The sequence below is a fragment of the Delphinus delphis genome, chromosome 12 (assembly GCF_949987515.2).
Source record: "Delphinus delphis chromosome 12, mDelDel1.2, whole genome shotgun sequence".
Classification (NCBI taxonomy): domain Eukaryota; kingdom Metazoa; phylum Chordata; class Mammalia; order Artiodactyla; family Delphinidae; genus Delphinus; species Delphinus delphis.
Genome location: NC_082694.2, coordinates 75,001,413 through 75,145,591, shown reverse-complemented (window position 1 = coordinate 75,145,591; position 144,179 = coordinate 75,001,413). Strand labels below are relative to the sequence as shown.

Here is a 144,179-nt window from a genome sequence, read left to right as displayed (position 1 = left end):
GAGGCTGAAAGATGCCAAGAGCAAATTTTTTAACCTGTGTCACAATGTGGCTGCCAGCCAACCCCATACCCAAGAAAGAACGACGAAATTCCCTTTGCTCCTGCTTAAGCCACAGGTGTACATGGCTTCTCCTCCCACGTCCAGAAGAATAATGGGCTAGTCTGGGAACCTGCCTCTGGGATAAAGTACGATTCAGACCAAGTAGGCACTGAGGCTGCTGGAGCCCAGGCAAAGACAAAGAAAGGTCAGAGTGTCCTTGAAGGGGTCCAGTGGCAGAGCAGAGCTGGTACTTTCCGGCCTGAGTGATGGAAGGCAGAATTTCCTGTGAAGGCCAGATCTGAATAGGCTGGATTCCCAGATTACTGGTGGGACCCCCGCCAATAAGAAGCAAAGCAGCCTGGGCCCCTTCACTGTCAGGCTGCCCTCCTCCAGTGGCTTCCTGACGGCTAGAAGGTTCGCACAGCTTCAAATGCCCGGCACTGAGTTCCCAGGCCCTGGCAGCCCCTGCACACAGTAGGTGCTAAGGCAGTTAAAAGGAGGACCGTGGATGCAGCCCCAGTCTTATGAACTCAGAGAAACCCCAGAAAGGGGAAGAAGCCCTAACACCTGCCCAGGACTCAGGACAGTCATGGGGCGGAAGGAAAAACCCAAGGACCTGACCTGGGCTTGGCGGGGGCGGGGGTCACTTGAACAACAGAAATCTCGGAATTAGGTCTTGGGGGGAAAATAGTAATCACGGCTAATACGTCTTGAGTACTGCGTGCCCGGTACTAGTCTAGGCACTTTACCTGAATGAATTCATTTATACCTCATGATAACCTTAGATTCTAGTGCAAACCCATCTTACAGATGAGAAAATTGAGGCAAAGGGGACGAGTCATCTGTCCCAGGGCACATAGCCACTGAAGTGCTTAGAGAGGGGGTCTGGGGCCAGGCAGTCTTGCTCCAGCAGGTATGCAGTTAGCCACCCCATCACAGGGAGGACTGCGGGCTCTCTGACCCTCAGGGAGAAAACAGCCATCATTTCCACTGGAGGCGGCACAAGAGAAAGTGCAGAACGAAGGAGGACCCAGGGGTGGGGCCCTCCCCCTCCCCTCCCCCACCCCCTCCACCCTGCAGCCTAGCCCCGCTCCCACTCCAGGGCACCCCTCAGTCTGCAGTTCTGGGCACAGACCATGGGTCCCCCACAGCCAGGGGGCCCTGCTCAGCTGGCCTGAGACCACCCCCCCAAGGTACCCCGGCATCTAGCTTCACCGGGCCTCTTGCCACTGCTTACCAGCCTAGCCCACACCTCCTCGGGGCAGGAGCCGGCCCCTGGCAAAGGCTCAGGCAGAGGCGAGCAAAGCCCGGCCTGACAGGGAAGGCTCATATTTCTGAGAAGGGGCCAAAGCCGTGTTTGTAGGTCCTGCTACATCAGCACCCTGGGGTAAGATCAGCTGGCCATTCACACTGAGTGACGACTACACAGGTCAGGTCAGACTGTGCCCCTCCCCCCAGCCACAGCCACAGGGGGCTCTCCCCAGGGGACTCCCTAAGCAGCGTCAGCCCCAAAGCTCTCCCAGACTTGCTCCTCTGAGCCCAGACAAGGAAGAGGCTCCCAATCACACCATACAGGTTATTTCACAGGATCTTTTCAAAAGCCCTCCGAAGCAGGACTTAAAAAATCCCATTATACGTGTAAAGAAACTGAAGCTTCGAGGCAGGTGCCGAAACCTGCCCAGGATGCTCCGGGGAGGAAGCGGTGGAGCCTGGTAATGATGTGGGCCGGCCAGACTCCACGCCCTGTGCTCTCCCGGCCTCCGCACAGCACCCCTCTCTGCGCCAGCCCCAGGTAGGACTAACCAAGGCAGACCGACCTGCCAGTTCTGGGTCCCACCTCGCCTGCCCAGGCCCAAGGTTTCAGGACCCCAGACGGGGCCCCAAATCCACTCCGCAGGCAGGCAGACTCAGACATCCAGGCTCGGGCTGCCGCCACTGCCCTGGGAGGAGAGCTGGACCAGGGCATCCACGGGACGCCCAGCCCCTAGATGAGGCTCTGGAAGGACGATCTTGTCCCACAGAGGGGTGGAAGGGAGAGGAGGTTAGGCTGGGGGCCTTCTGCTCTTCACACAGCTCACAGAACCCAGGTGGCCTCAGCCACTCCTTCAGAGTCACCATGGAGACCTCAGGGCCGACGTCCTGGCCTGAGCCCTTCCAGGACTTTACAACAAGCAGGCCTGCCCCAGGGACACTCTGCACCTATGCTCACCCTCCGACCCCTGTCCCCTGCTCCCCAGAGCCTGTGGGGGGCAGGGAGGAGAGGCAGGGGCAGCACCCGAGGATCTCAGCTCAGCCCCAGCGGGCCCATTCTCCCAGCCCGGCAGGCCCTGGCCAGCCTGGAGTTCATGCTGCCAAGGCCCTCCCCCCACGGCATCCTGGAGGAGTGTGGGCACCAGGGACAGCAGTATGGCCCCCAGCGGTTTTCTCCGGGAGAAGCTGGAGTGACCTCAGCCTCTACTATAGTCTCAGAGGTTCCTGAAACACCCTGCAAGCCCAAACCTGACCACATGTCCATCCGGGACACTCCCCAAGGATGGGACTCCAAGGCCCCGGACAGTGTTGTGGGCAGCAGGGGTGTTGAGGAGCTCCTGGAAAGAAGAGCCCCTGCCACGGGACTGACACAGTCAAGTCCCCAAACAGGTCAGACGCGGCCAGGGCATGAGCCATGACATGGGAACAGCAGTGCAAGTCCTCAGGTCCTCCTGAGGCCTCCCGGGGCCCAGCACGTGCTAGGAGCTGGGGTGGACAAGCCACCTCGGCCCTCCAGAAGCTCCCCCCCACCTCCCCACGCCCCACCCACCCTGGGCCAGGCCCCAGAACCCCGTCACCTAAGCCTGCTGGGGGCAGAAGGCACCCAACGAGGGCCAGCATGGCCACAGGAAGCGTCAGGCAGCCCAAGCAGGAAAGGTTGGGAATTCAACGTCCCATGGTGGGACAAGTCCCTGCACTGCTCCGGAGACGAAGGGAGCCCAAGAGGGGTCCCAGAGCGGGACTGGTAGTCTCCGCCACTCCCGCTGCCTCCATCGGGGGGCCCCCTGCCCTAACACAGAAAATGCCCTGCTTTACGGCCTGAGTTCCTGATGGGAGGGGCTCTGGGATGAACCCTTTCTCAGGCTGGATGACCTTTGGTTGTCACTGCCCCCCTGGCCTGTCTGCGCAGACCGACCCTGCTGTCTGGTCCCAGTAATGGCCACCCTCTCTTACACGCGGCCCCAGACCAGGCGTGGACCCTTCCCCACCTGCTCAGGGCTGTGCGCACGGCAGGCAGCCAGGCTCTGGGCTTTAGATCTGGTCAAGCCAGGTAGGCTTCCCAACCCCCATGCTCCCGGCAGAACTCTCCTGAGGCAGCAGGAGCAGAGGCAGGCCCCACCCAGACGCCACCAGCCCTGTGACACAGCCACCAGACGTCACCAACATCCAAAGGCGTGACCTCGCCTCTGCCTCTCAGCCGCACTCCCATTTCACACGTGGACTCACTGAGCCCAAGAGAGGCCCGTGCCCAGTCACTCAGCGGTAAAAAGGGTCGGGCTGGCAGCCAGGCCCCCGAGCCCTAGTCTTGCCTCACACACAGTGGGCTCAGGGACAAGCTGGTTGGATGAGTCTCAGGGGAGGATCTGTGGCCTTGGCACCATGATTCAGCCGATGAGTGGAGTGATAAGCGCGCCTGCCTGCCCCACTGCCACAACCTGCCCGCCGCGGCTTCCGGCTTCCGTTCCTGCGGATGAGCGGACCTGGGGCAGGTGGCCAGGAGGCCTGGGCGTGTGCAGAGAACATCACCCGGCCCTCACCCTCAGCCTGACCTTGCCCAGGGGCCTCCATACACCTCTGGTTCCCATACTGACCCTAAGTCCACCTCTTCCAAGAGCAGCCTGCCGTGACTCCCATCCCACAGACGAGCCCTCAGGCAGGCAGTGCCCCCTCGAGTCTCCAGAGGAATAATGTTGGAGGGTTCTGAGCCCTCACTAGGTCCCCCCAGTGCCACCTTCACCCTCCCCAGGACAAGGTCTCTTTGCAACCACATGGCTGTTGGAGCTGAAGCAGGTAAGGGGGGCCCCTTGAGTGCACAGGGGAACTGAGACGCAGAGGGGCGCGGACCTGCCCAAGTCACACCACGGAGGATTAAACTGAGACTAGGTGGGACACGGGTCCTGGCCACCCTCGTCTGTAGGAATAACTTCCGCAGACTCTTCTAAAGCCCGGGATAGAGGAAGAGCTGCAGTTAAAAGGGGAGGGAGGGAGGAAGACAGCTTCCTGGTTTCTGAGGAGGAAGTGGCAGACAGGTGGTGACCAGGTTTCCCAAAATCTCAGACTGCAGCCTAACCTGCGGGGAAGCCCAGTGGGGAAATCGACGGGCCAAGCAAAGCCCAGTCACAGCTGCAACCCCTGCAGCGTGCGCACGCACACACGGCCTCTCGTGGGGTTGCAACCCTCACGTGAGTCACTGGGCAGAGGAGTTTCTTCCCAGGGCTGAAGGCCAGAGGAAGAGCAGCCTCTCCGTATAATTAGGCAGCACCACAGAGCCATAAACGCAGGAGAGAGACCCTCAAACCTTCCCCCTCCTGATCCGACGGCCCCAAGCCCCACGACCGCCCAGCGCCTCCACAGCCTTGAGGCCCTGCCAGAACCGCTGGCTCCCCAAACCCACAACGGCATGACAGGCAGCAGGACCCTTTCCAGAAAAAGCTTGGACCACTCTGGCCCGTGCCACCCCTCCTCTGCACCGCTCCCCGCAGGGTACCAAGCCCCAGGGAGCTGACCAGGTGCCCCTGCCTTGGACCTGGAAATGCAGGGGACTTTCTAGTGCTGACTCCCCACCCAATGTCAGCATCCCAAGGACAGGCAGAGGTGGTAACACCACACAGATAAAGCTAGCCCTTCTGGGGGGCAGTGGAGGGGGCTCCCCACATCCACCTGGAGCTGGAAGTTGCGTAGTTGCTGAAGTAACCCCGAGCGCAGGGTCGTGCCTCCGTGGGTGAGGGGATGCCCACACGCCTGCCCTCTCTCCGCACCGCCAGGGCATGCATGGCCGTTCAGAGGGAGGTTCCAGGATACACACCCAACCTCTGCCGGAACAGCTGAGAGGGAAATGACACCGCACTGAATCTGTTCCAGGGTGCAGGATCCTGGCGCCAAAAGCCCTCTTTCCACAGACTCCGTTAATCCCCTTCCCTCTCTCTAGACACACTTACGCAGGCCCTCAAGGGGCGGCTTTCAACCCAAGACTCCAAAATTCGTTGTTGAAAAGAAGGAGGAAATCAGGAAATTGTTTGTTCTGTAGAAATCCCAGGGTTCCAGCACTTAATGACAATTCCTCATGGGGCTGCTCTTGAAGCGGCGGCGGAACCTGGCATTGAAGGGGCCGGGAGGTGAGCCCAGCACAGGGGCCACGAGTCCTGGGTTCTGGTCGCCCCACTGGGGCCACGGTGCCCGGCTTCGAGGCTTAAAAAAAGATCTACTAATTCCACAAATGTCTCCCCAGTGTCCATGATGAAAGTCAGTGCAGGCTGGTTGTTGCCCTGGGGACAAGCACAAGGGCAAACCTTGCTGGTTTCAGTCAGTCTCCTATGCTGGGTTTGTGGGGGAGACTTGCCAGTCCTTCAATTTCTTCACGCCACACACATATGCACACACGTACGTACAAATCCTGGTTCTCCCACGTCGGCCCCTTGTAGGGGCTCACCTCTGCAGGCCTCATCCACAAAATGGGTACAATGACATACATGGTAAAGGTTTGGGGTAAATATGAAATAGGGATGCAGGAAAAGCATTGAGCACCCAACAGCAGGCACTCAGTGCAAGGTGATCCTAATTCTATTAACAGCTAAGTTTCCTCTGGCGTTTTCATTACCGAACACTTTCACACCTTCATTATGAAATGAATACGCAAATGAAAGAATCAGGACGAGGAGAACAGGTATGATGTTCTCTTTACACAGGACATCAAGACTTGGCTGTGAAGTGACTCGCCTGAGACTACGTGGTACATTAGTGGCGGAGCAGAGACCCAATACCGGGGGCTCTACCTCACCCAAAGCTGTTCCTGGCCAGCCAAACAGTATGGGTGCACTGCCACCCGAATAAAACACAGTGTGAAAAATAGAGACAGGGCCCAAGCTAAGAAAGAGGGCCCTTCGCAGCGGTTGAGAATCCGCCTGCCAATGCAGGGGACACAGGTTCGAGCCCGGGTCCGGGAAGATCCCACATGCCGTGGAGCAACTAAGCCCGTGTGCCACAACTACTGAGCCTGCTCTCTAAAGCCCACAAGCCACAACTACTGAGCCCACATGCCACAACTACTGAAGCCTGCGTGCCTAGAGCCCGTGTTCCGCAACAAGAGAAGCCACTGCAATGAGAAGCCCGCACACCGCAATGAAGAGTAGCTACCGCTCGCCACAAGTAGAGAAAGCCCACGCGCAGCAACAAAGACCCAACGCAGCCAAAAATAACGAAATTAAATTAAAAAAAAAAAAAAAAGGGAATGAGGGCCCTTGCCAACCAGGATTTAGACGGAGTTAGCCTTTCTGGGTCCAGGCTACCCATGACTGACAAGTCATTTACAACTTCAGCCAGCGGGAAGAACTTGGAACACGGGGTCATCGTCAGGTGCTTACTCCAAAGGTCACTGACATCTGTTCCCCTAGGGAGCCCATAAGCACCTCCCTTGACAGCCTCTGTTATTCTAGGTACTATCAGGACACCACAGAGGTCATTGCTCACAGGTGAGACCCTTACTCAGTGCTGAAAACTCTTGTCTTAGAAATAATTCTAACAAATCTGACTAGCTTCTTAGTATTGCTGGAGAAAAGTGCCAGTTAGAACTGAACTGAAAAGCCGCTTGCTATACTCAGGCCCACAAATGTCACTTTTGGCTGCTATCAGACAGGGATGGAAGAGGAAAAAACGCAAACCAGAATCCCAAGTGCACCAACAGAAGGGCACCAGGCCAGGGGCAAAGTGCTCTTCAGAGCTCAATAAACCTGGGAGACAAACGCCATAACCTAACATGGTGACAGCTATGAGGACCCTGGCATCCAGAGATTTAACTATGCTTAGTAGTCTTTCGTTAATAAAGGAAGGGAAATAAATATTTCAGAGTCCCGCCCAAAGTAAGAATATTTTTGAGGGTAATAAGGATTCTTAGCTTTCTGAAAAAACCTGGATACCAAGGATATCTCATTCTCAAGAGACTTCAGAATCCAAAATTCTGCGGCAATAAAAAAGATTCCTCTATAAACTACTCCAAAATTCAAGCTTTTCATTAATTCTTTCCAGGCTCCTCTCCCTCCCTTTCTTATTTCTCTCCCCACGAATCTGGGTTAATGAGGTTTTATTGGAACCCACTATGAGCCACAGGTAGAGACTTAAACCAGCCCCACCCTCCCTGTGGAGCTCAAGCCAGGAGTGACATCACCTCCAGAAGGCTCCGAGCCCAGGCAGAGGAAGTTAATGCCTCCCCCAGCCCCACCCACTCCACCAGGCCGTCGGGAAATGTCTCTACTAGCCCCCATAATTAAGGCAAAAAGGGATTTTCTGCCTTTCAAGAAAGAGAAGAGAGAAAGAGAGGAAACAGCAAATAACTTTCCAGAACAAGCAATTTTTCTTGCATGGCAGAAACAAAAGACCATGGGAATCTCACACACACACAACCACGCGGAAACCTTTTTAGACAAACCTGTTCTCGTCTCTTGGGAGTGGTTTTGAGCAACCTCCTGCCCTAGCAGCCTTTCCTTGTCCAAAGTCAGGCGCCCAGGATCATACCCTACCTCACTGATCCCCAGGGGATTCTGACCTGCTTCCCACTGGGGCCAAAGTGAACCCTGGGAGAAGCCAGATTTCTGCAACCAGTGGACACCTCCTATTTCAGCAAATCCCACTGCCTTATTTCTTTTAGTAAGAGAGTAGAAGAGGGCTCTGGGAAGGTACTTTGTGCCCCCACTTTGAACCAAATATGGACAGCCACTATAAAAGGGAGAGGACAGGGCTGGGAAAGAGAAAACAAACTAAACTTAATAAACAAACAAACAAAAACCTAAGTTCTGAGCCAGTGTCTGACCCCAAAGCTTAGTGCTTTCAGGCTGAGCTCAAACACCCCCTCCAGGAAGCCCTCCTACCACCACAGCTCTAATGAGCCTCCCTCCCTTCCTCGTTTCCCCCTTGAAACTCAACTGCCCTGCCTTTCCATAATGTATCACATTTTCTAGGGTAGAAAAAAAAATGCAGCATCTGCTTCTTCCCAGCACACAGAAAAAGTCTGGGAAACGTGGCCCACAGAGAATTTCTAATCCCATCTGCCTCCCCCGTGTTAAAAGGTGCTCTGGGATCCCCGCTCAGGAATGCCAGCCTCACCTAAGGCAAGCAAAGGAACCACCACCAGCACTCCTGATTCTGGCTGGAAATAGGCGGAGTGCTGCTAAGGCCCCATCTTGTGCCTGGAGAGAGTGGGGCAGCCAGGAAAGGCCAGGTGGGCCAGGGAGGTAAGCCAAACACCTTCACCCTCTTCTCCAGAGTATTAACTATTGGTTCAAGGTGCAGTCTGAATGCCACAGAAGCCATACTCTTCAAGAGTGAAGGGGAAGCCAGCTGCCAACTTCTTGGACCTAAAAGCCAGGCGTGCTGTGGAGACCCAGCTCAGAAATCCTGTCCTTCCCCATGGCTCCCCCAGATAGGGCACCCCACATGAACACTCCAACTCATCAGCAATTCAAGTGGCATTAGGGACCCCTTCCTGGATTCCAAAATGTTTCCAAGCATTAACAGTCACCTGGGAAGCAAGGAGGGCACTTCACAGATCAGCCTGAAAAGCACCTCACCTGAGCCAGACCCTGCAAAACACCGCAAGGCTCTCAATGATTGGGAGCTACTATCATTATGGAGGGACCCGCTTTCAGAGGGTTGGCGTTGCTGAGAGACTTGTCCAGATAATACATTATAAGTGGAGGACCGGAGTACCCACGCCCGGCAGCCGCTCCTTCCCCTCCCACGTGCCTCCTTTTGCCAGAGCTAGGGAAGTCGAGCCGTCCAGATGTGCTGGCCAGAGACTGCCACTTCCGGCACGGGAAGAGCCCCTCGGTCCGCACCTCCCTTCTTCATCCCGGGGGATGGCAGACCCGGCCCGCGGGGAGGACCCCGGGACTCCAGCAATGGGTGTGGGGACTGGGGGGGATGGACATGACCACCCGGCGGCCAGGGCTGACACCTGGCGGCAGCCCAGGTCCCAGCCCATATTAGGGACGGCGCTGCGGGGCGGTTCCCAGGAAAGGGTTACAGGGGCCGAGAACAAAGCGCCCCCTTTGGGGAAGGCGGGCCAGCGGACTGCGGCTGAGGCGGGAGATCACTTTCTGGGGACCCTCGGGATGCTCTTTGTCGGCCAGGTCCCTCTTCAGAGGGGACTCACCCCTCGCCAAAGGTGGATGCTGGAGTCCTACCCAAAGGCCTCCCCCCCAGCCTCGGGCTCCACATTTGTCCCCCTTTTCCTCCAGCTCCACTGGGCGGGCCAAGGGACCCGCCTTCCCTCGGCGCGGCTCCAGCACAAAGCCAGGCCGGGGGAGGGGAAGAGCCATTCGCGGGTCCACTCTTGGGGAAGCTGCCCGCGCGGCGCGGCGGTGCCCAGCGCCGGCTCGCGTCCCTCCCCGGGCAGCACAACTTCAGCAGCCCAGAAGTTGGGTTCTTGCGGGTCTCTAGCATTCTGGGGCCAACTTCCCGGAACCTCCTTCTACCAGCTCGGCCCGGCTCGTCTCGGGCAGCCAACGGACAGCCGAGGACCCCGCCTCCGCCCGCCCGCCCGCCCCAGTCCCCCTCGCAGCCCTGGCTGGGGCTCCTTAGCGAACACGCCCGCCTGCTCCAGCGCCGACACCGCTGCGCCCAAACTTGCCTCCGCCCGAGGGGCCAGAAGCCGAGGCTCGGCGAGTCTGGTTTGAATTAGGGTCCGCGGACGGGGCGTAGTTGCCGCGATCACCGCATCCTCCCGGGTCACAGGCGGGGGAGCCGGCGCCGCGGCGCCCGGGGTGACCGGGTGGGAGCCGGCGACCCCAGGCGCCGCCGCAGGCTGGCGGGCTTCTTCGCCTGTGGAACCGTTTTACCTAATTGAGCGCGGAGCCCCGGCGCAGGTTCCGCTCCGCTGGGCGCCGCGGGCCCCGGGTCTCCGCCCCGAGCGGCGGAACCCGTGCGGCGCCCCCCGACGGCGGAGGTAATTGAGGCGGGAGCCTTGATTTCGGGTCTCCGGGTACCGGGGCCCGCCGGGCTAGCGCGGGAAGAAGGGAAGTCCCCGCTTCCCCTCCCCCTCCACGTGCAGCCGCCGACATCGGCGGCTCTGCCAACCCCGGCTTCCCGCCGCCTCCCAGCCCGGCCCCGGGCCACACTCACCGGGAGGGCCGGCTGCAGGCGCAGCGCCAGCGTGCAGAGCCAGAGCCAGAGCGCCGGGCGCCTCATGCTGCCCGGACCGGCGGCTGGAGCGCGGCGAGCTGCGCAGGTCAGGGCTGCGCTGCGCTGCCCAGACTGCACGGGGCTCCGGGTCGGCTCCGCGGGTTGCGCTGCGCGCAGCTCCCTCGAGCGATGTCCAGCGCGCGGCTGGCTGTCCTAGGCGAGGGCTGCGGGGTCCGCCGGCTGCAGTCCGCTTTCTACGGCTGGATTCCTCCCCACTCAGCTCGGCTCCCGCCTGCACCTCTCCCGCCGAGCTCCGCCTTATAATAAAGCCCTTAGCCGTTGCAAAAACTAGCCCCCCACCCCCAGCTCTCCAGGTCCTGGGGCCAGCCCCAGTCCCCACCCCCTAAGACCACGCCCCCTGAGTGGCCCGGCCCCTCAGGATTGCCCCGCCCCCGGCCTGCGGTGCGTGGGCAGAGCCTCGCCTACCTCCGGAGCCACCTTCCCAGCTGGCTGTGGTTCCGGCGTTGCAGCTCAGCTGCTCCTAGGTTCCCGGGTAGTGGGGGCCGAGCGCACTCCTTTGCGCCCCGGCCCAGGGTATTGAGGCTCTGCCTGGGAGAGTGGCGGGAGGGACGGCAGTTGGTTGTCGACTGTGGGCGACGGTCTGCAGCGCCCTCTGGGAGTGGACACCGAGCGCCCTCCAGGTGCGTGGGACTCCCAGATCCGGGCAGGAACACTTCGAGGCTGTGCGGGGCCCCGAGGTGATGGGGCCTTAAACGGATGGACGCTTCCCTGGCTGCGGATGGGGCTGTCAGCTCCCCCCCTCCCTCCCCCCAGCACAGGTTCCCACATGCGCTCGCCTTCTGCCAGTATTGGGAACGCGGGGCCTTACTTTAAACAGCTGGACACGCTCAGGAGGGGCTGTTAAAAAATTTAAGAATCTCCAGTCACCTCCGCCTGCCGAGGCGAGGTGGGGAATTAAGAAAGGACTTTTCGGTGTCTCTGTAGAAAACAGTGCCCTCTCTCTTCATCCTCCGAGCTAAAAGGAAAAATAAACGGCTTTGTGTCCAGGTGATCTCCGGCCTGCAGGTCTGAGAAGCACCACTGAGGTTTCTGCTCCTTCATGATTCCCGCAGAGGCCCCAGACCTCAGTCTTTCCATCACCAATCTGGAACCTCGGTGCAAAAAGACTATGGAAGACCTGCGGGTGTACTGCAAAAGGTCCCGAAAGAAAAGGGGGGGGAGACTTCCCTGGCGGTCCAGTGGTTAAGACTCCATGCTTCCATTGCAGGGAAAGAAATGGGGAAGAACCGGCGGAGCCCTGCCGGCAATCTGGTAGGCGGGAGAGATGGTGCCAAACGACCTTGGACCTGGAGACCAAAGATGGCGTCTTCCCCACCCGCCCTCCCTAGGCAGAGGACAAGGCCCGCCCGGTTGGCCGGAACTAGAAACCAAAAAGCCTCCTGAGGCGTCTTGGCCTCTTGGGCAGTCTCCCGTGTTTCTCTTTAAACGGATTAAACGTTCCCGGGTCCTGGGTTTTGCAAGTAGGGACAGTTAGCTGTGGGCCCCTGGATTCTTCTCCACCCACCCTGCAGGTTTGCGGTGAGCTAAGCAACCTCCTGCGCCCCATCTTAGCCGCTCCTCCCATCAGGCCACTAAAAAGTGATGCCCCACCCCCACGCCCACACAGCACTCAGCCCTGGTTTTGCCTCTGCTCCTGTATACTTGTTTGACCTCAGGAAGCTCTCCCTTCCGGGGTCTCAGTGTCCCCGGATCTGTCTATGAGGGACGACAGATCCTCATCCGGGTTCTTGAGGCCTGATGCAGGGTCTCTTAGTGCCTCGGTTTCAAGGATCGTCCAACAGCATGGTACCAGGCAGGGCTCCTCCAAGGAGCTCAGGGGGTCCGGGGTAAAATGCCCTTTTGGTAGAAGACCATGAAAAAAAAAAAAGAAGGCCATGTGTGTGTCCGCCAGGGGGTGGCTCATGGTCTGAAGTCAGCTCTCTAGCCCTTTCAACCCAATATGGAGGAAAAGTAGGTACGTTTGAAATCTTGCCTCTCTCTAATGCACAAGATAAAGAAGATTGAGGTCAGGGAGCATGTGATGGAGTCTTTTTATATTATAAAAATGACCAGTTCACTGTTTCTTTCAAACTGAGTAAATTTGCCCCAGATCAATGTATATTTCTCTGGGCAGATTAGGAAGAGGAGGGGACTCAAGGAGGACACTTAAACAGAGAAAGGAAGTAGAGGGTCAGGGCTTGCCTTGACCCAGCTGATTCCTGGCCTGCTTGCTCCTCCTCCCAACCCAAATTCTGCAAGAAAATCTTCCTCCCAGAAGCTCTCTCAGAGTCCCATAGTAGCCAGGACATGTGCCTCCTCAGATCCCCTACGACCCCTTGGAATGCCACAGGGACGTAAGCCCATATGCACTGCTGTGGCCGCCCTGTCCGCACTCTCATCAGCCCCTTCCTTGGGATTCCCCCAGACCTTCATAGATCTGACACCTAAAGGGTTAATGTCTGGCTGAGCAGAGGGCCTGCAGCCTCCCATCTGGAGGCACTAAGTCTAGGCCTCCTCCTGATTCGTGTTCCTAATGGGGGTATTAAATATTTTTAATATCATCCCTGTTGAGTCACTAACTGCCTTCAGTGTTGCTTCCTTCTCCCATGAGAGAAAAGAAGTTCCTGGAAGGCAGGGCCAGTGTCCCCGCCCCTCATTTCTGTCACTTTTCCCACGTACACACAGGGCTTCCTTCTGGGAGAAAGGCTTGCTGTTGCCACTGGGGTGGCAGCTGGAGGAGAGAGGGTAGGAAGAGGCTGGCAGCTGTGTGTGTGGGCGGGGGGAGGGTGAAACTTGGGCACGGGGGCTGCCCCTTTGTTGCATTAGGCACCTACATTGGCACAAGCATTCTCTGGGCAAGATGACATCTATCAAAACTTAAAATGCACTTATCCATTAACTCAGGAATTCTGCTTCAGTGAATTCACTCTTCACAAGTATTTTCACCAGTGCCCAAAGAGGCATGTCTAAATGTTCACTGATAAAGGAACAGTGAAATAAATGTGGGTATTCCCACACCATGGAATACTATACAACACTTTTTTAAATTAAGAAAATGGTATGGAACATTTTTCAAAACCTATTTTTAGGTTAAAAAAGCGATGTAAAGAATGATCTATATGTAGTATAGCCAACATTTTCTTAAAACGTGTGTAAACATAGACTGCATATGTATATAGTAAAAAAGGTCTAGGGAAGGAAAATGGGATGGGGAAAGTGAAGGAGAACTTTAAAATTTTCTCAGTATTATTAAGTGTTTATAATTAGAATATATATATATTACTTATCTAATTTTTTAAATTAGAAGTTATTTACTCAATCAGTGAAGATGCTTTCAACCTCAACTAATAGCTTCCACTCAAGTCGCTTGAATAATAGGACATTTATTGCATGTACCTATACCTGTATTACCCACTCAACAGCCAAAAACTCCACAACACTGGAACTTAAGCCCCTCCTACCCTTCGGCTCTGCCTTCTCCTCTGTGGCTCCACCTTCAAGATGGTGACAGAATGGCAGCGTTACAGCCACGCCTGGGACCAAGGCCACCTTCTCCTAGTGTCTTTCTTAGGAGTAAGGAAATAGTTCCTGAAGTTCACTCCCCACCACACACACACTTCTCTTCCCATCTCACTGACCTGAAGTGTGTCCTGTGCCTTCATGAAGGCAGCACTAGCAAGGGGAGCTTGAATACCAGTGTGGGTGTAGCTTAACCTTCTAGGGGCTTTGATTTGGGGGAGCCAATGCCACATCCACTAAATATTTCGAGTTCTTAAAGAGTATTAGACGCATGTAAGGGCATGCTTCCAGACGATGCGTTTTCAGAGTAACTTCTTGCCATTGTGAAGCATTTTAAAATACCGTTAATCGTTTTACTGTGAACCATTTCAAACATATAATAAAAAATAAGGTTCCCTTATATGTGGAATCTAAAAAAATGGTACAAATGAACTTATTTACAAAACAGAAATAGAGTCACAGATGCAGAAAACAAACTTATGGTTACCAAAGGGGGAGAGGGGTGAGGAGGGATAAACTGGGAGATTGCGATTGACATATACACACTACTATATATGGAATAGATAACTAATAAGGACCTACTGTATAACATAGGGAACTCTACTCAATACTCTGTAATGACCTATATGGGAAAAGTATCTAAAAAAGAGTGGATACGTGTATATGTACAACTGATTCACTTTGCTGTACAGCAGAAACTAACACAACATTGTAAATCAACTATACTGCGATAAAAATTTTAAAAAAAGAAAAATAATAATGTTCCTCAGAAAATTAAAAATAGAATTACCATATGATCTAGAAATTCCACTTCCGGATATATACCCAAAAGAATTAAAAGCAGGGACTAGAACAGATATTTGTACACCCACGTTCATGGCAGCATTATTCCCAATAGCCAAAAGGTGGAAGCAACCCAAGTGCCCACTGACAGATGTATGGATAAATAAAAGGTGGTATATAAGTACAAAGGAGTATTATTCAGCCCTAAAAGGGAAGGAAAATCTGGTACATGCCATAACACTGATGAACCTGGAAGATTTCCTGCTCAGTTAAATAAACCAGTCACAAAAGGACAAATACTGTATGATGCCACTTACGTGAGGTTCCTAGGGTAGCCAGACTCATAGAGACAGAGGAGAGAGTAGTGGTTGCCAGGGGTTGGAGAGAGGGGAGAATGAGGCATTATTGTTGTTGTATTTTGTTTTTTTTTCTTGGCCGTACCGTGCGGCATGTAGGATGTTAGTTCCCTGAACAGGGATCAAACCCATGCCCCCTGCGGTGGAAGCACGGAGTCTTAACCACTGGACCGCCAGGGAAGTTCCCATTTTAACCATTTTAAGTGTACAGTTCAGTGGCATTAAGCACATTCACATTGTTGTGCAACCATCACCATCTATCTACAGTATAGATCTTCTTTCATCTTCCCAAAATGAAACTCCATATCTATTAAACAATAATGCCTTGGACTTCCCTGGCGGTCCAGTGGTTAAGACTCTGAGCTTCCCTGGGACGAAGTGAGAGCGTGGCATGGACATATATACACTACCAAATGTAAAATAGCTAGCTAGTGGGAAGCAGCCGCATAGCACAGGGAGATCACCTCGGTGCTTTGTGACCACCTAGAGGGGTGGGATAGGGAGGGTGGGAGGGAGATGCAAGAGGGAGGGGGTATGGGGATATATGTATATGTATAACTGATTCACTTTGTTATAAAGTGAATATAGTTTCTATAGTTTCTAACACACCATTGTAAAGCAATTATACTAACACACCATTGTAAAGCAATTATACTCCATGGACATGCAGGCAGACACACTTATTCAGGACCTCTGCCCAATAGGAGCCAGGCAGTGAGGCCAGGCGAGTTCAGAGGAGGCCCGTGAGATGGTGGGAGCTTCTAATGACAAGTAGGCCTTGTCTCTGCAGAGCAGAAAGGGAAGGGCCCTCCAGGCAGAGGACACAGAGTGAGCAAAGTGAGAGGGGCTGGAAAGTGCCTTGTTTTACTGGAAACCAGATCACTGCGCTTATGCTGGGAAGGTGCAGTGGGCTGGGGTCGTGGAGGGCTGTGAACGCCAACGCTGGGTGGTGGTCCTGCACCCGCAGACGGTGGAGAGCCCTCTGATGAGAAGGCAATTTTCCCACATTTCTCCTGGCCTGAGGGGGAGGGTCTGGGCCACCCTCCAGTCCTCTAGACGAGCCCTCTTTGGGGAGGAGACAGGCTAGGAGTGAGAGCTTCAACTTCCTGCCAAAGGGTCTCTTAATTTACCCATCTTGATCCATTCAATCGTTCAGTTATTCATTCATCAAACCCTTCCTTAGAAAATGGGCTTTATTGTTATTTTAAAGTTTGCTGGTCGTAATAAATTCAAACAGTGTCAAAGCAAACAACAAAACTTGAAAAGTTCCTTTAGCCCACTCCTCAAGGTAACCACTGTTAAAAGTTTGTTATGAATCCTTCCAGTTTTTTTCCTATGTATACACAGTTGCATGTGTGTGTTAATATTTAGGTTAACTATATATATTGGGCCTATTTCCAAGTCAACATATATAGATCCATCCCATTTTTTAAAAATACAAGTAACCCAAGTATATATTCAGGCTATCAAAAATTCAAACGCTACGAGAAGGGCGGGGTTTATTCAGACCTTTTCCTCTGCATTTACACACATAAATGGTACTTATACAGACATCTGCAACTCGCCTTTTTGACTTAACATGTCTTAGACATGTCGGTATCTATAACCAGACTCAGTCTTGCGGCGATTCCCTGGTTTGGCTCTGTGTTGGTCTTTCACCATCTCCCTTCTGATGGGTGATGTTGTTAAGACTTTGCTATCAAAAAATGCTGCCGAATATCCTCACATGGGCTTCTTCATGCAGGGAGTCAACCTTCCTAGGATGGCAGTGGATGGGCTGCATGGAAGGAGATTCTGAGAACTCTGCTGAATTGGTCCCCCTGCAGGCTGGGCTTCCGCATCCCTTCCCAGGGCTGTTAAAATGGCATCGAACACCTGTCCTGACCCAGGTCCTGGCACAGCTCTTGGCAGGGATACAGTCTTAGGGTCCTATGATGTGGTGATTCAGGGGCCATGGGGGCCCAGAACTGAACAGGGAAGGCTTCCCAAGAGTAGAGTTTTGCCGGGCAGAGCAGCAAGTGGGAAGGTCTGTTCCAGGTGGACAAGGGCTTGCCTGCCAGGCCTGGAAGGGCCAGGGCCATGCGTGCCCTGGTGAGTATCGCTGTCCCCTTAGTGTTCAGGACCACGGAGGAGGGGAGGGGCAGAGGTGGAGCCAAGCTAAGGAGTGTGAAGGTCACTGAGGAAGGTCACAGAGGGGCAGAGACGCTTCATCCCCCTTTCTCCCCCACCCACGCCTTTCACGCCCAAGCACATGGTCAAGCCCGACCCAGGAGAGTGGGAAGGGAAAGAGGCAGGAAACTCCCGTCTGCTAAGAGCCCACAGTGAAGCAGGCCCTGTGTGAAGAGGGGTTTTCTTTTGTCCCCCCTCCCTCCTTCCTTCTTTCCTGCCCTCCTTCTTTTCTTTTGTCTAATTAATAGACTTTTTAAGAGCAGTTTTAGGTTTACAGAAAAATTGAGGAAAGAGTACAGAGAGTTCCCATATACAAGCCCCCCATAGTTTCCCCATTACTAACACCCTGCATTACTGGGCGGGGGGGGGGGGTTACATCTGTTACAATTGATGAAGCAATATTGATACATTATTATTAACTAAAGTTCACAGTTCACATTAGGATTCATTCTTGGTGGTGTACATTCTATGAGTTCTGATAAATATATACGGTCATGGACCCACCATTATCATATCACACAGGGTAGTTTCACTGCCCTAAAAATCCCCTCTGCCCCACCTATTCATCCCTCCCCACCACACAACCCCTAGTAAACCCTGAGCTTCTTACTGTCTCCATAGATTGAGCTTTTCTAGAATGTCATATTGTTGGAATCACACAGCACGTAGCCTTTTTTTTTTCCATAGCAGCATTATTTACAATAGCCAAGACATGGAAGCAACCTAAATGTCCATCGACAGATGAATGGACAAAGAAGATGTGGTACATCTATACAATGGACTATTACTCAAGCCACTGAAAAGCATGAAATAATGCCATTTGCAGCAACATGGATGGACCTAGAGATTATCATACTAAGTGAAGTCATGATAACACTCCTACGTGGAATCTTAAAAAATGATACAAATGAACTTATTTACAAAACAGAAACAGACTCACAGACATAGAAAACAGACTTATGGTTACCAAAGGGGAACAGGGGATAGAGGGATAAATTAGGAATTTGGGATTAACAGACATACATTACTGTATATAAAATGGATAAACAACAAAGGTCTAATGTATAGCACAGGGAACTATATTTAATATCTTGTAATAATCTATAATGGAAAAGAATATGAAAAAGAATAACTGAGTCAGTCTTTGCTGTACACCTGAGACGTTGTAAATCAACTGTACTTCAATTTTTAAAAAATTAAAAATGAAATAAAATAAAATTTTAAAAATTTGTGGTAGAACCACAAGGGATTTCTTTGTGAAATAAGGTGATCCAACACTTTATCTGATCTTCCCACTTATTCTATAATAAATGTCATAAATGAACAAAGGGATGGATGAATGAATGATGTCCATCGTGATGGATTTGGCCAATGCTTGGAGAAATGCGCACATCGAGATTGTTCTTTGGTGGGTAACTCCAAGCCTAGCCCCTTTAGCCACTCACCCACACCCAGATGAAGGCAAATATTCTCTTCCTTGTTGGAAAAGACCAGAACCCACCCCCAAGCCCACCCTAGGACAACTTGTGCACTTACCAGCATCAAATATTCTCATCCTGGCTCCACACATGACCCTGGGTTTCCACATTTTCTACCAAAGGTAGGATTCTCCCCGCACCACCCTGCCCTGCTGCTCTGGCTTGAGAATCTTTGCAGAAGAGAACCAGAATTGCCCACAAACGGCTTTGTCTTTTCTTCCCAAATCCCAGAATTGTTAGAGATTTGCCCTGGGCTACACTTGTTCGTGAAAGATTAACAAATAAGAGAAATCTCCAAAATTAACACCAAGTCACCCCATTCCGCTTTTCTCATTAGACAGCACACTTTTTTTTAGAAAATAAAGTGAATATAAAGATGAGGGTGGAAAAATTCCTCCTCTGTTTTCTGTCCCAACCCAACTGGGTCTCATCTGAAAACTCACGCGTCTCCTGGAGATACCCTTGGCCTCCTTTGTAAGTGAATTGATGCTCATACACCTGCAGAGACCTGTGTCTTTGCATTTGCTAAGGGTCTCCTATAGGCCTGGCTCTGTTCTTGCAGTTTTACTGCCTTAATTTGTTTAACCCACAATCATCTTGCAAAAAAGGGACGGTTACCGTCTGTGTTTTACCAATGAGGGCACTGAGCTCACAGCACTTTGGGACTAACTTGCGCACAGTGCTGGGAGGGGCGAGGCCAGGGCTCATGACAGGTAACCGGGCTGAATGTCGCAAACAAGGGAATGCACGAGTGCACGCGTGAAGGCCTGGATGCACACACGGCAGCCGCCGGCTGAGTGCCCGCGCACACCAGGTGATGAGAATCCACGAAAGGCGCCACGGGCCCTGCATCCCACCTCAAGTCCTGGATGTCACAGCTGCTGCTTCTCCTGGAGCCGCTGGGATGTTGTGAGGTCTGCTGAACTCTGCCTCCACAAAAACCCAGCGCTCACAGGGACATCTTGATGCCATCCAGGCGTCTGAACGCCCTGATCCCCTGGAGCAGCCAGTGCCCGTCGAGCGCATCCACTCTCCAACGTTCCGGAAAGGGAAGCCAAATTCGGTTGTGAATGATGTGGGCTTTGTCGTGTGGACCTTCGTGGTTTTCTAGCTTACTTTCCACTCAATGAAGGAGCCGGGGCACCGGTGCGTTGCCCCTTGCTCACGGCCGTCTCCGCAGAACCATGGTAGATGTTTAGTGCAAAGCTTTTCTCCCCCTTTCTGCTTCGTCCGGTGTCACTGGCTCACACAGTGCCGCACGCAGAGGACGTAGCCTTTTCATATTGGCTTCTTTCACCAAGTAACATGCATTTCAGGTTCCTCCCTGTCTTTTCATAACTTGATGGCTCATTTCTCTTTATCTCAATAATATTCCATTGTCTGGATGCATTCATTTGTGTATCCATTCACCTACTGAAGGATATCTTTGTTGCTTCCAAGTTTTAGCAATTATGAGGTCAAGCTGCTATCAACATCTGTGTGCAGTTTTTTGCATGGACATAAATTTTCAGCTCATTTGGGTAAATACTTAGGAGCACCATTGCTGGGTCATGTGGTAAGACTTTATTTTCATAATAACAAATACAGTCACATAATAAAAAAATCATAAAAAAATCGAACAATACTATATATAACATGAAGGTTGCACCTTGGCCCCAGCCCTAATCCTGTGCTTACCTTATTTTACAAATGAGGAAAGCGTGTCCCTGGGATGTAAGTGACTTGTTCTGGAGTCCACACCAGTAAGCTGTGGAACAAACATTGCCCTGCAGACCGTTGGAAGAGAGTCAAGGGTGCTGACCTGACTGCAGGTGTGAGGGTGATGGAGGTGGGGGGCTTTGCTTACCCCCTTCCCCTCCCCTTCAGAACCCAGTCATCACAAAGTGAGAAAACCAGGCTATGGGAAGAGGCCTCCATGTGTGGCTGACAGCTGGCAGCTGGCGTCAACTGCCAGACATGTGAGAGAATTCACTGTCTTATGATTCTAGCCCCCAGCCTTCAGCCTGCCCCAGCTGACCAAATGCAGCAGACATGCTGCCCTGCTGATTCTGGTCCACACGGCTAATCTATGAGTGCTTTTTTTTTTTTTTGGCTGCACCACTCAGCTTGTGGGAACTTAGTTCCCTGACCAGGGATTGAACCGGGCCCTGGCTGTGAAAGCGTGGAGTCCTAACCACTGGACCACCAGGGAATTCCCCAACTAATCTATGAATTAAAAAAAAGAAGAAGAAGAAGAAGGAGGATTGCTGTCGTTTTAAGCTGCTGGATTTGGGGGTGGTTTATTTCATAGCAAAAATAGAGCAAAATGTATTAGAATATGACGAATATTGCAGGCTCATCTTGGGCACTTCCTACCCTAGACCTGTAATTAGCCAATGAGAAATGGCACTTGAAGGACATAGTCTGAACTCTTTGGGTGAATTGAATTTATAGATTAATTTGAGGGAAAATAACAATTTGCAACATCAAATCTTCTTATCCAGGAATATGCTGTCGCTATTTTCATCCATTCCTCTTTACCATCTTTCAATGAAAATTATTTTCTTCACATTGAAAATTTCTTATTTGCTTTTTTCATGGTTACTTCAGAGCTTTAGGTACTATCATGAATTTTTCAAAAATTTAGCTCTTTTTGCTGGATAGAAAAGCTATAGCTATTACTAGTTGTTGTATATTAATCTTGTATCTGGCCAACTGCTTGAACTCTTAATAGTTCTAAAACTTTTTCAGTTGATTCTCTTGGATTTTTTTAGGTAAACCATTCTATCATTTTTTTCCTTTCTAAAACTTATACTTCTTACGCTTTTCTTTCTTTCTTTCTTTCTTTTTTATTTTAAATATTTATTTATTTGGCTGTGCCGGGTCTTAGTTGCAGCATGCAGGATCTTTAGTTGCGGCATGTGGAATCTAGTTCCCTGACCAGGGATCAAACCCAGGCCCCCTGCATTGGGTGCACAGAGTCTTAACTACTGGACCACCAGGGAAGTCCCTCTAATGCTTTTCTTAAAGCATTGTCTAGGGCCCCCTGCTTTATGTTGAATAACGGTGGAGATTGTGGACATCCTTATTTGCTTCTGTCTTTAATGGGATTACTTCTAATGTTTCAACATTAAGCTTGCTGTTTGCTTTATTTATTTATAATACAAACACCAAGCCATTTTATTTTATTTTTTAAATTTATTAATTAATTATATTTTGGCTGCATTGGGTCTTCACTGCTGCATGCGGGCTTTCTCTAGTTGCAGTGAGCAGGGGCTACTCTTCATTGCAGTACACAGGCTTCTCATTGCGGTGGCGTCTCTTGTTGCGGAGCACAGGCGCTAGGCACACGGGCTTCAGTAGTTGTGGCACACGGGCTCAGTAGTTGTGGCGCACAGGCTTAGTTGCTCCAGGCATTTGGGATCTTCCTGGACCAGGGCTCGAACCTGTGTCCCCTGCATTGGCAGACGGATTCTTAACCACTGTGTCACCAGGGAAGCCCCGCTATTTGCTTTAAATTTTTGATAGATACTACTTTTTAGGTTAAGGAAGTTTCTCAACATTGTTAGCTTGTTATGAGTTTTTATCAGCAATGGGTATTGAGCTAGACACCCGAAACTAACACAACATTGTAAATCAACTATACTTCAATAAAAACTTTAAAAAAAGAAATGGGTATTGAAATTTATCAGTTGCTTTTCTTACTGTTTGATATGATTTGTTTTCCCTTATGTATTAATGTACTAAATTACATTAATACAATTTCTAATGTTCAACTATCCTGAATTCCTGTGATAAAATTCTGTGTGGTCATGAAATATGACTGCTGGATGTGACTGGTTTACGTATTACCTAAGAGTTTTGTATCTATACACGTAAATGAAAATAGCCCACGGTTATTGTTTGTGTGCGTACTATCATTCTGTGTTGTTTTCCAGGTTATCACAGCTTTGTAGAATAAGCTGGGAAACTTTCATTATTCTCCATGGTCTGTAAAGTTTATATAAACTAGGAATTACATGCTCCTTGAAGATTTACAGTAGGCTCACCGCCCAGACAGTCTGGGCTTGTGCCTTTATTTTAAGGGTGTATCTTTGTTACCTCCCTTTTTCTTTCTTTCCTTCCTTCTTAAACATTTTTAAGTGTACAGCTCAGTAGTGTTAAGTATACTCACATTGTTGTGCAACAGATCTCTAGAACTTTTTCATCTTGCAAAACTAAAATTCTATATTCATTTAACAGCGACTCTCCATTTCCCCCTCACCCCCCCAGTTCCTGGCAACCACTATTCTGTTTCTATGAATTTAACTATTTAAAATTCCTCATTTAAGTGGAATCATACAGCATGTCTTTTTGTGACTAGCTATTTCACTTAGCATAATGTCCTCAAGGTTTATTCATGTTGTAGCTTGTGTCAAAATTTCCTTCTTTATTAAGGCTGAATAATATTCCATTGTAGGTATATACCACATTTTTTAATCCATTCATCCATCAATGGACACTTGGATTGTTTCTGCCTTTTGGCTATTGTGAATAATGCTGCTATAAACATGGGTGTGCAAATACCTCTTTGAGATCCTACTTTCTTTTGGATATATACCCAGAAGTGGGATTGCTGGATCATATGGTAATTCTATCTTTAATTTTTTGAGGAACCGCCATACTGTTTTCCATAGCAGCTGCACCATTTTACAGTCCCACCAGCAGTGCACAGGGCTCCAGTTTTTGTATATCCTCACTAACACTTGCTATTTTCTGCTTGATAATAGCCATTCTAATGGGCAAGGGGTAATATCTCATTGTGGTTTTGATTTGCAGTTACCTAATGGTTAGTGATGTTGAGTATTTTTTCATATGCTTGTTGGCCATTTGTATATCATCTTTGGAGAAATGTTTCTTCATGTCCTTTACCCATTTTTTAATAGGGTTGTGTTTTTTCTTCTTGAGTTGTAGTTCTTTATATATATATATATTTTTTTTTAAAGATTTTTTTTGATGTGCACCATTTTTAAAGTCTTTATTGAATTTGTTACAACATTGCTTCTGTTTTATGCTTTGGTTTTTCTGGCCAAGAGGCAGGTGGGATCTTAGCTCCCCGACCAGGGATGGAACCCGCAGCCCCTGCATTGGAAGGCAAAGTCTTAACCACTGGACCGCCAGGGAAGTCCCATGTATCTTGGATATTAACCCCTTATCAGATACATGGCTTGCAAATATTTTCTCCCATCCTGTAGGTTGCTTTTTCACTCTGCTGATTGTTCCCTTTGATGCAGGCATTTTAAAGTTTGATACAGTCCCATTTAACTACTTTTGCTTTTGTTGCATGTACTTATGGCATTACATGCAAGGAATCATTGCCAAATCCAATGTCATGAAGCTTTTCCCATGTTTTCTTCTAGGAGTTTTATAGTTTTAGGTCTTGCATTTAGGTCTTTAATCCATGTTGAGTTAATTTTTGTACATGCTGTAAGGTAAGGTCCAACTTCATTATTTAGCATGAGGATATCATGTTTTCCCAGCACCATTTGTTGAAAAGACTGTTCTTTCCTCTATTGAACGTTCTTGGCACTCGTGTTGAATTTGACCATATACGTGAGGGTTTATTTCTGCACTCTCTCTTCTATTCTGTTGGTTTATATGTTTGTCTTTATGCTAGTCCCACACTGTTTCTGTTTGTTTTGTCTTGTTTTGATTTTTTAAGAGATAATTGACATATTAGTTTCAGGTGTACAACATAATGATATGGTATTTGTATGTATTGCAAAATGATCACCACAATAATTCTAGTTAACATCCAAACACTGTTTTTTGATTGCTGTAGCTTTATAAAAAGTTTTGAAATCAGGACATGTGAGACCTTCCTTCAACTTTGTTCTTTTGACTACCTTAATTTCTTTTATGATTATTGGTCTGTTCAAGTTTTCTACTCTTCTTGAATCAATTCTTTTTTTTATTGAAGTATAGTTGATTTACAATATTGTGTTAGTTAGCAAAGTGATTCAGATATATATATATGTATATATATACACACACATATACACATATACATACATATATATTTCAGATTCTTTCCCATTATAGGTTATTACAAGATACTGTTTCCTGTGCTATACAGTAAATCCTTATTGCTTATCTATTTTATGCATAGTACTTTGTATCTGTTAATCCCATATTCCTAATTTATCCCTCCCCTGCTCCCTTTCCCCTTTGGTAACCATAAGTTTGTTTCCTATGTCTGTTTTGTATCTCAATTCATTTGCATTATGTTTTAGATTCTACATATAAGTGGTATCATATAATATTTGTCTTTCTCTTGAATCAATTCTTGAACTTTATATTGCCCTAGAGAATTATCCATTTCATTTGATTTTTAATTTACAGGTAGACTTTTAATATAAATGGTCTCCTATAATTAAAAAAATAATTTTATATCTGATTACTGTTTGCATTTTCCATCTTTTTTCATAACTCAAATTTGCCAAAAGCATGTCTAATTCATTCTTGTTTTTAACTGACTCTGTTCTTTTATGTGGGGTTTATTATTAATTCCTTCCACTTATTTTTTTGGTAATTATTTTATTTTACTAAATTATTAAATTATCTTCAGACTTTTTTGCTAAGCATTTTCTCTGAATAGGCTTTGGCTCGAGTCCCCCAGGTTTTGCATAGCACTCTCACTGTAATTAATTTTGAAGTTAGCCCAAATAGTTTATTCCAGATTAGATTAGGTCTTTTACCTAGGAGTTATTAAAAATGAACAGTATTTCAAAGATTCCTAAGATATATTTCTAGTAATAGATATATTTCTAAGATATACTTTCAGCCTCCTTTTTAAATTCTATTCAGTGAATCCTACTGCATTCCATTCAATGAATGTGCCCTGTATGATTTCAGAACTGAGCTTCAAAGAAGTAGGGGCAGGGAGGGCTCCCAAACATCCCTCCTCTCCTCTGGGTGACCCACATGCTTTCCTCCTAACCTTTGGTGTAAGATGGTTCCACCAGATGTTGAGACCCCTTGACTTTTCAAGGCTCCTTCTCATGAAAGGCCTGGGTGAGACTGAGGCGAGAGATGGGAGTTGGCAGTTGTAATGGGAATTCTTTAGCTCTGTAACTCACAGAGCTAACTTCACCCTCCCTCCAGTTTCTCCCTACTTCTGATGCTTTGCCCATCATGTAGGTGGATCCTTTCCAGCACTGCACTTGTCACTCCCTGCTCAAGAATTTATGACGATTTCCTATTGTTAACCACAGCATTGCTTCAAGGACCTCATTCTTTGAGGTGCTCATCAAATACAACTGTAAGAAAACATGGTAGCTGATGCCACAGCCTCAACCCCAACCTCCCAGGCCCTCCTACTCATCCTAGTGTAAGTCTATTCACCTCTCCTTCCCCTTACCAGCCCAAGGCACTGCATCCAGTGCTGTGCTTTTCACCAGTATTTATCTTTGAAATCTTGATTTCCGTCTAGATTTAAAGCTACTGAGATAGAAACTAATTTTTTCTCAGGCTTACTCTCTTTCCAAACAATAAATGGGACATGTTTTCTCAGCATGATCTTACTTGATCATGGAATAGATCCATGGTGGTGTATTCTTCTCCACTGTTTACCATTCTTTCCATAAGCCCTGTCTGGCCGTGACCTAGGTTCTGGATACACAATAAAGACCTGGTCCTGAACTTGAAGGGAATCTCCTACTCAACTGCACGGGCACCAGCACTGCTCCTAAAATGTCTGCTGAGGTGGGAAAAATCACAATCTTCTCAAGCAGCCCTTGTCTTGCCTAGGAAGTCAGACAGCCATGTCCATGAGGAGTTATCGGGCAGACTCAGGCTGAATTCTGTGAGTGGTATCAGGAGTTGGGTGAGACCCTCTGGGTTTCTGATTTCTAAATACCTACTCTGAGGAGACTTCAGCTTGTCTTAACATTGTTGTGCAGGCAGATGCCAGAGGGATTGATTTAGAAGGCCAACAGGCATTATCTGTCTCAATTAAATGCTTCCCTTGCTATAATAAGCCAAGTTGGCAGAAATTACTGAGGAGTGTTACTGTGGCTTCAAGTCACATCAGTCGGATGGACCCATACAGAACGCTTTTCCTCACTTGGCTATCACTAGAGCTCACCTCTCAAAGCAAGCAGATACCCATAAAATATCCAAGGCGACTCTTTAATCTTACACTCAGCAAAACATCAATATAGGGCTTCCCTGGTGGCGCAGTGGTTGAGAATCTGCCTGCCAATGCAGGGGACACGGGTTTGAGCCCTGGTCCAGGAAGATCCCACATGCCGCGGAGCAACTAAGCCTGTGCACCACAACTACTGAGCCTGCGCTCTAGAGCCCGTGAGCCACAACTACTGAGCCTGCGCTCTAGAGCCTTCAAGCCACAGCTACTGAAGCCCGCGCACCTAGAGCCCGTGCTGCGCAACAAGAAAAGCCACCGCAGTGAGAGGCCTGCGCATGGCAATGAAGAGTAGCCCCCGCTCGCTGCAACTAGAGAAAGCCCGCATGCAGCAACGAAGACACAACACAGCCAAAAATTAATAAGTAAAATAAATAAAATAAAAAAAGAAATCAATATATTGGCAGACCACTCTTTTTACTGAAGCATAATCCCAGAACCAAGGGCTCCCAAACTACTCAGTGAAAATGATGCAAGGGATGGCTGTGAGGAATGGCAGAGACCAAAAACCTCAGTGGCTTCTGAGCCTGTAATATGCTTTCCTAGGTGTGTGTGTTTGTGAGAGATTTTCCCACCACATTGCCTTTGATTTCCTCGCGTTGCCTCCATCCTGGCAGCCATACACATCAGGGCAAAGCTACTGTTACCTATATTAGTACCAAGAAAAAAAGACTAACTGTACAAAGAAAAAGAATTAAAATGCTGTAAAGTTCCTTACTCATATCTTCAGTAGTTTTCCTACTTAGTGATTTACCTGCAGCTTGAATCGAGAGCTCATTTGCAGAAACATGAGCTCCAAGCCAAATGTTTTGAGGCTGTATGTAGGCAAATTAAAAACAAAAAACCCCTTTTCAAAAGTTAACTGTAACAGGAGGCACTGAGTACTCACTGCCCCTGCATGTCACACATATTTTCATTTAATCCTCACAATTTCTTCCCTTGCCTACACATGAGGAAATTAAAGCTTAAAAGATGAAAGTGCTTGCCTAACAATGTAAAACTAAAGGAACCTGGGCAGTCTAGTTCCAGAATCCAAACTGAACCATTACATGCTAATGCCCAGGAAAATTTGAATCTTAAGGTAGCCAATTTCTTTCTTAAACTATCAAATAGAGTACAGAGCTATTTCATTTAAATTCCTGGTAAATATTTAGAAAAGAAAGTTGTATGACTGGAACATAAACAAGAAATTATCTACAGGATGTGGAGGTAATAAAGTTCAACAAATATTCAACTTAATTTTGAGCTTCCCACAGGATCCATCCTGTAGTTGTAAGGTTCTTAGCATCAAAAGTACTCTCAGATCTGAGGTTCTGTGGGAAGTCAGGATATTATTCCTACTGTGCAGATAGATAACTTAAAGGCCTAAAGGGTTACCACACAGACCACACGCCTCAGGGCCCAACCTAGGCCTGACCCACTCCTTTTCCCTCAGCAGTGCCTTCCAGAGGCCCACTGCAGCCTCTTCCAAGTGGGCACTATTCCTTCTCACCTCTGTCTAGAGATGAATTTACTAAATGTCTGTAGCATCCAAATTCCATCACATATGTTAATCCAGTCCTTTCAAGTTAGATGGGTAAGGCAGACACTGAATGCTGCTCCTCAGGGCTTCCTCTGCCTTCCTCCCCTACTTGCCCACCCCCTTCTGAGAAACCACTGTCATTAGGGCAAATATTATAGAACACTACCCAGGTCACTTGAGGAAACTACTTTTTTGAAGTTGATAAGCTAGGGTGGGAGGATATGACATTTATTTCCTTTATAGGATCCTTAATTTCATCACTGCAAGTGGCACAAGTAAACAACTCCAGAGGGACTTTCAGTTTGTAATAGAAGGAAACCAGGATAAAATTAAAATGGAGGATAAACAATGTGTATGATGAAAACTCCTTTTCCCATTTAGTTTTATAAGATCACCATTTTGGATTCCACTGAATTATCTGTATAGATTTAAAAAAATTAGCTATAGAAGGGACAGGAAAATGGAAACAGTATTAGCAGCGGTTGAGAATTAGGTTCTAGGTATCTTTTTATATATATTCTCAATTCTTAAAACCATGGATTTAAAAATAGTTCCATCTCATAGTAAAGATGAAGGCTCTGAGGCTAACACACCCAAGTTCACAAGGTTTGTAAACAGTGAGGTTAACTTTAAATCCGTGCCTGAACCCAAACTGTACTTAGTCTCCTGAAGTGCATGTGGAAAGGAAACAAACACGTGTGGGTAAAGATATGTGATTTAATTTGATCCTCAAAAACCATCATTTTATCAGTATCATTTTATCAGTAAGGAAACAGGCTTAAAGTTTCATCATATGAGGTGTGTAATCACGCTATGTAATTAGATTATGAATATTAAAAGACAGAATTAATACCATCAGTGTAATCATCAGTGGCCCTAGACTAGCATCCATGTGATAAAGATATTTTTGTTTTCCTTCAATCAGAGTAAATCTGAATGGTCAATGGAACTGTAATTGAGGTACAGAGGGGTATTTTATCTAGAGAAAAACACAAGACCAGATTTATTTCATACAATGTTATTCACACATTTTTCATTTTCTAATTTATACATAATATACAAAGAAGTGAAGATAACATTATTTCATATGAACCAATAAGAGCCAGGACTTAAGACAAACTGGTCCAGAAACAATCCATATCAAGACACCCAAGAGCAAAGCCTAAGTGGTTCTGCCTAATTAAGTTTATTCTGAAATGTCATTTTCAGATTATACCAAAACTCCACGCCAATTTATTAAAAGGTGGAATTAGAGAGGTGGGCACCAAAAATATCAGACCGCAAAATTTCTAGAAAATACAATAAACCCTAAAATACTGGGAAGATTGGTTGTCAACACTGGGATACATGGGAACATCAGGAACCCAAGACAACTGTTCAGTTTCCCAATGTGCCATTCTCTAGGACCTTCTAAATTTGCAGAAATAATTTGCCTGTGTGAACAGAAGATAAGGATAAAGGAAAACCGGGAATTCAACTGTGCAAATCCAGGAAAGTCACCACCAATCTGCAACAAGGACAACTTTGATCCTGAAACCATGAGCTGATACTGGGAACAAAAGTTCAACACAGGTCCAAGACATTCTGAGGCTGGCAAAACAAAGTGGGGAAGAGTGGCAGAGAGCAGTTCTGTATGGAGGGAAAAAAGCTCTGTTACTGTGCCTGGGACATGCTGATGAACTAGTGTGACTATGAGAAGGGACCGTGACACTGACAAGTGGTTAAATTTTATGGCCTCAACACGAAATGTTGGGTTATTAGAAAACTAGAATAACTCAACGTCAAACATGAAAAAGTATGCCTGGCACCCCAAACTTCATGCCGTTATTCTTAGGTTCATGATATGAACAGCTATGTGAAAAAACCTTTATATTCAATATTGTGCTCAGAAGATTGCTTTTCTTCTGCAGACTTCTAATAAAAAAATCCCTTACATGTTCAATTGAAAGAGACAGCATGGTTCATTAGTTTTTAGCTTTAAACGTAAGTGGGTCAACATAAAAGTTTTATACAAAATACTGACTTCAACAAAATACAAAGCACTTTCTTTATCTTTCAGAAACTGAATATACAAAGCAAGTTTTTTTTTCCAAAATATTTTCATAGGCAAAGGATTAAAAACGATTTTAATTATACACATATGGTCACAATTTTGCCTTAAAAAGATTGTTGGGAAATGTACATAAGGCCGCTTGTAAATGTACATCATGTTACTGTTATGTCTTATGTCCAGAGAAAAAATGTTATCATACAGATTTGCTATTACTTGGGAGTAGGCTATTCAAAAATACAGTACTCTTCTGTACAAAGAAAAAAGTCACATCACATTTAATAAGATGGAAAAAGCATTGGCCTCCATGGTAACCAAATATCTCAGTCCAATACTTTCTATTATGCACAATACCCTGACTTCTTGAAAGTGATCCAAATCCTAGCATGTCCATATTAACAGAGTCAACAACTATGTTATAAAACAAAATGTTTTTCACAATAATAAAAAGAAAGCTGGTTCATACTTCTGAAACCATATAAAGATAAAAAATTTTTAAAAAATCACTCTTGATTTGGAGAAATAAATTTACATTATACAACACTATATGCCAGGTCAGAGGGCAGGGACATAAATGTACACTAAAATGCAAATGTTTCCCAAAGAGATAAAACAAATTCCATTTACAGCATTAAGGTTTACAAATGTACACCTGTACAACCAAAGAAAACATCATTACTAAATTAGCAAGGCTTTTTATAATAAACATTGAAACAAGATTTGCTTTCAAAGTGTAAACTTACATCTATTACTACACACACACAATGCATATATTTATAGGAAGCAAAAAAACCTATCTGAATATGTAATCATGCTTAAATGTTGAGCTATCAAATTCACTTTTCAGTGGCCCCTTTTCACCTCTATCTTGTTCCTACTTTCTGAATCTACTATGAAAAAGCAAAATAAATCTCAACACTTTTTCAACATGTCCTTGTAATTCTATAAGCAAAACAATATACAAATCTCCACTCTTTCTCATTGCAAACCAAACTGAAAAGTTAAAATGGAACTTAACTTTTCGTTTAGCGTACTTAACTGGATGGAAGTGTCACCATGATTTTGTTTTTTCTACCTCTTACAACAATTACATATGTAAGTATATACAATACTTCTGTACATTGCCAGAGACATTTTGGGGCAGTATTTGTATTAAAACCACATCTACTGTAAATAATGTAAGTTCATTTTAAATCATTTAATTCTTGTCTTACTTGCCGAGTTTTTATTTGCATGATAGTTTGTGAATTACCAAAATACAACTTAACTTTCTTTTAAAAATATTAATAATATTTATGCAGTTGACTGTTAATCTGTTATAAAAGGCTTCACACAAAGGACAAAAAAAAAAAAACCCATAAGGACTATATTTCTATATACATTTCTATAAACCTGTTGTGCTATGGGGTCCGTAGACCTACCAGACTGCAAGCCAGTTTATTAAAAGAATACTGTACTTTTTCCTTTAAAAACTATTTTTGTGACTTTACAAGGTAAAAATTTACAAAATATGTGACAGCATTTTTTGATACAGTTACATCATATACAGCCATTCTGTGCTTTGCCAGCAATCCAATCTGATAGGTCTCCACTCAGGGCTGAATATAATTTATAATTCACCACCCCCCACCCCCAAATATACACAAGAACCTTAAAAATTTACAAATGGATGAATAAAGTCAATAAATAGTTTCACTTTAAAAAAAATTTGAAGATTCATAGTTGAGTTGTGTTTTGATAATTCACAAAAGAAACGTTCCTCTCACATGGTTACATCATCTTCTCTTTTTCCTTTACAGCATTCCATTTGGTGGTCCTCCAATAGGCCCTAGATCTGGGCTATTTTTCAAATAATATTTTTCCAACTTGGCCAGTATATGCTTCCCATATGTGTATTTGCGCAAAGTAGTAATGTGAGGTCGAATCTGAAAAATAAATGATCTGCTTAGGAAATCTAAGTTATTTTAGTTTCTGATTCCTTAAAAAAGTGCCCCCAAATTTGGGTGATTTGGAAGAATACTTGAAATTTTAAAATTCAAATCCAAAGAAAGTTGTTTGCAAAAGCAGTTCTGTTCCACTCAATCTCTCCCAACTTCGACTCTCAAAATTGTTCAGTGAATAAACAAACCACTATTCCTATAAACTACTACACATGCAAACAGGAGAGGGGCTCCAAACATAGCAGAGAAGTATCACTAATGAGCTATTATATTCTAAGGTTTACGAGGGCAAAATTCTATAACTCTAAGCAACTGGACAAAAATTCAATACAAAATGGAGCAAAAGACATGAACAAGCAATCAGACGTGTGATAGTTAATACATTTAACACGTTCAGTATCTCCTTAATTGTTTTAAAAATGCAAATGAGAAGAATCATATCATTATCTTTCCATCCAGACTGGCAAAGATTTTATAAATAATAACTGGTATTGATGAGATAACAGTAAAACAGGCACTCTTCTCAAATACTAGATAGATCTGCAAACTTGTACAAGATTTCTGGAGAGCTACTTGGCAGAAATCTACTAAAATGTAACATGTTCACATACTCTGTGCCAGCAATTCCACATCTAGGGATTTACCTTACAAAAACACTTAATTATGCAAAGTTGTTTATATAAACACTGCTAAGAAGTTATTAAATAATCAAAATGCCCTAAATATGATATTGATTAAATAATGTAGGTGTTAAAAATGACTGAAAAAAATGTTATAGTTATATATTCTTCAGCAGAAATACTAAATTTTTAAAAACACAGAAAATCAAGAGGGCAAAAATACTACCAGTGTTCTTTTTAACAGTAAGTTTTCCTGTGGAAATTAATGATTTCTTAAAGAATCATTTGATTCTAGCAGGACAGAGAGAGAAAACAGCTTAATTGATTAAAAAAAAATCAAACCCATATAAATTTTCTCTTTAAGAAAATTTACTAGGTTAGTGAGAAAATCTAATCAGATTTTAAAATCAATGTTCAGCCAATGTATTATGGCAAATCAAATATACCTAAATAAGACGGTGAAGGGAAAAACAATGCTAACTAACGGTAGGTAAATAGATGAGAAATGAATGTGATTTTACTGAGTTGATTACCTTAAGAATTTAATAAAGGGGTATTCCATACCTACATCTGCCAACGGTTTCCCACTGATTTTAAATGTTTTTCTGGACTTGAGGATATGGGGAGGGGGCAGGGTGAGCTGTGACAAAGCGAGAGAGAGGCATGGACATATATACACTACCAAACGTAAAATAGATAGCTAGTGAGAAGCAGCCGCATAGCACAGGGAGATCAGCTCGGTGCTTTGTGACCCCCTAGAGGGGTGGGATAGGGAGGGTGGGAGGGAGGGAGACGCAAGAGGGAAGAGATATGGGATCATATGTATATGTATAACTGATTCAGTTTGTTATAAAGCAAAAACTAACACACCATTGTAAAGCAATTATACCCCAATAAAGATGTAAAAAAAAAAAAAATTTTTTTTCTGCAGTTGTAACAATTCTGAGGAAATTAAAGCCTAGGGAAGTTAAATGAGTAGCCTGAAGTCACACAAATTGAATCATCTATTTTAAGTGCTACAAACTGTATTACCTTGTGCATGATTATCTTTCTCTGAGCAGGTTCAGCCATATCAATCATCTTCTGAACTACATAGTTGGCATACTGGTCCTTCATCATGGTGTATAAGGCACTGTGAGGACCATCATTCTGGCAGCAAACTTCATCAATCAGTAATGCTCTCTCAGCACGGGAGGCATGAGTAACACACTTTTCTACTACATTGCTAAAAATTTAAAGGACATACACAAAAAGTTATTTTGTTATATTTAATAGAAAAATTTCCTTGGTTTTTGAAAGTACCTGCTCAACACACTGGAAGACAGAAGAGTCCAAATAGGATTCTCTTGTAATTCTCTTACAGTTACTTTCAAAACAGAAATTAATATCATAGAAGAACCCATATTGGATATCTGTAAGTTTAATTACAGGCCTCAAAATTATAATTAAATAATAAATAAAACTGTAATTCAAGGGGGGGGAGTAGATCATTAATAAGGTCTAAGGCTTTCATGAACATGCACTAAATAAATTAGATTTGCATTTATTTACACATCTTGGGGAGAAATAATTTTCCAAATACAGATTTCAAAAATGGAATATATGAGGGCAAACCAATTTGTCGTGTAAATTCTATAAGAACAAAAGCAACATTCTATTATGTACCTTTTGCCTCTACTAAAAAAGACTATATTCCAACGCTATATTCTATATGCATTTCTGTGCTTACTAATAAAAGCCAGAGAGTTGAAAGACTTGACCCCTGGAATTAGAAAATAATGCAATACCTGGCAAATTTGTGTTGACTCAGGGCTAAGACCTTTCCTCTGATTTCAGAAACAATTTTGCTCTTGTCTTCAGGTCGACCATGTTCCAGTACATGCTGAATAACATAATTGCCATACTGATCCTAAGTGCAGATATTAAAAAATTACTTTCCTTAAGAATAATGGTAATTCTTTAAAAAGATATTCATCAATTTTCTAAAAATCCAACAGTACAATCAGGAGAATACCACAGGTTTTGTCTCACTGAGTCTTTCTATAATGTGTTAACAATAAATTATATTTCCTTTTTAAAAAATCAGAATATTTTCAAAAATATATAAACATTTCAAAATATTAGGGAGTTTATACCTGTACCAACTGCTCTGTATGTTGGTGAAGTTCTTCTAAGATAGGTAAGGTCTGTTCTGCAGTGCAGTGCTCTAGGATGCGCTGGATTACTCTGCAGCCATAAGGATGAGTTGAAAGTACAAACACCTTAAAACAATTAGAAGAAATAAATTTCCATTTTGTGACATTTTTGGAAGGACAGGTTTTTGATAACATGCTGAATTAATTTAAAATAGAATGGGGAATTCACATTTATTGATAATATGCCAACTGTCATGTGACAAAGGCTGGGAAGCAGGGTACTGAATTTAGGAGCTAATGGACATCCTTTTTGTTTGTTTTTATACTGATTTTTAAAAAACTTTTTGTTTTATATTGGAGTATAGCCGATTAACAATGTTGTAATACTTTCAGGTACACAGCAAAGCGATTCAGCCATACATATACATGTATCCATTCTCCCCCAAACTCCCCTCCTATCCACGCTGCCACATAACATTAAGCAGAGTTCCCTGCGTTATACAGTAGGTCCTCGTTGGTTATCCATTTGATATACAGCAGTGTGTACATGTCAATCCCACGCTCCCTAACTATCCCTTGCCCCACTGCCGGTAACCATAAGTTCACTAACGGATATTTTGATCAAAAGGAACCTAATCAGAAGATGGAAGGCATGTAATAATGACAAGGAATGGATTGTGCAGTAGGGGTAGTGCATGTTGTAATTAGAAGCTATTAATTATTATGTTATTAATTACTAACTGATATTTATTTTGCCTTTTATTATACAGTCCTAAGTCTTCTTCCCTCCTCTCCCTCTCCCAGAAAATTTGGAAAACACGGTTGGGTTTACAATTCTAACAGTAGTTGTCTTTCTTTACTTCTTAGAGTAATATTAATTAAACTCATATTTCTACATTTTTCAGCTGCAAAAAATGAAGCTATCTATTGACTCACTCTATAAAAGAGGCAGAAATTAATGCACATTCAGTATTTATCTCCTATTTTTGTATGAAAGTACTGGGTATTATCTTTTGATTTATAAAAAACATGTCAATTAACACTCAAATTCTAACTAATTAGAAGCCCAAAATCAATCTTACTTGTCCTTTGAAAGCATCAATGATGAACTGTAGTGACTGTGGTTGAACACATTCAATACATTTTTGTACAACATGGTTTCCATTTTGATCTTTCACACATTTCAGTACATGACCATCTAGCTCCTTTACCATTTCACTCTGCAAGAGAAGACATTTAAATTACCTCACCAAACAGCATAGAAGAATTTTACATAAAAGTACTGAGATAGGAACAAAAGTATACTCAAAAATTTGTTTGCAATTTTTTATACGTCAAAGTTTAAAATTCCCACCCCATCCCCCAAAGTGTAATAAGCAGAAGCCACTGAAGGTGAGAATTACTAAAACATTTTACTGGATTATAATGTAAATGATACCTGCTGATTAGTGGTACTCAATTTGCTATATACTACTATCTTCACTGTGTACACCTTCCACTTATCTTTCTCAGCTGACAACTAAGATAATGATTTTAGAATTCTACGTTTTTTTATCCACTTAGCATGCCCCTTCCCCCAAATAATAATTATTATTATCATTTTTTGGCTGTGCCGCACAGCATGCGGGATCTTAGTTCCCCGACCAGGGATTGAACCTGTGCCCCCTGCAGTGGAAGCGAGAAGTCCTAACTACTGGACTGCCAGGGAATTCCCCCAAGTAATTATTTTTGATGGCTCCTTGAGTTTATCAAGTGACCGGAAAAGGGTAAGGAGCTGAGTGAGCACTGATGGGCTATGTGATTTTCACGTAATATCTCAATTATGAGAAGAAATTATTGTTGAGCACTTTTACTCTTCTTTTTAATAATCTTATAACAAAGAACTTGATTCAGGGAATTCCTTGGCAGTCGAGGCGTTAGGACTCTGAGCTTCCATTGCTGGGGCCTGTGTTTGATCCCTGGTCAGGGAAATAAGATCCCAGCTTGGTGTGGCCAAAAAACAAAATAAGAACCTGACTCAATATAACTTTCCTTTATCATTTGATACCTTCTTCAGGGACAGATTCTCAGGAGATTTTAGATTTTTGCTCATTTAATGGGCAAAAATGACACCTTTCAATTTTATATTTGATTACTAATAAGGTTAAACTTATTTACAGTAAGGTTTATTTACTAAGTGCATTTTCTTTTAACTAACAATCTTAATATTTTTCTCATAAGTTTGTAAGACTTCATTCAATAAACATCTTAATCCTTAGGGGAAAATATAGGTAGCCACACAATAACCTGCGTGCCTTTTTAGTGCCACAGGAAATAGTATTGTGAAGAAATGGAGTACACCTAATGTAAACATATTCACATTTTTTTTTTTGGCTGCGCCGTGCAGCATGCAGGGTTTTAGTTCCCTGACCAGGGATCGAACCCATGTCCTCCGCAGTGGAAGTGCAGAGCCCTAACCACTGGACCACTAGGGAATTCCCGGTATTCATATTTAAAATTTCTCTCACCCAGGGACTTCCCTGGTGGCACAGAGGTTAAGAATCCACCTGCCAATGCAGGGGACACGGGTTTGATCCCTGGTCCGGGAAGATCCCACATGCCATGGAGCAACTAAGCCTGTGCGCCACAACTATGGAGCCTGCGCTCTAGAGCCCACCAGACACAAATACGGAGCCCGCATGCTACGACTACTGAAGTCCACACGCTCCAGGGCCTGCATGCTGCAACTACCGAAGCCCGCACGCCTAAAGCCCGTGCTCGGCAACAAAGGAAGCCACTGCAATGAGAAGCCGCGCACCACAACAAAGAGTAGCACCTGCTTGCTGCAACTAGAGAAAGCCCACGTGCAGGAATGAAGACCCAACACAGCCAAAAAAAATCCCCAAAACTCTCTCACCCAAAAAACTCTCAACTGTATTCTGACATAACTTGAGGAATCCTTGAAGTCAAGATATCTCACAAATGTTAGTTATAAACTAAAAATATGGACTAAATTACAAAATCAAATGTACTTAAGAATCTAAACAGGAGGGAATTCCCTGGTGGTCCAGAGGTTAGGACCCTGCACTCTCACTGCCGAGGGCCTGGGTTCGATCCCTTGTCAAGGAACTAAAATCCCATAAGCCATGCAGAGCCGGGTGGGGGAAGAATCCAAAGAGGAAATGTAATACCATTAATCATCTGAAGCTTACTCCCAACGTTTTATATTTTCAAATATTAAAGACACGTAAAATATCGGGTTTTTTTTAAAAGAAAGAATTGGAAAATTTTACTCAAGCCAAACTTGAGGATTATAACCTGGGAGGGGCATCTCAGAAAGCTCTGAGAACTGTTCCCAAAATATCTTTAAAGTATCTATACCAGTCTGAGAGTTAAGAGCAGAGAAGTTCTAAGTACCAATACAGTCAAACTGTTAATCTAATCTCTCTCCATTATGACACATCTTCAATGACTCTAAAACTCAGGATTTCCTCAAGAGGAACAATGCTATTTTCTCACAGATGTTCACTGCTGTGATTAATGTATATACATAACACATACATATCCATCCATCCATCCATCCATCCATCCATCCATCCACATACATTATTGCCTTTAATTCTGGAATTTATCATATGAATGTAGGTTGAAAGTCAGAGCCAATCTCTTTCCAAACTTACTAATTACCAATACCTTTTAAGAAATAATTATTTTCTTTACTCTTACTACATTTCATTGTAATACATAAACCACTTATATACAGTATCTATGGGAGGTTATGAATTTCACTTTAAAAGTCTGTTTACCTCATGCGCAAACCATGCTAATTAATTAGTGATGCTACAGTTTCTTTAAAAAATCTAGTGGATAAGCAATTTTCCTCATCCCCTACTCTCCTTAATATCCTTGTCTATTTAAAATAATTTAAAAATTTATTTTTATTATTTACAAGAAAATTCCTAGGAGTACATAATTGGAATTGTACTAATCCCTTTTTTACTTAAAATACTTAGACCTTTCCATCCAAGAACATGGTATACTTCCCAATTAATTTATATGTGCTCTCTTTTCTCTTAAAGAACTGTAAATCTTGTTAAGAGGATGTTTGAGGCTACTTTTCCTGTTGAATGAAATTTTTAAAACTTTGTATACACTTTTTTTTTTTTTTTGGGCCACGTCGCGCGGCTTGTTGGATCTTAGTTCCCCAACAAGGAACTGAACCACTCCCTCAGCAGTGAAAGCGCGGAGTCCTAACCACTGGACCACCAGGGAATTCCCTGTATATACATTTTTAACTGGCATATAGGAATACAATTGGTTTTAAAATATTTATTCTTATGATAGAAGTTTAAGTGTAATCCAAATAAACACTGGGAATAGTAAAATGTATTCCTGATACTACAGAAAATCAAGTGAGTAGTGGTAGCAGAAACACCTACCATCTAGCACTCTGCTTGACATAGAGTAGGTACTCACTTTCACTTAGAAATGAAAAGATGAAGAAAATGAACAAAGGACAGATCAAAGATGTGTTGTGTAACTTTCAATTAATTACATACTGTTTGAGATACATTTTAAAAAATATTTTAGTCTGTGGAAATATTTAACATTTCACTCCAAGATTATTGTAAGATAAAAATTTAAAAATTGGATAAAATAATACAAAAATTTTGTCTTAACTTACAATTACCTGCTGGTCAGATGAAATAGACTCTAATGCTTTCTGAATAACACGGCAGCCATACATCTGCAATGCTAAGGGTAGAACATGACCACGAATACGAGTAGCCAGGGCTAATTTTTGATCCAAACTCCCAAACTGACAGAAAAAAAAAATTAATAAAAATGACTATAATATTACTTTGTTAAACTTGAATAACCCACTGTTTGCAGTCTATTTAATCTATTTATAAAATATCACATTTGGCAAGTATGTAGGGAGAAGGCATTTAGGTAAAAGCGAATTAAGAGAGACCCAGAGATGCTTGAAATAATATCACTTTTTAGAGGGTAAGTCATTTTATCTACTATTTCCTTTTTACTAACATATTAACCACCTGTTATTCTTTTAAAGTAAACATCTTCACTCTTCATTTCAAATAAACACCCCCACTGTCTTCTAATAAAATGAATTTCTGAGGCATACATTCAGACCAGATAATTCTCAACTATATTCTGACTGTGGAGAAAATCTGTTAAGTCAAGCTACAACATAGATGTTTAGTTATAAACTAAAAAATTTTCTGAATTACATAATAAATGACACCTAACAAATCCACATAAAGACTGTACTACTATTCATTAATTGCTTCACATAAGACTTACTCCTAATGCTTTATATTTTCAAATATATTTCAAATATTAATCAGGATTGGTATTAAACTTCTCATTTAATGTAAGACCATACACTTAAAAAATATATACCATAAAATATGACATTTTAACCATTTTTAATTCAGTGGCATTGACTATATTCTCACCATGTGCAATCACCACCACAATCTGATTCCAAATCTCTTCCATTGCCCCAAACAGAAACACTGTACTCTTTAAGCAATAACCCCCTATTCCCCCTCTTACCCCAACCGGTCTACTAGTAAGACTAGGAAACCCTAGTCGACTTTATGTCTCTATGAATTTGCTTATTCTAGGTATTTCACATAAATCGAGCCCTGTAATGTTTGTTCTTTTGTACCTGGCTTATTTCACTTAGTTCCATCCATGTGTAAGCATGTATCAAAGCTTCATTCCTTCTTATGGCTGAACAATATTCTACTGCATGTATATACCACATTCTGTTTATACATTCATCTGCTGGACTGTTTCCACCTTTGGGCTATTATAAACAATGCTGAAATGAACACTGGTGTTTAAGTCCTTGTTTTCAATCCTTTTGGGTATACACCTAGGATGGAATTGCTGGGTTATATGGTAATTTTATGTTTAGTTTTTTGAGGAACTGCCAAACTTTTCCACAGTGGCTGCACCATTTTTACATTCCCATCAACAATGTACAAGGGTTCTCATTTCTCCACATCTTCATCAACATTCGTTATTTTCTGTGTTTTAAATTACAGCCATCCCACTAGATGTAAAATAGACTCTCCTTGTGGTTTTGATTTGCATTTCCCTAATGATTAAGGGTGCTGAGCTTCTTTTCATGTGCTTACTGCACATTTGAATATCTCCTACAGAGAAACGTCTATTCAAGCCCTTTGTCCATTTTTTAACTGAGGTGTCTTCCCGTTGTTGAGTTTCAGGAATTCTTCATATATTCTGGATATAAAATCTTTATCAGACATATGATCTGTAAATATTTTCTCCCAAGCTCACATATTTTTATATGAAAATAAACTCACCCAACTTTCAGAGCTTTTCTAAGCATTAAGCATATACAAACATGTATGTGTGCTTACCTCAAAAAATTTCTGTATAACATAGTTGCCAAAAACATCTGTCATTAATTGATAGGCTGCTTGTAGAATTTCATTAAATACCATCTGTCGCTCAGCTGGAGTAGCTCTCTCTAGCTTTTGCTGTATGAATCTATGTGGGAAAAATTTTAATGCCATGACAGTATATTGATAATAAGCTCCGGCAATATCCGAATCTGACTCGAGTATTATACACCCTGATATATATTGGATATATATGTGTATGTGTATGTGTGTATGTGTGTGTGTGTGTGTGTGTGTGTGTATATACATATCCACATAAATAAAATCATTTCCAGAAATAGTACTAAAACATTTTATTCAATTTAAAATAAAAAGAACAAAAGTTATGGAGCATTTCTTTGTTAACACCTTAATTTAAAATAACTTCTAGTTAGACTGGCAAAAAATCTGGACGTGAAGATGTTTAATGCCTCTTAAGTTAGTTCTGGTTCTATTATAATCAATGAAAAACTACAAAGATATTACTGGTATTCATTTATTTTTAATAATCATATTATTACTAAGTATTTTTAGAACATAATAAAAGAAACCTTTAGAAATAAAATTCATGAGACACAACTTAATTCCTAACTAAGCTAGCCACTGTGGACTTCCTTGGTGGTCCAGTGGTTAAGACTCCGTGCTCCCAATGTAGGGGGCATGGGTTCGATCCCTGGTTGGGGAAGATCCCGCATGCCACGGCCAAAAAAAAAAGCTAGCCATTGTGAGTGACACAAGGTCGATTTGCTACTCTTAAGGAACTTTAAGAACTTTCAACCATAGGGAGATAAAATCTGTATGCAACTATATAATGAAAAATTACTTTAAAAAATTTTAGATTTACTTTAAAAAGATACCTCAAATTTAGTAAATGTGTTAGAATTCTACTACTATTTTCCTTTCTGTGTATTATCTTGAGAACACTAATTTGCATGTACCTCAAGCATTACAGTACACGTGGTCTGTTTAATGTAAACTTTGTTTTAAACATTTTTTTAGACAAAGTATATATCAGGGACACAAGTCCATAAATGTAATTTGGAACATTATTTTCAAAAGGAAATTTGAAGAAATTAAATGTATTCTGTCAATGTAATAAAGATAATCCAATAAAAGGATATTGCTCTATTTTTATTATAGAAAACTGAAGAACCACAGAAAATAAATTAAAAACCTGTATTTTTATAGTTCATCCTAACAGGAAAGAAAAATCCATATTGGATATTTATTTTTTAAACAATTCTAACGTTTATAAAGGTTAAATCATTCTAGTCAAGAAAAACTTTGGCTCTTTCAAAGCAAAAATGCAATAGAAAGTATCATAAATAATAATCACCTACCTAGAACCATGCTGGTCTTGAGAAAACTCAACTATGTGTCCAATCAAGTCTCTAAGTTGAAGGTTTGGGAAGCGGTTGTTTCTGAAATCTTCCAACAATCTACTTCGGCCAGAAGGCATAATATCAGACCTATTATACCGAAGCCGAGAAGGAGGAAAGAGCTGGCTGCTGGAGCTAAACAGACTGGAAGTGCCTGAAGCACTTCGATATTTTGCTTCTGCTCCAGGTGCTGCAGAGATATATCGACCACTACCATTTGTCAGTCCTCCTACAACAAAGCAGCTGTGGTCAGCAAATATTTTTGACAAAGTCATTCCTCAAATAAAAGTCATTTAAACCAAGAAGTCAGTCAATATAGAAATATTCACCCCACTAATTCCTATATGGTATAACAGAAAATTAAAGTTGAAGGAGAAATCTCACACATTTACTTAATGTGTCTGGCTATAATATGGGGGAAAAAAGAGACTAGAAAACATGAGAAAAATAAACCTGTATTTGTTCCTGGCAGTTTAGTTTAAAAACGTCTAATGTCATACACAAAACCTGTATTCGTTCTTGGAAGTTTAGTTTAAAACATAATTATAACAACTAATGTCATACATACTAGTATCAATACCAGAATACTGAAACCACCAACAAAATTTTCAATTACATTAACAAGCAAGTTACAAACAGCTAGCAAACTCAGATTTTAAGCCACTAAAAGTTTAATTGAAATTTACTCACAGTGTTAACACCAACTAAATCTGTACTTTTTTGGAATATATAAAAATTCATTAAGTCATATATACTTATGTAAAGAAAAATGATTTCTTAGTTAACCCGATTAAATTTCAAACTTAAAAAACCCACAATATCAGATAATAAAGCCAAATTACACACTATTTAAATTTTTTATTTAAAAATTACTCTCCATAAAAATACTACTGTTTTACAGACAAGAAATAGTAGCAGTAAACATATTTATTATTCCTAGAGCTTTAATGTTGACCATTTAAAACAAATGAATAAAAAGCCTTTTTAACTTATATCCCATTCCAAAGAATACTACTAAAGGGCAGTTGATAAAAACAAAAATAAATAGAAGCAGGTAATTGTTCTTATTACATATAACCATTTAAAAGTACTTGACAGTGTCCTTTTAAAAAAGAAAAATGTACAGAAAATTATAAAATGCAGATTTAGTAGTTCAGATAAACAAAACCCACCGCCAGCTTTCACTATTGTATATCACTTCTATTTAGAATAGTGCTGTATGTACAATCCAGGCCACAAAGTATAGATGGTGCCAAGGACACACTGTCAGTGCAAAGTTATAGAGAGGCATTAAGGGCCAAAAAGAGTTACAGGGACAAGGAGCAGTAAAAGAGTTATAATCCTGGAGAGTGAAGCGGGTTAGAATATCCCTCTTTTACTTTCAGTCCCCACTGCCCTAGCTTTATTTTTCTTCATTAAATTTCCCATCATCCAGTATATTATACATATTTATTATTTATTTGAATCCTCAGCCCCATTTCCAATGTAAGTGCCATAGAATTACATTCGCCTACGTGCTAGATACGTGGTACCTAAAACGATGCCTCATACACAGTGAGTACACAAATATTTATACATATTTAATGTAATATCAACTGCCTGAGGTCTAGTTCTGTAATATCTTTCCTGAAAGTGTGTAACTTTAACAAGCTGTTTTATACACCAAAGTCATTGACATCAAATTCTCATGTTCATTGCAGTTCTACATAAACTCGTGCTCATATATGAAAAGTCTAAAAAGTAAAAGAATTCAGTTTTTTAATACTGTCTCGATCTCTTCACTATTAATCCTTCTAGTCCCCTATTTTTATTTCTGTTTATAGTACCATCAACCGTTCACAACAATAACTGATCATTAGCCCATTCGAGTCTCGATAACAATTCTTTAAACTTTTTGTAGGGTAGGGGTGCTCTGCTTATCATTCCAATCTGTTTTCATAAATAACAATTATATCTTCCCATTCAAAGGCCACTTTGATGATGTCATTTTATACTAAAAACCTACAGCATCCTGCTAGAGTACCTTCTCTATATTCTTCAGCTTACTTTTCAAGTCATTACTCCAAACCTACTTTTCACATGAATTTCCTAATAGTACCCTAATTGTTCACTTCTCTCCTTCTTATTCATTACTATCTCTGTACCACTGCTTATCACTACTTGAAACAAGGCCTAATCCTACCTCCTTATTCTTAATGCACTAAAGGTTTCAACACCAAATTCAAAATACATACTTACCCCAGAAAAGACAATTTTATTTGGTACCTTCCAAGTAGTCCTATCAATATCCAACAGGAATTCCTCCTGTGTCTAGATATTTCTTGATTATATTCTATCAGCTCCTAATATACCAAACTCCTGATGCACTTTGACAACTTAAAATGTCTAATGATGCCAAACTGCCTTGAGTTTTAAAAAATCTTGGAATTTCAGTTCTAGAAGACTAATTAGCACTTTCATTTATAAAGTTGAAAAATTAATTTCACAAAGGGCCAGGATACCTTCGTTTCCTTACAAATTAATTAAATAAGCATTTCAACTCAATTTAAAATATTCATTAAACATTTAAAATTTGGTTTTTTAGGGAACTGCCTGGTGGTCCAGTGGTTAGGACTCCTCACTTTCACTGCTGAGGGCCTGGGTTCAATCCCGGGTCAGGAAACTAAGATCCCTACAAGCCACGTGGGGGAAAAAAAAAAAAAAAAACTGGTTGTTTTTAAACACTGAAAGCATGTCATCCAAAACTATTTTGGGATTGAGGAATATTTTACAAAATTGGCCTATACGTTTCAAAAATGCTGAGGTCATAAAAGACTGAGAAATAGTTCAAGATTAATAAGAGTCATGACAAATAAATGTCATGTGTGAGCCCCCAAATCCATCAATCGCCCTCTCCGCCCCAATGCCCCCCCCCCCCCCGCCTTTCTTATAAAGGATTTCAATGAGACAACTGGCAAAGTGAATAAAGTCGGCTGATTTGATAGTAGTATTGTTAAGTTCCTGACTTTGACAAAAGAATGTCCTTACTTTCAGGACACACACACACACACACACTGATATGTTCATGAGTAAGGGACACTGTGTCTGCAACTTCCTTTCAAAAGTTATCAGGGAAAACAAATGGGTGTGAAGGGACAGGCAAATGCAGAGAGGGGAAGCGAGGAGAGGGAAACAACAATAAAGCAAATTCAGTTAAATAACATTTGGAGAATCTGGCTAGGTTTTTTTTTTTTTAATTGTTAATGATTTCCTCTTAAGTCTGAAATTATTTCAAAATTAGTTAAAAACAAACATACAAATTGGTCATCTATATTCATACCATTGCTACTGGTCATCTAAAAGATGTGTTCTGCACCAAATGTGTTAAACGGTAACAGTCCCTTCAATTTATCACTGACCTCACCCCTATCATTTATCACTGCTTAATCACTAGCTTAATAAGAGTGTATGGGACATGGAGATCTGTACTATAATTTCACAGATGAAGTCACTATAATCCAAAAGTGATGTGACATGCAGCTAGGCAACCAGGAGTCTTAGGCTAGAGCTCATCACACAGTAGTGTGCTGCCCCTTATACGCTATTTACATAGGCATCTATCAAGTTCATTCATGACAACTGAATGAAGGCAAACACCTCACAACTATCCTAGCAGAAATAATATGATTTTATAAGTTTTCATTAATTTCCTTGAGAAGTCTATTGTTTTAGAATTCTTCCCTATTTAATACCAGAAATCAAAAAGATCTTAATACTGTGAAAAACACGGGGGAGAAAAATATAAAACAACTAAAACCACCACAAAATAAATCTCAAAAGTTTTTTCTTTTCATTATTTTCCACCTCCCTGGGATCTGGAATAACAACTCCTGAGCCTATTCTTTTATTTATTTACCTTTTCTATTTTTTTTTTTTTGCGGTACGCGGGCCTCTCACCGCTGCGGCCTCTCCCGCTGTGGAGCACAGGCTCCGGACGCACAGGCCCAGCGGCCACAGCTCATGGGCCCAGCCACTCCGCGGCACGCCGGATCCCCCTGGACCGGGGCATGAACCCGCATCCCCCGCATCAGCAGGCGGACCCCCAACCACCGCGCCACCAGGGAAGCCCCTACTTTTTCTACTTTTTAAAAAATAAAGATTCTCAAATCTTTCCCAGTGGATAGTTTTTATTTAAAAACAAAAAAAAGTCTACCTGAAGATTATTCTGATAGAGGTTTGGAGGCTAATAAATTAGAATCAAGATAAATTAAGGTTTCATTTTAGAGCAAGTTTTCAACTACTAATTTCAAATAAAAATGGTAATCCAAGTAGATTCAGGGTCCCGAAAAGGGTACAACTACATATAGGCTACTAGGTAGAGTCCCTTTCAGAAGGCGAGGCTCTGGAAAGCTCAAGAATGATAAGATGATAATGAAAGATGACTAGGTTAGTTGGAGTGGGCAAAGAATAAATGATAAAGAATGCATAGTTGGAAAAAGTCTAAAATGAGGATGACCTAATTCCACTTTAAGCTATTACCTTCAGTTAGTTCTAACCCAGAGCCCATACACTTAGTACTTTCAGTTCGCTATTTTTTTTCTCTGATTACTTTTCAAAAGAAATATATGGAACATTCAGAGTAGACTGTAACAGCCATGTAACTCCTTTCTTCCTTCCAATTTCTGCCTTTTGCAAATGGAACTGTCTAACCTATGCCTGTCCCATGACTGTATTTTGGAGGCAGATAACTTGTTTCCTAGGTTTCATAGACCCAAAGATGGAGAGGAATTTTGCCGCAGGGTGGACCACATTCAGAATCTCACCTGATTTAGAAAATAAGATTTGGGATTTTTGGAATGGTTCAAGACTCTTGGGGATGCTGGAATGGGGTGAATGTATTTTGCATGTGGGCTGAACGTGAATTTGGGGGGACCAGAGTTTACATGGTACTGGGCTGAACTGGGCTTCCCCAAAAGATATGTTCAAGTCTTAACTCCTGGTACTTGTGGATTTGACTTTATTTGGAAATAGGATCTTTGCAAATGTAATCAAGTTAAAATGAGGTGTCATGCTGGAGTAGGTTGGGCTCTTATCCAATGACTGGTGTCCTTATAAGAGAAGGAAAATTAGGACAGACACATAAGGAGAATGCCAGGTAATGATGGAGGCGGTGACTGGCGTGCTGTGTCTACAAGCCAAAGAACGTTAAGTGTTATCAGCAACCATCAGAAGCCAGAAAGAGGCAAGGAAGGATTGTGCTTACAGCCTTCAAGGGGAGTATGGCCCTGTTGACACCTTAATTTGACTTCTAAGCTTCAGAACTGTGAGACAATAAATCTGTTTTAAGCCACTTAGTTGTAATTTGTAACAGCAGCCTTAGAACACTAATATATAATGCTATCTTAACAACACTCTGAGACAAGGATATTATCTCCATTTTACTTGTGACACAATAGGCTTAGAGAAGCTAAATCCTTAATAAATCCTTATTCAAGGATGCATAGCTAATAACTAGACTGAGTTTTTTTTTTAACTATTATATCTGAATAATTCCCTTTCGGTTATACTCTGCTACACCTCATGAAGAACATTTAATGCCATATACCATACTTAAATCTGGGATATGCTTGAGGTTACATGGGAGAGTAAACCATGTAAATTTTTTAACTATATATTTGCCATATAAAGACACAAAATTTTTACTCGGGAAAAACCAAGGCTTCAATGAATTAAAAAACCTACATAATTCTAGTTAAAAGTATAATCTTCCACATCATCTTAAAAGACTAATATAAAAAGCAAAAAGCATAAATATGTCAAGTGTGCTATCTTAAATTTTTACATTTTATGACCATCTGTAAGCAAACAATATCAGGTGCAAACCAAAATAAAAATCTGTTGTTTCCATTTCTATTGCTTGTAATTCTTTTCTAAAAGCAACTAAGTAATTAATCTACCTTTTAGCATCTAGTGCTTCAACTTTTTAAAAATATAAAGGTAAGAGAGAGGCCATCTTCACAGAAGATACTTAATATTAATAATCTTCCCTCATTCATCAAAGAGCATTTAAACAGACTGAGTTTTTAACATATGAACTATGTAGTTCAGACTAGTATTATATCTCACTTCTACCTCTACTCACCTTGCCAATTTCCATTATTCCATCAAAAAAGGCTTGTATGATTTCAAGAACTGTCTGAATCTTACACCTTTATTGAAAACTAAACTACTTCTGTGATTACTGAACATGAGGACACTCTAAAAACCTACCCCTACCCCAAACCAAAGAACACCACACACAGGCAAAAATAAAAACTCACAACCGTCATAAAACTTCTCAAAGTGCAGTACTCTACAGAGTATGATCTTAACACACTGATCAGAGAACACACTACCAGTTAAACAATGCTTTAATGTAGAAATCTATATAGGATGTGAAATAATTTTTTTAAACAAGTAGCCAGTGTCCAAAAATAAATTCATCGATAAAACAGAAAGAAACAAAGCCACTTAAATTACTCCAACCATTTTGTTGAGATCTGAATACAGTTGACCCTTGAACAACACGGAGGTTAGGAGCATCGACTCCCACCCCACCCCACCAAAGTATACATATAAGTTGTGACTCCCCCAAACTTAACTAGTAGTAGCCAGCCTACTGTTGACCAGAAGCCTTACCAGTAACATACAGTCTATTAACACGTTATATGCTATATATATAATTATAATTTTATGCATTCATGAAATACCTAACTTTTAATTTTTTTTTTTGATATTTCTATGCAGTCTGCGATTTTTTTCAAGTTGTTGCAAATCTCCAAAAAAATTTCCCAGTTTTCCACATTTTTTGGGGGGAAAACAATCCATGTATAAGTGGACCTGGGCCGTTCAAACCTGTGTCGTTCAAGGGTCAACTGTACTGTTAAAGCTGTGGAGAATGGTTTCAGCTTTCTTGTTTCTAATCTAGTAGGGAGAAAAAACACAGAAACAACTCTAATATAATCTAGCCTGTGGTTAATTTGGTACAAAAAGACCAGAAAGGAAAGATAATAATTCTAATGGAGAGAATCACTGTGTTAAAGTGCAATAAGGCAATAGCATTACAATCATTATACTGTAATTACTGGTTTACTCATCTGTATTCACCACAAAAAAATCAAACTTGATGATGGTGGGTAGAATAATGTTTTCTTCAAGTGTCTCTCAAGTCAAGCACAGTCTGGCATATAGGGATCTGACATTGGTTGAATAAATTAAGTGAATTAATTAAGCAAAATAAATTAATTAAATAAAAATTTTCATGAGACCCCAGAATTCTTAAACGGGGGCCAATAAAACTACACATAAAAGATAAACATAAAATAGGGATTAGTTTCAGTATAAATTAAGCTTATTACTATCCTATTTAGAATATCATGTAAAGACCCTTATCTGATCAGTTTTAATTTAAAAATTAGCAATAAAATATTATGAGATCCTTGAAGTAAAAAGTATTTAATTTAGATTAAAAGTCAATTGCAGGGGGACTTCCCTGGTGGTGCAGTGATTAAGAATCAACGCAGGGGACACGGGTTCAAGCCCTGGGCCAGGAAGATCCCACATGCCACGGAGCAGCTAAGCCCGTGTGCCATAACTACTGGGCCTGCACTCTAGAGCGTGCGAGCCACAACTGCTGAGCCTGTGTGCTACAACTACTGAAGCCCGTGCGCCTAGAGCCCGTGCTCCACAACAGCGAAGCCACCACAGTGAGAAGCCCGCGCACCACAAGGAAGAGGAGCCCCTGCTCGCCACAACCAGAGAAAGCCCCCGCGAAACAATGAAGACCCAAAGGAGCCAAAAAAAAAAAAAAAAAAGTCAATTGCAGGCAAGTGAAAAATGCCAATATACTGACATTCAAACTCACTTTCCCCACCAACTCACAATAGGCTAAATTATATTTTACCACAATTTTATAAAAAGTTCACAAAAATTCTAAACTTAGGGAATAGGAAAAGATCCTTTATTTATTTAGAGCGACAGTAGACAGAAATAAAAGCATTCTTTGAGAAGCAGTGTGACACCTTGGAATGAACCAGGTAGACCTGGACTCAAAATTTTTGTTCCTTACTAACTTCATGACTACAAGCAAGTTCCTTGATTGCTTTGAGAATGAAGGGGGGGGGGGGTGTGGTGTGTGTGTGTGTGTGTGTGTGTGGCGTGAAAGAAGAGTCAAAGTTAATTTCTCCCCATTTGGATATTCAATTGCTCCAGTTCAACTTACTGAAAAGACCATCCTTCCTAAATACACCAGAGTGGCACCAGTGGCCACAAATCAGGTAACTAAACGAGCAGGTCTATTTCTGGATCCTCTATTCCACCAATCTATTTCTCTAACCCTTGTGCCAATACCACAAGTTTAGTAAAACTACCACTGCAGTTTTAATAAGTTTGATATCTGGCCAAGTTATTAAATTCTAAATTTGTTCTTCAAGACTGTCTTGACTACTCTTGGCTCCGTTTTCCCATTCATATTAAATAAATCAGCTTATCAATTTCTTTAAAAAAGCCTGAAAAATTCTTATTGAGATTGTGCTAAATCTATACATCAATTAGAAGACAGTTGGTATCTTTATAATACTAAGTCTTTCAAGCCACAAACATGATATGTCCTTTCATTTATTTGCCTTCTTTAACTTCAGTCAGTGCTTTTATGGTTTACAGTGTAAAGATTTTGCCCTTCCTCCCATGGACTTATTCCTGGTTAAGGAAACAGTCTCATGTAAAAATATTCTAAACATAAGTCAATTTTCAGTATTACCCCATGAGACCTATGCTGCATTCATTTTTAAAGGTTATTTGGCTAAAGCTGCAGATCTCTCATGAAGCACATCTGCCTATATTTTAAGAGTTAGTTTTTTGATCCTATGTTTACTTAATGCACATTATTTAGTGTATAAACAGTGCAATGATGTAAGTTCTTGGTGAATTCTTGATTGTTTTTAAGGCACATGAAGACTTATTTGATATCAGTAAAAAGGAAAGGTAGAGAAACAATTGAGGGAGGAGCTGAAATGCAAATATGAAGGAAAGGTAGAGCCAGTGAATAAAATGTAAAACAACCAAATGATAGTAAATAATGATATACAGAATTATAGTCAACAACATTAAATAAATGCCTCCAATTTGCAAAATACATATCAAGGAAAAAAATATTTAAAAACATATTCAGTAAGAGACCAGACTTTTCTATTTTCTCTCATCCCATAAGCTTTTTTTCAAAAATGCAATGGCACAAGCAGACTTCAGGTCAATAGAAGGAAACAAGGCAGGAAGAAAGAAATCCATTAGGGAGATGATGGGGGACAAGATCAAAGGCTCATATAACACACTAGAGATCCAGGAATTATGAGTTACAAAGAAGTGTGAACTGGAGTAACGCCTTCTATAAACTATGAATTGTCCCAAGGTGTCTCTCTTCACCTGAGTGCTACTGGAAATTTCAGTGGGATAATCCTTTTTAAATGAAAAGCTTAGCATCTGGCTGCTGGGTATTTAATGTCCACAGAATCCCCACAATCATGATGACAAGCAAAAACTGTTGCCACAAATTTCCAAATCGTTCACCTCCTCATTCTAGGTATTTTAAACAAGCACTACAAGTGATTCTGGTATGGTAAACCACTGAATCGAATCATCCAAGTATTTTTTAGTCTCAAATCTGAGATTACCTTAACTGAATTAGCTGGTAAAAACATTCTGTCATTAGAAGCACAAAGTCATAGATAACATTATTAGAGGATAATGGATAAAACATAAGGGCAAAAATTAATCATTGTGACCCCAAACCAGAACTAAGACTAATGAATTTGTACACAGAAATGAAACATAAAATAATAAATTCTTCCACACAATAATTTTAGAACTTTTCCACAACATATTTCATACTTTTCAACAAATAAATGACTTTTCGATGCACCAATGGGTTGAAGCAGTGATTTCATTTACACCACGAGAACCTGTAAATAATATTCTGTTGAGAGCTGAGTATGTTGTCCTATCTATTCAGTCCTGTTGTCCAACATATATTCAGTCCCTGAGTGGCCTGCCTTATGAGTAACACATATTCTTATTTCATACAGTAGATAAGAGCTTTTCTATAAATCTCAAGAATAACTGAGAAAGGGATCTAGAAGTCTAGTAATCTTATATACACATTTTAAAAACACATAACCTACACCATTGTGAGGTTAAATTTGAGAGGCTGAGTAGAATATTGTTATTGATATATTTTGTAAAATTGTTCAATTCATTATAGAATAGCAGAACAGAAAAAGAAAAGATAGTATCAGGAGTCAGAACAGTGTTCTAGCTTCAGTTCTGCCATTTACTGGTTTGGGCAAGTCTCTTGGGCTCATATGACCTATAACTGTCTCATCTTTAATGGGCAGATCACTCAGCCAGTTTATGTTAACAATTAGGATGAAATGAAATAATGAATATGAAAGTGCTTTACAAAACTATCAAATGCTATTCAGTTACAGGGAACTTGCTACTTAAAGGATAATAATACTTTCAATGAAAACTTCAAAATAATTTATATTGTTTTCTGCTTTAAGACCATATATGAAACTCAGAAAAACCGCACATAGCCTTACAACCAATTAGGCCATACTTGTTTTAATTCTCAAACATCTCATTCTAAGAGAAGCGGATGACCAAATCTGCCAAAGGTCAGCAATTTCAACAGATTAACTACTACTGAACAGGGAAAATGACTCTAACAGTTAATAGTACCATGTCTATGTTTCATATAAAATTTTCTGTGATTAGGAGAGAAGATAGGTTATAAAGTTTTTTAATCTAATGCAAGTTAAAGCACTATGTGACTACTGAATACATGACATTAAGGAATCTTCAAAACTGACAGCCACCTTTGAATTAACTAATTTCACTGAATTCAAAGCTGGAATTAGACTTTTTATCACCCTTTTCTTAAGAAAAAACAAGCCAGTTCAAAAATGAAGAGGTACAAGGGAAGAAGCCATTAGTTTGTCAAACCCTAAGTCAAATAAAAACACAAAATGCTACTTTATACCCAAGAAGTTCCATATCAATCTATTATGAGCATAAAGATTAGAGTAAATAAGAAATCACTAACATATTTTAAACGTTTACTCAAAGAAGAAAAAGAAAGGAAACAAGGAAGGAAAGAACTAGTTAGCTAGCTCCAGGTAGATGAATTAAATAATACTTGAAATATTTAATCTTCTTCTACTGGGAGTAACGTATCTCAAAATAAGAGACTGACTTCTATCATAAAGAGTTAAAAAAACAACTACAGGTAGAAGATTTTTCCCCCCAACTCTATACATCAGTATAACATGAGAAAATAATTCACTTAATATTCAAGGCTGAACTTGAAGCCCAGAATTTGACATAGTTCTTTGCATTTCAAGATAAAAACCACTAATCTTAAAGTTGTTCTCCTTCCTTGTTCTTTTCCACTTGTTTCTCTGATCAGTATTTTAAGTGCTGCTTTTAACAAGTTGTAGTCAATGTGGGAACCAATCTGAAGGGACTCCAAATGGCCAAAGATAGTAATATTTTAGCATCAAGAAAAGGTATAAAAAGTGTTATCTCCCAGTCTGCAATGGACTGAAACATAACTATCCTAAAATCCATCAATTTACACTATAGGGAACAATGATGATTTAAAAACAAAAACAAAAAAACCCTGCAAGTCACCTTTAGAAGTTGCTAGGGCATCAACTCATTCTCATTCTCAATTCTCATTTCCCAAGGTCAGAAAATAAAGGAAAAGAAATCAAGCATTATCCTGACTCCTATATGAACTATATATTTTAGGGTAACCTCACAATTGATGAAAGTTCTTTTCCATAGAAAAATTCCAGCTAAAAAATGTAAAAGGAATGACAGAGCATCACCATTTTGCAACCTCTGAAGAAACACTTAGGTGATGATCAAAGGCTGCTAAGCCATTAGGTGGATCTGGCAGACAACCTCACAAAGGAAATAACCAGACGTGTCTCCTGATACGGTGCAGCAGAAATACAGAACCAAACAGCAAAGCAAACAAACAACCAGATCAAACCCCTAAATTCCACTTTATAGGAAATTCAGAGAATAGAGGAACATGTTAAATACCACCATGGAGAAGAAACCATCGAGGTCCAGAATGTGGGATATTCAACAGAACAAAGTTTCTTCAACAAATAAATGTGAAGGAAAAAAAAAAAGAGGATGGGGAAATGGTTCCATATTAAAAGACATCAAACAAATGACGGACCTTATTTGGACCCTGATGGAAACACAACAACTGTAAAAAGACATTTAAGTCAATTAGGGAAATTAGAGTAATGAGAATTTATAAATTTTAAAAGGTATGATAATGATTTTGTGGCTATAATTGTTTTTAAAAAAGGAATCTCTATCTCTTAGAAATTTCACACTAGAATATGGAAGATAAAATTACTTCTCATGTTTCTGACTTCAATATATTTAAAAAGCAACAAGGTTGCAAATCTTAACAAAAATATTTTAGGTTATAAAAAAAATGAACAACCAAAATTCATCAGTTGAAATACTTGTTCTTCAATCACAAAGTGACTACTGGTCATCCTGCTAAAAATACTTACGTTGATCAAATGACAACTATTTTTTAAAAAATGAAACATCTTTGTTGGAAAGCCAGAAGCACACAATGTTGCTATTCACTTTTTCTGTGAATCAAGTAACTAGCATGAGCAAAGGCATAGGTGGTTTAAAAAAAAAAAAAAGTTACCTGTTTCATCCAATATTTTAAGAATATCGATATCCAGGCCTACCAATAACTACAATGGCTATATGTCTTAAAAATCTCATAAGAAAATCAGCTGGAACTAATTAATTACAACCAATTCTAATGAAACTGAGAATTTATCCCTATTTTATGATATTATATTCTTAACATGTGAGCAGAGTAAGATTATTTTTTAAATGGCTATGCAAATTCATTTTCATAGGTATTTTATCAATCAGCAGCCTTGATAACTTGATTCATGAAGAAATCCACTTCGGGGATATACAATTTAAAAAATATATTTTTTAGACCAGAGAGCATGTAAGTCTTGCATCGTGATTCAATGACATGAAAACAAAAGATAGATTATTTCCATGAACACTACACAAAGAGCAAATTTATGAAATCTACTTAATTATTTTCAACTTGGCAGGGTCTATTCCTTGTTAACAAACAGGTTGCTAGTCATAATATGACTAAAGCTAAAAGAAACTGGGGAATCACAAAAGAAAATAATCTACAGACAATTTCAATCAGAGGTGTGTTTAAATACTAGATTAAATAAATACTAGATTTAGAAATACTAGATTTCAAGGTGAAGCTAAACTAAGGAGTTTAGCTTAAACCATGGGTACAAAAGTATCAGGCTACAATGTAGAACTGCTGGCCCACACGATGATTACTTCTCATAACTGACTAGAATTCCTTCTAGAAGCATCTATATGCCTGGGTTCTTTATAGTCAAAAAAAAAAATCTAGATTGCTATTTAATTAGAGACATCTAAAACGTCATTTATAAACCAATTTCTAAACAAGCTATGTAGAATAATTAATGCCATTTACACAGGCACTAAAGCACAACGTAAGCAGTAACAGTTGACAGAAATCTGATCGGAAACTTATCTATGAAAAAAATGACAGGACGCGACAAATATAATCTTAACAAATAAAACACAAAACTATTACGAAAGGCTATTTTTAGGTTTGCTTTGTTCCAAATTTTGGTGTCAATTTCAAAGTCTCAAAGGCATGTTTTATATGGGAGTTGTAGGAATGGGTCTGAATAGAAATAATAAAAATCAGGAATTGAGTAGCTCCTATGACTAAGAAAAGATAAATGAAGGAAAGTGGTAGGCTAAAAACTGATAAGTTTACACAAACAGTGCTGCAAAGCAGATCTTAGGACCCCACTCAAATAAATTAATTGGTTGTATACAGTCAATATCCCCAAAAAGAGCAAAGGCCCAGAATTTGGGGTGGAGGACCAGTCTTTAGAAAAGAAATCTAGCCCACTTTGTAATAACATAAATCTAAATGATCATCACTGTAAAATATTCCTTTGTTACATGGACACTCACTATATTACTGAGCTTTAGGAAAAAATAACTATAACCTTATGATAGGGATGGCGGGGTCAAACATAATCACTAATTTATAATATATCTGCTTACAAAAGCAACATTACTTTTTAAATCACAAGCTGATTTAAATCTTCCTAAGCACACAAGAATCAGCAATAGAATCTCTCAGTTTTAGCTGAAATGACTAGAATTACAAAAATCCAAAATCTAATTTTAATAAAATACTTTCTTTGAAGAGACAGGGACGGATTCATACACAGCCTCTGATATCCAAAAACCCTTCAAAATATACTGTTGACTACATGGCTAAATAATTCCTGGAGTGGGAAAAAGGTAACCACCAATTCAAATAATCTTGGGGTGGGGGCAATTTTAATATACAGATATAAACCAAAGTTCTAAATGTTCCGATTTCAAGGGTACAGCAAGCCTAGAACGTTTTTTTTCTTAAACAATGTGTTCAAAAGTAAGAGAACTACATGGACCAAACCCATACATAATAAGATTCTCTAACTCACAAACATACTCAATTCATATACCCTGATATAACCCTGTGGTAAAATGGCCAGGCATTCAAAGGCCAAAGCAAAAACCATCATACTAAACTAAATTATTTAAATTCAATAACTTTGTGACTAATGATTGCTTTTGGTGTGCACAAACTTTTTTATTGAATTTTATTTTACTTTTTTATACAGCAGGTTCTTATTACTTATCCATTTTATATGGTGTGCACAAACATTTGATCGTGAAATTTCTTTCACTATCACGTATAAATAATTGACTTTTCAGATGATCTAAAACACACACAAATCAAAAGCACAGACGAGAAAAAAAACACACCACTGTATTTCATAAAAGGAACATAAGATACAATACGGGTCTTTACCTTACTGTACATTAGACCCTCACTTTGAATTTTCACAAAAGTAGAACTTTTTCAAAAGGCTAATATCTATAAGCAAAAGCAATTTGGCATGTTTTATCCAACATTAAATATTTTACACATATTATAAAACACACACACAAACACACTCACATGTATACATACAAATAAAAAGGGTTTTGGTTTTTTTTTTTTACCTAAATGCAAACTGGATGAGGATCCATGTGATGAAAGTGATGGCGGTGGCGTAAGTGAATGTCCTGGAGTTTGGCTTGGCAGAGGCATGCCTATTGGACTTGGAGAGGAGGAAAATCCCAGACTATTGTAAAATGGTTGCCCTATGGGTGCTAGGCTGCTACTAGATCTTTTGTACAAGTCAGAGCTAGTAGATAGAGACTCTCTCCTTGTGGCACTACTACTTGCAGAACTGCCAACTGAAGAAGAAATAAAAAAAACCCTAATTACATACAGTGTTAACTGAATAAAACCTATCCCCAACTCTTGCTGGGAAATAACAGAAGTGATCACAATAATTATTTTTAGAAACATTATAGAGAAGATAATTACTGTGATAACTATACATACTAACTTATTAATCATAAAAGGGTATAAATGCACCCCAAGAAAATAACCAAATATTTAAGAGCAGTCACTCATATGTTCATTATTTCACACATATTTACCATTGACACATATGATTACTGTGCTTTAATACCCTGGTATGATTTATAAACCCTGAAATTGTAAGTTGTCTGCTTTAGGATATGCTAGAGATTAAATTCCAATAAGGTTAAATTTTGGTAGTATCCTAATCTCTGGAACCAAGTTCTTAGACTTCAACCCAATGCCAAGAAAAGATTATACTGATAAACAGAATATTAATACATTTCCCTCACCATTCACATTTGATTTGGCTTCCAGCTTGTGTTCAAACCATAGTCCTTTAAAGTCCATATTGGCCCGAATATTAGTCAGCTGTGAAGTATAGATGGCAGCTAACTCCTCAGCACTTTTCACACTACACATTCTCCCTATCCTTCAGCAACTAAATTACAAAATACATATGGAAAAATCAAACTTTCTCTTAGAAAACTGATAGCTCTCATTACTGTTATCAACCAAAGACATGTGTTCACTTACCCCTCAGGATCTTCCATTCCTAAGATTCTATTTCTGGCCTCATGAGCCCCTTACTCAAGTAAAGACTGATCAGCCTTTCTTTTCTTATATGGTATACAATTATATCACATCCCTTATTGTTCTACATACCAATTTTTTTTTGTTTTTCACTTAATCCCCAATTCAACTATTAACCTTCTAGTTTTTTTCTTTTGTACTTCATAAAATCATAAAAAAATGGTAGGTTCACATTACCATGTAGCTATGCATGCTCAGAAAAGCAACAAGATCTGGCTGTTAATCAACATATATTTGGATAATCAAATTCTTTACTAAGTGTTTAAAAGGGTTGTCCAAAACTCCCAATTCATAAGTCTCACTTAGAGCCCGTATTTTCAAGTATGTTTTTTACTGTTTCTAAGCCTTTTTAAACTGAAGCCTTTATATCCAAAATAATTTCATAATACATTTCTTAACCTATCAAGTTTTTTAAGGACAAGCTCTATATTCGGACCAATATGGTAATTCTTTTCAAGAGAATTTTAAAGTTTCTATTAGGTTGTGGTTTTCTAATAGCAAGTCAATTATAAATAGATCATAAGGGTACAGATTAAAGAGAAAAATTAAGCAGAGCACATGATGGTAGACCAAGTTAAGCTTATTAATACAGATAGGAAACTTAATTACATTGGTTTTACCAAATTTAAAATTCTATAAAGGAAAAACACCAGGCTCACACTACTGTATTAAGCAAAATATTATATAAACAGTATTCAATCTTTTAAACCAGTGAGTGCAGTTTCTGGAAGACTGATCATGTTTTATTGAAATTCTCACTTTTTAAGATATATTACAGGGAAATACTAGTAACTATATGCATTTTTAATAGCAAAAAATAAACACTATTGTAAGAATGGTTTTGGCAAAATTGTCAATGGCTATATTAACTATGCTAATTTAAAAGGACACTGTCAAAGTGATTTTTCTAAAACATGGCTACATTTAAAATTCCTATTTATTTCAGAAAACAATTTATATGACAAGGAAAAAGACAACAGCTCTCTAATGAGAGCAGCAGCACTATTATTCCCCTGGCAAATAATCAAAGAAACCATAGTTTTGACACATGCGATATTATTTTCCTCTAAAAAGGAAAAGCCAAGCCGAACATTTAAAAGTAATTCAGAAATAGCTTTACTTTAAACCTAACAAACTGGCTCCTTAAATTTTACTATATGCCTAAATTATCTGCAACAGTATGACTACAAAATATAAAACAAAGTATACCTAAAATATCTAAGCGGCTAGACAGTGGAGTCACTAATCATTTATCAACTGTGGACAAAATGTTAAATTACAAACTTTCAGTTGTAAAAGAACATTCTAATGGGTCATAGAAATGGTGATTTAATTACTTTATTACAATGGCTAAGCTTCCTGGTGAGCTGAGTTATAAACTGGGGTATTTAACACTACTAAGTATTAATAATTTCATCATATGGGTAAAAGAATGTGTATATGTTACTGTGTGTGTACATGAGCACATAAACACATTACATTTTAGCTTTCATATAGGTATGGAATTGCCATAATGTAAAAAGGCAATGGGTAGACTTCGAAGAGTACCTAAGTGCAGCACTTGAATGAACGCTCATAAAATGTCCAAGAGGAGGGAGATGACAGGTTATTTATTGGTATTTAGGGGTGGCAACTGTTAATGTCCTCTGAAGCAAGGTAAAACAGAGGTACCCCAAACTGGAAATCAGAATGGAGTAAGCAATGCTCATAAATAAGGGAGGAACGAAGATGATTAGTTTTTGGGAAAGAGGCATCTGCAGGGGACATGTGTAGAGAACAAAATGTTGATGGCTCATCAGTTCCTGAATGCAGGGGGAAGGCTCTTAACAACTAAGAGACAAATGGGAATTTGGAGTTCCTACAAATCTATACCAGACCGAGATTTATCAAGTCTTTTCTCTATTTTTCCTGGATTATTTAGGGTCTACAATCTATAGAAACTAGTTATTTCCACACAAAATTTTTTTTTATAAAGTTATATGTTCTTTTGATTTTCTCCAGCAATCTAGGATTATCTGGGGAAAATACTTGTCAATTGTGTTAGAAACAAAAAAATGAGTCTATGGGGGCACTTGGGCGAGAGATAAAAAGACTAAGCTCCAAAAGGAATGAAAAAAAATCAAACAGGAAAATTAAGACTAAACAGTCTTTATGTTCACTAGACTTTTCCTCAGAAGTTCCCATGCCCATTTCTTTAGGTAATTTTGTATTAGGCAAATATATTTGCCTTTTGTATTTCATTGTAACAAAAAAGCATTCTGCACCTAAAAGTTTATAGTTGTTCTAGACCATCATATTTATAAATATGAATGTTCAAGAAGTTCAGAAGATACTGTCTTAGAAAATTGGCAAGCACAGTTAGTAATGACTGGCATGTGTTAGTTTTGCCATTTTTCACACCAGAAAAGAATATAATTTAATGTGGTGGGAAAACAGATGAGAACCAGATTTTAAGACTCAAGGACATGAGAGGAATAAAAAACCTCTTGAGGTGTGAATAAATGGCCCTGCCCCTCATAAAGAAAAGGCTGTCAATTGTACCAAGAGAATGAGAGTAAGCTGTTTTTCCTCTGTTTCCTGAATACTCTGGAAACACCAGAGACTGATAATACAATGTGTGTCAACAGGGTGTCAGTGCAGGCCTCTTCTGATTTCAGCTCTTCCTCAGTTACAAAATCAGTTTGTGTGGGTAAATTATTTATTTTGTGAAGCTATTTAAAATTTGGATTTCTTAAGGATTATATATAAAACTAGGATATGGGAAAAAAAGTCCTTTTAAATGAACTTCTAGTGATAAAGGCTAAGTTGTTTAATATAAAGATAGGCATATTTATCTTAGGGGTTTCTGTTTAGAACATTACATCATATTTTATTTTTATATATTATACCAAATAGAGATCATTAACAACCGTTAGCATTTAATAAGAATAAATCATCTGATGAGCACACAAAAATTATTTTAAAACACCAGAAACTTAAGATGGCAAAAATATTTACTTCCTCGAACATTAATATTATAGAGCAAAGGGAAGAGCTAGTAATTAGCATAATACATATTATCCCAAACAAACCTTACTAAAACAAAAATTACAGTAATATAGTTCTTAAAGCCAGGGGAAAATGTATTATATTTGAGTAAAGCATGGACTGCTTGAAATGAGTTAAGCATTCCTAAATGTTACAGGAGGTGGTTTTTCAGCTACAAAACTAAACCAATAAACCAGTATCTTATTCCTGTCCTTTCTATACCACAAGCTATTACTGTTTATATTAATATTAAAAACAAATACATATACCTCATGTCCACTTAGCAGAGTACACTCATCTTAAAAAGAAACTTACCTGATGAGCCAAATCCACTGAGGGCTGAGCCTATAGCAGCACCCAAAGAGCTACTGCTTCCAAAGCCAAGAGATGTACTTCCAGGTTGGCCAGGTCCGTGAGAAAATAAAGAACTGCTCTGGGAGCTATTAGTCAAAGAAGTGCTCCCATAAAATGAATTCGACTGCAGATTAGTGCTTGGCTGCTGCGGCTGCTGCTGCTGCGGTGGTGGCTGAGTGCCAAGTGGCCGGAAGAGACCATTTGTGCTGCCTGTGAGACTATTTGCAGTTCCTCCAGCTGCTGCTGCTGCTGCTGTAAATTAAATTTCAGACACTTCTTAAAACTACCCAGAAAACCATTTTCTATTTTTGAAACATCTCAAACAACACCAGAAAAATATTATCCCTGAAAATGTCAGTTACACTTACCAGCTTGTGCTGCTGCTGAACTAATTAAAACAGGTGTTGGAGCCATTAATCGAACTGGAGCTCCGAGGCCAGTTCTTGCTCCAGGGCCAACCACTAAGGCACCAGTCTGATCATAATAGGCAGTTGGAGTTAGTACTTGATAGCCTAGATAATATCAAAATAAATGTTTACCAATGAAAACATTATAGAAAACATATATTTATTTTCCCCCGTATTTGTGTTTTTATCAACACAGCTATTTATACTGTTAATATAAAAACGTTAGTCACCATATAAAAGCAAACACAGCTGAGAAGGTATTAAATATATGAAAATGTACTAAAGCACAAGTAAATTTTTTTCCTAAATTTTAACAGAGATGCCTCTCACTTATGGACAACAAAATGATGAGATATATTCCTTGATATTGAAACCATAGGTAATCAAGGGCTGATGCTTGAAAGTTATTACCATTTAGTCAGTTGTCCCGAGAGGAGAATGGATAGAAAGACTACGGGGAAGTGAGGGAGAATGCTGTACGATTTATTATGCAATTTTAGTAAATTTCTAAACCAAGTGCCTCATTACCAGCATTCCCTTAGATTTTCATTTGTAAGCAGCCCTTTAAAAATTAAATCATGATATAAACAGATAACTCAAAATCATAAGGTTTAACAGTCAATTTGTAAAGGTTCTCAAGCTGCAATCTGAATGAAAATCACATAGGCATTAGTTTTATTACAGCCATGACCACAAGGCAGGTGACAATTTGCATTATTCAGAACGACAGGTGAGTGAAGTTTATCTCTTCACAGACCTTCTCAGTAGGGACTCCTCATCTGAACCACAGAATAGAAAATGACTATTTCGAACAGAAAACTGACTATTTTGCCAATTCTCTCAAGGATGGTGCATAGTAAGTACCACTCAAGATGCATGGGAGAGAAGTTAACTATTTATATATACCGTGGATACTTCAAGGCAATAGGGCTATTCTCTCCCAGAACGCAGGCTGAGAAAGGCTGTCTTATACAGTAACAGAGACTCAGGCTCAAAAGTCTGAGGACCACTTGCAAAACTGCACTGGCAGCCTTGGATACTTTTAAATTTAAACACTACTTTTCCCACTAAGACCAAAACTTTCACAAGAAAAGGCTGTTTTAATTAAATACAGTAATTCTGCTTCGCAATTACCATTTTACTAATACAATGGATATGAATTAGGAGGTCCAGCCAAATGAAGAGAAGCATCGGGCAAAACCTAGGAGGGAATGTAAAGCTTTCAAGCCCTCTCCTCATGGAGTGAACATGATGAATTTGAGAAGATTATTAGATATCCAACTGTAACTGTCACATAGGATATGCAAGTCTAGAGTTCAGGAGAGCGGTTCAGGCTGGAATTATAAATATGGGAGTGGTCAACATAAGGATGGTATAAGCTAAAAAAGGACAAAATCACCAAGAAAATAAAAGGGCAGGGCTTATGGCCTGAGGGTGCTTTACATTAAGAGGTTGCAGAGAGCAGGAACAAGGGAAGAGACTAAGAGGAAATAGCCAGTAAAGAAAGAAAATTCAAACAATTTGGTCTCTTGGAGGCCAAAGAAAAAAGAATTTGAACAAACACTGAGTGATCAACAATGTCAAATGCTACTAAAAGCCATTAAGAGTTGAGAACCTGACCAATGAATTTAGCAACATGGAAGTCATTCTGGTAAGGATAAAAGCCAAACTGTAGTGAATTCAGTAAAGAATGGAAGAACAATAAACAAGTACAGAAATGCTTTTGAGGAGTTTTGCTGTAAAAAAAGGACCAGAGGCGAGCTACACAAGGGGGGCTGAGAGTAATTTTTTTCTTAACCAGAAAATGTACTTGATTAGCAGAGCATGATATTTAGGTGTTTAAAAATTTTTATTGTTATTGTGAAATAAAACACATAAAAAGTACAAAAAACAGTACATCATAATGACTACAACACAAAAAAGTATAACTACCATCCAAGCCAAGAAACAGAAAATTGCCCAGCATCCCACCTCTCGAAAGTCCCTGCTCTACCAGTCTTCTCTTTCCCTTAGAGTTACACGTTCTACTTCCCATAAACGCTTCTCTCTAAACAATCATTTGGTTTGAATTATTTAAAAAATTTTAGGTACGATTCATCCATGTGGTTATACAGAGATCTTCTAGTTTCCATCTTCATTATTGTGTAGCACCTCATTGGACAAACACCACAATGAATTTATCCGTTCTACACTTACACGGTTGCCAGTTTGGGGCCACTGCCGACAGGACTGCCATAAACATTTTTGTATATGTATGCTGGTGTGTTATGTATACGTATTTCTCTAATCTAAGGTATATATCTAGTAGTTGACACCCTGGGCCAAAGGGCATGTGTATTTTCAAACTTTGGCAAATAATGCCAAGCTGCCTTCAAAGTGGTTGTGCAAATTTACATGCTTACCACCTTGGTATTAGAGTTCCCATTGCTCCATGACTTCAGTAATACTTGATAATGTCAGACTTTTAAAAACTGGCCAATCTGAAAGACAGGCAGAAGCGTTCTGTTGTGGTTTTGATTTTCTCTCCCCATAAGGAGGCTGAGCATCTTTTCATATGCTAATTAGGCACTGGGATTTCCTCTGGGGAAACAGCTGTTCAAGTCTCTTTCACCCATTTTCCTATTGGTCTGCCTTTTCTTATTGATTTATAATTCTTTATGTATGCTGAATTCAGGTGTTTCACTGTTTTAATGTATTGCAAATATCTTCTTCCATTCTTAGCCTGACCTGTGATTCTCTTTATGGTGACTTTTGAAGTAATGGGTTCAAATTTATTATTTCCTTTATTTTCATAAAAAAATTTCCCTATATTATCTTCTAATAGCTTTAAAATTCCACTTTTCCACACTTAGGTCTAAAATCCAAATGGAGCTGAGTACTGAACACAGGATAAGGCAGCGGTTCAATTTGTTGCCCAAATCATCAATTTTCTTTATTTCATCTTATTTATAAAACAAGTCATTCATTCCTCCCTACTGCTTTTTGCTGCTTTCTTTGCTATTAATTAGGTGGCCATTTCTTTTGGGAATCTCACTTTTGGAGTCTCTACTTTGTTCCACTGGTCTGTTTGTCCATGTAGTAATTCAACTGCAGCTTTAGAGTAAATCTTACTCTGTAAGTTAGAACAGAGCAAGTCCTTCTACTTACTTTTGTTCTTTAAGAATGTTTTGGCTAATCTTGACTCTTTGCATTTTCATTAAATTTTAGTATCAGCTGTCAAAAAGAACCACCAAAAGAACCCATTGGGATTTTTGATTGGAAATGCACTGAAACTACAGGTTAATATGGGGAGAACTGGCATGCTTAAAATATTGAGTTGCCCAATGGTTTGTTTATTTAGGTCTCCTTTAATGTCTAAACAAAGCTGCTTCCCATAGAAACTGGGCACATTTTTTGTTAAGACTTATTCCTAGGTACTTCTGACTACTGTAAATAATAACCTTCAAATTTTTCATTTCAAAACATTATGGTGTTGGGAGTTCCCTTGCAGTCCAGTGGTTAGGACTCAGCGCTTTTACTGCCGTGGGCCTGGGTTCAATCCCTGGTTGGAGAGCTAAGACCCCGCAAGCAGCGCAGCATGTCAGGAAGAAAAAGAAAAGGCTGTTGGTTAACAGAAAGATTTTTTTTTTTTTTTTTTTTTTGCGGTACGCGGGCCTCTCACTGTCGTGGCCTCTCCCGTCGCGGAGCACAGGCTCCGGACGCACAGGCTCAGCGGCCACGGCTCACGGGCCCAGCCGCTCCGCGGCATGTGGGATCCTCCCAGACCGGGGCACGAACCCGTGTCCCCTGCATCGGCAGGCGGACTCTCAACCTCTGCGCCACCAGGGAAGCCCTAACAGAAAGATTTTTAACCTGATTTTTATATCCAAAAACCTTAACAAAAACACATTAATTCTAATACTTTATCTGCAGATTCAGTTAATACAATCATATTTTCTGCAAATGACAGTTGTGTTTTTCTATTTACAGAACTTTTTCATTTTACTAGAATTTCTCTCATGTTATATACTGGCTAGGCTCTTTAATATAATGTTGAAGAGAAGTATCGTTAGCAGAAATCCTTGTCTTATTCCCAGTCTTAGATGGAACGCTTCCAAGTATTTCCTATAAATAGCAAAGTCTATCATCCTTGGGAAGTGGGGTAGGGTGTTTAATTCCCTCCCGACTCCCCAGCATATTAAAGACGTTATCTTCTGGTTCATAACTGTTAAAGAGGTTTTTTTTTTTAAAGTCAATATATAAATTTATTATGCTTTACCTGCATCTTTTGAGAAGTTCTTATGATTATTATCTTCTAATGTGGCGAATTACACTGTGATTTGCTAATGCTCATCTTGCATTCTTGGGATAAAACCAACTTGTTCATGATATATTATCCTGCTTTACATTGCTACATCTGGTTTGCTAATATTTGAGGATTTCTAAATCCATGTTCATAAGTCTGATGAGCCTACAATTTTCCTTTTCTGCACTGTTTGACGGGTTTTAATATCAAGATAATGCTAGTACCATAAAATGGCATGGGAAGAACACCCTCTTTTTCTGTTCTCTGGAATTTTAAAAATTGGAATTGTTGGAATTATTTCTTCCTTGAACGCCTGATATCATTCACCACTGAAGTTGTGCTGGTCTGGAATTTTCTTGGAATATTTTTGATTACTCAATTGATTTAATGGTAATGAACTTTAGATTTTCTATGTATCCTTGAGTGTGTTTGGTTACATTGTTCTAGTTATTTGTCCACTTTGTCTACAATTTCCAATTTCTTAACATGAGATTGGTTCCGAATACCCTCTTATGATTATTTTATTTTTCTGATATTGGTTATGTCTTCTCTCTTTACCTTTTTTTTTGATGAACCTCTCAGAGGTTTATCAATTTTATTAGTCTTTTCAAAGACGTAAATTTTGGGATAACCTGACTCTTTTAACTATATGTTTGTCATCTATTTCATCCACATCAGTTTCTATCTTTATTATTTGGCTTCCTTCTATAATTCTTTGGGTTTATTCTCTTCCTTTTATGGTTCCCAGATAGAAACTTATTTTCTAATGTATGCATTGAAGCCTATATACTCCTGCCATTTGCAGCAACATGGATGGACCTAGAGATTATCATACTAAGTGAAGTAAGCCACACAGAGAAAGACAACTATCATATGATATTGCTTATATGTAGAATCTAAAAAAAAAAAAAACGATACAAATGAACTTATGCACAAAACAGAAATAGACCCACGGACATAGAAAACAAACTTATGGTTACTAAAAAGGAAGAGGGGGCAGAAATTAGAGAAGTTTCGGAGTAACATATACACACTACTATATATAAAATAGATAACCAACAAGGACCTACTGTATAGCACAGGGAACTATACTCGATATTTTATAATAACCTATAAGGAAAAAGAACCTGAAAAATAATATATATATATAAATATAACTGAATCACTCTGTTGTACACATGAAACTAACAACACTGTAAATCAACTATACTTCAATTAAAAAAAAAAGCCTATATACCCCTCTTCTATGTTTTGTTTTTAAGTGTAGGCCACAAGTCTAAATATGTAGCATTTTCATAATCATTCAGTTCAAAAGTTTCTAATTTCTATTGTATTATCTTTTTGTTACTTATCTAAAAGACACAAGAGATTAAAAAAGACATGGTCCCCACACTCAAGAATTATACAATTTGTAGAGAAAATAATGTACTATATTCTTAATTCTAAGATGCCACTTATTTTCAGACATGACATTGATCAAATGACTTTCCTTAGGGAGAAATACATAACTCTTCCACTTTAATTTTAACACACTTTATACCTCCAAACATGGTAAAATAATTAAGAAAACAAACCACAAATAGCTAAATGAAACGCAAGGAAGACAAAAGTAGTAAAGAAAGGAGCAAGTTATGTGCCACAAGAATGGCAAAAAGAATGATTACTATTATTTTTCTTTTTTTTGGCTGCGCCACGCGGCCTGTGGGATCTTAGTTCCCTGACCAGGGATCGAACCCACACCCCCTGCGCTGGGAGCACTGTGTCTTAACCACTGGACTGCCAGGGAAGTCCCAGGAGGAATAAGTATTAATGAACAAGCAGTGGGAAAGATTTGGGAAGGCTTCATGGAAAGGATCATATTAAACGATGAGAAGGAAAGTTAATCACAAAGTATAAAGCAAGGCTTTAAAAAGGAAAATGTAAAAGTATATATCCCAATTTTGCTTAAAATTTATAAAAGTGTATTCTAAACTAAAAGTATTAGCTAGGGCTAAAGGCATAAAAGGATATTTGTGGAACAGTATGTGGTCTAGTGTGTTAAAGCATAGGACCAGGACAGTACTGATTAGGTTAAAAGGTATCAATAGTTTGGAGCTATATTAATGAAAATGTTAAGAAGCAGAATGGTATGAACTAACCTGTATTTTTGAAAGGTAACTGAGGGGAGAATAAAAAGATGAAATAAACAGAAGAGATTGGAGGCAGACAGAGTTAGTGGGAGGATATAGGAGAAGCTGAACAAGAATAGCAGAGATGAAAAGAAGTGAACATGAGAGAATAAACAACAACTGGCAAGTCACTGAATGTGGAGCACAAAAGAAAACCAAGAGTTAAAGATGACTCTGAGAATGAAGCCAAAAATTTCTAGCTCAAGGGGATAGCGGGGTTAATAGTGAAATAGGGTAAACAATAAGATAAGCAAATGTGGGAGAGGTGAGTTCATTTTTGGACATTTTCAGTTTAAGGAGTGGCAGGAACATATACACGGTAACATCTTGTACAAATGTAGAAATGTGTTAAGTGTTCAGAAAAGAATCCAAGATGCAGACGTAAACTCACTGGTTTACTGGTATAGGAAAGACAGGTGAAAAGATGAAAGTAGTTAAGACTCTTCCACAGAAAAAATATAAAGTATCTCTGTTTTTCCAATATTGAAACTAAGGTTCAAAGAGGAAAGTAACATGGCCAAGGTCACACAATTAATTGGCAGAGCAATATGGCAGATCTGACTCCAAAGCATCTAGTCACTAAAGCCAGAAAGTCTTTTACATTTAAGTGATATACAGAGGAAAGGGAGACTGACAAAAAGCAATGAGCAAGATGGGAGAGCCAGGAGAGTAAAATATCACACAAATGTAGTAGAGAGGAGCTGCAGAAAGTTGGACATACAACAAAGTTGTGTAATACAACAAAGAATTGAGAAAAGTAAGGATGGAGGAGAGGAAGTCATACTTTGGCACTGAGTTACATTAGAGCTACGTATGAAAAGGAATCGTGGAGGCGGGGCTTAAAAGAAGTGTGGGGTAGAATGTAAATTCTGAAAGGTAGTATAAGAGGGGAGCACAAGAGAGATAAAGCTTTTTAGGATGAAGAGGCAGACTAGCATCGTGGTTATGGAAAGGGAGGTGGCAGAGGGAGAAAGACTGAAAATACAAGACTAAAAAACAATGATGGCATATATAATCAAGCAGAAGGATTGAAAGTCTATAATCAATACAGTACAAGGAACAGGGATTTGATGGATGAGAAGTGAAGGACAGAAGGTGGAAAAGCTAAGGACTGCATGAGATTTGAAGAAATAAACAATTTTCTAAGCAAGCTTTTGTATTAGCTTTATATCTTTAAACCATATAAAGATATAACACATAAAACTTTATATCTATGTAACTATTTGAATAAGGGAGAATTATTTCATCATAGTCCTGGGCAGAATAAAGTATAGAAGGTATTAGAGAAAAGTTTTACAGTGAGGGAATCATATGAACAGTCAACAAGTCACTTAGGCACACAAATATTATTTCTAGTAAAGCCCTTTTTGTGAAAATGATTTTTACATTTTACAGTTGTAAAGGGACTAAATGTTGTGGCTTAGAAGGTTAGGTAAAATAATTTGGTTTTTTTCCCTAAATTTAATTGCTTTTAATTTTCTCATCACTCCAAAGACAGTCAATGGTTTTTAGACAAATATCGTGTAAAAAGTGGTTTTCTTTTAGGAGTACCAAGATAGAGTTCACTGATGAACAAAACAAAACAAAAAAAGCAATAAAGAGCTTTCTTATAGAATGGAAAGAAGTGAACATAAAAATAAATTTTGAGAAGACCAAAGCTGATAAAATTAATAGCAAAATACCTTGACGTTTTTAGTAAATAAGAACATGAGGTGAATATGAGGAAGAGGAGCAAAGGCATTTATAAGAAATGGGTAATAGGCCCAGCACCAAAAGTCTAAAACAATAAGCAATAAGTTAAAGGGAGAAGCAAATAAACACAGGTCAGAAGCATTCTCTTAAATCAAAATCCTATTTAGAATCTAGTAAGACAGGACTGTTGTACTCCATGACTCTTCTCCCTTTTCTATTTATAGCTAAAACCCAAGAGGAACCCAGAATGGTCTTAGCAGTGGCTTTCATAAACTCCCAGCTCAGTTCTTTTAGCCCTGTTCCATGTCTCTCCACATGCCTACAACTTCTGCTTCACAGTCCATTTCACTAAGGGCTGCTTTTGCCAGGGTCTCTAATCTACAGCAGCTCTGGGAGAGCAGCTTCCATGAAGCAAGTATACAGCTGGGGTAAAAAAGGAAAATAATGAGAATGCCCCCATTCTATTATCATTTGTACTCCAGGGACAGCAATATTAACATCCTTTTTTTCATTCAGTAGGCTAAACAAGACGATAAACTCAGACCTTAGAATTTCAGAGAGAACAGAATGAATGTAATTGATACAGAACTCCTCAAAATAATATACAGAAATATTTAGCAGCATGTAAAAAAAACCCCTCAATCATGTAAGTCAGGATCGTTTCCAATGCATTAAACACATCTCCTAAATGATCTGAATAGAAAATCTATCTACAGTACAATTAATGAAAACTGGAACACGTATTTGATTAATCAGTATAGTTGACTCTTAAACAATGCAGGGCCTGGGGCACCAACCCTCTGTGCAACTGAAAATCTGCAAATAACTTTACAGTTAACCCTCCATATCCAATACTTTGCACCCGCAGGATTGAAACAACCACAGATTGTGTAGTACTATAGTACATATTTATTGAAAAAGATCCACATGTAAGTGGACCCACGCAGTTCAAACCCATGGTTGTTCAAGGGTTAGCTGTAATCTACAGCTGAAGGAGTAACTACTCATATACCGAAAGTGAAAAAATGGCATGCTTGAAAGTGAGTCTTTAGGAATGAAGAGAAATGAAGGAATAGAATGGGAAGTGATGCATTATCTACGGACATTCAAATGTAGCCTTTAAAAACATAACAAGTGCTAATAGATAACTAATAAGAACCTGCTGTATAAAAATAAAATAAAATAAAATTCAAAACAACCAAACATAACAAGTGCTGCTTCATTAGCTTAAGAAAAATACCTTCCTTCCATCTTCCACTGTTTAATATTAAAGTACTAATTTTGTATTTAGTTTCACAAATTTACTTCACAAAAAATGTACTTTGTTGGCCTTTTCTAAAAGTTGTACTGTGGCAACAGGCAGAAAACTTTAGTAAATGCTGATGCCATTAGGTTATAAAAACCAACAGGTTAAAATACTATATAAATGTGCTAAACAAGACTGAGCAATGTTCTAAGTGGAAAATGTTAGCTGTACACTTTTCAACATTAATTAATTAAATGACTAACTATCCTTGTAAGGCAGAAATGGCAAATAGGTTTTGTTTGACATACCACCTAATGGTTTTATTTCTTAAAGCACTGCATTAAGAATTCTGGGCTGAGGGCTTCCCTCGTGGCGCAGTGGTTGAGAATCTGCCTGCTAATGGAGGGGACACGGGTTCGAGCCCTGGTCTGGGAGGATCCCACATGCCGCGGAGCAACTAGGCCCGTGAGCCACAACTACTGAGCCTGCGTGTCTGGAGCCTGTGCTCCGCAACAAGAGAGGCTGCGATAGTGAGAGGCCCGCGCACTGCGATGAAGAGTGGCCCCCGCTCGCCACAACTAGAGAAAGCCCTCGCACAGAAACGAAGACCCAACACAGCAAAAATAAACACATTTATAAATAAACTCCTACCCCCAACATCTTAAAAAAAAAAAAAAAAGAATTCTGGGCTACACTCCACTGGAAAGACGCTTTGATTTACACCATAAACAGACTTAAGAAAAAAAGGTTTTTGAGAATTCTAACACATATTTGCCATCCCTGTCATTATCTCGCAAGCAATACTGATTTCAACTATTGGCACCTGAGTTGTAAATAATGCATTGCAGGGTAGGCAAGATTTAAAGACATTTCTTGATTTTTCTCACTCCTCAGTGTGAGAATCTACATTTAACATTTTAAGTCTATTCAAATTTCCACAATTAACCAACTATATACCTGGCATGCCGGTAGCAAGACCCTGACCAAAAGCCAAAGTTGGATTTGCTGCTGCAAGTGATTCAGCTTGCTGCCCTTGCTGGCCCTGATTGGGAGTAAGAGGGCGCTGACCTGCTCCAGCACGAAGAACCTACAAAGGACAAACAATTTCCTTAAAAACGAAATTATAAAATAACAAATTTATCTCAGACAACTCTGTATATATCACAGATAGCCTTTGGATATTCTTTGAACATATTTACATTCAATGAAATGTCAGTTTATCATAAAAAAATACAAATAACGTAACACCAAAAACATAATCTATTAAGCAACATGGTAGAGGGTCTTCAGGAACAATTATTTCTAGTATTTGTGCTCTTTAACCTACCAAAGTAGTATTAAAATGAGAGACAGATATTTGGGCGGTGAGAAGGGAATGGCAAAATCTTACATGAAGACAAAAGTTTAAATTTTATTATTTTCTAAGACTGAAAACTCTAAATTAAGTATAATTATTCAATTAGTCTGGTTCGAGATTGTGGTGCAGAGTGAAAACTTCAAATTGAACCAAGTTTTCAGAATTCAGAAGCTTTAATTAAAGTGAGTAAAAAGCTGCTTTTTACTGTAAAACCTTAGGGTTAAGAAAGGAACAAAAGATTTCATCAAAAAATGTGAAAACTCTTAAGGCTGGTCAAACTGCTTCGTAATACATAGTTGTTGTAGTGAATATATACACAAGCATGATACACATTAATTTCACAAAGGTAAATACTTAAACAATTCAGGACAAGGGAGATTCATCTTAAGTCCATCCGTGTAAGTAAGCATCACGCACAGGTATATGTGATGTTTAGGCAATGTGATATTTTTATCTGCCCAAAGAAGACACAGATTTAAAAAGAATTTATTAAATGGTGCTGTGGTATCATCTACAAGGACTGAGCTAAAGGACAGCTTTAACAGAATATCAATATAGTTTAAAAGAAAATTCAACTGCCAAGTAACACTATACTTGTCATTAAGTTGCTTCTTTGGTATAAATATGATAAATTTGGGGTTTCCCTGGTGGCACAGTGGTTGAGAGTCCACCTGCCGATGCAGGGGACACGGGTTTGTGCCCCGGTCCGGGAAGATTCCACATGCCGCGGAGCGGCTAGGCCTGTGAACCATGGCCGCTGAGCCTGCGCGTCCGGAGCCTGTGCTCCGCTACGGGAGAGGCCACAACAGTGAGAGGACCGCGTACCGAAAAAAAAAAAAAAAGATAAATTTGACAAACAGAATTCTGGAATTTTTATCAGAATTTTTCTTTTACATTTATTTATAAAAATAGTTCCAGAAAAGTGGCTGAAATTTAAAAAAAAACCTTAAAAATAAACATTTTCTGTTTTAAGAAATCTAACCTTTAGTGAAAATATTTCACTTTCCTCGCTTAAAAACAAAGTACCCAGTAATCTCCTTTTTCTGGTCAGAAATATATTAAGTTAATATTTAAAATAGCAATTTAAATACCCAGAAGAAAATGAAATGACAATTACTTTGACAGAAACATTATGAGCACACTTTAAGAAGTGATGAAAAGAAAATTTAAAACTGCTAGAGATTTCAAGACAGTTTCAATAATAGAAATGTTGAAGTGGAATACAACCAGATCTTTAAGTTCATACATATGACTACTGGAGGAAAAAAACCACATAATCAATATTTGTATGCCAACTATATGATAAGTACTGTGCTACATATTGGGGAAAATAAAAAAACACAGATCTTGAATGCAGGGAGCTCATGAAATTTCCAAGACTCTTCAGGTAGTATTTAATGAAGGCGGGCCTATACCTGTTGCTGTCCAGGCTGAGCTTGTGATGCTGCTTGCTGATTTGCTGTGTTGTTTGCCGCAGCTGCAGCCTGCTGCTGAAATAAATTGGCTGGATACACCCCCCACGGAACACCATAATACTGAGGTGGAACCACTGCCGGACCTAAACCCCACATCCCACCCCCCCAAAAAAAATAAAAAAAGTCACTACATTTTATAGATAAATAAGGTTAGTTACCATTAGACCATAAAAAAGGGACAGTGCATAAGACTTAGAGCAGATGTCCTTACAATCCTCTACCCACATACAACTGTCTTCCCTTTTCTCTTTTTCCCAGTTTTACTAGAAAGTCTCACTGAGGTATGGATTATTAAAAAAGAAAGTATTCAGAGGTGACAGCAGTCGTCTTAATGAAAAGATGTGAACTAAACTCAAGAAGACCAATGAACTGACAGGACACTGAACCATCTCTTCAACACCTATTATTGAATGCTAGTTTATGCATTTGATACTGGCAAATAGGAACATTAAACACCATAGAACTATAAGATTTCCTATACTCAACTCAGCATTTTCTTTAAAAAGGAATTTTTAAAATTGAAAACAAAACATTTTTGGCTTTTAATTTGTAATCTATAACATAAAACTAAGGAAAATGTTGGTACTAAGCTTGCTACAACTGTATTTTAATTGTAAACTGTGACTTTTAAAATATTCTTCATATCTGAAACAGAATTAGTTACAATTCTCACAAAACAATTGAAAATCATGTAAAAACAAATGAAACATCAGTGTCTTTATGGTTAGGAAGATGGAACTAGTAAGTTAAGAAAGAACTATGAAATATAATCATGGACATAGACATAAAAAAGCAAACCAGGAAAAACAGAATGAATTCTTGCTCTATTCTACTTTATTCAAGATAAAATTTCATTTCTGGACAGTAAATAGTATCACACAATAAGCCCTGCCATTAAACTAATGATTACGATGTCATGTTTCCTGACTGATACATGTCCCTAAATTCCACTGATATGATTTTAGTATATCTAATGTGTATACTTTAGAAAGTCAAACTCTTGGTTTCACTTTGTTTTGGAAGAAAATAAAGCCCAGTGTAACTGACTCAATCACTAAAATGAAAAGCTCTGAACAGTTTAAAGGTAAAATATATTTCTAAAGATAGTTTAAGCACAATCTACAATGAAGACTCTTAAAATATAGAAAAGGATTTATGAAGAAAGGATACACTGTCAAAACAAAACAAAAGAATCAGACATCCATCTAGAACCTCTCTGTCCAAAAGTAGCCGGAAGTCATCTGTGGCTAAACAATTAAAAAAGCTGGAGAGCCTGAATTAAGATGTGCTGTAAGTATGTAATACACACAGGATTTTGAAGACTTAGCATTAAAAATAAATAAAATATCTATTAATAATTTAAAAAATATTGATTACATGATATACTGAGCTAAATCAAACATACTGAAATTAATTTCATCTGTGGTTTACTTTTATAATGTGGTTACTAGAAAAATCTAAGTTACATTATCTGGCTCACGTTCTATTTCTACTGAACAGTGCTGATCTTAGAAAGCCTAAGTAAGTTCAGAACGCCAGGAATCCTTATCTCAAAACTAATGACCTCTTAAAGTTGCTTCCTTCAGTTCCACAGATTAATGATTTTATGTATGTATGATATACTAGCACTTTACATACTAACATCCAGTTAAATAGTACCAGGAAAGCTCACATCTTTATGGAATCACATGCAGATCTATACCAAATCTACTGAATGTGACAGGTTAGTTTCAGTCTGCTAAGATATCAAACAAGAATTTGAAATTAACATTTTTTTCAGGTCTTAAAGTCCTGAGTATAAAAAAACGCCTATGAAAAGACTAACTGTTCTGCAGTCACAATAATAAATAACTACCAGAAATGGATTTAAAATTAATTGATCAGTGATAATTCAGTGAACTTATCAGTGACAGCTTAAAGTTACGAAAAGTTAGCCAATCAACAGACTCAACCCAAGGAACACACTTCTATGGTTGACATCTCCCTCTTCCTGCCTTGGTAACCAACATAAATCATGCTTAAGACAAATTCATTCCTGTCTCTGTAACTAACTCAACATAAAACAACCTTCCCCCCAAATCCTATAGAAGATCAGCAAATCACTCTGCTCAGTAAGACTGTGCCTAACCGGTACACAACTCTCCCTTACTTAAATAAGATATAAATACAGTTTGGTTTAAAAAATTTTTTTTCCCAGCTTTACTGCCATACAACTGACATGTGACATTGTGTACTTTTGGTTTTTACTTCAGATTTTGAGTGGTGGTTATCAGGCTTTGACACTTAATAAGTTCTTTCCACCTCAATCCCACCTTTTTGTCCCTCAGCTTGCCTGCACATTTTAACATTGCTAATTTAACTTTACTTTTTAGATACTCATTCTCTTAAGATCACTGAACCTCTTTACCTTGTACTATCCCTGACCTGGGTATTTATAGCAGCTACCCCCAGTTTATTTTCTGAGAAGTAACTTTATTTGCACTGTCTCTGTGGGTAATGGGATCAGTCACAAGAATAAAGATTTGTGGCTGCTAATGTAAGATTTCTGAGACTATAAAACTAAAATGTAAAACAACTATGTACAGGAGGAAACGAGTTATCCGACTTAGGTTTTCTCCTGTAGCATTACAGTCGAAAAATAAACTCTCTGGAAACTTCAGTTCATTCTGGATAAATGTTTCAGTTTTCTCCCAGAAACTTCAAATTGCCCAAATAGACAAAAATAAAGCTTATCCCCAAATTAAAACTAAATCCATAACAAGCAACAAGTATGAACAGTAAGTTACCTGCTAATGTTGCTGCTGCAGCCAATCCTGCTGCAGTATACGGGTCAGTCCCTGGAGGAGCAGCACTAATAATATATGGATTTGGCACAAATGCAGCTGGAGCAAGGCCTGCTGAGAATACACCAGCTGTATTTTAAAGGGGGAGAAATAATAAATAAAAAAATATGTATGATTTTCTTCATCAGGTTAAAAAAAAAAACATTTCTTCTGAAATTAGGGTTGGTGGGGGAGGAGAGGGTGTATAATGATTCTAATTCTTATTAACTAAGTGACCTTGGGCATGTAATACAACCTGACTCTGGGGTTCTTTGTTTATGAAACTGGTTTATCACCAGTGATTTTTGTTAGAATTAAATATACATGACTGTATAGTACTAGCATATACACACAATAAATGTTTAGAGCTAGAATTGCTATTGTTCAATAGTGGTTTTTCATTCAATCCTTATTAAGCCATACTGTGAGCTAGGGATTCAACACTGAGAGAGACAGATATGATCTACACCCACAAATCACTCCATCTAGTGAGAAAAACAAACAAGTAAGTTGGCAATTAGAATATAGTGTAAGTGCTATATGAGCACAGAAAGTAGGGGTATCCAAGAAGCTTTTGGTAGGATGGAGTGGGGCTGTAGTGTATAAGATAAAACTGGAGTTATAATCAGAATGAAGACTCATGAAGAGTTTCCTGGGTCATGCTAAGTAGTTTGGACCTTATCCTGAAAATAAAACAATGAACAGTTTTAAGCAGGAGCGTAAACCCACTTCTGAGTCTAATATATGCCAATATAGATTTGGTTAAGGCTAAGAAAGATTTTAAAATATTCATTTGCGGTACTTATTAAAGAAAGAAGAAAACCGCTGGTATTGAGCAGGAATCAGTATGTAGACCTTTTATCATAAGGTACTAAAAAATTACTTTGAAAATGTACTGCGAGAGTTTCCTCTTCTGGAAACTAACTGTGACAAGTACAAGGTAGGGAAATAATTAAAGAGAATGTGTTTAAAGTTAAAGGAGCTCAAAAAGGTTCAAGTTAAAAGATGATGGTGGGGAGATATGGGCATAAAGCAGGTGGACATAAAACAATTTTTTAAAAAGTATTCAAAAGGTACATTTATCTTAAAATCTAGGTCTTAAAACCAAGATTCAGAAACCTAATTTTAACTATATTATAGTGGCTTTCACATTTTGTGACTGTAACCCACAATGTAAAATACATTTCCCTAGTGTCCATATACACACACATGCCACAAACAAAAATCTCAAAAAGATATTTATCCTTATGAGGTTCCAATGCACTCTATTTAATTTTTCTCTTCATTGATTTCTAAATTACTTAATTTTAAGAAATATTGGCCACAAGCTACAATACTGATTTCAAGCCCAGGCATAGCATGGCCATTTGAAAAATCTGCTTTTAGTAAAAAAAAAAATAAGAATTAAACAGAGGGTTCAACAAAATCCTTGCACTATTTAAAAAATCATTTGCTCCAAGTTGCATTCTTAGCTATGTCCTAGGTCGAAGGTTTCAAGATTTACTTCTGGTTCCTCTTCTGTGATTATCTTTATGACAAGAATAAAGATGTATTGATATCCATGTTCTACTCCTATAACTACAAATTGAAAAGTCAGGGCCTAATTTTATATTCTATATTTTTATGATTAAAAAAGATTGCTTTTAAAAAATGAGGTACTATTTAAGTATATAACGTGGAAAGCCAAAGTCCTCATGTAACCTTTACTGGCAGGTGGTTTATAGCCTTCTAAAACTTTTTTTTTCAATTTTAGACATGATTTTAACATAGCTCTCTCCATATTTATATTACAAAGCAGATAAAAAGCAGGAAGGTTTCAAATATTTGAAAAACAAGGAATTAGTGTGACCTAACGGATATATATTGAACCTTCTGCCAAAAAAAATGAAGAAAACTTAGTTTAAGCTCACATGATTCACTTAGAAATATTTGCAACACATTAGACATCAAACCGTATGCTTGTTTGTGTACATATAAATATGTATATGTTTGCATGTATATATACATGTTTTTGAATCTGTGTTTACATATGCACATATGTATAAATGTATACCCTTCTAAATTTTTATATTTATAAACACACACTCATACATTTTATATTACAGGGTATAACGGTACTTTATTTGCTTTTTTCACTTGCCAATTAACCACAGATCCCTTTCTATGTCAACAGATACCTATCTAATTCAATTTGGGGGGCTGGGGGGTGGGGGTGAGGCGGGGGTGCTGCGTGGCTTGTCGATCTTAGTTCCCCAACCAGGGATGGAACCCTAGCCCTTGGCAGTGAAAGCACGAGTCCTAACCACTAGACCGCCAGGGAATGCCCTAGTTCATTTTTTTTAATAGCTTCATAGTTTTGTATCCCACTACATAGAAGAAACATGATTTAACCAGTCTACTACAGATATATATTTAGATGAGTCACAATTTTTGCTATAAATAGTGCTATTATTTAAGTATAATACAGCATCATCATATCCTCATGAAAATTCACGTAAATGGACAAATATATATAATTTCTTGATCCACATTTCCAGATTACCCTCCAGGAAAGTGGTACCAATTTACATTACTACCATAAGTATATGAGAATACCACTTACACTCCCGCTGAAATAGGATATTATCAAACTTTTTAAAAGTTGTCAACATCAGAAGTAAAATAAAGCATTCAAATTTTTTGGTTTTAATCTATAGTTCTTCGGCTATCAAAGAGAAAAAACATATCAAATCTTTTATACCTTTATTTTTTCTCATTAAAATTTTTAATTCATCAGGAATATGACCCGATTATCTCCAACTTATTCTCCAAAGATATTCTTTTATAATTAGTTTGCATTGCAAGGTTAAAATTACCCCACCACTGTACCCCAAACATACACACACCCATTTCAGAGTGTTCTTGTTTACTGATCGACTTGTATATTTCTAGGCCAGTGCCACACCGTTTTAATCACTGTGGATAATAATTGTTTTGAAATATGGTTGAGTACGTCCACCTCTCATTTTAGTGTTCTATTAATTTTCCGGTTTCACTTTTCTGAGATAAACATCAAAAGCAAACTTTCAAGTTCAAAACAAAAAAAAAATCCTGTTGGGATTCCAATCAATATATTAAATTCACAACTTAATTTAAGGAGAATTGACCTCTTTACAGTAATGAGTTTCCCCCAAAGGGCATGTGTCCCCATTTATTTAAGCCTTCAGAAAAAGTTTACAGTTTTCTTTACATACACCTTGAACTGATTTAGTTATTCCCTACTCCATCCCACATCCTGATTACTACGTGCTATATTTCAGTGTTCATAAGTTTTATCTTCTGGTTCATTTCCTCCTAGGTGATAGCTAGTTAATTATGAAACCCACCTATGTCTTTTTTTTTTTTTTTACAAGGTTCTGAAATGGTCTGTTTTCACATCATTTTGTTGTTTCAAGACCTCCGATCTTTGATGACTTAAGTCCTTGATCTCTTAATATTCTAAATAAACATTTTAAAGTTCTTTTCAGAACTTTAAAGTTCTCTTATTTCTACATCTTGGGTGTAAATTCTACTGTATGTTATATGACTGCCTTCTGACTGCTCTTTCTTGTTTGCACTGTAATTTCTGTTTTAGATACTATCTTATATGAGATTCTCTTACACTTACTCATCCCAATTGCTAACTACACACCATAAGATGAAGTCTCCAAACCAAGTCTTTATTAGTGACTTGGGGGTCTAACCCTCCAACCCCAATCCTGGCACTGTGCAGGCCTTCCGCTTATTTATCCCTCTTGCAGCCCGCTACAGGCCTCATAGATTTATTTCCAGTTTACTCCTATGGATCACCTCTCCATTTCCTATCCTACAGAAATTCCCCAGCCATCAAAACAACCCCACGTTTTCTTCTCTCTCTCTCTCTCTCTCTCCCCCTTTTGAGTGTGGCTCTATATTTTAAAACATAAAATGTATTGTATCTATACCTCTTTCTGGCCCAGTCCATGGGCCAAGTTCTAGCCTGCTACCTATTTTTGTATGAATTAGCTAAGAATAAACATTCTAAAATGGTTGAAAATAATAATTTGTAACAAATGAAAATTATACAAAATTCATATAACAGTGCCCATAGTAAAGTTTTATAGAACACAGTTGTACTCATTTATGTATTGTCTACGACTGCTTTGTGCTATAAGAGCAGGGTTGAGTAGCTGTGACTGAAACCATATGGCTTGCAAAATTTAAATATTTACTATCTGGGACTTTATAGAAAAAGTTTGTCAACCCCATTCTAGAATATGCACTGTCTGTTATGGTAGTTATTACCATATATAGCTACTGAGCATTTAAAATGTGACTAGTCTAAACTGAGATCTGCTCAAAGTGGGAAAATGCATACCTGATTTCAAAGACTTTATATGAAGAAGAGAATTTAACATTTCTTATTAGTATATATTGATTATACTTGAAATATTTTGGATATAATGGATTAAGTAAAATATTATTCAAACTAATTTCACTTACTTCTTTTTACTTTTTAAAATATAGCTACTAAATAATTTTAAATTCTGTGTGGCACATATTATATTTCTCTTGGGACAGTGCTGTTCTAAATGAACTATCAGCCATCTAAGAGATGACTGAGCAAACCTGGATAAAAGGACTATGATCAACTCTCTCTCTCTCTCTATTAACTATGGAACAAAGATGAAAAGATGGGATCAATTTTGCTAAGTTATGCTTTCTTAGAAATTTCCATTTTATTCACGTTTTCAAATTTATTTGCATAGTTTCCCAGATGGCTTCACAAAGTTGTTCTAAGTTGTGCCAAATCTTTAAAGATCACGTAAGAAAGAATGTAAATACTCCAAGGCATTAAAAAAAGGAACATTTCTAAATTATTTTTATGAAGTATATTGATATCAAAACCTAACAAAAAATGCAAAAATGCACACATACAAACTTAAAGACTAACTTCATTATATGTTGAGTTAAAAAAAAATCCTAAATAAAACATCAGCAAATTAAAAGAGCTCATTAAAATAATTATATACAATTCTTCCAAATCCTAAGAACACAGGAATGCTTCAATTATTAGAAAATATCATTCATAAAATTAATTAATACTAATTAAGAGCTTTCATAGATACCAATTTAAAGATATAATGAAAGACAGGAAGGCATTTACAATGATAGCAAAAGATAAAATACCAAAGAACAAACTTACTGAGAAATATGCAAACTTACATGAGAAAAACTTTAAAGCAATCATAAACAACACAGAAGCAGACTTGAACAAAATTAAAGATACACTATGTCCTGGATAAGAATACTTAATGTCATAAAGATGTTGATCTTCCTAAGTTTAAGATTTTAACCTGATCTGGAAGTAAATAAAAGGATTCTGAAGTTCATATGAAAAAGCAAATAAGAACCAAAAATTTAAAACTCCCAAAAGGAAGAGCAATAATGGGTATCTTAGCCTGCCACATATAAATCATACCACAAAGTGTCAAGAAATAAAAAGTGTTGTACTGGCCCACGAGTAGACAGGAGTCAGTACGTTTCTAACAATGAGTAAGAAGTACTGAAGGACAGGGATACAGAAGGCTGAAGAAAACTGGAAAAAACAGGTCCAGAGTGCATGCTGCTATTAGAAGTCATCTAGAAATGTGTGGTCATTTTTGATTAAAACCAAAAATAAAATTTTGGACCTGGAAAGACTTCTTGGATTGACGTAGAACAATACACAATTAAGGGAACAGAACCAACTTAGTATATCCCACCCACTGCCCCCAAACATACTGATGTTGAGAGTGTTCACAACTTTTCCAACCAGGAAATAAATCAAGGTCAGCCAAAATCAGGTGTAAAAACGGTTCCACGAACATGATAAAATAACGTAAATCTATACACACACATTTACCAATGTCATATACCTGGTTTTGGTATTGTACTATAATTATGTTAAGATGTAGTCATTTAGGGAAAACTGGGTGGGGAACCTCTCTGTACTCTCCTTGCAACCTCATGTGAATCAGTAATTATTTTAAAATAACAACAACAAAAAAAACCCCAAGACACAAAAACACATACTAATGCCTGAACTCTACCAGTAACACATATGTAATTGTAATAATTCACATCATAGTAAAGACTATAAAGGTCAAAGACTAAATAGCTTAATGAATTAAGGAAGAAAATATTCAAAGAAATTTTCTTGGGATTCCTATTTCCAACCCATTTTAAAAATAAACATTCTGACTTGATATGAATATCCATAACTACACTTGAATTTCCAAGTGTTTGATGCTCTCGACTTCACACTGAGAAAAAAACTTATGTGCTCCGACTTCCCAGGCGGTCCAGTGGTTAGGACTCTGCCTTCCAGTGCCGGGGGTGTGGGTTCAATCCCTGGTTGGGGAGCTAAGATCCCACATGCTTCATGGCCAAAAAAACCCCCAAAACATAAAACAGAAGCAATATTGTAACTAATTCAAGAAATACTTTAAAAATGGTCCACATAAAAAAAAAACTTTAAAAACAAACTTATGTGCTGACAGTTTTTATCAAGTTATAGATTTTTATTTCACCAAGGACACAAATAAAAGCCAAACTGTTCTTCCCTAATCTTTACTCTTGCCATGTAATCTACTACTGTTTTATCTCAATGAGATGTTTCAAAAGTAATGAAATAACACCATTCAATAAATACGAAAGGAACATTCTAAACACTTTAACACAAGATTTTCTAACAGTGTAATCAAAATGGTAACTTATAAAGACTCACCTATATGTGGCTGCTGAGCTGTGGCTAATGCATATTGCTGCTGTTGAGCTGCAGTTAACTGCTGAACTGTCAGTGCATTAGTCCTCTGAAAGAGCTATTAAGAAAAAAATATTTAATACAAAGATTAGTCTCAGAGCATTTCATTTTTGTTTAGAAAGCTAAGAATAGAATATTATAAAAACATATTTGAATCACTTTTTCAACTACAAGGACACTTTACTCAATAAAACACTAAACGTTCAAGAATACCCCTATTATTTATGTCAATGTCTCATAGCACTTCAGGCTATACTAGTACATAGTCAAGAGGAACTTCTTTAAAGGAGTGGCATGCTTTACCTGCTGCTGGGAGTTGTAGTCGAAAAGGCCTACGGTAGCTCCTGAAGAGTCCATTGGTACCTGATTACCAGGATAGTCAAACTGTAAGGAATCCAGACCAACTTGTTCCATGGCATCTAGATTCTGAGTTTCAGGATTTGAAAATTCTTCAACAAGTGGTTTATTAGCTGTAGGATTAGGAAGAGGCCCCAATCCTTCTGGGGGATTAGTATTGGGGCCCAGGCGCTCAACTACTTCAGTTGGAGAGGCTTGACGACTTCCAGGAGTACGACTATGTAAACAAAACAGAAATGAGTAAAAGTAACAAGTATGTCAAAAGGTGAAATGGGAAAGTAGGAAAATCATGAAAAAACAAATGGTTGTAAAACACAGAGGGCAAATTAGGCACCCTAGGTCACTAACCATTCTACTTTATCAATTTTTTTCTAGCTTCTAGCTTCTAGCTTATCAATTAATCTAGCTTCCTCTTAAGAGCTGACATGGTTTCATTATTTAAATATCATTAGTGACCATTGTCCCCGATTTGAATAGCATAAAGATATAACTCAATTTTACAGATAAGGAAATTTGCTAATACCAAAATTTAAGCTTAGACTACTCAAAACTTTTGTCTCAAATCAGACAAAGTGAATCGTAGGTATGAACAGCAGACTATCAAGTGACAAATATGGGAAGGCTCAAAACCAAAACCCACCTACCATACTCCCATCCTGTCCACCAGCACATAATTTCTCTAACATCTTGCTTAATATTTCAGGAAAAAAAACTGGCCATAAAGAATCATATGGCCTCCATGACTTAAGGGTGTAAAATATACAATACGACAGAAAAGGGCAGTGAACCAAGACAGAAAGCTGACTCCTGATTCTATCTTTAAGTATTATTTTGAGCAAATCATTTCATCTTCCAGGCCTCAGTTTCCTTGCTGAGACTGAAGAGGTGACCTTGTGATTCCAAATAACAAGAACAAAAAGACTATTTGTGAAAACCTTCTATGAGCGCTGCAAAAACCATCTTTATCATACCAAATTGTTTCAGCTTAAATCATGAGAATAGAAATGTATAACATATTAATCAAAAATTAAGTATGCACATCAATGAAAAATATAATCCTACACACACAAAAAGCAACTTTCCCCACTGACTAGCCTTCTTAATTTTCTGAAGAAATTTATTAACATTGGACTAAATTTTAAGCACTGACTCTTCTCTTTTTATCAACATCCTTCACAGTCTAAACTTTATTTTCACTTTATTTCTTGACATAATTCTCATTTACAGTCTCTTTCCTTCTACAGAAATATTTTATATAAGATCCTTTCCCTCACAAGAAACAAGTCTGTTCTGGAACCATCAGTTCATAGTATATTCAAATATACGTACATTAAATAAATGGCAATAACTATTTTACCTGGCTTTCAACGTCAGTTGTTACACCTGTGTAACTGACCCCAACCTTCAGGTGCTTCACACTGGGATAAATTTGCTAACTTGTACAGAACGTTTCACAAAGCAATTGCTTAATTACAAGAATTGTTTTCCGGATATTTAGGCAGACTTACATTTTATTTCAAAATTAACCATTGTCCTTGCAACATCACAAGAAATTTCAAACTCCTTTCCCCTTTATCCGCACCTAATTTTTCATATGAATAATCCCAAGGCTTGTTTTTCATTCAGAATATAGAGGAAGAAAAAAATAAAACTGAAAGGGTCCTCTTTAAAATCAGCCAATTAAAAAAAAGAAAGAAAGCCTGCTATAGTTCATTCCTTTCAGTTCTACTCCAATAATATATATGTTGATGATGTATCAGTTAATGTACATAATAATGTGTTGCCATAATGACCATATGACCACAGCTATTAGTTTGAAATGGTTTTATATTGTTGAAGACAATATTGTATCTGAAACATTTTATAAGCAATTTTAAACACATACCCCAAACTTAAACAGAATAAAATTAGAATGCTATTGAATGTAAAGTTCATATTAATATGAAGAAGTATAGCCTCTCATACAAAACAACTCTAACAGCAAAAAGTAGAGGATACAATAGAAAAAAGTCATTATGCTATGAGTGGTGCTATTTTCTTGCTATAGTTAATGGTGTATTAACACTTCAATTATAAATGTATACTCTGCAGGTTTATAGTCAACTCAGTTTTAAATGCGTATCCTTGACTAAAACATAGATTAAGTAATAGCAGAAGCGCAAAATCAGAATTAGGTCCTAAAACAAACTGAATAGCATTAATTTCTTGTCAAAAGAGGTTTACTGGTTTTGGATGCTTTTTTGCATTTAGAACAGATAGAAACGGCACTGTTTTTAAGAAGCATTGTTAGTCTGCTTTTGATAATTAAAGGCAATAAATGTAAACATGTACCTATAACTAACTGATATTCCATGGTTCACAAGATCGCAAAGAAACAGCTTATTTTCAGGTATAGGCCCCAAAGCATCTGACTACTGAAGTATAAAGTATAGGAAATCAGTATGAAGAAACAACTCCCTGTATGAAGAAACAACACCCTAATATTTAGATAAATGTGCACTGTCTAATCCAAGTCCAAAGCTTAGAAGAAAAGAAACAATTATTTGTCATAAAGAGACAATAAAAAATCTGGAACTGAACTTAAATTCTGAACTTAAAACTAATTTTGGAAGTCTCTAATATGTTCCCCCCCTTCCTAATTTCAGCAAGATTAAGTATTAGCACAAACTCAGAGTAAAAAGGGGGATAGGAGATACAACACAGGGATAGAAGGAAGAGGAAACTCTACAGAAAGGTGCTCAAGAGCAAACCCAAGAAGAGTTTGCCAAGAGAAATCACAGATTAAACCTAAAATTCACTAAATTTTAGCAGGGAGAAAACAGTTAAAATTTAGACTACCATATTAGCAGAAAGGTAACGGCAGCTTCTAACATTATTCCTTCAATGGAATGCATCTGTTTTAGAGACTTTTAAAGAATTGTTTTCTTAAAAAATGGCACATAATCATTAACTAATATTCCTTACAAAAAATTTTAAATCTTCCTCCAGATTAATACAAGGTACAAAGGGAAATAAAAAAAACCAAAATTGGAAAAATGTCTACATCAGTCACATCACCTAGTAGCAATAATCCCTAAAGAGATATGCTTTTCTTCTCGAGAAAGTTAAAATCTTACTTAAAATCTTTGCAATCGGCATCCATTCCATTTGGCAAACCTCTGCCATTTATTTTAGAATCATCATCATCTCCTTGTTTAAGATCTCTGTTTTGGTCCTCCTCAAATGGAGAAGCCTTGCCTTTTTGATCTCCTTTCTCAGGTCCATCTGTTTCAGCATCTCTAGTGCCCTGAGGAAAAAGAATCTGTTTGATTCTGAATATTTAATAGAACACAAAAAAAGGCACCATGAGGTGACCTAAAACTATACTATAGTGCATGTAAACAATAAAAACATTGAATCTTATTTTAATTTCATAGTCAACTAATTTACAAAAGGCCAAAAAAATTGAGTACAAACCAGTGATTTATAACAGAAGGGCTAAGGCAACCTTAACTATAGCGGTGCTGGAAAAGCAGAAACACCACAAATGAGATAAAAATTCTACTTAATGCATAGATGATTTTGTTTTTTAATTTTCATATCAAGTACTACCATGAATATGCATTTTAATCTTACAAATTTTGTTTTTTAATTAATATGGGTTTTTTTGGTAACATGGTTAAGATTAGAAATATTCCCAGTGGTTCTACCACTTCATGTATTTCAAGTGGCCAAGACAAGAAAACAAGAGCACCAATAGCTATGAAGTTTCCTTTAGTTCTAGGAAGGGCCAGAAAAAGAAACTGGCTTAAAGACAACCAAATAACCATCAAGCAATTTAAAAACCTTTCTTTACTCAAAATACTTACAAAAGTTCCCTTCCTAAATCGAGAATCCAATTTATCAGCAGGAGAAGAACTTAATACATATTCTACCATGCTCACACCAAGGCCTCCACTTTCTGATCGCGGAGACAATATTGCATTTACTTCACTGTTTCCATGAAAACCCTGTCCAGATCTTCTCTGTACCATAATAGGCTGGGACATTGAATGGTCTGTTTGGAAGAAAGAACACAATTACAAATTTGTACTTTTAAGCTAACAAAATGTATTTACATGAATTTATATACTAAAGTAAGAAAAATCAGCATATTGTTTTATTTTGAATATTACTGTAATCTTTATAAAAAGATCTTCAGTCTGTTGAGACTCACTGGCCTGGGCACATTTCTTGAGAATACAGATTAAGAAAGCCATTTGCTAAAAAGCAGGTAAAAGCCTATGTGAAGAACAGTCAAACCCAAAGGTCAATGGAGACAGAAACTAATTTGACATCTCCACTGCCTGTAAGCATTTTATTAAAAAGTTCTAAACAATTCAAAACAAAAAACTTTAGAGATAAAACCTGAAATAAAAGTAACTTCTAAACTGGCAGAGGCCCTCCTCAAGCTCAGTTACGTACTGGACAGATTCAGAACACACGGCTGTACTGCTATAAGCACAAATGACTAAGTTTAGAAAAACCAGTAATATCACAAAATTTTCTATTCTTTTTTTTTTTTTTCGGTACGCGGGCTTCTCACTGCTGTGGCCTCTCCCGTTGCGGAGCACAGGCTCCGGACGCGCAGGCCCAATGGCCATGGCTCCCGGGCCCAGCCGCAGAGGATCCTCCCGGACCGGGGCACGAACCCATGTCTCCTGCATTGGCAGGCGGACTCCCAAGCACTGCGCCACCAGGGAAGCCCAGAATTTTCTATTCTTGGTGTATCACTTAAGATTTTTTAAAAAACACCTTCTAGTCTAAAAGTTTTCCATTTATTTTTTTAAAAAAATTCATCCATATGGTACGAATACATTTTCTACATATTTTTGTGACAAAAAGAAAAAGCAACTTAAGATCTGAAAGCAAAGAAGATACAAACATAATAAAACATTTGAGGAAGAGTCACATAGATTTGCAGAAAAAATTTTTAAAAAGGAACCAATAAGCCACTATTTATATCTGGCTCATATGTGAACACGTACCATACTAAATATTAGGCATCATCCTTAAAGGGCTGAACTATCATAGAGGTATACTCACTCATCATTTTATTAACTGCAGTAATTTTAAAATGACTGGTACTTTTGTTAAACCATATTAAAACACTTCCATGTCAGTACCTTTATCCATGAGCGATTAGTCATTATATTTTTCATTCAGTCATGCACAGTTTAAATGTTGATTTACTGTCTCTCCCATGCTGGGCACTGTGCTATGTATGGGGAATCCAAGAACAAACAGTCCCTGACTTCAAAAGAGATTATAGGTGTAACAAGAGGCAATCATAAGAGAGTAAAAGCACTTCAATAAAAATAATCCAGGATACTATAGGGAACAGAAAGAAAGGGCATCTATCAATTCTTCCCAGTCTTAGAGTGAATCCCAAAGGAAGTGATATGAAGAGTAGAGAACAAAAAACAGGTGAAAATGGGGGGTGGAAAGAGCATCTCGGTTTGAACATCCTGGTTTCTCTAAGGCCTAAAAGTGCAGGAGAACACAACGTAATTAACAATTACAAGTAACTCAGTTCAGCTGAGAAGGAAATATGTGTATGATAAAATCTCCTGTAGTCATGGAAAGAATCGTAGAATGAAAATTCTTTTAGGACAAGGAATGTGTTATTCGTATTTGTACATACTTGGCATTCAATAAGTGTTTGTTCAGTAAACAAAATAATCCATTCATTTCTATTTTTCTCATTTCTCCTGGTAAAGACTAATACTTATCTTCAAAATTTTATCTGTACAAGTAAAAAGGTTAAGTTGGAAGAGGGAGTGGTACAAGGAATTAACTAAAATTATAAACTTGATGCTAAAAAGATACATCAGGAATATATAAACAGTTGCTTAAATGTTTTATTGCTGGTACTAGTTGTCCTCCAAATATAACATACCAAAGATATTTCCCTATCATCCATCTTGAAAATATCTCTCATTACCATGTTGTGGTCAAGATGTTTTGCTTTGGAATGCTTTAAAAAATTTTGGTTCTGGTAAATAGAGCAATTAACCATTCAACTTTCAAAATAAACCAAACACGCCTATCAACCAAGTTTTCAAGCACATTATTTTAGCAAAGAAAGTGCCTTTTGTGGGAAAATGTAGCCTAGCCCTTATGAGTGCAATCTATATAGGTTAATACAAATCCAGAAAAAAAAATTCCTTGAGGATGGGGATCATACATCTCATTTATCTTTGTATTCTCCAAACCTGGCATATTATATTACATATTGTTTGAAACCAAAGAAAATTCCCAGTATTTTAGTCTAATTTAGTAGTTAGCAAAGTTTTCAATCTTTTTCAGTTTTGACTATAAAACAGTATTAATCACTAAAATTTTCCAGCTTTTCCTAACTTAAAAAAAATTATTTTACCCTTAAAAACAAAATTTAAGACTATATAGGACTTAAAAATCTTTTTAATAATTTGGAGAATAAAAAAGTACCTGGTAATTTACACCCAAAATATAAGGTTAAGTTGATAATTATCATCCAGAAATTTGTTTTTATACTACTTTGATCATTTTCTATAGCTTTAGTAAGCTGCATTAAACTTAGTTACAAAGAGAAAACTTATTTGTAAAATACATGTTCAAAGTTCCATGTGTATATCTCAAATTTTACTAGTCAGAAACATTTAAAAATATAATCAGTACTATTTTAAGAATATAACTATGCTCTTTAATTTACCAATAAATACTGTCACCCCTTGTGAGTTATACTCCTTACACCCCAGTTCCTTTTCCCTTAAGAGTTTCTTGGACCTATGTCTCTCTTCACTACTTACGGATATCAAAAACATTCAAAGTCTGCTCCCTTTCTGGGAATTCTACCTTACTAAGGGGGTTTACTTCCTTTGTGGGTGTGGCTGATGTTTAATAAAGCTTGACTGAGCTTCAATTAAATAAATCAGTCACTGTCTATTAATACAATTCACGCTTAAAAATCCCTATGGTTAATGTGTCCTCTATTTTAACTGAAATTCAGAATTTTATAATCAGTTTAACCTCAAATAAAATCTTATTGTGACAAACATTCCTAATCAATAAGTGGACTGTTAGATATGAATTACTTTACATAAGAAAATGTGCATTATAAGGATATATGAAATCCTCAAAGATATTGCAAAGTTTCTCCAAATACTGTCTGGGGGGGCAGGGTTAAAAGAAAATTCAAGTATGCAACAAATTCAGAACTCTCACACATACACCAATAACTTACGAGAAGTTCCCCATGCAGTCTCTCTCCATTCATCATCTCCAAGAAATATGCCTTTTTGTCCATCTTTTGTTGAATCATCAGGTTCCCAAAATTTTTTGGTAGGCAAAAGCTATTTGGAATGGAAAAAAATATTGTATTTAAATTTTATTCTAATTACAAAGAGCTAAAACATAGAGGAAAGTAAACTTACCACCAATAGGCACAAGTTAGTTTTCAATGCTAATGAAAATTCAGATGACCTATTTCTTAATTTGTCCAGTTAACAATCACTCCCCACTTGTGCTTAGATACTGGCTCTAGTAATTCTAGACCTGAAAAGTCGATTTCAGACTTTTCTACATTTTTCAAATCGTTTTACTGTCATGTGATATTTTTTATAATTTTTTTCAAAAGACTTACTAAATTTCTTAATACAGTAATACAATAAAAATATCTAAACAAATGATTAAAATTTTTCCTTTACTTCCAAGTATTGCCCTTGGATCACCTACTATCCTACAGCTTCAATGATAGAAAATTTTCATTCTTACTTCACAATGCAATGGAGGTGAACTTCACAATTCTTCCTAGGTCCTCAATACTAACAATCTATTGATCCCAAATCAGGAAGCTATGGGATGGCAGAAGAGACACATAGAAAAGACCCTTAAATACTTTTTGAGGTAACAATGTCAAAGCCCTGTGCCCTATCCTATACTGTTAACATACACAAGCATATAAAAATTGTGTTGATATAAGCATTCAATGATAATTCAAAATGTACATTTGGCCAATTCCTAATGAGACTTTAACGTTCATCCAGGTCTCCCCTCTCTACCTTTCCTGACACTCAGAGAAGGCAAACTGAGGATATGTTTGTTTGAAAAGAACAGACTGGTTTCTAAAACATGCATTTGACATTTAAATAAGCATTTGTAAGACACCCATCCCTCTCAGCCCATAATTAGGTCCTCATAATCAAACCTGTATATACTTCTATTACTACACTTATCACACTAAATTACCTGTGTTTGCCTCCTTAAGGGCCTGGTGACCTTATCTTCAGAGAGCTCACAAATATAAACTAACCATAATAAAATGAACTTAGGTGAAACCTGACTTGGGTCTGAGAGATAAGACTGTATGTCTGTTGGGGGTTTAAAGTGTGAATGTAAGGTGGGGAGGACACAAGAAATTATGAACAGAGGCACAACTTGAGAAAATGCAGTTTGTAGAATAGGGTGTGAGATGGAGGAACAGATGTGGAAGCTGATGTTGTTAAAGCTATCTAGACAGACTATGAGGAACCTCAAAGACACGCTAAAGAAATATCAATAGTATATTACATTGAAGCAACAGGGACTCAAGAGAGGATGGCAGAAGAGTGACACTGTGTTTCAGAAAACAATTCAAGTTGTAAGTTCTAAGAATAATGGATATTCTAGACTAGAGGCAAAGAAATCGTTAAGGAGAATTACAACAAAGCCAAGACGACAAGAACTGAAACAACTGGCAGAAAGAACTGAGAAAATAAAATGGGTTTCAGAAACATTCAGGAGAGTCAACAGAATATGAATAAAAATAAGGGGAGGTCTGGGACTCCCCTGGTGGTCCAGCAGCTACAGCTCCAAGATCCCAATGCAAGGGGCCTAGGTTCGATCCCTGGTCAGGGAACTAGATCCCACATGCCGCAACTAACAGTTTGCATGCCGCAACTAAAAAGTCCTGCACACGGCAATGAAGATCCTGCATGCTGCAACTAAGACCCGACACAGCCAAATAAACAAATAAATAAATATTTTTTAAAAATAAGGGGAGGTTGATAAAAAGAATTAAAGTTTAAAATGTGGGTAATGAGGTAAATGATACTACTGACCAAAACAGAAAAAAAAAACCAGGATAAGCAGCTTTAGAGGGAGGAGGGAAAATTCAATTTGGGCATATATCCCGAGGATCTTTTGCTAAACTAAATACTGTTAATTTTACTGCTATTTTAAGAAAGAAAACTTTTTGCATGTTAGGATCTTCCTGAGCTGCACATGATTTGTATTATAGACATTTTCTTTACTTATTTTTATTATTTTCAAAGACTTTATTTACTTATTTTGGCCACGTTGCATGGCTTGAGGGATCCTAGTTCCATGACCAGGGATCTAACTTGTGCCCCTGCAGTGGAAGGGCAGAGCCTTAACCACTGGACCATCAGGGAATTCCCTAAAGTACAGACATTTAAAACAATAATCTGCTCTAATAAAGATCTCGGTAAAATACAACCTCTGTTGCTGCGATTTTTAAAAATCTCACTATAAAAGTTTCATGAAAATATTCAAACAAAATGTAAATCTGATAATACAGTACTAAAACACTGCACTTGATGTATTTAAATAATTGAACATTTATTCATAGTAAAACCCAAGTTAATCCCTTTGAAGTACTGTATAAATAAGCCATTTCAGGCAGAAGGAAATGGCTCCTGAGCAAATAATGCTTTTATCCCACACTTCATAAAGAAAAATGTTTTAATAGCAAAATAAGGATAACAAATAAGAAATCAGAAATGAAGTTATAACAACTTAGTAGAAGCATTTATTACAGACATAGAAGCGGCTGAAACAAACTAATCTTCTGAGGTAAAAGAAATAATAGAATCTTTTTGAGGGGCCTATTCCAGTCTTTTGGGATAAGATTCCATGCAGTACAGTAGTAGTTCATAGATCACTGCTTTGACACCCAAACTGTAAAACTGGGGGCGGGGGGGAGTCTATGTCAAGCACTTACCCAGTGTGCTTACTTTCTGCCAGGCACTGGGCTATGAATGTCTCTTCATTTTGCAAACATTTATAAGTTATCACGGACCGGCAAACAATTTAGTAGTTAATAAAATTAACACTTTTCCTAACAAAGGCCCTTATCACCATTCTAGAAACAGCTGTGACAGTATAGACACTGATTTCAAATATTTTTAGAGAAACTACTGGCTTGTGACCAAGAATTAAGTTAAAATGGACTAAATATAGGGGGAGGCAACAATTCAGGATATCCAGGATAGAACAGTTAAAAAAAAAAGAAAAGATTAAGTGGTACAAAAGTTGGAATAGCAATAAAAGTAGTGTTTTGCCCCTGGAGACTCTTTTACTATAGTAGAAATGGGAGAGCACAAAAACAAGGGCTAAGAGATCTTGAAGATCTGTAAAACATATTATCCAATACTGTTTCAAATTAGTTCCCTAATTCACAAAAGCTCTAAACCAAGGTCAAGCAACTCAGTATTTCTTATCAACCTACTCCTCCATCATTCCAACTCAGAAATGATTGGGTGGACATACAAATTCATCCCTCCATTATCCACCAGTTTATTAGTTCTTTCCTTCAAGAAGCACTTATGGCTTGCCCTTTTCCATCTCCAAAGAAATCCGTCAACACGATAGTATACTACCGCAAAATAATTATTAAAATTCCTGCTAGAATTTATACTATGAGGTGCATTTACACTTCAGATTTTTCTAATACAAATTGTTATGTAAGGGCTTCCCTGGTGGCGCAGTGGTTGAGAGTCCGCCTGCCGATGCAGGGGACACGGGTTCGTGCCCCGGTCCGGGAAGATCCCACGTGCCGCGGAGCGGCTAGGCCCGTGAGCCGTGGCCGCTGGGCCTGTGCGTCCGGAGCCTGTGCTCCGCAACGGGAGAGGCCACAGCAGTGAGAGGCCCACGTACCGCAAAAAAAAAAAAAAAAAAAATTGTTATGTAAAATCACCAAGTCAACCAAATTAATATAATCCTAAGAATTAAAAGAACTTGAAGGCTCTATGTCTACATTATAGTGTTCATATAACATCCAAACTGGGACACTTCTGAGAAAGGGAGTGCTATTAACAATTATGCCACGAAAACACGTATCTGGACAGTCTGGGCAAATTAGGATGTAAGGTGACTCTATTTACAATGGAAGTTCATAAAAGATAGGCAGGCATAGATGCTAATAACCAAGTGTGTAGAACAACAGCCACAAGAGAACTCCAGAATGGTGCTTTTCCAGACTTTAATCTTTTCCGTTGATGAAAGATATCAATACTTAATGTTTTCAAATCATACTACTTCCCCAAATCTTCTACATTCCCAATATCCCTTAATATCAGCAGCAAATATTATTAGATGTCATCACTCCCAATGGGAAGCAGTACTGTAAACAGTCAAGGCACTCAAGAGTTCCAACTGCTGTTCAAGCACTGTTACTTGGTATTGGGCCAGTTAAATAACTGTTCTGAGCCTCAGTTTCTTCATCTGTAAAGTAAGGATAATAATAAAGCTACTGTTATAGAGTTTTCTATGAGGCAATAATGAAATAATATAAGTAAACTACTTAGAACAGAATCTAGCACGTGGCAAACATACATATTACGTATCTTCACTACGAAAAGTATGAATCCTTTAAGATTCTAAAACATGAGTAACATGCTGGCCAGCAACATTTAATTGGCTGATTATTTTAAATGATTATAAGAGTATTCATTACAAAAATCTTGTCTATAGCTGTTTGCCTTCTTTTTAAATTTGAGTATCCTGGGGGATCATGAAACTACACTACTTACATCGATAAAAAAGTTGCCTAATAAAGTCACATTTTGCGTAAGGAAACAGAATCAGAAGTTAAATAAACTATCCAAGATTACATGTAAGATTACATATATAGCTAGTAAGTGGCAGCATTAGGAGCTGAAACCATAACTGTTTAATTCTAAAGCCCATTTTCTTTACACTTAACTACCACAGAAGATGGTTCTTTCCAATCATAGTCTAACTCATCAATATTTCTAAAAATATTCAGTTATTAGGCCACGACTAGCCATAATGAAAAAAATAAAACAGTTCAAGATGTTATCAGGATATTCAGACTATATAATGTGGGAATTCATTAGAGTGGATAAAGTTTATGATAGAATGTCTAATATAGGGATTTATAGACATTGGCTATAATCAGCTATTTAAAACAGCTGATTTCCATTCCAGTTATCCCTAACAGCTCAGATCAGAGCTAGAGCATTTGGGAGGTATATGTGATTCATACAAAAAGCTATTCTTATTACTACCTTCAAAGAAGTCAGTCTTTGTCACTAGTGATATAGCACTAGTGATAGATCTGAGAGAAATACATAGTACTAATGATAGATCTGAGAGAAAACAGAAGTCTCCTTACTCTTCTCTCCAGTACATTTTCCACTTCACCATACTACCTGGGATCTTAGTACATAAATTTTCTCTAATGTTTTCTTTAAATAGTACTGTGTCAGAAAAGAAAGGAGGGAGCTTTATCATACTAAGCTATGAAAATACTCCCCCAAAACACATTAACTCAGTGATTTAAAGTTAAATTCTGGGTTCCCTAAAGAATTTCAGGCAGGAGCCTCTTTTTCCATACACACACACACACACACAAAGTTCCTGTTTAATTTTTATATATAAAAATAAAGGTATGTGTCTCTGCAGTATAGTTTTAAAACACCACACTAATGAAGCTGAGTTCAACCGCCTATGGGTTAGCTTTGTTCTTTTTAAGCCATGTGACATAACACAAACTGTTAGGCCTTTTGACAAAAATGTGCTACGGAAAAAATTGGAAAGGATGAGTTTATGAATGGATGAATACAAATCTGTTCCTACTCTGGATGAACAACTAGAAGAAACCGCCCTTCTGATGATGAGTCAGTAAAAGCTATCATGATCTACATAACCCAGTACATTTGAAAATAACCCTGTATGTAATGCAGTGCTTTGTACATTATAGATTTACAGCAACTTAAGACATAATAAGTAAAGCTTTATCTTTAAAGAAAAAGTCAAGATAGGGCAATATATAAGAAAAGGATGTCGCATTAAAAAAAATAAACAAGCAATTTTAGAAAACTCAAGAGCCAGAAACTCAAGGCTGCTTTTAGGTTATTAAAATGAATGAATTCTGGGATAAAACAAAAAACCTCACCTGTCAGGAAAGGAGGAGAAGACTGGTGAGAGAGAGACAGGCAAAGAAGGAAATCCCAGAAGGTTCCCTGCTGCCTGCGAGATGAGGAAAGATAGAAAGGCTTGTGGGAGAGAGAACCCAGAGACAGAAACCTCAACAGGTTTCTTAGCTATCTCTTAGAGGTAACAGAATTAGTTGGTAAACTGTTAAGAAAAAAATTTAATTAGTGAGTAACAGCTTATTTAAAAATACATTTTTAATAGATGAAGGTCACAGAAGCACTGACCTGCTGCTACCTGCCGAAAAACCAGACAGCCTAACCCTAGCCATTTTTACTCTGCATATCTGACATTCCCATTAAGAAAAGCCTAGATTTAAGCTTGGATCATTTAACATGCTATTAAAACCAGCCTCTCTTCTCCAAAAACCTCAAATACCCCTCCCTCCACCCCCCAAATACCTAAACTCTCTCAACTACTGTTTCTGATCACGACATTTTTTTTTTTAAACTGCCAACATGTCTTTGGGTTTATCAAATACTACTTAAAAAGGGAGGGGAAAAAAAGAGCCAATTTGTAAATACATACACAGTGTAGATCTGCAAAGTAAAGCGTCGTGGGGTCTAAACAGAATCAAGGTAAGGGTGTGACTTTATCTGGTCTTTAAGAAAATCAAGTTCAAGTTTGTCACAGACTAGGCTGAAGCACTGTTCAAACCTGCTTTTAAGATATGTTATTCTGCTTTCTAAAGACCAAAGAAAACAAGTAACAGGGAAAAAAAACAAAAGCCCTTTTCAACTGCTTCTCTTTATTCACCCATAGTGTAAATAATGCCTAAGCCGCCACTGCACCGCAGTGAAGCTACAAGGTTCTTTTTTAACTAAAAAATTATTCCCTCTCTCAAATTTTCTTAGGGCCCAGAGTTTTACCTTAAGCGCTGGACTAACAAGTTTACTTTGGCAATACTTATGCTTAAGCACCTTAACTCACCCTTAAATCAGTCCTCTGAAAATGACAAACTCTTTGGAAAACGCTGTTCTGAAGAAGGGGAGGGTTAGCTAGCTGCAGGGTGCCCTCTTGTGGCCCAGAAGAGTGACTGGACTCTTTTTCTGCATCTGAAGAGCACAGCATTGGATGGAGTGAGTCTCATGAAGGTCTACCAAAGTAAAATAATCTCCAGGAGCAAGCGGTTAATTACACATCTTAGGTCTGTTCACGGTTATTTTCTATTATCAAAGTCCACACTATGTTAGTACTACAGAACATGACAAAACAAAATGTGACCGCAAGGTTTTCATAATCAATTAAAGTTTTCTAAATATTCATTAGGTATATGGAAAACTAAGTAGTTTTGATGTCTTAAATTATGTAATGGTGAGGTTAAATGGGATGCCCCAATGAAAATTCACAGATTAACAGGACTGATAAAAGCCAAAATTTTAGAGTGTCCACTGTGCCCTAGTCATTCAAAGCTAACAATCTACAGAGGAGACTAATATAAAACAAATAAACTGTAACCAGTAATATAATAAAAGTATGTACAAAGATCCATGAGAAGTCAGATGAAGAATTAATTTTACTGCAGATATCAATGGGACAATAAAGAGTCTTTTTCAGTAGAGTCCTGCAGAGGATTAGAAGTTTATTAAGCAAACAATGAACAAGGAGAAATTTTTGTAAGAAAGAACAGTGAACAATTAAGTGTGGCTAAAGCAAACATAGCATACATATATAAAACAGCAGGACAAAGATCAAGGAAGGCTCTTTTCTGATCAAAGTAATTATGGTCCATTACCAAAACAGAAGACATTATCAGGTCAATCAAATCAACTAGACACAAATAACCTCACTAAAATTACCGCTAAAAGTTAAAAAAAAAAAAGCTAAAAATCCCACAACCACAGATTTTAAAAGCCCACATCATTTGGAAGATATAACCACTATTTTCAAGGAGATTTATGGTTAAAAAACAAGTCTCAATGGCTTAAATAATCGAAGTGAGGTATACATTCTTAGTATTCATAAATATTTACCTCTCCCATTCCCCGAGATTCTAATGCAAGAGCTTGAAAATCATGATTCATTTCATCCACAGATCAAACCTGTTAAATAACAAAAAGAAACATTAGTAGAAAGAAAAATTTGAACAACAGACTGCATCAACTATTTTTATATTACACTGCTGCTATTACTGATGTTACAGCATGAGCTGAGATGGACAAGAATCCATTTCTCTATAAAGACAGGTTTTCCTAAATAGAGCACCACAGTAATCTACACTAAAATTTGTGGGAAACCTGGGGTCAACGGTTCCTGGATTATTCTGTGTGCCAAAAGAAACCCCTACTAGTTTCCTGCGCAAAAGAAAAGAAGTGAGCTCACGTACTAAAATACAGTTACCTTTTTTTTTTTTTTTTGGCCATGCTGCGCCGCACGCGGGATCTTAGTTCCCGGACTAGGGATTGGATACCTGCTCCCTGCCGTGGAAGCGTGGAGTCTTAACCACTGGACCTCCAGGGAAATCCCCAGTTATCTTCTTTTAAAAAAAAATGTTGTAATTCCTATTACAAAATTATTACTTTGCACTACTTCTTTAAGATTTCTCAAAATTTCTCAGAATTTCATTATTTGTGGATCTTATAACAATGATAAAAAAATTTTTTAAAGTGGTGATCCAGTTCTACCTCAAAGCAACATATAATCTGCTGTGAGAGTAATTATAATATTCAGAGGTTTCCTTAAGAAAAATTCCTTTCCCTACAATAATCAAAACAGCATGGAAATGGCACAAACACATACATCAATGGAACAGAAGAGAGCCCATAAATAAACCCATGCACTTACGGTCAATTAATCTATATAACAAAGGAGGCAAGAGTATACATGGAAAGAAGACAGTCTCTTCAGCAAGTGGTGCTGGGAAAACTGGACAGCTACATGTATTATAAAACAAGGAGATTAGAACATTATCTCATGCCATATTAAAAAAAAAAGCTCAAAATGGATTAAAGACCTAAATGTAAGACTTGAAATCATAAAACTCTTGGAAGAGAACAGAGGTAGAACACTTCTGACATAAATCGCAGCAATATTTTTTGGATCTGTCTCCTAAGACAAAGTAAAAGCAAAAATAAACAAACGGGACCTAATTAAACTTAAAAGCTTTTGCATAGCGAAAGAAATCATCAATAAACTGAAAAGACAACCAACAGAATGGGAGAAAATAATTGCAAATGATATGACTAACAAGGGGTTAATATCCAAAATAAACAGCCAATACAACTCAATTTAAAAAAAAAAAAAACCCACCCCCAGCCAAAAAAAACACACACCCCAATCAAAAAATGGGCAGAAGACCAGAATAGACATTTTTCCTGAGAAGAAATACAGATGTCTAACAGGCACATGAAAAGATGCTCAACATCACTAATTATTAGAAAAATGCAAATCAAAACAACAGAGATATCACCTCACAACTATCAGAATGGCTGTCATCAAAAAAATCTACAAATAACACAGGACTTCCATGGTGGTGCAGTGGTTGGGAATCTGCCTGCCAATGCAGGAGACAAGGGTTCGATCCCTGGTCTGGGAAGATCCCAAATGCCGCGGAGCAATTAAGCCCGTGCGCCACAGCTCCTTAGACTGTGCTCTAGAGTCTGCGAGCCATAACTACCGAAGCCCGCGTGCCTAGAGCCTGTGCTCCGCAACAAGAGAAGCCACCGCAATGAGAAGCCTGCCAACGCAACAAAGAGTAGCTCCCGCTTGATGCAACTAGAGAAAGCCAGCGCGCAGCAACGAAGACCCAACGTCGCAATCAATTAATAAAAACAAGGGCCAGAAATTCCCCTAAACTTGATGAAAGCAAAATCTACGGATTCAAGATGCTCAGTGAGGGGCTTCCCTGGTGGCGCAGTGGTTGAGAGTCCGCCTGCCGATGCAGGGGACACGGGTTCGTGCCCCGGTCTGGGAAGATCCCACATGCCGCGGAGCGGCTAGGCCCATGAGCCATGGCCGCTGAGCCTGCGCATCCGGAGCCTGTGCTCTGCAACGGGAGAGGCCGGAACAGTGAGAGGCCCGCGTACCGCAAAAAAAAGATGCTCAGCAAACCTCAGGCAAGATAAACAGGAAAAACAAAAACGAGACCCCACATCTACGCACATCATAATAAAAGTGCTGAAAATCAAAGAGAAAATCCTGAGAGCAGCGAGAGGAAAAACATTACAAAAAGGGGAAAAATGATGAGTGACCACTGACTTCGCACTAGAAACAATGGGGACCAGAATAAAAAGGACAGACTTTAGAGGGCTGAAAGAAGAAAAACGCTAACCTAGAATTTTTATCTGATGGAAATCTCCTTCAAGAATAAAGGCTAAAAGACATTTTTAGATAAAAGGAAAATAAAATTTGTTAAACAGACTTCCACCTCAGAAAATCCCTTAAAAAAATTCTTAGGTTAAAGGAAAAGGGTACCAGATGGAAACTCAAATCAGGAAGGAATTAAGAGCACCAGAAATGCTAAGTATGTGCATAAGTACAAAGGACTAGTTTTTCCTCTCAATTTCTTCAAAACACATAAGCCCATGTAAAGCAAAAATTTTATTATGAGTTTGATAACATATGTAGATGAACCAATTTACATGTACAACCAATACCTACTATAAAAAATATCTCTAGCCATACCATCATGACACCTAGTGATTTAAAACAAAACTCAGTTTGAGATCAAAATACTCGTTTATCACACAACATTATACAGTTGGCCCTCTATATCCATGAGTTCCACATTGGCAGGTTTCACCAATCAGGGATCAAAAGTATTAAAAAAAAAATTCCAGAAAGTTCCAAAAAGCAGGGAATTAAATTCCCTGAGGGCTGGTAATTATTTATCAATACATAGCACTGACATTGTATTTACAACTATTTACAAAGCATTTACATTGTATTAGGTATTGTAAGTAATCTAGAAATGATTTAAAGTATACCCTAGTATGCACACAGGTTATATGCAAATGCTACACCATTTTATACAAGGAACGTGAACATCCTCAGATTTTGGTATTGGGCTGGGGAGGCACCTGGAACCAATACCCTGCAGATACTGAGGAACAACTGCACATCCTTAAATACATATATAGTTTGGAGGGGCCCCCAATTATCTGATTAAGTAAAGGAATCTTAGTCCAAATGTGTCCTACACTTCTCAGTCACGCAATCAAAGTTCTACATCTCACATGACACAATTCATTCTAATGTCTAGTATGGTCTGCTCAAACCATCTTTGATTTCCCTTGTTTCTTTAAAATTTCCTAAATTTGGGCAGCGTCCATTTTATTTTTCTATTTAAATAATTCCTAGGGTCTCCATATTGCCCTAGACTCGATGTCCTTTATATTCTTTTTCTTAAGATGATTTACATTTGTGATTTCACTTTCTTTAAACCTTACATTTTATAGACCTTGTATTTTCTAGATTTCCCATCCCATTACAGCCTCAACTTCTTCCAAGCATCAACTGCTTCCCAAACCTAATGGCCAATCCTTTGAAAGCTTTGAGATACTGCTGACATGTTATCAGGAATCATGTATTGATACTTTCAATCACCTAAAGAGGTGTTCTAATTTCTTAAGAATGCTTCAAATTTAAATCCTACCAACTTGACAATGCAGCCATATAATTTTGAGTTCATAATTCAATTTATGAACACACACTAAATGATATTAAGCCCTGAAATCTGGGCTCAACATACAAAGATCACATCAATTACAGTCATTAAAAAAAAAATCTCCCATGTGACATCTTATTTACCTGTATCCTCTGAGGACAGACTGTCCTTATTAAGAATTATTCCACTAGGGCCAAAAACATAAGATTCTTATTATTTAGGATGGAAATAGTTCTAAAATGGATTCATTATTCTGCAATCCTGAAGAAAGAATGGACAAATTTTATATCTAAGATAATGTGGTAGAGTACAAAGAGTATGTGATTTTAATTCAGAATATGAGAGTTCGAGTTTTAACTTTTGCCCGTTGTCCAACCTCTAAATCTTACTTATCTGTTGTGAAGATCAAACTAGATAATGTATCCAAAAGTGTTTTGTGAGCAATTAATAAAAAGTGCTAAACAAATAACTAGTTACTATTAAGATCATTACATACTACTCGAGAAAGAACTGATACTTCCTGAGACTCTTGGGGTGCTCAATGTTTTGTGTTTCTTGTATGCTTCTGTTAGTATTTCAGCCTCCTGCCTTGTCAGGTTAAATATCACTTGACTTGAACATACAGTATCCCTTCTGACCTTTCTAATTAGGTTGCTTTTAATTTGTAGTAATCTGTAGCCTCAGATGAGTGTGGTAGACTTGTAAGAGTAAATAAGCTCTAAGAAGGAAACTACCTCCAACAAACACAAAAACACATTCTAAAGTTACAATCCTTTCTTAGGAAAGCAATTTGGCATCATATATACAGGTTCGTACATCTTGAGCCCATCTCCCTAACTTTGAAAATCAATCCTAAAAAGAAAACCTAAATACAAAAAAGTTTTATGTACAAAGATGTTTGTAGCAGTGTTGCTTGCAGATCCTGAAATTATAAGCTGCATAACTGCCTCACAATATTTAAGTGATATAACACATCTATAAAGTATAGTGTAGCTATTAAAAATATCATAATTTTTAGTTTATTACAATAAATCTGTATAATCTATGAATGAAAGAAAGGAGATTTTTATTAGGAAAAAAGGAGTAGACTTAAGAAATCTTCTCAGGCAGTGTCTTATTTAGTTAAACATGCACTTACCATGTGATCAAGCTATGTGCATCCAAGGCATTTACCTAAGAGAAATGAAGACTATGCCCACATAAAGTCCTGTACCTATTTAGAGCATCTTTATAATGGAAATGACAGAAACGTCTCTACACAGATGACTGGATAAACACACTGTTATGCCATACGATGGTGTACTGCTCATTGATAAAAAGGAGCGAACAGTGCCACAACAGGGATGAATCTTCAAATGTGGAATAAAAACCTTCACACAAAAGAATGCGTATTGTGTGATTCCAAAATGAATCAGTAGTATCAAAAAGCAAATCAGTGGTTGCTTGGGGTTGGGAAGCAGAGAGGATTACCTGAAAAGAAGTACTTCTGTATATTAATTCTGGGGTTGTTACATTAGTGTATAGATTGATTGGTATTGGTGAACCATATATTTTTTAGTGTATGTAAATTAGACCTCGATAAAGTTGATGTTTTAAAAGATGACTGTATAACATGAACTGAAATTATGATAAAACTAAAGAGATCAAAACAATATGGTATTGGTACAAAGAGAGACAAAGAGAGGGACAGAACAATAAATTCGAGAAACTGAAAAAAAAAAAAGAAATCTTCTCAGGAATAAAAGCATCAGAGCTTTACCAAAGCCTCTTCTTTGCTTACTTCTACATTTTCATCCGTGGTCCAAACAGATAAGGTAATAAGGTAAAGAAACTCTGGATAAATGTGAGAGGTATCTTAGCTATATGGATCCACATACTTTTGTGGTGAATCATGCCCTAGTGCAGGGGTCAACAAACTTATTCTGTAAAGAGCCAGACAGTATACATTTTAGACTTTACAGGCCATATGGTCCCTCAACTTCTCAACTGTGCATCTGTAGCACAAAAGCAGCCATAGACAATAAGAAAATGAGTGAGCACGAATGTGTCCTAATAAAACTTTATTTATGAACAGTGAAGTCTGAATTCCATATTTTTTCATGTGTCACAAAATATTATTTTTCTTTTGATTTTTTCCCCCAACCATTAAAAATTCTAAAAGTCAATTCTAGAGAGCAGTTCAAACAAAAACAGTTGGTGGGCCAGATCTGGCCTGTAGGCCAAAGTTTGCTGACCTCTGCTCTCGTGCATTTACTCTCGACTGTTCCACAAAAAATCAAATGCAGATAATTCACTCTCAAACTCGAGCAGACCCAAAGTTAAGCATCAGGGCTTTGCTTTCAACCTTTTCATTTATACTCTCACCATGTACATTTTTTATTTTAATAATGAACGGGAATTTCATATTACGTTTAATGGAGGTTATTTTATTATTTTCTTTCAATGACCAGGGTGAGTTATGGGGAAAAGACTTTAAAAACAAGATAGGGGCTTCCCTCGTGGCGCAGTGGTTGAGAGTCCGCCTGCCGATGCAGGGGACACGGGTTCGTGCCCCGGTCCGGGAAGATCCCACATCCCACGGAGCGGCTAGACCCATCAGCCATGGCCGCTGAGCCTGCGCATCCGGAGCCCGTGCTCCGCAACGGGAGAGGCCGCAACAGTGAGAGGCCCGCGTATCACACACACACAAAAAAAGACAAAACAAAACTCACAAAGCAAGACTCAAGCTCAGCTTTTCAGTTTAAGGTGTTATTTATTTCAACTATGAGAACGCAAATGGAGGAGAAAGTAGGCAAAACAATGAGATACAAAGAAAATAAACACTTTCGATTCTTCTGCAATGACCTTCATATTAACCATAATGAAACTGCAGGGGTGGGGGTCACACATATGCCACTAAGGACTCTTAAAATTTCTGCGCTGGTGTCACCTGATGGCAAGGGAAAAGAATCTGGACATAATTTAACAACTCTCCCCTGCGTGGTTAGACCTAAGGAAGAAAGAGAACAATCTCTTCTTTCAACAAGCAATGGAGTATCTAGCTATCAGTTATATAATACTGACCTGACTAGTTCCCTTGAAGAAAATGTATCCCAGAATTATAGTACACACTATACTGCTTGGGGGTGTAAAGTCTGTCTTCATTGTTTTTTTTTTTTTTTGGTCTGCATTATTAAGCCATGAAGTTTTCCAATATTATTTCCTTAAACAATTAGAATTTGCTAATATAGAAAATACATAATAGAAACTTTTCTATGGACAAGACCATGTGTAATCTTGAGGTAAATTTAAATTAAAAAGTTAATAGTTTTTGGGGCTTCCCTGGTGGCGCAGTGGTTGAGAGTCCGCCTGCTGATGCAGGGGACATGGGTTCGTGCACCAGTCCGGGAATATCCCACATGCCGCGGAGCGGCTGGGCCCGTGAGCCATGGCCGCTGAGCCTGCGCGTCCGCAACGGGAGAGGCCACAACAGTGAGAGGCCCGCGTACCGCAAACAAACAAACAAACAAACAAAAGTTAATAGTTTTTGAGGTTATGATGTTTCTTAGCAAAAGAAGAGTGTCTTATTAAGTTCTAAAATTTAACAGTATTAGTTAATTTTTCTGTAGACAACATTACTAATTATGTGAGAAAAACAGATCAAGTACTTCAAATAACAACTTGGTTAAGTTTTGTGGGTTTTCATATTTACTAATGCGTAAGCCAAAAGGTTTACAAATAGTTGGTGTAATGAACCAAGAATATGCATTATTTTCTTAGGTAACATCTGATCCAATTCCTTACCATATGCCTACCATAAAAAATAGGTTGGGGGGCAAAAACCATTTAAAGCTACAATAAATGGTATTAAAGCACCAGCATATAACACCAATTACATTTTTATAGTTTTATAATTAGTTCTATTTTAAAGCCATAGTAGTAATTAAACTCTGGAGTTAAAGGGGCTAGGAACTGTGTCTTAGCCACCAAAATGCTCAATATATACTGAATGAAAAAAATTGTTCTATATTTTATGAAATGTAAATTCAGATCATGAAATCATCTAATATCTGGATAGTGACTGTTTATAAATGCCTTCATATATATGAATACACAATGCTCATTTTATAGAGACATAAACAAGACTTTTCCTCAGACTTTTTGTACAACTGAAAACATTTACCAAACATAAAATGAGTGCAACTTCCCATTGGCGCTACTTCTCCAAACTGGTCCTCTAATACCTAGAGGCTGCTGCTACCTCATGCATTCATTACAAAAACAACAAAATTACATGAAAACTGGGACTTCCCTGGTGGTCCACTGGGTAAGACTCCATGCTCCCAATGCAGGGGGCCTGGGTTCAATCCTTGGTCCAGGAACTAGATCCCTCAAGCGTGCCACAACTGAAGAGTCTGCATGCTGCAACTAAGAAGCCTGTATGTCCCAGCTAAAAGATCCCACATGCAGCAACAAAGACCTGGCGCACCCTAATAAATAAATATTTTTTTAAAAATTACATGAAAACTTAATTGATTCACATAAGTCAATACACACAAAGAGTAACTTAAGCTGCTTATAAAATATTCTTAGTAGTCATACTCTTTGGACTGTTTTTAGTGAACATAATCATTGAGCATTAGTGGTATCCATTGAAAACAGGTACTAAAGTCCTTAAGAATACCTTAGTCTCTTCAGCATAGTAAATCACTTATGCAAATTTTCCAACAAAATTCATTTGTTTAGCAATACCTTTTCTTATCCATATGACAAAGGTAAACGTAAATCCAGGTATAAGTATTTCTGGCAGACCATTAGCCTTCACAGACTTAATATTAGAAGTCTCTAGGAACCACCATCAACACCTAGTAATCTGTTATTTATCTGGGGGTACAAATTGAATCACACACTTTTCTAGTGGTGCTGGACAAGTCACTCAGGTGGTAACTAAGACAGGAACCATAAATATTTTTTTGATATTTGCTACTCATTTGTCCACGTACTTCATGGGGGAATTACATACTTGTTTTACCAGTATTAAGAACAGTACTGTATAACTGACTTGACTATATTAAGGAAAAGTCAAATTTTACATTTTGAATAAAACTTGGCAAAAAAAATGTGTTATCAATATACAGACTCCCAGAAACCAGAAATCTTCAAAGACTCTAGCTCAAATCTTCTAACTAAGATTAGAAATTAAGATTGTTTCAGCACCGGCATTAAGACATTAAATAAAAGTTAACCAAATAGTTATGTGCAAGAATACTTTAGCTCTTTGAGATCAATCTCAGATATCATATTTCTCAAGGAGATTAAATAGGGTAAATATATACTTACTTAATGCAAATATAAGACAAGGTTTTTTTTTTCCCTTAGAATTCTCTCAAAGGCGAATCACCATATATTTGAGTCCTTACAAAGTCTCTTGTATTACAAGGCATTCTCTCAATTGGTTTAGTTTAAGAAATAAAATACTGCTTATGGAAATTCTTTTTTTTCTTTGAAAAACAAAATACTGTTTAGAGAAGATCTACACACTAAAACAACCTCAATCAATGCTAGTTTTTCATGCTTTTACAACTTAGATGGAAATGAAGATAATTATTAGATAATGCAAAGTGGCTCTAATGCGTCCAAGATACATGTGAAATGTCCAAGATATATCATGAAGTGAGTCCCCCAAAAGCAGTATTTCTAAATTAATGTTCTTATATGTAATTTAATATGCCATCACCCTAAAAGTGGAACAAGCAGACATTATATGCCTCATGACATAATGTAATACAAAACAGTACCACCAATGAAGAATTACTGCCTAAAAAAACCCCCCAGTAAACATCAATCTAATAATAAAGCTGCTAGATCTAAATACTGATTTATCAGAAATATGAGAGAGAGAGAGAGCAAAGTCAATAGATAACACAAGGAAGCAATCGCCCAATCTAGAATACGGAAAAAAGAAAAAATTCACCTCATTTCACTATCAATGAAATTTTTAAAAGAGGAGGAGAGGGAAAACTATTATATACACTAAAAGACTTAAAAGTCAAATACATTGTATAAACCTTGCTTGACTCCTGATTCTAACAAACCAACTATAAAAAAACTTTTTAGAAAATCAGGGAATTCTAGATATAGAATGGGTATTAGATGATATTAAGGAATTTTGTTAGCTGTGATAATAGCAAGAAGATTGCATTTTTTAATAAGTTCTCATCAGTAAGAGAATTTATGCTTAAACTGGCTACTGCCTGGGATTTGCTTTGAAATATTCAAAAAAGTAAAATATGGGTATAAAGATTTCACACACTGTTGAATATGGATGATAGATCTCCAAGGGTGTACTGTACTATTCTACTTGTGCTTGAAAATTTCCATAAGTTTAACAAAATAACAATATGACAAGCAGCCATGTGAAGCAGGTGGTATTTAAGCTGGGCCCTGAAGGATAGGTACAATTTGGACACCCCCTCCACCACACACACACACACACGCACACACACACACACACACACACTTTTAAACAAAACATTTATAAACTGCAACTTATAAAGTGGGTTACTCTCCAGAAAGTTAACTGACTTATGGTCCAAGCTGTTGTTTAAACCTAACATCACTTACTATTTCAACCATATTTTTGACAAGTAGTATATGAAATTTAAAAAAACAAAACTGATTTCCAAATGAGCATAAACCTCCTTGCACTAATTTCTATCAGACACCATCCCCCAAGGAGAACAAGAGAATGTACTGAGCACTTGATTTTATGCCAGAGATGATACTAGGAACATTATATTTAATTCTCATTACAATTCAGCAAAGTAGGTATTGTATACCTACTCTACAAATAAGGAAATTGTGGTCAATTTCCCTACCGTAATAGACAAAGCTACTAAAATGGCAGAGGATTCAACACCATCAAGACTTCAAAAGCTCCATGCTCTTTTCTATACCAACCAAGCATAAACCATCACTCTGTTCCCCAACCTTCCTTTTGCTAAACTATTCCAGTCCCCTGGACAGCTCTTTGCCATTTATCTCTTCATGTGCAGATCCTACAAATCCCTTAAAGTTTGGCTCAAATGCCACTTTCTCCATTAAAACCTCCTCCAAGTCATCTTTTTCTCAATTCTCATGGCATTTAATTTATATTTTTCAATGTATTAATATCATCTTATCCATCAGACTTTAAAACTTCTCTCAATCAGAATTATGACAGAAAAAACATGAACCACAATTTTGCACTTTCTGGTTATGCCAGTGTTCTGTGAAATGTTAACAGTCATGAGGAAGGAGACCAAAAGAAGGATACTAAATACTGTAATAGGGAGAGAGGGAAAATGATAATATTATCAACTATACACCCATTAAAAAGCATGAAATGGATACATTTACGCATACATGGAAAAAATTCTAGGATACTAAGTGAAAAGGCAAGGTGAAAACAGTGTTTCTATCATTCCACTTCTGTAAAACAGAAAACAATCAGAAAGAGTGACACAACCATTAACAGTGGTCACATCAGGAAAAGGGTATGCATGATTTTTATTTTACATTTTATAGTTCTATACTCTGAATATTTGCCATTTGTTACTTATATTTTTAAAATATTTAAAATATATACATGTTAAAAATCACTATAAACAAGTTAACTTGGAAATCAATAGTCTTATATGGTAGAACTCAAATATACATACACCTATACATAAGAGAGGTTATCATGACTTATCAACAAACATAACAGAAAAACATCTTTTCAATAAATTAAGCATCACTTAAAAATATTCTCTGGAATTCCCTGGCGGTCCAGTGGTTAGGACTCAGTGCTCTCACTGCCATGGGCCCAGGTTCAATCCCACCCCTTATCTGTAAACTTTTAAGGGTTTTTAAGATGATATAAAGGAATTTACACATATACCCAATACCTACTATAGTAACTATCTCTAGCCACACCTTCATGAGACTTTGAGTTTAAAAAAAATCAAAATCCAATTTGTAGATCTAAATATTCTATCATCACCTTATTTAAAGGAATTACACTGTGGTCAGCACTTAGTTTTTTAAATCTAAGTTAGTTCTACCTTACTCTTTGATATATTTCTGCAAAGTGTTTAAAAAAAACAATGGAGCCAACCAAATCATACATTTAAACACAATATATTTGACAGTATGCTATAACAAACATGATTTACGTATTTCTAGCTTTCAAAGTATTTCATAGTATTGTTCTTTGTAAGTATTCTTTGACAAAAAGTTAGGAAAGAAGAGGTGAGCTGGTTTAAAAACAATTTACCATCACTCCCTACCACTCAAGACTATCACTGACCCGAATTCAGAAAATCCCAATGGAAGCCAAAATACTCCAGTTTCACACAGCAATGTGAATACATAAAATTAATCACTAGAGGAAGCTAACTCCAAGTCTGGTGCCCTGAAGGTTAATTATCCGGGGTAAAATACACCACATTAAAATCTGAGATGGATCAAAGATGTGCCCTTCTCAGTACACATAGTGAGGATCTGTAAATTGATCCTCAGGAAACTAAACGTGCTAACATTTTGGAAACACTTCATGTACTCCTCAGGGATATTAGCACCTCAATTTTAAGGTCACTGGTTCTCAAATCCTCACAGTACATCAGAATCTAGACAGAAGGTTTGAAAACTACTAACACTAAGATCCCACCTATCTAAGACTTATTTGAATTAGTCTGGGCAGGGAGAAAGGCACAGATTTTTATTAGCATTTTTAAGCTCTCCAGGCAATGCTTCCCTGTGCAGATAGGATTGAAAGCCTTACATACACCATACCACCTACAGCTAAGGGATATATTCACAAGCACCCTAATGGTTTTCCAATTAAAAAATTTTGTGTCATTCATCACGGTGTAACAGAAACAGAAACCAGAACCAAAAGATCTAGAATATGGTACCATGTTTGCCTCTAACTAGCTGAATGAACTCAGACCACTTGAACTCTCTGGTTCTGTTTCCCCATTTACAGATGAGAATAACAATGCTTCCTCATAAGGTTATTGTGCAGACTAAAATAGATAATATGTGAAATTGTAATATAAGTCCTTTCTAGAATATTAACTCATCATAATGAGTGAACATATTTTTTTCTGTTTAAGACTCAATATATAATCCTTTGACACAGTAATTTCTCTTCTGGTAATTTAACTTACATAAACAATAACATAAAAAGATGAACTGAATAATGGTATTTGCTGCAGCACTGCCTGCAGTGGTTCAAAAACAGAAAATGAACAACCCAAACTCGACAAAAATGCGTTAGCAAAATAAAAAGCCATACACTAAGTATTACAAGTTATTAAAGTTATATGTACTAATACAATAAAATATCCATGATATTAAATAAAAACACCAAGTTGCCTAAGGTGTGTAACCTGATCCCAGTTTTGTTTAACAAAAGAGGGGCAATGTATATATTTGTGTGGAGTATGAAAAAAATAAACATCTAACTTTGGTAGGAGAGGGGGTAGGTGTTGGTTTTATCTTTTTATATTTCTGTGTTGTAAGGCTTGTTGACATTAGCAAATGAAAGTTTTTTTTAAAAAGGTCCTATATTAATACAGTTTAAACACATTATAATTTAGAAGCTTTATCACAGTCAATAGAGTACAAGCAATCTTGTGCTATTTTCAGTTCAGTTTAGTACTAGGCTGAATGCCCAACAACAGAAGACTTGTCTAGAATGGCTACCTAGTAATTTTCAATTGTTACACAGTATCAATAGAATCAGTATGGCACCAAGGAGAAATAACTGAAGAAATGTTAATTAGGTTGTAACAGAGGACTAAAGGAAATCATTTGAGTTCATGGTCTGAGACAACTGGAAAAAATAAAAACCACTTTAAGCAGCAGACTTTAGTGCAGTTTTTAAAAGATTTTTTCTTCCGACAAAAATTTTCCAAAGTGTGTTCCTTAATCACCAATGCACAGTGTTCTTTAAAATAAGAGGTTTCTCGTCCAATACATTTAGGATATGCTGCTCCCCAGCACCCACTTGTTCTTTTGCAAGCTGAGTACATGGTCATTCTGGAATTCATTCTCTGTGATAACAGCATAGTAAAGGCTCTGAGAAGTCCCACAATTAAAACTGTTTAACTGGGAATTTCCTGGCAGTCCGGTGGTTATGACTCTGCGCTTACACTGCTGAAGGCCTGGGTTCCATCCCTGGTTGAGGAACTAAGATCCTACAAGCAGCACAGTGCGACATGCATGCATGCATAAATAAATAAATCTGCTTAACTTTAACCCAGTATTATTGTAACTTTCTGTAAGCATGTTAACACAAAGCTGATTATTTTGAGAAGCAGCTATTTCTAGTCATTTCCAAGAAAAAAATGAACAAGTTATCTATTTCAACTTTCTTGAACTTTTGTCTAGGAAAAGTCATAACCTATGACGGTTAAAAGGTTTTAAAATGTTTAGTTCATGACAGGCATAATAAACAGTCTAAGAAAAATATTAGATGTACAAATCTTTGAATTAAACAAATATGAGGAAATTTTTTAGGTGATGAATATGAATTGTGATTTTTTAAAAAGTTCCTCAAATATTCAAGAACAAGCCTTGAATTGGTGATCTGTTTCCCAATAACTTTAAAGTGATATGACCAAACCAATTTCCTAAAGACATAAAAGTTTAAAAAAAAAAAATTCTAAGTTGTTGCTTAGAAAACAACCAAAAACCAAACACCTAGACTGCAGTGTCTGAAAAGAGAAAACAAATCTATGTCAGTTTCAGGAAGTACTAAGTTATATGCCATAAAAAGTGTCTGTGGCAGAAATAGTCTTGAGTATAATCTAAATGAAATTTACTCTATATTCATTTAAATAAAAATTTTTGGAAGAAGGCACACCAAGTAACTCATAGGAAATGTACACAATAAAACAAAAACTAATCTTAGGAAAATAACTAAGCAAATACTAAATAACAAAAACAGTAAGAACTTTAACTTCTGAAAGACACGAAGATGGGGGGGTGACACAGCACATTACAAAAAATTTTCATTATCCAATTCCTTGGAGACATCCTTATTTCTAACACTAAGCTTTAAAAGAAATCTCTTATATGGGGTATTATAGAGAACACAGAGTTGTAATAGAAAATATGCTCAACAACTCTCTTCGCAGATGCAAGGTTTCAGAATCTCATTTTTTTAGAGTCAATCCCTGAAGGAAAGTCATGTGTCTAACTCCTCTAACACAATCCAGGGAAAGCGATTCACAGTAATTATGTTAAGGGTTGCTGGAAAATATAGTCTGAATCTTCCCAAGATGTAATCTTGGATCTCCAAAGTCTTCTTCAGAATTATTCAAATTAAAAAAGGCCCTGGATTTCCCTGGTGGCGCAGTGGTTAAGAATCCGCCTACCAATGCAGGGGACACGTGTTTGATCCCTGGTCTGGGAAGATCCCACATGCCGCGAAGCAACTAAGCTGGTGCACCAAAACTACTGAGCCCACGTGCCACAACTACTGAAGTCCTCGTGCCTAGAGACCGTGCTCCTCAACAAGAGAAGCCACGACAGTGAGAAGCCCACACACCGCAATGAAGAGTAGCCCCTGCTCACCGCAACTAGAGAAAGCCGGTGCACAGCAACGCAGACCCAACGCAACCAAATAAATAAATACATTAAAAAAAAAAAAGGCCCTTTAATCTCGTGTGCTGCTACCTGTATCTCCAATCAAATCTTTTCAATTCTCCTCCTTACCTCCACTTTAAGCTCTGCCATTCTCCCCTATCTGGGTCACTACACATACTAAACCCTCTGGCTAAATGCTACTACTTCACCCATCTCTTGACTAAATTAACTTTTCTAAGTCTTTTTATAGTCAACTTTACCTCTTCTGGAAAGCTTTTCCTGACCCCCTGCAGTGTCTACCTAAGTCCAGAGCACTTTTGCAACACCACCTCCAGTGGCACTTAGTGTACTGCACTGTGTAAACATGAGTTTAATCATCTTCCTCTCCACTGTAAACATAAGCTTATAGTTACAGTAAAACTATAAGAACAGGGATCACTGTACCACTAACATCTAAGGACAATCTGGCACATGATAGGCCTGCAAACCTCAAAAAATGAATGCAAGTTTCTGGTAGTCTAGCTTGATGAAATGATACAACTTAGAATACCCAGAGTAACAAATGGGCTGAAAGTCAGGTAATACTCCATGAGTATCTTCTCAACCAGACTTACCATAAAAATTAACAATTTATCTTTGGCAAGATCCTTGAATACTCCTATTTTTGCCAGTGTAGGAGCCAAATAATTTAGAGATTAAATGAAGGCACCTTTGGATGAAAAGCAATCAATTATATTTCAACTGCAAGGTGGTCTAAGAAAACATCTGTAGGCAAAACCTGGAGCTATCACCTTCTCTAAACTCCAAATCTTAATTCTGTTTATGTTAAATTGGTTTCAAATGACTCAGGTTTTGCCACATAAAGTACAACGTTTTGCATTAAATCATGCTAAAAGTGCTAATACTACATAGATGTTAAATAAATGACCTGGTCACCAAAATGGAAGACACAAGTAGCTCCTTCCTGTATACAATTCTTTGTTGGTATGTAACAAAGTCATACCATAGTCCATATTTTTCTCTACCAACAATGTGCCTCATTTGACTGCTTAGCAAAAGACTTGTACTTAGAGTCAGCCTGCCTCTGCCATTTATTTAGCTTTTTTTAACGTGAGAATGAATAAAACCATCTTATACATTAGTGAAGACTATCTCCTGCTGATCTCTTTCAGAAACAGTGCCTAAAATCAGAGATTACCACCTTGAGATCTAGAACTTGCTACTCTTGACATAAAATGTCCAGTAAAACTGAAACCACAAAGATTTCTCTAAAACTAGTCTCTCTACAAACTTTTTTTCTGGGGGACTAAAGGAAAAAAAGAAAAAAGTTAAACCCCCCCCATACTATTTTTTATGTATTCTGGTGGTTTTATTTTCCCAGGCAGGTATCGAATACGTGGTTTTGTAATGTCACTTTACAGTCAATTTCACCAAATCCCTTCCAGGAAGCAGATTTTTGGAGATTTTTATGGCCCAAATATACATATCACCCTAGGGAGGTGAAAATGGCTGCCTTCTTTTGCTGTACCATTTGCAGTCAAAGTATTCTGACACCCTAACTACCCCTTCTCCCTTCACACTTCTTCCCCCTTTTTGTATTTGGTAGCTACAGTGAAATTCTGGAATATATATATATAAGGTGTACACAATCTAGATGTTTTCTAGTACTCTATAATCTTTTCTCGCTCCATAAGAGAATAGTAAGAGAATAAGAAGTGAAAATCTGTGATATGTAAACTGAAAATGGATGGGATTACAGAAGCTATATTTGCAGAGGTGGTATATACTAAAGAAACTATCTTTTTGCCAACATGCTTGAATAACCATCCCTTTTAACTTCTTTTTTTTGAATTTTTGAATTTTATTTATTTATTTATACAGCAGGTTCTTATCCCTTTTTAATTCTTTAATGCACTTTAGAAAAATGAGTCAGGCAAGGGCCAAACACAACTTTTCATTTTAAGAAAAATCAATGAGGGACTTCCCTGGTGGTGCAGTGGTTAAGAATCCGCCTGCCAATGCAGGGGACACGGGTTCGATCCCTGGTCTGGGAAGATCCCACATGCCGTGGAGCAACTAAGGCCCTGCGCCACAATTACTGAGCCTGCGCTCTAAAGCCCGTGTGCCACAACTACGTGCCTAGAGCCCGTGCTCCGCAACAAGAGAAGCCACTGCAATGAGAAGCATGTGCACCACAACGAAGAGTAGCCCCCACTCGCTGCAACTAGAGAAAGCCTGTGCACAGCAACGAAGACCCAATGCAGCCAAAAATAAATAAATAAATACGATAAAATAAAATAAATTTAAAAAGTCAATGAAACAAAACCTTCTGCAATTTCAATAAGAATTAAAATGACCCTCTGTGGGAATTCCCTGGCGGTCCAGTGGTTAGGACTGAGCGCTTTCACTGCTGTGGGCCGGGATTCAATCCCTGGTTGGGGAACTAAGACCCCGCAAGCCTCGCGGCATGGCCAAAAAAAAAAAGACTCTTTGGAAGCTGACACTTGTGTTCAATTAGGCAAGCTTTAATTTCTCATTTATAAATAAGCTGGATCTTTTGAGTTACTGAAAGGAAAAGTCACTAGGGAAAAAATATTACTAAGCTTATGTCTCTAAGCATACTGCTACATGAAAATCTGAGAAGAAAAAGCATATGCCATGCACCTACCTATACAATAATTCTATACAATGTATCACTGGAAAAGCATGAAAATAATATTTCTCTGTAAATTCACTTTTCCACTGCAAAAGCAACTTTAAAAAATGTCTTCTATCTATATTGCTAAATATAAAAATCACTATTTAAACGTTAGCTTCTAAATGATAGGGTTTGAAGAAACCTTTTTCCCACCACATCAGAATTCAGGAGTGAGAGACATTAGGAGTTAGGCTGATGGTAATCTAAATAGCTCCTTTATTACTGAAAAGCTACACTGGAAAGCATAATCTAAACCTAGAGGAACAGGGCTTCCTAACACCACACCCCACAATTATCCTAACGCAGTCACAGGTAGCACCGGACAACCATGGTCCTCCTCCAGAAAGGGACAGAGTCTATCCCTGGTGGCCTCCAGAAAAAGCAAAGTGCTTTCTGCAGGGGGCAGGCGCCCAAAGAGAAAGAGGAAAGGGGCTGAGCGTACTTGATCAGTTCCTTCTTACAAACTCATCAAAGGGAAGAGTGAGAAGGTGGGACAATGGGAGCAAGTCAGACTATTTTTATGCTTTCTTAAGAACAGCAAAAAATCTAATATGTCACAAACCAATTTACACTATTATAAGTACAATTATTATCTTAATCACACCTGTCAGTAAAAATGGCCTTAAACTGTGAATGCAAGCTAGACGAAGCCATATGTGGTACAAGCATTCAGATGTCTAAAATATGTATCCACAAGTCTTAAAAACATGAGAAAATACGGAATATTTTCCTATCTTAGAAACGCAACGAATTCAAAGGTTGTTAAATTAGAAACTACAAAGAACTTGAGTCCAGGAGATAGAACCAACCTCCACTTAAAATTATGAAGATCCTATCAGTATCTATAAAAAGGGGACCGTCTGGTCACTGAGAAGATTGGTTTTGGATGTCACACCTGGCCCAAATCTCTGATAATTACTTCTGTAAATAGGATAAGTACCTGCACAAGAAAATAAATTATCTTTCAACACCAGAAATGTTTATAGACAAGTATGGAAGGTTTAAGAAACAAAATCCTCATATTCGTATCTGTGTTAAGACTGCATTATTTGGTTTATATACTTGTAATGCCTAAGAAAAACTGGCCTATTTAAAGTGACAACCTTGTAACACCAACTTTAATACTGCAGTAATTAACTTACTTTTAAAAAAGCTGAAATCTTACTAATATCAAAACATCAAAGAACTTTAGACTCAAATTAAGAAAACCATGTGTTAAAATTAAACAGTTTAAACTGTTTGAAGATGTTTAAGCTTGTTAATCGCAAATCTAACTCGAAGATAAGAGACCTGTGCAAATAACAAAAATGAACTTTACAAAAAACTGAACTTTAGAAGTGAGAGCGTGGCATGGACATATATACACTACCAAATGTGAAATAGCTAGCTAGTGGGAAGCAGCCGCATAGCACAGGGAGATCAGCTCGGTGCTTTGTGACCACCTAGAGGGGAGGGATAGGGAGGGTGGGAGGGATAGGGAGGGTGGGAGGGAGACGCAAGAGGGAGGAGATATGGCGATATATGTATATGTATAGCTGATTCACTTTGTTATACAGCAGAAAGTAACACAACATTGTAAAGCAATTATACTCCAATAAAGATGTTAAAAAAAAAAAAGAACCAGGATTCTGAAATATAACTTTAATTTTTTAAAAAATACAGCTTACTTCATACAAAAACCGCCCCCAAGGACTCCGAAAGACAATTCTAAAATAACTGAATTTCACCAAAAATTGGACTTTTAAAGACATTCTTGAAATAAGGGAAATGCCAGCAACTATTTAGGACTGTGCAGATAAAGCAAATCATTTTTTAAAAGGATATTAAAAAACTAAGAACAGAAACGTATCCAATTAAAATTATTTATCTTTGTGTTTTTAACCGGATTCCTAGCCAGAAATCCTTAAATCATCCTCCAATGCTCCAGGTCACATGGTGAAGAGTCACCTATTAAACATGAATCCAAGCAGTAAACAAGCTTTTAAAATCCTTAGGTAACACCCTTTATTAAAATTTTCTTGGTATACAATACCTTTACAAGTATTACATTTCTCTCAAGCATTTAAAAGCCTTTATCTAATAAAGCTTTCCTCAAAAAACTTCACCCCAAAAAATCTGTCACCAGTTTTCTTAAGTTAAAATCTCACAAAGTACTAAAGTCCAGATTTTAACATGATTGTCTTATTACACCTAATACGTCCGCAATTCCCATCCTACCCAAATGTTTAAATATGTGTTACAATGAAAAGCTAAGAAAAATCGGTTTTCCCCTAGCTATGTTCTCATAAGTAACAGTAACTTTTACACGCGTGTTTGGGCATACAACTTTTAACAATTTGTCTTCCCCAAATTTGGCCCAGTTCAGATACAAAACGACTGCTAAAATGTTTTAAGTCCCTAATCTCTTCTTTGGTTTTAATGTACACATTTCCCTAAGTATCGAAATCTGTTCCGATAACAAAAACACAACATTCCTAACACACCGAACCCAAGTCGCCTTTTCTTTCAAACCCACACCTGTCTACCGGAAGCTTTTCCTGCACACACTCGGGCCCTCGAGAATTCCCACACTTGTTTTCATAAGCCCACGCCTTCCTCTTCGCCCACTTCCAACTCGCACGCTTCTCGGGATCCACCCGGCCTCTCCCCCCCATTCCCGGCCCAAGGGCTGGGCGAGCGGGCGGACAGCTCGGTCTCTAACCCCGAGCGCGCCGAAACCAAAGGAAGAGCCGGGTGGGCCACCCAGCGCCGCGAGGCTGAGGCGCGGGGAGGAAAGGAAGCGGGAAAGCCGAGAGCACCCCCCGCCGGGCCCACACCCCCTTCCGGCACCCCTCCCCCGGCATTGTGCGAGCGGGCCCAAGGCCGCAGCCGTCCCGGGCAGCCCGCAGGCCCCATCCACCCTCCCTCCGGCAGGCGGCCCCCGCCAAGGCCGCCACACAAAGCCCGGGGAGCCAACCCCACGGCGCCAGAGCACGGGGAGAGGGTGCAAGCGCGACTGACTTACGGGGCTGCTGCGGCCGCGCTGCCTCAGCCGGGGACACCGACCGTTGGGCACACGGCGGCGTCGCTCTTGGCCGTCCTCCCCTCCTCCGCCTTCGGTGGTGGCAATATCTTCTTTCTCCACCTACCTCCCTCCCCCCCACCCCACCTCCTCCTTCTCCTCCCCCTCCTCCTCCGAACCACCGAAGTACCGAGGGTGAGACACAGAGACTCACAACAACATGGCTGCCACCGCCGCCTCCCCTCCCCTCCCCCCAGGCCACCGGGCGCGCGCAAGGCACTCCGGGAAATAAGGGAGGGGAGCACTCACCGAGGTGCCGCTCCTCTCAGTGGCTTCCGACGCTTCTCCCGCGCTCCGGGCGCCGGCCGGCGGGAGTTCTGCGCGTGCGCACGCTTTCTGCGCTCGCGCGTTTCGGCCTTCCCTCCCGCGTGTGCTCCCCCGCCCTCACCTTTCGGGCTAGCTGCCGGTTCTGCGCTCGGCAGGGGCGCCAGGCGGGAGTTCGCGCCGGGCTCGGGAGCGCGCTCCGGGGTCTGGAGGCGCAGGCGTGGTGTTTCCGAAGTCGGCTTACGTCTCTGTCTTCCCGCGTGGGGCCTAGTCTTCAGAACTCGTTTACCCTCGGCTTCCTGCCCCGTAGCTCATTGTTCTCCCCCAGCTGCCTGTGCGGGTATCAGCGCCCCCGACCTCGGTGTACTCCTCGCACTTCGCTTTCGTGGTGCTGGCACCCACAAGAGCCGGACAGTAATCCAGGCCTTTAGGTTTCACCCTTACCCTCTCCCCGAAGCAAGACGGTGGAGACACAACTTGGGTGGAAGAGTGAACCCTTTAAGTGGACTGTCATTCTCCTAGTCTTTACTGCATGGGCAGGTGGAGCCGGCTCAGCAGATTGCTGCCCCCCTTCCCCCCCGTGCTTGGCCCGGTAAACACAAAGGAAACTCAGGTGGTTGTCCTACGCCCAAGTGTGTTCTGTTCAATGCTAATAGATGTCCCTGTAAAAAATGTCCTATAATCACGTAAGCATAGGAGACACTGGGATGTAAATATTTTGCCTGCTTTCTCCTTTCCCGCCGTTGAGCTGATAACAGCAAAAGAGTTTATGTACAGTTGCTTAGTCTGGGTAAAAAGAGGTGAACCCATCAGAGGCCCTCCCTGAGAATTCGGAACTGGGACTAAGAGACCCTAATCTCCCCCTAAGAAGTCTCTTAAACCTGGGATCTCTGGGCTGATTGGTCCTACCGTGTGGATAGGAAACCCATGGAGACGAGTGGAGTTGAGAGAGAAGAGGAGAGTTCTGACATTTCTCTTTCCCTTTGTTCCTGGACCTTGTTGGCGGCCTCTTGGGTTGTGAAACAAATGCCTCGATTCAGATAAAATCTGCTTTTTTGCTTCAGCTAGATAAAGAGAGTTTCTGTCACAACCAAGAGTTCTAACTAAAAGCCATGCGTATACCATAGTTATTATTTATTTAGTGCTTATAGTATGCAAGCACTATAGCTTTTTCGTTGTCCCATTTAATATACTCATAAGCAGGGTGCTTCACTAGCATGTGACCTGTGCAGTCCCACAAAGCCTCAAGCTTTAGAAAGAAGCGTTCCTCAATTGGTTTAATGCTTCGTTGTTGCCATCTAGAAAGTCTTAGTCTTTGGAAAAGAGAGGGCCCTCGTTTTCATTTTGTACTGGGCTCCACAAATTATATATAGCCCGTCCTGTCTATGAGGTATTATTGCTGTTTAACAAAAGGCTTCTTTACTACCAGACTGCTTAGCACCCTTAAAATCAAAATATGCTTTGCAAATATCCAAGTGAGGGACATGGTATGCAACATTTCCCAGACAAATTTGACTGTATAAGACTTTTTTCCATGGTAAATCTGTTAGAGGTTTTGTGCTCTGCAGAACACAAATCAAAGCCCAGCCCTTTAGTGATTTGACTGCCTATCTCCAGCTCCTGATTCCCTGTGCATGGTGAGCAGTTTCTTGCTTCTGTGCCTTTAGTATGCTTTGCAATCTGGCCTTGCTCATTAAGCACCTTATGATTATAATTGGCTTCTCTTGTAGATTTACCTGCAAGGAAAGAACAAGTGCCTCAGCTACTATAAATATCAGGTGTGCTTGATATTTAAGGTGGACATTGTAAATGTCATTGACATTGAGGCCTGACAGCCACTTTAATCACCTGGGAGCTCATTAGAAATGCAGAATCTTGGCCCCACTCCAGACTTAATGAATCAAAATCTGCACTTTAACAAGATTCCCAGGCAGTTTCTCTACACAATAATGTTTAAGAAGCATTGGTGATCCAATCACAATAATTCCATCTCACTTAATAGGAACTGTTTCTGGAATGGGTGGGTTATCCATTTTGAGCCAGTGAGACACGAAGATGCCAACTCAGAGCATCTGGGGGGCGGGGGAGCAGGATCCAGTCTCTCCCTCCTTCTGGATGTGAAAAAGACAGCAAGAAAGCATGTTGCCTCAGTTCCTGCTGTCAGGCATCTTATGACGACAAGGGAACCTAGACTGTGGCCAAGTAGCCTACCCAGATTATTCATTCTCCCCTTCTTGAGTAACAAACAGGTCCAGTGGATATTCCCATGGGACAGAGGAGGCATAGGATGGAATGAGTGCCCTAGACCTTGCAGCAACACAAATTGCATCTTAGGAATGTGTCTATACAGCCTGTTGAGACAAGTGGTTCTCAACCAGAGTTGCATATCAGGATCACCCGGGCAACATTTTAAAGATATCAATTTCCAGGCCCCATCCCAGAGATTTTTATTTAATGGGTGTGGGCGGAAGTCTGGACACTGATGTTTTTAAAAAGCTCCTCAGGGCTTCCCTGGTGGCGCAGTGGTTGAGAGTCCACCTGCCGATGCAGGGGGCACGGGTTCGTGCCCCGGTCTGGGAAGATCCCACATGCCGCGGAGCAGCTAGGCCCATGAGCCGTGGCCACTGGGCCTGTGCGTCCGGAGCCTGTGCTCCACAACGGGAGAGGCCACAGCAGTGAGAGGCCCGTGTACGGCAAAAAAAAAAAAAAAAAAAAAAAAAAAAAGCTCCTCAGTGGTTATACTGTGTAGCCATTGAGAACCACCAGCTTAGACAGATCACATCTTACAGCATAATGCCATTTCAGTATTCCCTTTGCAAATGCCCCCTTTCCATTGGGACAGCTCAAGGAATTTCTTGTAAACTCCTTTTATAACTTTGTCTTTTTTTTTTTTTTTTTTGGCGTTACTTGGGCCTCTCACTGTTGTGGCCTCTCCCGTTGCAGAGTACAGACTCCGGACGCGCAGGCTCAGCAGCCATGGCTCACAGGCCCAGCCGCTCGGCGGCATCTTCCTGGACCGGGGCACGAACCCGTGTCCCCTGCATCGGCAGGTGGACTCTCAACCACTGCACCACCAGGGAAGCCCTAACTTTGTCATTTTTATGAAAATAATTTAAACCTTTATAAAAGCTTCAAGAAATAAAAGCTCATATCATCCCAATTTTAATATCACAGAAATACCACAAATATCCACAGTTGGTGAACACCATTATTAAATAGATAAATACAGATAGAAGGATGGATAGGGAGCTACATAGATAGAGTGTAACAGGAATAGGCTCAATTCGCACAGGCTGTTTTTAAAGTACAGCGTTGAATTTAGTCTTACTTGAATTTGACAAAAGAAGTAAATGAAGGAAATACTCAGATGCATGTTTCTTCACTGCAAGAGAAATTGACTTGTAAAGGGTTTCTCAAAGGTTAAACACAATTATAAAAATCACTAATGGGACAGAGTAACTTTTTCAAACTAAATGCTTCAATATTGGTCAGTACTGAGTTCCCTGCTATGAAAGATAGATCTGCACACTTTCACTTCCTTCTACCTCCTTCCTGTACCTCCTAATTTTTTGCTCATATTATTTTTCACTTTGTCAGGGTTTATAACATTTACATTCTATTTTAATCCATCATTTCCATATTGATTTGTCTTAATTTCAGTATTTAAATGTATTTTTATTTTTTAATTGAAGTATAGTTAATTTACAGTATTGTGTTATTTCTGGTGTACAGCAGATTCAGTTATATATATATATACACATTCTTTTCAGATTCTTTTCCATTATAGTATATTTAAAGATGCTGAATATAGTTCCCTGTGCTATACAGTAGAATCTTGTTGTTTATCTATTTTATATATAGTAGCACATATCTGCTAATCCCAAACTCCTAATTTATCCCTCCCCCACATATTTGTTTCCCCTTTGGTAACCCGTAAGTTTGTTTTCTATATCTGTGAGTCTATTTCTGTTTTGTAAATAAGTTCATTTGTATCTTTTTTTAGATTCCACATATAAGTGATATCATATGATATTTGTCTTTGACTTCACTTAGTATGATAATCTCTAGGTCTATCCATGTTGCTGCAAATGGCATTATTTTATTCTTTTTTATGTTGAGTAATATTCCATTATATATATGTACCACATCTTCTTTATCCATTCCTCTGTTGATGGACATTTAGGTTGCTTCCATGTCCTGGCTATTGTAAATAGTGCTGCTATGAACATTGCGGTGCATATATCTTTTCGAATTAGAGTTTTCTCCAGATATATGCCCAGGAGTGGGATTGCTGGATCATATGGTAACTCTATTTTTAGTTTTTTGAGGAACCTCCATACTCTTCTCCATAGTGGCTGCCCCAGTTTACATTCCCAGCAACAGTGTAGGTGGGTTCCCTTTTCTCCACACCCTCTCCAGTTAAATGTATTTATTGTTCATTACTTCTTCATTTCTGTCTTCATTTTGATTTGGTTATATGCATTTCGTCACGTATCAGCCTCTACCTGGGTTGCAAACCACCCCCAACTGTCGTTTCCTAGATCCCAATTCTGTGGGTTAGTCAGCTGGGCTGCATTCAGTTGGGGGTTTCAGCTGGTCTCTCCTGGGTTCACCTATGCAACTGCAGTCAGCTGGTGGCTTGGTAGGGAGCCTTGGCTCCCGTCAGGTGGTCAGCCAAGGCCCTTTGTAGCCCCTCCAGCAAGCTTGCTCAGGCCTGTTCACATGGTGGCAAAGTGGGAGACTGGAAGATGCAATGTCCCCTGAGGCCTAGGTTCGGACCTCATACAGTGTCCCATCCATTACAAGTCACTGGCCAAAGCAAATCATAAGGCCAGCATGGATTTGACAGAGGAAGACACAGACTTTATCTTTTTTTTTTTTTTTTTTTTGCGGTACGCGGGCCTCTCACTGCCGTGGCCTCTCCCGTTGCAGAGCACAGGCTCTGGACGCGCAGGCTCAGCAGCCATGGCTCACGGGCCCAGCCGCTCTGCGGCATGTGGGATCTTCCCGGACCGGGGCATGAACCCGCGTCCCCCGCATCGGCAGGCAGACTCTCAACCACTGCGCCACCAGGGAAGCCCCCAGACTTTATCTTTTGATGACAGAAACTTCAAAGTATTTGTGTCCATTTGCAATCTTTCATGATAGCTTCATATTCCCTAAGTTATTTCATGCTTGTAAATGCCTTTCTGTTTTAATTAAACTCAAGCAACAACTATTCTTGGGTCTTGCTGTTTTTCCCCTCAGGACTTTGTGAACATTGCTTTTAGGGAAAAGACTTATGGAAAACCCGAGGCTGATTTGACTTTAACCTATTTTAAGAACTTTTTCTCTACTTTTGAACTTCAGTGTCTTAACCACAATATGTCTCACTGTCAGTCTCTAACAGATTTGCCTGGTATTAAAATATAACCTTGATATTTGGAAATTAAGTGGGGTTTTTTTATCATTTCAGGGAAATTTTTCTGTTCATACATTTATATACTCATTTCTTGTTACAAATCCAAAATAAGTTATAATTCATGATTCCTGTACTAGCTCTGAATATTTTTTCTCTGACATTTGATAGATTCTTTACTTCAGGGACAATGATTATTCTTATTTGAAACATTTTGTGCAACTACCATTGTAAAGCTAATGTAAAGACACTATTAAAAAGAATTCTTTTTGGCTGTGCTGCACAGCTTGTGGGATCTTAGTTCCCTGACCAGGGATCGAACCCGCACCCCCTGCAGCAGAAGCCGGGAATCTTAACTACTGGACTGCCAGAGAAGTCCCTGGAACGAATTTTTTTGAAGTCATGTTATTAAAGTTTATTATAGCATAAATATTTGCAGAAAATGTGGCTGTTTCTTTTCTTTCTTTTTAAATTCTTTTTCCATGCCTTCATTGTGAATTTTTTCTGCATCTTATTTTTTGTTTAAATGAGTCTCTTTTTAGACAACTTTTTTTTTTTTTTTTTCAGTATGCGGGCCTCTCACTGTTGTGGCCTCTCCCGTTGTGGAGCACAGGCTCCAGACACGCAGGCTCAGCGGCCATGGCTCACGGGCCCCGCCGCTCCGCAGCATGTGGAATCTTCCCGGACCGGGGCACAAACCCGTGTCCCCTGCATCGGCAGGCGGACTCTCAACCACTGCACCACCAGGGAAGCCCTCTTTTTAGACAACTTTGCTGGCTTTTATTTTTAAAACAGATTTACAGGCCATGCAGTTTGCCTGTTTAACGTGTACGATTCAGTGTGTTTTAGCATATCCACAGATATGTGCAACCATCAGACAGTCAATTTTAGAATATTTTCATCACTTTAAAAAGAAAACATACCGTAGGCTATCACTCTACTGTCCCTGATACCGCCTAGTTCTAAGCAACAACTAATTCACTTTTTTTCTGTGTAGATAATTTGCCTATTCTGGACATTTTATATAAATGGAGTCATATTAGATGTGGGTTTTTGGCGACTGTCTTCTTTCACTTAGCATAATGTTTCAAGGTTCATCTATGGGGTAGCATGTATCAATACTTCATTCCTTTTTATGGCCAAATAATATTCCATTGTACAGATATGCCACATTTTGTTTATCCATTCAACTGATAGACATTTGGGTTGTTTCTACCTTGTGGCTTTTATGAATACACTGCTGTGAACATTTGTGTACAAGTTTTTGTGAGGAGTGTTTTGGTTCTTTGATTATGGTTTCTCTCATAGTGGGTTTGCTGTCTTTTGTGTGACGTATTCCTTCTCCTCCCACCCCACCCCCTCCCCCCTTGTAGTACATCTGCCTAATGGAAAGGCCCCTTTTATTTTCTTGCTACTCAAGGTCATCCTGGGCAGACCTGGCATGCTTTCTTTTTGCTTTGAGCAACTGCCAGTGAAATCTCTGATAGCGTTCTCACTCATCTGGGACCAATGTGTCTTCCCTTCAAAGCGTTAGTTTGAGTACTGGGTATAGTTTGAAGCCACTTTTCTGTAGGCTGAGGAAACCGTGGTGGGAGAAGGAAAGAGCTCAGTCAGCACTAAGTTGATTTCTTGCTGGATGACCTAGATTCTGGTCACTCAGTAGAGATTCTCTTAAACGTTCTTTGCCAAGGTCCATGACACCCGGTCAAAGGTCTGTTCCATTCCCCTGGGCTTCAGCTTGTTGTGTCAACTAAGAGTGTCCTGCAGGTGGCAAACTATGGTGACATCCACTTTGCCTCCTGGCTTGCCCTAGCGTAGCAGCTTGGTCTGTTAGCATCCTATCTCACTGCTAAAGTGAAGCAAGAGTCCTGACCAGCCCGTGCAGAGCTGCCATACGCCTCCTTCCCCTTCCAGGACAGAGCCCAATTATTTAAGGAATTGTATATTTGTAGAGGCTTGGTTTATAACAATTTTCCATTTTCAAAATTATGAGGAGAAATTTTTTTTAGATGTTCTTAGTCTGGTGAGTTTCTGTAACATGGAATAATCCCTTGCTCTCAAAGTGAAACATCCAGTCTCAAGTATAGCATTTCTCCAAAGCTTTTATTTCCAATCTCAAAGTGGTTTCTACAGTTTCCTTCTGTGATTTTGGTGGCATTCTAAGAAACACAAGGCTTGAATTCCACTCCCTTGCCCTAAAGCCTGTACAAAATAAAGAACCCCGCTGTTAGCTAAACCTTGACTATCATTGCCCTTCCAAGACAGGCAGTTAAACAACGGGATCTGGATTGTGGTATGTTTTGGGTTGGGGGAACAGGTCTTGGGTAAGCTGTGGTGGCTGTGGGTTTACTTGCTTGTGTTCTCTAAATGTTTGTGCATAAAGCCAGGGCTGCTGTGATCTTATATATTCCATTGCCCCTGAAGGAGAGGCCAAATGAATTTTAGAGGGAGAGCCAGAGGGGTTTCCCTGAATATAAACATGCCTGGATAGGGTGGCTTTTCCCAGCTTTTTATGGTTTCTCAGAGGGAAAATCCTGGCCATTTGGGCGTAGTGGAGAGTAACAACTTCCTTGGCTTGAAATAAGGAAGGTCGGTCCTAGAAACCGGGAGATCTATGACTTTGCCCAATGTCTCTGACCAAGGCAAGGGCCAAACTGGAACAAGAGACTATGCTATCTCAGACACACCGCACTTCCACAATTCCCAGAGTCTGACTTGCATGCCATCGGGGTGCTTTCTGAGGCTGTGAGGTGAGTCAAGGAGTCAAACTATGTTCATAAATTAAAAAATAAATCACCATCAGTCCATAATGTCTAGGAAAATCTACTAGTATCTTCTGCTTTATAGACTGCCAGGGATGGAGATTTTGAAAGTAGATTATATTTTCTCATTTTGTCATTAAACTAGAGATGCATTCCCATGAGAAAAAATATATATATAAAAAATATTATTGGAAACTTCCTAGTAGTGCAGCAGGCTTACTGTGAAATTGTGATTTATACTAAGAAATATATATTTGGTCGTAGGCCCCATTCCTGGCACAGAGCTCCTAAAACCCTTGGAATCTTCTATGTGAAAAGAGAAACAAAAGTGTCTTTTGCTATTCATAACAAGTCTCTTTCAACCACACCTGAATTTACATTAAGAAGGTGACTTTTGGAAAACCTCTAAAGATGGGGACCGGTTGCCAGGGGAACCAATTAATTGGGTAATTAAAAGATTGCGGGCTTCCCTGGTGGCGCAGTGGTTGAGAGTCCGCCTGCCGATGCAGGGCACATGGGTTCGTGTCCCGGTCTGGGAAGATCCCACATGCCGCGGAGCGGCTGGGCCCGTGAGCCATAGCCGCTGAGCCTGCGCGTCTGGAGCCTGTGCTCCGCAACGGGAGAGGCCACAACAGTGAGAGGCCCGCGTACCACAAAAAAAAAAAAAAAAATTGGAACTTTCAGTCCCACCCCTTGACCTCCAGCAGAGCAAGGAGGGGCTGGAGATTGAGTTCCATCACCAAGTCCAATGATTTAAACAATCATGTCCACAAATGAAACCTCCAAAAACCCTAAACAACTGGAGTTTGGAGAGCTTCCGGGTTGCTGAACATGTGGGGGTGATGGGAGGATGGCACACGTGGAGACGGCATGGAAACCCTGCGCCCCTTTCCTCGTGTCTTGTCCTATGCGTCTCTGCCATCTGGCTGTTCTGAGTGGTATTCCATTATAATAAACTGGTAATCTAGTAAGTAAACTACTTTCCTGACTTCTGTGAGCCTCTCTAGCAAATTATCAAAACCAAGGAGGTCATTGTGGGAACCTGGGAACCTCTGATTTATAGCCAGTAGGTCAGAAGCACAGGGGACAACCCGGACTTGTGATTGGCATCTGCAGTAGGGGAGGGTGGGCAGGTCTTCCGGGACTGCGGTCTGCTCCAGCCCTGGGTAGATAGCGTCAGAATTGAATTGAATTACAGGACACCCAGTTAATGTCCACAGAGAACTGGAGAATTGCTTGGTGTGGGAACCCGCCCTCCCCCACCCATGACATATTTGGTGACAAGAGGTGAAGTATGGAGAGTAGCAGAGGGAGAAAAGAGTTTTTCTATTAGTTGGTACATGGAGGAATCAAAGAGTTTTTCCTATTCCCTCGCCCTCTGTGTTCATGGTCCCCTGTATGCTGCATGTGTCCAAGGGGCTTTAAGATATCCCTCCCATCGCTGACGCTCACAGAGAGGGCTGATCCCAGAGAGAAAACAGCGTGGCAGGGAAAACAGAACTGCCCTGTTGCACAGTCTTCTCGGGTTAACAAGTAGAGCCAACATTCAGCATTTTATAAAGCATGTTAGAGAGAAGCAAATCCTCCTTTGAAATACAGACATAAGTGAAAACTGAGAATCCTTGGCCATGAATAGTAACAAATGGGTTGAAGGAAGAGGTAAACCTCCTAGAGCAAACTACACCCTGTGGGACAATCTTGTCATGGTCCCCACAAAGCTGGACATGGAGGAAACCTGAGGGGAAGAAACTATTCTCTTGGCCACACCAGTTACAGACTTTCACCAGTTTCTAAGTGAGAAGAAACTGGAGCCAAGATCAGAACCTTCTGCCCAGCATTTATAATTCATTGTCTTTGAGAATTTAGAGTAAACCGATTGTGGTTCTCATTCCAGTGCATGTGCTCTTTGTTCTCAAATAATCCTTTCGGTGTCTACACATAGTCCCACATAAAACCTCAAGATTTTGCTATAGATGATATCAGAGCTGGGAGAATCTTATTGCACTATTCAAGTCAAAAGTCTAGGGCATACATTTGTCAAAACAAGATGAGTAACTGCTCTTTCAGTGCTGCTTTAACCAGATTCTGTCTTAGAGTACCGTATGGTACATGCATCTCGTGATGCACACCTGTAGCGTCACCCTCCACGTGTGCCGTGTGCTAACCTGCATCTGCACCCACATGCCCCCCATCAGTGTCCTGTCTTCACTGTGCCCCTTGTGCACCTACATGCCCATCAACACCTTCGCAGGGTCACCATCGTCAGTGGGCTTAGATTACTAAGTCCAGGTCCTTGGCATGTCCTGATTTTCGTTTCCTTTTCAGAGAAATACAAGATCCCAGGGTGGAAAGCACTTACTCGTGGTAGCTTCCTCTTTGCTCAGATCAACAGTCTGAGTCATCACCGGAGGCATCTTTGACTTTTATCTTTCTCTAATACCACACATGCAATCTACCTGAAAATCCTGTTGGCTCTGCCTTTGAAATATACTCAGATTCCACCCATTTCTGACTCCTTCCACCATAACCGCCGACCACTGTGGTCTAGGCTACCATCATCCCCCAGGTGGATTATTGCAAAGCCTTGTCACCCTACCCCCACCCTTGCCCAGCTCTAGTCTATTCTGCACCCAGCAGCAAGTGTGTCCCTTTTATAACTCAAGTCAGATCATGTCTCTCCTCTGCTCAGAACCCTTTAATAGCTGCCCGTGTCACTTGGAATAAATCCAGAATCTTTACCATGACATTCATGATCTGGCTTCCAGCTATCTCTCAGATCTACTCCTCTTACCCTTACTTAAGCCACACTGGATGCTGGGCTGTTCCTAAAACACATCAGACACTCTTGCTCCAGGGTCTTTGTGTGTGTGTGTTTTTTAAAATAAGTAAATTTTATTTATTTATTTATATTTTGGCTGCGTTGGGTCTTCATTGCTGCGCGCAGGCTTTCTCTAGTCACTCATGTTCTTTGCAGCCATTTTGTATCCTCTTACTCTGATTGAGTTTTCTTCTTGGCACGTAGCACCGTCTCAAGAATTATTTGTTTATTTACGATCTGTCTTCCCATACCAGGATGTAAGCTCCATGAGGGCGGGGACTTTGTTGTGTTCAGTGCCGGACCCCAGCTCCTAGGACAGTGCTTGACACGGAGAAGGCATGTGAGAAATATGTGTGGAGTGAATGAATGAACTCCTTGTGGGAGGTGTCTACTCACACTTGCATGTCTGGGGAAAAAGCTTTTATAGGGATTTCCTCCAGACCCTCTGAAGAGAAGCCGTCAAGGAGGCCGCTGTCTGGCTCTGCTTTCGTCCTCACCGCAGCTGGCACCTGTCCCGGGAAAGTGAGGCTGAGGTGTGGGAGAGCTGGAAAAGTGAGATGCTTATGCCACTTTTTAGGAGTGCAGGCCCCGTGAAATGGAGCCATCTAAACCTGTCTGACAGGAGTGAGGGCGGGATTCTGTCCAGACTTGTCAAAATTCTGCCCAAACTAGAGAATCTCGGGGCCTTCCCAAGTCCTGATTCTGTCCGTGCCAAGTGAGACTTGCAGAGAGGGCACTGTGACAGTCCCAGAGTCCTTGCTAAGGGCCAGGGACCAGGGACTGAGACAGTGAAGGAATGGGGCATCATCCCTATACACAAAGGAGGTAGAAGCTGCAACCTGTTTTGCCATGAAACCAGCAGCTACAGGTAAGCAGAGTCTTACTTTTAGAGTCATCCATTCATTCGGTGAATACTTCCTGCGTATGTGCTATGTGCTAGGCACAATTTTAGGCCTTATAGGACTGCTCTAGGAGCTGAAGGTTCTGGGATGTGGACCACGGGGCCACAGGGAGGGACTGAAGTTGGCTCAGGAGAGTGCCCAGATCCCCTTCAAGTCCCAGACCCCCTCCCGTCTCCCCTTGTCTCTGTAGGAGAGGCAGCTGAGGTATCCAGGGCTGCCTTTCCACCTCCAGCAGGGATCAGCACTGCCTGGGTCGCCGAGGCTGCTGGTGACCCACGGAGGCATTGGGCAGCCTCTGAAGCTTCCTACCCCTTCTCCTCACCATGAGGGTCCCTCGGCCCCTCCTCCTAACTCCCTAAGGGATGGAGGGTCATCTCCATCACCTGCTGCCCTGTGCTCTGGACCCAGAGCTCCACCTGCTGACGGACTATCCCCTTCAGGAGAGACAGGAGAGGGCCACCTTATAAACCAGTCAGTCATGTTGGGAGTTTAGAATGGAGCCTGACGCCCAGAAGCCAGTCTTGACTCAGGCAGAAGTTTCCCCCTCTGGGTACCTCCAGACCTGGAGGGCAATGGGAGATCCAGACTCTCCAGCAGGGCATGACAACGCTGAGGTCTTACGGGCTGGCCTCACCCATTCACCCTCAGGCACAGGGGCCTGGGCGCTAGCTCAGATTCTATAGGACTTTGGGAGTGGCAGGACTTCTGTGATAACTGTCTTTCTCCCTGGCAGCTGCAGGGGGTGTAAACACTTGAGTGGACGTCTGAAACAGCAGGTGAGGCTAAGAACTCACAACGGCTGATGTGATCTGGTTTCCAAAATTTGGCACTCCCTGCCTGGCCCGTGAAACCCATCCTGAGTTCCTGTGATGACCAGCCCGGTGGGGCCGGGGCTGTCCTCACGAGTAGATCAATGGCATTACTTTGGGTCACCTCTGGGGATGCTTTCAGCACTGCTGTTCTCTGACTCAAGAGAAGAGAGCTGTGTCTACTGAGCTTTTATTTATTTATTTTTATTTATTTATTGTTTTTAATTTTTTTTTGGTCGAGCTGCGAGATCTTAGTTCCCCGACCAGGGATCGAACCTGTGCCCCCTGCAGTGTAAGTGTGGAGTCTTCACCACTGGACGGCCAGGGAAGTCCCTCTACCGGGCTTTTAGACTTTTCGGTTTCTCTCTAAGAACACTATGAGCTCTGAGCACAACACTTTGTATTTTTCAGGGCATATTTATACATGGTTCTTCGAGAGAATCCAGACCCACTGGTGGCCTGGCCAGAGGTTGGCGTTTGCAGAGTCTGGGCACTGGGGTTGTGCTTGAACCTCAGTTCTCCGGGCGAGGGAAGCTAGTGAGTGACAGGAAGGGTAAACCACAGACAGCAAAGCATTCCCGAGGGCCTCAAAATACCTGAAGGGAGGTGCTACCAAATGGGCTTCCACCTCAGAAAGAGGGAGGGAGGTGGGAGGTCGAGGAGGATCTCATGATTGTTAAAAATTAGTTTGATTTTTTTTTTTAATGACCTTATCTGGAGGCCAGAGGTCGCTGAGATATGATCATTTGGGTGAAATAAGCAGGGTTGCTCCAGGGCGGGGGAGGTAAAATATTTCACAAAATCTGGGACATTTCTGCCTGGAGCCCAGCACCTCTGGCACCTCAGGCAGCAGCTTTGGACACGAAGGAGAGAGAGCGTTCTTGGGAACCATGGCATTTGCATAGGGGGCACTGGTGCTCAGGCAGAGGAGAGTGCCCTCCCTGCAGGATCCTGGGAGGGGACTTGGAGGGGCCGGCAGGAGGGAGAACAGGGGGAAGGTGGTCCACACTGCCTGTAACTGCCCGACTGGTCTGTGAGCACACATGAGGCACCGCCTGAGAGCTCCTCAAAATGCTTAAGAAGTTTTCAGGGCCCTGGAGCCCAGCGTGGGCAAGTGGGAAGGAGAGTAGGAATCTGACTTATTGAATTTGCTCTAGGCGTGTGGGCTTCAGTAGTTGTGGCTCGCGGGCTCTAGAGCACAGGCTCGGTAGTTGTGGTGCACGGGCTTAGTTGCTCCGCAGCATGTGGGATCTTCCCGGACCTGGGCTCGAATCCGTATCCCCTGCATTGGCAGGCGGATTCTTAACCACTGTGCCACCAGGGAAGTCCCCCCAAATTGCTGGCTTCTTACCTCAGACACTAGTTTCCCTTTCCTGCTGACAGCATTCTACCCCTCATTTCCCGTCTATTTTCTTCTTTCCCAGTCTTTGCTACCCTCTCTCTATTACTTCCCCTGCATAAGACCCCACGGGTGCTGGTGGGAAGAGAACCACGCCACCTCTTCTTTTGGCCTCTGTCTGATAGGCTTTGTAGAGAGGGTGTAGGTGGGAATGGGATCCCTGGGGAATTCTACTCCACTGAGAAGTCTCCGTGACACTTTACCTATTCACAAAGCTTCTTCATTACATGAGATAGCAACTGGTCATCATCGCGCTCCAGTAATGCCCGTTGGGGAGCGCTTTCTCATATGCTTCCCCCACTCTGGACACCACCGCCTGGACCACAATTAGCAGCTGAGTCCACTTGCCATGCCTACATGCGACTCCAGAGCCCTGCAGACTTGACTAACACGAATTAAGAAGGGTTCTTTAACTAAGACTTTTATTTATACAAGAAATATTTTTTTGATTATCTGAGACAATTGAAAACAACCAAAATACCTCACACAGTACACCGGCAGTAATTATACAATGATCACAAATTCTGTAGAGCTGCGCTGTCTGCTGTGGTAGCCACTAGCTACATGGGCCTATTGAAATATTTTAATTAATGAAAATTAAGTAAAATTAAAAATGCAGACCCTCAGTTGCACTAGTCACATTTCACGTGCTCAATAGCCACATGTAGCTAGTGCTGCTGTATTAGTGCAGATAGATTTTCTCTACCATGGCAGAGAAAATATATTACAACGCTGTTCCACAGTCACCCAATCTCTGAAATTGCTGAAAACCTTATCCAGCTGTGACTAATGAAAACCGTCCTGTCCAGTCCTGTCCATATGTTCCTCATCATTAATTCTGAAGCTTTCTTACCTGTGACCCTCATCCCATGTTGTCTGACCCACAGGAGAAACTCTTGATATCTTTGCTGATCTGCTCATTACAAAGAATTCTGTCTTTCCATCTGCGATTGCTTGGAGTTTACATTTTAAGTGCAGAATCCTCTTCAGCAAGAATGGCTTTAGGGAGTGAATCCTAGGAGCTTGCATGAAAACCTCTCCTTTCTGGAACTTGGCTGAGTTGTCCTGGGAACATGTGTCCTGCATTTACACAAGTCTGAGTCAGTAAGGTGCCGCCTGCTTGTCCTTTGGTTCAGACGCCCTTGGGCTGTTGTAATCATTAACTCTTGCAGGAGGCTCAGAGCATCTGCTTCTCATCAACTAGAGGCAGCTGCTGTTGAAGTCCTGAGTTGGGGAGAAGAAATGGGTGAGAGGGTGGCAGTCAAGAGCTTGGGGGTGGGACACTGGGGAGGGAGGGAAATTGACCTGCAATGCAGTGTCCCTGATCAGCTCTGGCACCTTTGTGTCTCCACAGTTGTGTTGGTCCCCAGGGACAGCCCTGGGGCCAGCTGCATGGTCTGAGCAGCCTGCGGTCTCCTGGTCGTGCTGGGCACTGTGTGCTATACTGCGCTGGGTACCCTGGTTCCTGAGTCCAGGGGCGGAGTGTTCCACATTTACATCTCCCCTACCCATGCCTTTCTTATCACCTACACATTGGCCCTGATAACCTGCCAAAGTTCTCTGAGCTTTGCTTGAGTACGCACGGCCCCAGGCCCTGGTCAGGCCACAACATGTCATGCTGGACCGCCTCCCATCCTGTGCCATTATCACGCTGCTTGGGCTCAACACCCTGTGCTGAGCTGTCCCACCATGCGGAAGCCCTCCTCACCCACTTAGGCTCCAGCCCGGACACTTACCTCACTCCACTCAGGCTGTGACATCCTTTGCAAGCCAGCTGTTCCCCACGTGGCACCCTCCTTAGGCTCCAACCTCACAGGACGGGTCACTCTTTGTCTTAGTTCAGGCTGCTATAACAAAGTGCCTTAGACTAAGTGGCGTATAAACAACAGACATGTATTTCTCACAGTTCCGGAGACTGGACATCTGAGATCAGGGTACCGGCAGGGTTGGTTCTGGTGAGGACCCTCTTCCAGCTTGCAGACTGCTGACTTCTCGCTGTGTCCTCACATGTGGAAGGAGAGTGAGGGAGCTCTCTGGGGACCCTTTTGTTTACAAGGGCACTAATCCCATTCATGAAGGCTTCACCCTTATGATCTAATCACCTCCCAAAGGCCCCACCTCCTAATACCATCACATTGGGGGTTGGGATTTCAACATATCAATTTTGGGGGGACACGTTCCGTCCACTGCACTCTTTTACCCAGATGTCCTCCTTACTCTGCTGAGGCTCCAACATCACTGCTTTCCTCCCCTCCCTCCATGCATGCCTGTTTTGCTTCTTGCCACCAAATGTCTTTGGGACTGAATTGACTAGAAGGGAATTGACTAGAAGGGAAAGGGAAAAGAAAGAGGAAAAGAGGAAGGGGGATTGTGTCTTTATTTTTAACATCTAATATGTTTTGGCACATACTGACCACTTTGTGTTCACTTCCCCCGGTGCACAGTCTGTCAAGTTGCCTTTTATTTCAGGAACATTCTTGCATGATTTGTCCAGTTCCATGGTATTGTTTTCCTTCTTTGGGGACTCCAGTTCTGTGCTTGCTGCAGCTCCACTGTCTGTCTTCTCTGTGTATCAATGTCTTTAGGATTTATTTAAAAATGGTTTCTTTTCTATGCTTATTTCATTTCTATCCTCAAAAGATTTTGTTGTATTTTCCACTGTATTTGTACCCCCTCCCCTGTACTCCTCTGCTTTTGTTTTGATTTCTGTGATGTTTCTTTTTTTCTCGTACCTCTTTTCTGAGTTCTGCAAATGTGTAAGATCAAGTTTTCTCTTGTCTTCTCACCATTTCTTCTCTGGGACTACATATTTTTTTAAATTCATTCTTCCTTATTGAGGCTATTTCTTTATTAAGTCTTTGAAAGTAATGGCCAAATGCTTGGTCAAAATTTTCACCTATTTCATGGCAACTTGATTGGTGATCCTTTGTAGCTGGTAAGTTTTGCAGCAATTCCCTGCCTGTTTTTATTTTCCCCTCTTTGAATTAAAGCTGGCTGCCTTTGAATTTCTCTAGTTGACCTATTTGTTGGGGTTTGCTTCAGGGGACAAAGTTTTGCTAATGTTTTTCTCATATTGGTTGTTGCTAGGTTGTTTCACTTCCCCCCAAAGAGGTCTCTATCCTGTCCTCCTAACTATCACAGCTCTTATATTGTATGCAAGGGGTACTGATTTATTATTTCAAGTTGAGCCTTTTACCAAAAGCAAGTTTTCATGCGGGGGTTTCTGGGATCTGTTCCTTCTGGACTGTTTTGCATTTCATTTCCCTTCTCTACTCCAAGGGGCTTTCACAACATATTACCTTCATAAAGATTATGAAGTAAACTTAGCAGCTTTCGGTAGCATTTATGCATTTTTGAGTTGTGGGTTGTATGTTTCCTAGTTTGACAGAAAAGGAAGTTTCTATTTATTTCCATTATTTATGCTAAAGAAAACTCCTGTTTCCTTTGCTACTACTCACACTACTCCTGACACCAGATGTGAGGGATTTTCCACACCAAGCAATTCTCCAATTTTCAGTAGACACCAACTGGGTTTCCTACAGTTTAATTCTGACACTAACTGCCTGGAGTTAGCACAGACCCCACAGGTTAAGGGCTCAGTTCACGATTGCCCCTCATTTCAGATGCCAATTGCAAGTCCCAGGTGGTTTGTCAGCTTCCAATCAGGTGACAGAAACCACACAGCAATTTTATTAGCAGTAGAAAGTTAATATAGAGAATTGTCAACTCCGTAAAACCACTGAAAGGGCAAAAGGAGAACGGTATATGTGAAATACTAAGAAATACATATACTGGTCTCTGTCCCCAGCTTCTGCTAGTATTTGGTCTTTGACCCCAGTTTCACAAACTTTCTAAACCCCTTGTAATTCCCAGGGTGATAAAGGTGCGTGGAGCACCTTCTGTACTAATATTTGTTCTCTGACCCTATTCCTGACACAGAGCTCCTAAAATCCTTGCAATTTCCTGAGTAACGAGGGGGTGATAAGAGTTAGCAGAGCTCCTAAATCCCTTGGAATTTCCTGGGTGATAGGAGCATTTTTGTTCTAATGCAGTGACTCTGGGTGGGCTCCTGGGTGGGAGCTGGTCACCAGAAAAACTAAGCATGATTAGAAGCTTGTAACTCTCAGCCCCAAACCCTGTTCTCCAGGGACGGAATAGGAGCTAGAGATTGAGTGAATTATCCATCATGCCTATGTGATGAAGCCTCCATAAAAATCCCTAAGTTATGGGCTTCAGGTAGCTCCTGGGTTGGTACAGGGTGGTGCACCCCAGCTCCACAGATACAGAAACTCCTGCACTGGGGACCCTTCCAGACCTTGCCTTATGTACCTCTTCATCTGGCTGTTCATCTGTATCCTTTATTATGTTCTTTATTATAAACTGGCAAGCATAAGTGTTTCCCTGCATTCTGTGAGCTATTCTAGCAAATTATCAAACTCAAGGAGGCGGTTGTGAGAAACCCCAGTTTATAATATTAAACTCTAGCAAATATGTTTCCTGAAGCTGTTGAGATAATATTTTTTCTCCCTTAATGTTTTAATATGTAAGTAAGTTATATTAATAGGTTTTCTGAAATTTAGACATCTTTGTATTGGTGAGATAAAGCAATTTTATAATGAGAAACTAAAAAAAATTGTTGGATTCAATTTTCTAATATTATGTTCAGAAATTCTGCATCTATATTCATAAATGGGTTACCTTTTAATTTTTCTTTCTTTTTTTTTTTTTGGCCATGGCGTGTGGCATGCAGGATCTTAGTTCCCTGACCATGGATCGAACCCGCAACCCCTGTAGTGGAAGTGTGGAGCCCTAACCACTGGACAGTCAGGGAATTCTCAACATTTAATTTTTCTTTCTTGATCTGTTCTTGTCTGGTGGTGGTTAAGACTATTCTAACCTCATCAAATGATTTAGGCAATGTTTCCACTTTCTTCTTTTCTCTGATAATTTGCATAATATTAGAATGGTCTGTTCTTTGAAATTTGACAGATTGTTTCCTTTTTTTTTTTTTTTGCTGTTGTTTTTCTTCTAAACTTTTTAACTTCTTTTTTTTTTTTTTTTTTTTTTTTTGCGGTATGCCGGCCTCTCAGCGGTGTGGCCCCTCTGGCCGTGGAGCACAGGCTCCGGATGCACAGGCCACGCGGCCATGGCTCACGGACCCAGCCCCTCCGCGGCATGTGGGATCTTCCCGAACCGGGGCACGAACCCGTGTCCCCTGCATCGGCAGGCGGACTCTCAACCACTGCGCCACCAGGGAAGCCCACTTTTTAACTTCCGATTTAATTTATTTAATGATTTAGCATACAAGTTATCTATTTTTTCCTAACTTTCAGATTTGTCAAAAATGTAGTACGTAATGTTCTCTTACTCTCTTTCCTTAACTTTATTTGTATTTAATTGTTTAAAAAGTCAAAATATTACAGATCTCGGTTCCATTCCTTCCCACTCCTCTTGCTTCTATCCCAGAGAGAATCACTTTCGACTCTCATAGCTATGTCTTCTTTCATCTAGAATTCAGACTTTCTTTTTCCATATATTTCTGTCTTTTAATTCTTCCATATTTTCTTTACATTCTGTTATAACTTTTTTGCATGATCTATTTAATCCATTTAGATTTTTTTTAAATGACATTAATAAGGGAACTAGCTTTTTTTCTCATTGTGTCTAGTGAATTGTACCAGTATAATGCATTGAAAAGTCCTTTCTTCCTCTGAAATCCATTTTCTGCGGGTCCACGGAGCCTGTGCTTCTCATAGCTACTCCCAGCTGATTACTGAGTAAGCTGGGGATACTATGGCAGGCCCTTTCCTGGGAGACAGGGGACTCCTGGGAGGGTGACTGTGGCCTGAGAAGTCCTTGCTCAGCTTTCCTTCTAACTGCACTGAAAACTTCCTCCCAACTTTCCATCCTTCCTTGCCTTTCTCCTTCACTCCAGGTCAGGCATATATCATGGGCTGAGACCTCTTCCAGCCTTTCCTGACTTCCTCCCCATTTTCCTTCACTGAGGATTCCCCTGATAAATTTCCTGTACTTTTAATATTGTCTTGGTATCTGTTCCTTGGAGGATCTGTGGTAACACATATGTGCACGTATTGGGACAAGAGTCATGTAGAGATAAGAGAACCTCCAGATATGTTTGGGGATCTGAGGGTGGAGGAACCTTCGCTTACTTCCACGGGGAAGACCCAGGAAAGCACGTCAGGTCATAGAATTCCCCCATTGCACAAGACAACATGATGCAGCATAGAAATGTAGAAATGTTGGCATGACACATTTAGGCAAAATGCCTCAAGATAGCCTCTCTGGTCTTCTGTGGCTCCAGAGTGGCGCTAGAGTATCAAAACATTCCCCATGCTCCTTACACCTGCAGCAACAGCAGGTCAGCTGTTAAGGTAGAGCAGACCCCAACAATGGCCGTGGAGGACCTGGACAAAGTGAATCCTCCCTGTCTATAGAGCCTTTGGCAACCTAGTGGCTCATTTGAAACTTAATAAGTAGCTGTACCTTATAACTCCTGTTTAGCAAGATATGGTATAAACTCTGGATTGGTGACTAATTGTATCTGGCAGCATTCTTAGTTGTAAACAACAGACACTGACTGATTTATGCATAAAAAGGAGTTTATTACTGTGATACTAAGTAATAAAGCAATACTAACATTTATTAAGCACTTACATTTTGCCAACCATCATGTGAAATTCTTTGCATGTATGAAACTCATTGTAATCCTTACCACAACCTTTATAACAATAATAGTACCTCTGACACTGATACTATGGTTAACCCCACATTTTGGATGGGAACATAGCATAGAGAAGTTAAGGAACTTTCTCAAGGTCACACAGCCAATTGGTAATAAAGCCAGGGTTTAAACCCAGGCAGTTGGACTCCAGAGCTTCTCCATTGCCCACGACACTCTGTAGAACTTGTGATAGGAGTATTGTGTGTGTTAGGCTGGAAGGATATGAAGGCAGGGACAATAGTCTAGATCATAACATATAAATTATGTGGTAAAACCCTGAGGCTTGCCTTGCCCACACAATGATGCTGCCACTGGACACTGTCCCTAGAAATGTCACCACTCACAAACCAAATGGGTTTTCTGCCTCTTCACATCACAATTCTCTGATTCAAAAGGTAAATGCATCTGAGTGGCAGAACCAAGGCCATGTGCCCACACCAAAGCTGGAAGGGAGTCTGAGGAATATTTTTTAGCTTCTATAGTGGGATGTATACAGGTTCTGCTTCATAAGTTGAGGGACTCCTTATATGTAAAAAAAAAAAAAGTTCAAATGCTGGGCACCCAAAAATAATGACAAATGTCGTTATACTAGATATTTTGCCTTTCTTTTTCTGTTTTCTGAAAGGAACTTTGTTATCTTGTTTTTCTCCAGCATTGTTTACCAGGTGTTTTGGAGATAATTGAATTCCGCACTTAATATGTGGGTTGCTCAATCATATCTTAAACTTACAGAGAAGAACAGAGATAATTAAGAGATCCTGGACAGCAGACTGTAACAACTGGATATAATCCTTGGTTGTTTCCCTTTGGGAATAGGATAAGTGTATCAGTTAGCTTTTGCTGTGTAACAAATTACCTTAGCATACAGTGGCTTAATATAGTCATCATTTATTAATCAATGATTCTGCAGGTCAGCGATTTGGGCTGGGTCCAGTGGATAGTTCCGTGGGTCTCGGCTGGGCCCATGCAAGCTTCTGTGGCCTTCCTTCAGTTTTGGAGGCCTTCGGTCAATAACCCCCTCACCACATTTCTGGCTGTTGGCTTGAAGAACAGGACAACTGGTTTTGTATCTCTCACCACTCAGCTCATTCACCTACCTCATGCACATGATTGATGTCAGGGTTCCAAGTGGAATAAGAGAGGGTAAGCTTGAACGTGCAAGCACTTTTTAAGTCTCTGCTTGCTTCAAGTTTGCTATTGTCACCTGAGGTGACATGAGACCAAACCCTGGGGTAGTATGGGAGGGGACAGAATGATGAGACCTTGAGAGCTGATAGTTAAATTTGCACGAATTTTGCAAGCTAGTGGTTAAACTGCTTGTAGCTCGAAATTGGCCATGGTGCGAATATTTATATCATAGAAATTGGCAAATGCTACAAACCAGGGCTTTTTTTTTTTTTTCTTCTCTTTTCAGAGAACCAATTTAACAGTATGTCACTAGATCTATATGAGGGCATGGGCACATGGAGAGAAATTATAGCAGCTGTTCTGGAAACAATCTAATGAATATGGTCTTTTTTATATTTGAGACTCACAGTTTCTAAGCATGACCATTATTAGAATTGCATATATAAAAGATAGGATTGCATGTGTGTCAAGCAGCCTAGAGTTCACATTATAGTGGTCATTTACTTCTTTTAAAGCATCCTTTCATCTTTTCCAGTAACAGACCCTGCTTGAACCAAGCTAAGCCACTCTCATGACATAG

The 144,179-nt window shown here is 39.6% G+C and overlaps 2 protein-coding genes across 9 annotated transcripts in view; both read right to left on the bottom strand.

Moving 5' to 3' along the window:
• SDC1 (syndecan 1) overlaps nt 1-10,726 on the bottom strand; it is a 22,485-nt gene extending 11,759 nt beyond the window's left edge. Inside the window, exon 1 of the mRNA XM_060027057.2 lies at nt 10,402-10,726. Coding sequence (XP_059883040.1) covers nt 10,402-10,467 — 66 coding nt within the window. The 5' untranslated portion in view covers nt 10,468-10,726. The remainder of the gene's footprint in view (nt 1-10,401) is intronic.
• An 18,426-nt stretch (nt 10,727-29,152) lies between these two features.
• Nucleotides 29,153-121,428, bottom strand: PUM2 (pumilio RNA binding family member 2). Of its 8 annotated transcripts, none has more exons than XM_060027048.1 (22): nt 121,321-121,428; nt 100,392-100,460; nt 92,426-92,534; nt 89,031-89,218; nt 88,299-88,468; nt 85,129-85,399; nt 84,790-84,883; nt 77,988-78,113; nt 75,142-75,284; nt 73,327-73,456; nt 62,940-63,083; nt 62,533-62,823; nt 58,191-58,427; nt 42,951-43,218; nt 41,590-41,719; nt 40,869-41,009; nt 39,858-39,992; nt 36,277-36,414; nt 35,195-35,320; nt 34,847-34,968; nt 34,092-34,284; nt 29,153-32,424 (listed from the first exon to the last, which is right to left on the bottom strand). In XM_060027048.1, the coding sequence occupies exons 2-22, from the start codon at nt 100,440-100,442 to the stop codon at nt 32,293-32,295; spliced, it is 3,339 nt and encodes a 1,112-aa protein (XP_059883031.1). In that variant the 5' UTR covers nt 100,443-100,460; nt 121,321-121,428; the 3' UTR covers nt 29,153-32,292. The 8 variants fall into 8 exon arrangements, with proteins under 8 accessions (XP_059883031.1, XP_059883032.1, XP_059883033.1 ...); XM_060027049.1 differs by having other exon boundaries at nt 39,864-39,992; XM_060027050.1 differs by lacking the exon at nt 40,869-41,009.
• Between the last annotated feature and the right edge of the window lie 22,751 nt (nt 121,429-144,179).

Excerpts from the sequence above, each read along its gene's own strand:
- PUM2 (XM_060027048.1), bottom strand. The coding sequence starts at position 100,442 with ATGAATCATGATTTTCAAGCTCTTGCATTAGAATCTCGGGGAATGGGA. Across the intron at positions 85,400-88,298 it reads GCCGATTGCAAAGATTTTAA|TCGTACTCCTGGAAGTCGTC; the intron begins GTAAGATTTTAA and ends TTGTTTACATAG. Across the intron at positions 75,285-77,987 it reads TGCAGCAGCAACATTAGCAG|GTCCGGCAGTGGTTCCACCT; the intron begins GTAACTTACTGT and ends TGTGGGGTTTAG.